The sequence below is a fragment of the Lepisma saccharinum genome, chromosome 2 (assembly GCF_977018435.1).
Source record: "Lepisma saccharinum chromosome 2, izLepSacc3.1, whole genome shotgun sequence".
Lineage (NCBI taxonomy): Eukaryota > Metazoa > Arthropoda > Insecta > Zygentoma > Lepismatidae > Lepisma > Lepisma saccharinum.
In genome coordinates this window covers 119,765,167-119,909,345 of record NC_139230.1, presented here as the reverse complement: position 1 = coordinate 119,909,345, position 144,179 = coordinate 119,765,167, and the positions used below count along the sequence as shown (strand labels likewise).

The window sequence follows — 144,179 nt, the reverse complement described above, 5'->3', positions numbered from 1 at the left end:
TTTCATGTGAATAGTACTGTGTACTGTATTGTTATAATTATGAACTAGCTCCGGTAGAATTTGTACCCAATTATAATTGCCGTGTATAGTAAATTGTCTCCACATTCGATTTTTTAATGTTCTGTTGAATCGTTCCACTATACTAGCTTTCAGATCACTGTATGTAGAATAATGTTTAATATTATGTTGTTGCATTAATTTAGCAAATGTAGAATTGTAAAATTCTTTCCCTCTGTCTGTCTGTAAATATTTTGGTATCCTTCCCTCACTAAATATCGACTTAAAAGCCTACGTAACACAAGTACTAGTCTTGGATTTTAGGAGAACAGCCCATGCATATTTGCTAAAGGTATCAATAACTGTAAGCATACATTTGTAACCATGATTTATCTTATCCAAATTTTTTAAAGTCCCTGTGGCCATCTCAATCAGATCAGCCTGAAACAAATCATTCATACCTTTCGTTACCACACTCAGTCGTTTGTAGTTACGACGAGCTGGTCTGTGTAATTCATTAAGTATATCTTGTCTTGACATCGGTTTCTATAAGAAAATATGACATAACATGGATTATCCTCGGGGTATAATTGTTTCACTTCAAATAATAATTTGCCATTAGCTTGCACAGGGAAAACAGATAATTCTTGATCCTCATGTATTTTATATTTTTTCCAGATTCGTCCCAATATGCAACAGGTATCTGTAGTGCTCTGTACACACCATCTTTTCTCTGAATGGTGAAAATTGGTACTTCCACATGTTTTCCTTTCTTGACATAGCCAAATTTAAAAAAAATAATTTCACCATCAAGGACAAAATCATGAGACTGACTGTAAAGGTACATTTTGTAAACATTTCTTGCATTAACATAAGTCCAGTGCCCTCGTATATTTGGTACACTCTCAAGTCTAACTATCTCAACAGTGAAAAATTGACGTAATTCGAGATCGTATATCTGCTTAATACCCTTTCTTGATATTCGTTTATAGTGCGTACCACTTCATCGTAGCTGGGTTTGATTTTCACATCGACATACAATTGTTTAAATTGTTATTTGATATCGTGAAGTTCTGATGTGAAACCTGATAAAGCAGATTCCTGGCTTGTTTCGAGGGTAGCAATTTGTTCTCTAATATTTCAAGTAATCTCCAGTAAACTTTCTACAAGTTTCAATTTAGTGCTCTGGTTTGTAAGATCGAATACCTGCTCTTTGATTTCTACAAACAATGCATGTAATTTATTCACAATCTGAGTGGTAGGCAAAGTAGGAAAATTGTCTTGAATTATGGCAATTTCCGCTTGAATATTTCTAATATCCTCCGACTTCAATATTCTATTTACTGCTCTTTTTACAGATCTCATCACCTGGGAAGTGGGTAAATTGGATACTGTGTTTTGAAGTGAGGTTAAAGCTTGCTTAACTACATCTAATTCTGTAGCAGCTGCTACACTGGTTAAGGCATTTTTAAGTTGCTCTATGTCATCTAGCGTAGGGCTAGACTGTTGCAATGTTTGCAATTTGTTCTGTATGTCGTCTATGAGATGGTGAAAATGAGATAGTTCAGATTCAGTGTTTAGATTCTCTGATTTTGTGATCTGTCGTTGAATTACATTTAAAGATTCGGTTATGCTTTGCAACTTAAATTCCAGAGTTTCCTGTATATTCGTCAATTCGTTTCTATTGGTTGTCAAAGTATCTTCAATATGAGCTATGCTACCCTGTATCTATCCAAAAGCTTCGTAAGTTTCTAATTGCAATTTCATACTGGCAACACTGCGAGCGATGGCATTTAATTCGGAAGATGAACGTAAATTATTGATAAAGTCTTCTAATGTTTGTAGTTTGGATTGAACTTCTGTTATGGCTGCATGTAATTTTACTGTTTGCAGTTCGGATTTAATATATTCCAGTGAGGGAATTTCAAAAGATAAAAATTGGTACCGTAATTCAAGAATGCTTGCATTAAGCAGTTCATATTGCTCTTGAGTCTTGATAGTATCAATTATGGAAAGTAGTTCGGTATGAATAGTATTCGCTTGGTTATTTAGTTCTTGCTTTAGATGTTCCGAAGAGCCCGACCCTGTGGCCGAGTGGTTTGCACATCGCGCTGCGACGCCAAGGGTCCCGGGTTCGAATCCCGGTCGGGCTTGGTTGTTTGTGAATGTCCATTCATCATTTTCACTCATCCCCATCTTCGCAAATTAGCCAAGAGGCACAAAACGCGAAGTAAAATGAACATCTATCAAATAAAAAATAAAGATGTTCCGAAGTAGTTGTTTGAATTTGACGGAATTTCTCAAGATCATTTTTTAATTTATCTAAATTCTCTTTTAAATTTTCAACATTATCGAGAGACTGTAAATTAGTATATTTTTGAAGTAAAGACTTGAGTTCCCCATCAATTTTTACTAAGGGATTAATTAATTCAGACTGTAGATTGGTAATTTCAGCGTGTAGGCTTACATTCAATGAATTTTGTAATATTGATAAATTAGACTTAAGTTTCTTAAGACGTTCGTCTAATCTGGCAATGTCGCTGGAATTATCTGGTATTTCCTGCCTTCTTCTGTTTCCAAATATGTCCATTTTGTTTTGTTTATTTGTTTATGTTTTATTTTTATTTATTTATTTTTATTTCTGTTTCGTTATTAGTAGAGGTAGTTGATATGTTCAAAGTCATACTTGGTACAAGGCCTATTATTTTTATTAATTTAAGCACAATGGAAAACCTATTTTGATGATGTTTTTGTCGATTTTATACTATTGCAAATCTGTGAATTTTACCTCATACTTGATACGAGGTCTATGGTTTTTATTAATTTAACCACAACGGTAAACCTATTTTGATGATGTTTTTGTCGATTTTATACTATTGCAACTCTGTGATTTTTCATCTCGTACTTCGTACGAATGTCATAATTTCTTACGAGTTAAAGTACACTTACACCCACCTACATTCACCCACACCCATACCCACACCCACCTACACCTATTTACTTCCGGTCCACTTCCGGTCCACTTGACAGATACTTGTGAGTTTTTTTGTTTTTTTTTTAGTATACACCCACGCACACCCACGCCCACACACACAAATTTACTTCTAGTCTACTTCTGGTCAACTTGGTTGGTTATGACGTAATGCGATGACGTGGTGTCTTTTGATTGGTTGGATTATGACGTAATGCGATGACGTGTTGTTTTCCGATTGGCGCACTGTTTTCTTATGTTTTCAACGCGGTCCGCGCTTAGGTTATTTAAATGCGAAAGCATTACAGGTCAGTCAGTATCGTGAGAGTGTTTGAAGAGTGCGGACGTGTTGTTGCAGTGCTGCTCATAATTTGTTTTGGTTAAAAGTTAAGTATTCGATTTATTTTAAAAGCTACATAGCTCATAGTAATTTCGATCAGCTTGAGTTTTGATGTGATCGGACGTTACTTGTTGTCTCCGGAAATTCTGTATAAATAACATAGCTGAAAATTTTATCGTAATAGCTACAATTTATTTACGTAATAACAGTTGGGCTGAAAAGTTCGTAGGCTGACTCATAGATGGCGTTACTAGAATTAAATCCATGTGATTTTTACTTAGTACTAACCTTCAAAAGATACGTGTATAAATTTCACAGCTGCCGGATAATTAGTTCGTGAGATATAGCATTGTGAGTGAAGCAGCTTTTGTTATTGTGAAAAAATGGATAGAAAAGAATTTCGTGTGTTAATAAAGCATTGCTTTTTGGCGAAACAAATACTGTTGAAGCCAAGGCTTTGCTTGGTAAACATTATTCGGACTCTACACCAGGAAAATCAACCGTTGAGAAGTGGTTTGCTAAATTTAAACGAGGCGAAATGAGCATCGAAGACGATGCACGCAGTGGACGCCCCAAAGAGGCTGTTACCGACGAAAACATAAAAAAAGTCAGAAAATAATTTTAACTGATCGTAAAGTGAAGTTGATCGAGATAGCTGAGACTTTAAAAATATCAAAGGAACGTGTTGGACATATTGTGCATGAATATTTGAACATGCGAAAGCTGTGTGCAAAATGGGTGCCGCGCGTGCTCACAATCGATCAAAGGCAACAACGTTTTGATGATTCGGAGCAATGTTTAGCGATATTCAACCGTAATAAAATTGCTTCCCCATCCACCATATTCTCCAGATGTGGCCCCCAGTGACATTTTCCTGTTTGCAGATCTTAAATGAATGCTGGCTGGAAAGAAATTTAGCACTGATGAAGAGGTAATCGCCGAAACTAAGGCCTATTTTGAGGCTAAAGAGAAATCGTACTATAAAAATGGCATCGAAAAATTGTATGACCGCTATAATCGTTGTATCGCCCTCGAAGGCAACTATATTGAATAATAAAATCGAATTTTGTCAAAAAAATATTTTTTACTATGTTAGCCTACGAACATTTCAGCCCAACTGTTATGTGGGGTTTGATGGAGTTAGAACCAGGGACCTGTAACGTAACCCAACTTGTAACGCTGTCAAGTTACGAACGGAACTATCGATATGCGTTACAATGGCATTGGCGTTCCACACAGTACCGGACAGATTGGACCTACCTACAACTTGGGTAAATTAGGCGTACCGTTACTCAACGACCCATTCGCTTCAGGTACTGAGTGGAACGGGTCTCGGATGGAACGGGTACGATCGTACCCGTACATACTGTACCTGAACGGTGGCTACCGGGTACGAAATGGAACCACAAGTTGGTAACCGGTACTGAAGCACTATGACCAGCGCTTGTTATTAAAATACCGGTACGTGGATAGAAATGGATGAAGCGGGTAACATTTGTAACAGGAACTTACAGTACGTATCATAACAGTTTACTGTCAATCAAAATTCCACAGCAGCAAATGGAATACCGATAAATATACACTTCTTTGTTTAAAACTAATTATAATAACTTTAGAAAAAAGTAATTCGTGATCTTTATGGATTTTATTTATCCGAAAAATATGTGTAAATGCTATCTAGTTTAACTTTCATTAATTTGTTAACAACGGTATCAGCTATGCAAAAATTTTGAAGACCGTCAATCTGGCAAACTATTAACAATAGAAACAATTAGTTTCAACAAGCTCATGTATATTATACTAATTACAACGACCTGCGCAGAAGGTCGATATTCGTCATTCAGGCAACCTGTTACTAGGAGGCATGTGCAGTAGGCCCCATTACTTTCAAAATAGGTAGAGAAGTGAAATTGAGTTTGAAGGTAGATTATGCTAATTAGAGCACGGCAAATCAACATGATTGTGGAAAACCGGAAGTTGATGGACGCCATATTGAAAAATGTCACTTCTTAAAATAGAGAAGTGAAATTCGGCTTGAAGGTAGCTTATGGGAATTAGAGCATGGCAAATCAACATGATTGTGGAAAACCGGAAGTTGATGGTCGCCATATTGAAAAATGTCACTTCTTAAGATAGAGAAGTGAAATTCGGCTTGAAGGTAGCTTATGGGAATTAGAGATTGGCAAATCAACGTGATTCCGGAAAATCGGAAGTTGGTGGACGCCATATTGAAAAATGTTATTTTCTAAGACAGAGAAGTGAAATTCAGCTTGAAGGTAGCTTATGTGAATTAGAGCATGGCAAATCAACATGATTGTGGAAAACCGGAAGTTGATGGACGCCATATTGAAAAATGTTACTTCTTATGATAGAGAAGTGAAATTCGGTTTGGTGGTAGATCTTGCTAATTAGTGCATGTTAAATCAACATGATTCCGGAAAACCGGAAGTTGGTGGACGCCATATTGAAAAATGTTACTTCTGAAGATAGAGAAGTGAAATTCGGCTTGAAGGTAACTTATGGGAATTAGAGCATGGCAAATCAAGGTGATTATGGAAAACCGGAAGTTGATGGTCGCCATATTGAAAAATGTCACTTCTTAAAATAGAGAAGTGAAGTTCGGCTTGAAGGTAACTTATGGGAATTAGAGCATGGCAAATCAACGTGATTCTGGAGAACCGGAAGTTGATGGACGCCATATTGAAAGACGTCAATTCTTAAGATACGGCAGTGAAATTCGGCTTGATGGTAGATTATGGGAATTAGAGCATGGCAAATCAACATGATTGTGGAAAACCGGAAGTTGGTGGACGCCATATTGAAAAATGTTACTTCTTATGATAGAGACGTGAAATTCGGTTTGGTGGTAGATCTTGCTAATTAGTGCATGTTAAATCAACATGATTGTGGAAAACCAGAAGTTGATGGACGCCATATTGAAAATGTTACTTCTTAAGATAGAGAAGTGAAATTCGGCTTGAAGGTAGCTTATGTGAATTAGAGCATGGCAAATCAACATGATTCCGGAAAACCGGAAGTTGGTGGACGCCATATTGAAAAATGTTACTTCTGAAGATAGAGAAGTGAAATTCGGCTTGAAGGTAGCTTATGTGAATTAGAGCATGGCAAATCAACGTGATTCCGGAAAATCGGAAGTTGGTGGACGCCATATTGAAATACGTTAATTCTTAAGATAGAGGAGTGAAACACGGCTTGGTGGTATCTTATGGGAATTAGAGCATGGCAAAATAAACATGATTCTGGAGAACCGGAAGTTGATGGACGCCATATTGAAAGACGTCAATTCTTAAGATACGGCAGTGAAATTCGGCTTGATGGTAGCTTATGGGAATTAGAGCATGGCTAATCAACGTGATTCTGAAGAACCGGAAGTTGATGGACGCCATATTGAAAGACGTCAATTCTTAAGATACGGCAGTGAAATTCGGCTTGATGGTAGCTTACGGGAATTAGAGCATGACAAATCAACATGATTGTGGAAAACCGGAAGTTGGTGGACGCCATATTGAAAAATGTTACTTCTTATGATAGAGAAGTGAAATTCGGTTTGGTGGTATATCTTGCTAATTAGTGCATGTTAAATCAACATGATTGTGGAAAACCGGAAGTTGATGGACGCCATATTGAAAAATGTTACTTCTTAAGATAGAGAAGTGAAATTCGGCTTGAAGGTAGCTTATGTGAATTAGAGCATGGCAAATCAACGTGATTCCGGAAAACCGGAAGTTGGTGGACGCCATATTGAAAAATGTTACTTCTGAAGATAGAGAAGTGAAATTCGGCTTGAAGGTAGCTTATGGGAATTAGAGCATGGAAAATCAACGTGATTCCGGAAAATCGGAAGTTGGTGGACGCCATATTTAAAAACGTTATTTCTTCAGATAGAGGACTGAAATTCGGTTTTATGATATTAGGGATATTACTGCATTGGAAATCAACATTAGTGAAAACCGGACGTTAACGGAAAAAAATTACTTTAATATTCCTCTTTCCTTTGGTGGTTGCTTATGTTAATTAGAACATGGTCAATTTATATGATATTATAAAACCGAAAGTCGATGGACGGCATAATGAAAAATGCATTTTATTAAGATGAAGAAGTAAAATTCGGTTAGATTATTGCGCTTGCTAATTCGAACATGGACAATGCATATGCTGTCTGTAAAACTGGAAGTTGATAGACGCCATGTTGAAAAGGAAATACATTTGAGTGTCGATTTAGTTTTTATTTATTAAAAATTAAATATGAATTCCATCAAACTCAGGTTTTCCAGAATCATGTTCATTTGTCATGCTCTAATTCCCATAAGCTACAATCAAACCAAATTTCACTCCTCTGTCTTAAGAAGTAACGTTTTTCAATATGGCGTCCACCAAATTCCGTTTTTCCACAATCATGTTTATTTGCCATGCACTAATTAGTGCTTATTACCATAATTTACCATTAAACCGAATTTCACTCGTATATCTTAAGAAGTAACATATTTCAATATGGCGTCCATCAACTTCCGGTTTTCCACAATCATGTTGATTTAACATGCACTAATTAGCAAGATCTACAACCAAACCGAATTTCACTTCTCTATCATAAGAAGTAACATTTTTCAATATGGCGTCCACCAACTTCCGGTTTTCCACAATCATGTTGATTTGCCATACACGAATTAGCATATGCTACCGTCAAACCGAATTTCACGTCTCTTTCTTATGAAGTAACATATTTCAATATGGCGTCCATCAACTTCCGGTTTTCCACAATCATGTTGATTTGCCATACACGAATTAGCATATGCTACCGTCAAACCGAATTTCACGTCTCTTTCTTAAGAAGTAACATATTTCAATATGGCGTCCATCAACTTCCGGTTTTCCACAATCATGTTGATTTAACATGCACTAATTAGCAAGATCTACCACCAAACCGAATTTCACTTCTCTATCATAAGAAGTAACATTTTTCAATATGGCGTCCACCAACTTCCGGTTTTCCACAATCATGTTGATTTAACATGCACTAATTAGCAAGATCTACCACCAAACCGAATTTCACTTCTCTATCATAAGAAGTATCATTTTTCAATATGGCGTCCACCAACTTCCGGTTTTCCACAATCATGTTGATTTGCCATACACGAATTAGCATATGCTACCGTCAAACCGAATTTCACGTCTCTTTCTTATGAAGTAACATATTTCAATATGGCTTCCATCAACTTCCGGTTTTCCACAATCATGTTGATTTAACATGCACTAATTAGCAAGATCTACCACCAAATCGAATTTCTCTTCTCTATCTTAAGAAGTAACGTTTTTCAATATGGCGTCCATGAACTTCCGGTTTTCCACAATCATGTCAATTTGCCATGCTCTAATTCACATAAGCTACCGTCAAACCGAATTTCACTTCTATATCTTAAAAAGTAACATTTTTCAATATGGCGTCCATCAACTTCCGGTTTTCCACAATCATGTTGATTTAACATGCACTAATTAGCAAGATCTACCACCAAACCGAATTTCACTTCTCTATCTTAAGAAGTGACATTTTTCAATATGGCGTCTAATTTCCAGTTTTACCAAAATCATTTTGATCGGCAATGGCAGGTCAACCCGAATTTCAGATCTGTAACTTTGATGGTAACATTTCTCAATATGGCGTACATTAACTTTCCCTTTTTTCCACATGTATTATTAGTTGGTAATATTCTAATTACATAAACTATCATCATGTCGAACTTTCAATATCTTGCTTGTAAATAATTTTTTTTAAATATGTTCACCTTGCACCCAATATTACGTGTATTGGTTATATAAAAGTAACATTATTAATAACAAATCTCACGATTCCATATTTATTTATATATCTACAATTTATATTTTATTGCCTACAACCTCAATTAATATTAGTTCTTATCGTTTTTTCAAGAATTCAACAATGAAAGTTTTGAAGTGAAGAGTTACGTGACATATATTTTCTGATCCATTCAATACCCATTTGATTTGTTGAAAATAGGTTTTGTTACAATTGTACCCGATCCTAAAGTTCAGATATACCCATCATGAATTTGTACCGGTATGATTCTAAGGAGAGGTACGTACCGTAACGGAACCGGCATTCAGATAAGGAACAAGTTCCGTGCTTTCTGGTACGGGTATTTTAACGTTCCACTCTGTGTACCCAAAGCTGTCGTCCCCGAAGCACTCTCGGGTACGAACGGAACGGTATAGCACAAGCGTTACTGTTCGCCTTACCAAGAGGTTCTGGTATTTTCCTTGGAACGGTCCACAGCACTTGGGCCGGTACGCGGTACCCGGTACGGAAATAACGCGGAACGGTGACAAATACCAATGAATTGCGTTACGTTACAGGTCCCTGGTTAGAACCTGCATGGATTCCCATTCTCGTTGCAATGCAAATTATTTATTAAAGGGGTGCGCATGATTTTTCCAAGTTTTTAATAAATATTGGGTAGTTAACTTTTGTCTACGATGCGTTAGTGAGGTTTCGTTACTTTCTAAATAGACGCGTTGTTTGGACTGGAGTTCATGAGTCCAAGACAGATATATAAAGTCTGTCCTTATAAGACATCAAGTTTTTGGAGGTATCGAGAATTGGCACTACCATATGGTGCTGCAGCATAATCAAAAGGAGACCGGAAACAATTTTTGTAAAATGAGAGCATTACGTAGAGGTTGCTCCCCCAGCGTGTGGTCGCGAGGCAGTTTAGAATATTATTTAATTGTCGTCCTTTATTTTCAAGATATTTGATATGTGCGATCCAAATTTAATTTTCTATCAAACCTGACTCCCAAATAAATATGTGTCAACTACTGGAATATTAGCTATCTGGGTAATTGTGTTCGGATATCTATGTTGAGTGCGTAAATGGAATATTATGATTTTGGATTTGGGACGAGAGAATGTCAAACACATGTTACGTAATAATTTGTCGAGGATCAGATGTGGCCAGTAATTCCTGTGTTGCAACTGGTGTGGTCAAATAGTAGCAAACGTCGTCTGCAAATTGAAGGATTTTAAATTGACCATGAGGTACAGTATGAAATTGTTGAGTACAAATATTGAAAAGCAGGGGACTGAGGGGGGAACCCTGAGGTATCCCGTGTCGTCGTTTGCGCGGTCCGTCCATTATATCCGAGAACCAATACACGAGATTGCGTTCGTGATATAAATGCCATAAGATAGATGCAAGGTTTGGGTAAATTTGGAGTTGGTCTAGATATTTACAGAGCAGTGTGTTGGGGACTGAGTCATATGCTTTATCTATATCCATAAATAGACCAAAACAGTAAAATCTCGTTACTTTACTATTTTGTACAGCTACTGAGAGGGTATTAATAGCATCCTGACTGCCCAGGCCTAGCCGAAATCCCATTTGGGTGGGGGTGAAATAATTCCATCTTTCCATGTTCCAAGTTATCCGTTGATGGAGCGTTTTCTCGAATAATTTCTAAATGACAGGTATCAACACAATAGGACGATTCGATTTGGCTTCGTTCTTCGGTTTGTTGGGGTTTAGTATTGGTATTACAATGTGATTTGTCCACTCAACAGCGACCTGTTCACCTCGATATACAAGATATCATTAAAAATGCGAACAATAATTTCGAGACTTAAGTGCCGACGCACCCATAAATTTTATATCAATCAATAATTTCGAGACCAGAATCGGGTAGGTGCCGAATGATGTCATAAGTGATACCATCATATCCGGGGGCCGTATTTTTCATCTTTTGTAATATAGAGCGGAGTTCGGAGACCGTTATTTCCGGAAAATCCGTTGTAAAGGTAGTGTCCTTGTGGGCCCGAAAATTGTTTCTAGGGGCCATGGAAGACAAATATTCATCACCTCGGCATCCCATTCATGCTTTAAGGAGCTGTGATGAACGTTTTTTGGTTTACGAGAATTACTGAATTTCTTCCAGATCGTGCCGATGGATTCGAGATTGACAAAATTGTTTCCAAGCCTTTCTTTTCGCTTGAATGTATGTTTTTTTTCGCTTTGGCTTGGAGGCGTTTCAGTTCAATCCAAGTTTCACGCGATGGGGCCCTGCCATATTTTCTGCAGGTACTTTTTCTGACATTTAATATTAGCGCAATCACTATTCCACGACCGAATGGCTGGAAAGATATCATGTTTTCGGAACGTTTGTCTTTTCCCGCAAGCATCTAGAGTGGACGTAAGCAATGAGATAAATTGAGAGTAGGATATTGCAGTAACGTGAATGTTCCTGTCCTTGGGATATAGTTGCTCAAAATTTTGTGTAAATGTATCCAATTGAATAGTCGCGTTCCTCCATCTTCCCACTGGAACAGTAATATGCGGAGTAAGTCTACTTGTCGATGGACTCTGGGAATTGAGAGAAAAATGTGGTTGTGGTCACTAACCCGTAAATCATGTTCTTTATTCGAAGTGAAATATGGAAATAAATCCTGGGATGAAAAAAGTTATATCAATACATGAAGGAGTATTTCCATTACTCAGGTAATGAGTACGTGTATAATGGTTATAAATAATAAAGTCATTCTGAATGATCCAATTATGAATCACTAAACCTAGTCGGTCATGTTTTTTTCCCACCCCATAGAGGTGAATGTCCATTGAAATCTCCCAATATGATATAGGGTGCCGGTAATTCTCTCACTAGTTCCTGTAAAACGTCGGGTGTGATGCGTTGAGATAACTGGTGAGAAGGTATATATAAATATATTGATATTATAGTAATCGGTCGGTTCTGTAATTTCACTTTTACTGCTGTGATTTCAACTTGGAAGTCGTTTGTTAATTTTAGTTTGGAAGGTAAACTTAAATTATTGTGTGGTACATTTTCATGGACATAAATGACAGTACCATTATGCTTAGTGGGGGAACCATAAAGAGTGTAGTGTGACAGCCTATGTGATTCATGTTGGGTACCTTTGACTTCTTGTATACAAATTACCTGGGGGTGGTAATCCGCAAAAATATCGAGTAATTCTAATTTTCGGGCAGAAAAACTATTGACATTCCACTGTAAAATATCCATAATATCGACGTATTCCTGTCTTTCCTTAAAGAAAATTAAGAAATCTCTTACCCAGTAATGATGAGCCTGGATAAACCATCTTTGTAAATGGAGCTGAGAAAGGTGATCGGAATATCTGACTAATGTACTTAGTATACTCCCGATGATGATTAGTTGTGATATTGTAAAAGTTGGATTAAGTTAGCAGTGAGTTCTTAGATATTTTGTAAAAGTGGTATTTGATCTTGCGGTAAGGCCAATTTGACTAACGTCTCCCAAAGTTGGGGGATGAGGTTAAGCAACGATTAACACGTGGAAGTGTGGTTACTTTTATGGGACTTGAGATTCTTTCGTCCGCATATCCTGGGACTGATGATTGTTCAGGATGGAAAGGTTGAGGAAAGAAGACCCGATTTTCTATCGGTGGAGATGGATGTACTGCCGAATTTATTTCGTTATTAGTATCCGAACTGGAACTGGAGTCATTCCGACGATCCAAGCGTTCTACACCCGGACGCCCATTCTTTGTTGTCAAACTTCTGTGTGTCCGATGGCGGGGTCTGGGAAATTTGGTGTGGTTGTCGAGACCCACTGAGTCGTGGGTGACACTGGGGCCTGCTTCCGGGTTGAAAGGACTTGGTTCTTCTGTTGTGAAAGGGTGTTCCTAAGCGCTGAAGAGTGGGCCGATTTGACTAGAAGGCGGAAGGATTTTACTGGGTTTGAGAGGTGGAAAGTCCCGTTTATTATAAATCGGGTTGAGTATCGCTTCCCTGGAAGGATGGGCCAAATATGCTCCCATTGTTTTGTGTCTTGCGTCATGGTAGGATACATTTTCCATAGCCATCCTACTTTGGATTTGTAATTCCTGGCGCCAACTTTCACAGGTGCGATCAAGGGCGCCATGGCCTTGCTTACAGTTAATACAAAATGGTGGCTTGGTACAAGGGGTATCGTGTCTTTCGGATCCGCAGTTACTGCATAGTGGTTTGGACCTACATTGGGCCCTGCCGTGCGAGTATCTCATACAAACGGTACATTGCAACACTGCCCTGACTCAGGGATTGACTACCATGACTTCACTGTTGATGAGCACCTTTTCGGGAAGAAATTTTCCATGAAAGGTGATAAAAACAAATTTTGTATCAACTAATCTGGCTGTTCCATCATCATTCCAAGGTTTTTTCTTTAGACGTTTCACACTTATAATTGGAAAGGGTGAAGCTATTCCATTAAGGACATCCTGTTCTGTGACATCCAACTATATGCCATAAACTAAACCTTCTCGTTGAACTAAACTTTGAGGATTTTTTGCCCTACTTCAAGGTGGTCTAGGAAAGGGGTATTTTTGACAAAACCGTTTGCATGTCCTGCAGAATGGAATGTAACACGCACTCGGTACTACGTCTCGAGACTACCGGCAGAAAGTTTGCCGGTTAATCAACACCTCTAATAAAACGACATAGGGTCCGGGTATATCAGAAGAGTACCAATAAACTAAGGCAGTGCGTGAATCCTGTGTGGACCGCGAAATTTTTTCGTGCTCTGTAGGCTCGTCACTTACCTCATCTGTCCGTTTACCTGGCCCTTTAGTTAATTCAAGCATGGAGATATCTTCTGTGTCGAGGTGGGGGTTGGTGTGGCCGACTTGTGCCAATTCTACAAGTCCTGCTGCCGCCGACCGTTCCTGTTCTTCCATCAAGGTTGATAGTTGAATGAGGCCAGCAATTGCTACGTGGAAAAGTATTATATCACATGAAAAAAAGTCACTTATTAAAAACAACTATAAAAATAAAAGTACAGTCGTGCGGAATTATTATGCATTATTCTTGACCGGATTCTCAACAATAGATCACTTAAATTGTGAAAATTGCAAATGACGTAAAAAAGTGCTGTGCAAATTTTAAGGCTTCTTTGAGTTCCGATATATTTTCTGTTGTTGACGATCGTCTTTTCAAAAGTCTTACTCTAACAGCACTGATTATTCAACTATCATGTCCAGACTTCATTTCTGAGGTTAAGATGATATTAAACTTGCAATTTAATGTAATAGCAACACGTTCGGCATCAAATTTCCCATGTATTTAAATGGGAGGACAATTGGCGATCAAAAGCGTGAGGATGCAACAGGGGTGCTGCCACCTACAATAGTTTGCTTTGACCAGGCACATTGCAAGAACAGAACTCTACTAGTCCCTTTTCCGGCGCGGGGATGAATTCGCGATTAAAATTACCACCTGAGCGCTAGTGTCGCTTCCAATATGGCCACTCTAAGTAGGATAAATCTTTGTTTACATTCAGCAGCAGTACAAAATAGCAGCGTGTTGTCATGAGTGGTATGGTAGAAAACGTTTAAATTACGCATTATTTTTAAATATTGCAAATGCGATGTGAATTCCAGGTACTCTAACAAACGTGAAGCTGTACTGAGAACGAAATATTTAATTATGATAGGCAAAAATAACACGGAAAATGCAGACGAAACCTATGTATACGCACTGGTTGTCCAAAGCAGTGCTGTATCATCTGCACGTCATGTTGTAACTGGGGTTCTCGGAAATTATTTGAAATAAAGGAATTTAAATTGACTTGTACTTGAAAAGCTGGGACAGGAGAAAATTGCGAACATATCGTTGCAGTTCTTTCTCGAAAGAGAAAGGCTGGTTTAATAATAATATTCACGATTTCATGACCAGGCTATACTCACTGAAAAAGGACATCGTACTGAATGAAACAGTAACATTAGCATGTCCACTTTTTTTTTCTGGTTACATTTGACATTAATTCATTCTCAAACTATTTTCATCTTCTCGCATTGGGTAAGACGCTATATGATTTTTCGAAAAAAAGAAAAAAAACACTTTATTTATAAAGTACAATTTAAAACTTTACTTTCATGGTAATATATATTTATCTCTCGAAAAATAAAGTAAGCAGACTCGTGCATTCTTCGTAATTTCCTTGCCGAATTACAGTGTTATATCCCCCATAGCAATCTTCTGTCAATTACGTTTTCCCTGATTTATTAACAAATTTCATTTTGTTGATTCCACGGGGTGGAAACACATGAAAACTTTTAATTTGTTCTTACCCATAAAACGATTTAGAGGAAAAAAGAACCTGAACACTAGCCCTTAGTCTCTCGCATATTCCCCATGCTTTAAACGACTTCAACACAACGTATCCTACTTAGAGTACTTCCTGAAAACCCCACCAGATGGCATATCGGTTAATTTTAATCGCGAATAGCGTGGCGGTTATTCTCACATTCACTAAACCCTCCTTCTGATGACCTGCAAAGAAGGAGAAAGGTCACTTTCTGAAAATTCGGAGAAACATCGAAGCGGTCGGTTGACCCTAATCTGTTGATTTGGTGGACAATTGATGTCTCTCGGCTAGTTTCAATTAGGGTTTGTGGTCCGAGAGGTTGTTAGCTTCTGTAAACGCGAGAAGGTAGAATCACGGAGTGATTGAAATTCGATTTCGTACATCACAAGTGAAATGTCGAGTGTGAAGCTGACAGATTGTCTTCCTCTGGAAACAATAGATCATGATCCACTGATCGACCAAATGTGCAACATATTGACGTTCTAAAAGTTCTAAAATGGAGTCTGACTGCCACACAAGATCCTGGGTTCGACTCCCAGGGTTATTGATCTCATTTATAATGAAGAATAAACCATGTTTCAATTAAGGAATAAAACTAGGTATGTAGCATTTTTTACAGCCGTCTGCATGCTCTAGCAGTATTATGTTTCAAAATTTGGATAGCTTTATAACTTTCTGTGATTTCTCTTCATTTAGCCTCTACCTGCAAATGCGGAAGTTGCTGTTGCAAGGTTGACTAGATATACAAATATAATTAATCCCAAGTTATGCAGCGAATAATAGTTATATAATATAATCATGAGTTATGGGGAAGAGAAATACTTATCAAGCATTTTCTGTTTCTATTTGGGACGAGCTCCGTGGTGCAGTGGTTATATTGGAACCACCAGCAAAAAAAAAAAACCTGCGCAGACCCACGATTGCTGTGAACCATTCCCCGCGAGACGGGGAGGGGGAAAGTGAAGCATGCTTTTTATGGCCCGAGCTGAACGGATCGAGGGGAAGGTGCGCCAGGGATTTTAGGCGAAGGTTATTTTGTTTGTGGTCGCTCTATAGCAAAGTGCACTACGATGCCAGGGGCCCTGGGTTCGAAGCCCGGGCTGGACATGTGTGTTCTTTATGATGGTCCTCTCATCAATTCCACATCACTCATCCTCAACTTCATATTCACAATTAGCCAAAAAGTGTAAGAAAAGCAAAGTAAAATAAGCCAAATCAGTCATTTAAAATGTTTATATTACTCCGCTTTTCTACCTCTTGGATTAAATGCGGCGATGAGGATGATTGGTGAGTCGAAGGAATGACGATGGTTCGTTGGTTGGTTTATTTGGTGTTTTCAGTCCACTTTAACCCTAGAACACTACCGTCTTCCAATATTACAGTGTAACTACCGCTACGTAAATTTTACGTACATGAAGGAATCTATTTTTAAAACAACCTCTACATCATGAAAACAAATTTCTATTCATTGTGAACATTATTTTGTTTATTTTTCCTTATATTGGAATTTTATTCTTCATTTTAAACTGTATAAACATGGTTTTCTTAAACATAGAATATTTCAAGAGAAGATCTTGCTTGACAAGCCCGTTCGTACATTAAGAACGAAGGCGAAAAGTTCGAACAATGAAAAGCAAACTATAATAATATTTATAACGCTGTAAATAAGGAACAAATGTAATTTTAAAGTCTTACAAGAAAATAGTGTATGCTTCTAAACTTTCGTTTTCAAAATCTAAGTATCCAAATCGAATTTACAAATTTCAAAATTACGTGAAAGATATTTCTCGTTTTACACAGCTACGTCAAATTGGCGTACAGTGCACAACATAACAAACCAAATCAAGACGATCAGCGCTTGCACCCTCCCTACCACAGTGCTGCTTATGTCTGACAGACAAATTGAGGCACTGCTAGGCAGAGGGTTGAGTGGGTGCGAGGTGGGAGGTAGGGGAGGGATTTGAGCGCAAAGCATACGTAAATTTTACGTACGGTAGTGTTCCACAAACTGGCTTCCCACAGGAGCAGTACGTAGTTGTCATCCTCCTTTTCTTGTAGTTGCAGAAACTGGAATACTTTCTGTTCCCTTGTGACGTGGCTGCTACTGTACTTGTTGTCTCTTCCTTCCCCAGTACCTTCAAAAATTGACTTTCTCAACTCCTGTGACAGTCCTGGATTTATTAGCCTTTGCTCCTGCCAGATCTTGGTCAAGTTCTCATGGAGGTGAAGCATGAAGTGAATTCGTGAGAATGGTCTCTTTTCTGAGTTGCCCTGATTGTTGTAGAAGTTGTGAGTGTAAATAATGTATCCATTGATCGCTGCGATATTGATCATATTATAGAAAAATGCGATATTATAGAAAAATTCATGCAAATCTTACTTGAATACAAATGGCGTTATTACTACATGCACGTCAAAATTACGTGCAAGCAGGGACGTTGTTAGAGGGGGGCACGGGGGGGCACTGGCCCCCGCAAACGCCCACGTGCCCCGGCAAATGTTTCTGTATTTTACTGGAAATTTTAATTTGATGGCAAATATTTCAAAATTGTTCTTCAGTAAATTTTTGTTTATAGTTTGAAACACTGCTCCCAAATTTCCCGCGGCATGAATGCCAAAGCAAGACTTGTACTAATTTTTCTACTTCTTACCTGTCGAAAACAGATGCAACGCAGTAGCTGGCGTTAATGATTTTTATAGCCCGTCCCGTTAAGGGAATTCGGAGGTCTTTTGAAAATGTACTTTTCATCCTTGTCAGGTCAAAATTCGGCCGATTGACTGGTAAGCGGTAACAAATGTCCCTTGGGATCGACATTACTCCTTCCAGAGCTATTTGGAAACAATTTTCATTCCTGTCTCAGATTACGGAGACAGTCATAGTGCTGTGCGTGATAGATGTTGCAAGATAAAACTTCAGGGGGAGGGGGACTGCCGCTAACACATGGCTATAATGAAGATTAAGCCAACACTCATTTATGAAAGATAACGAGGTATTAACTAAATTATTAACAATGATCTACACGCTTTAGATACATTAACTTTTAAAATTCTAAAGCGGTTTCTGTTATCATTTGTATAATTAATTACACAAGGAAGATGGCAGAGTGGTTAGCACATTGCGATACGACGCCAGGGGTCCTGCGTTCGAATCCTGGCCTGAGCATGGAGGTTTGTGAGTGTTCATTCATCAATTTAATCATATTATCACTCATCCTCATCTTCGCAAATTAGCCAAAAGTGGAACAAAAAGCGAAGTAAAACAAAGCAAGTCAATGAATCATTACTCACAGAAGCGGTTATCTTCTTCCCATGGGGTAGTGTACTCAACTTGTGCAATTTCGAGAGAACGTTTTCTAATTCCATTTCTAGGTTGGTTATTTTTCGTTGCTTTTCGTTATCGCGGTGGTGAGAATGAATGATGAACTGAAGAAATGATGATGGGACAAGCATAGTACACCCATGCCTGACCAGAGTTAGAGCCTGGGGCATCTGGTTTCATAACGTATTACGCTTCATGTCAGAAGCGGAATTTTGTAAAAACTGTAGAAGTGGGCTGAAGGAAAGTAGCATCCCTGGGTGCATAAAAAAACCACTTTCGGCTCACGCATAAAAATAAAATTAGCCAATAACTGTGCGAAATCTGTTATATCCAGTGCCATCAAATATTTAGTTCTGCAGTCACAAACAACATTATTTTTTTAAGAAATTATACCATAAAGATATGTAAAATTTATTATCCAGCGTCATCATTCTTGAAGTTCACAACAGTTGGAAAACAGATAGGGACCTCCCCGAAAGTAGTGGGTAACACGATCACCTCGAAATTAAAGGTGCTAGGTTTGGATCTGGTATAAACTATAGCTATACATGAGATGTCAAGCTGAGGATTTATTGGAGTTATATTCCCATATTACAGATCCATCACCGCATTTGAAATCCTAGCATACAAGTGCCAGGGTGAAAGAAAGAGGAAGGGAAGTCTGTAGTTCCGATGTTTCAGTTATCTTGGCGCAAGTATACACCGCTCAAGGCTTATGTCGGCGTCTGTTACATTATGAAAACTGAAATAACAGACAAGAAAACATCCACTTCTATAAAATTCTACTCTCAAAACCAACGTGGTTATTAATATTGCGTAATTATTTGTTTGTTACACGCACACACACACACACACACACACGCGTGCGCTTGCGGTATCCCAGTAAACACCAATATTATTTATAATAGGGAGTGATGTTTACGGAGGGCGCTCAAGTATCAACCTTTCTTCCACGTGGTATACCGTGGACTACATTGTTGCAGATTAATGAGGCTCCGGTATGTGGACCCACAGCCAGTGTAATCCTATGACGGGTTCTGTTTTGTCTTGTCAATGTTCCTTCGTGATTGTCCTTTCATCTTATCATCATTCGTCCTCAACACCGCGATTAAAGCCAGTTTTTGAGAACTAGATATTATCGTAGGAATAAAAGGGGAGGATAACAATGAAGCAAAGCAGTAAATGTATCCACAATTTCCAAGTTATTCCCTCCAATGTGCTCAAATTCACATTTCTTCTTCTTAATATTATTGTTTTCTTTAAATGAAGCATTCTCCCTATCATCAAAATCATCTAGCTACTATTCATCATATTCGTTGCGATTAACTGACTGTAAATATAAGAAAAATATCAAAAATACCAAAACAATCAAGTCAACACTTGTGCCATCAAGTGCGTATGTGTATTTTCATCATGTTGGGTTCCTATTTGCCTGCCGTTGTAAAAGTTTCTAGCGTCTATAAATCTACACCCCTGCTCATTTCTCTAAGAAAGATCAGCACTAAGTGCTTTGTAGTATTGAAGTATGAGATACTCGGAAGGCAGTTTTATCTTGACGTCAGAGAAACCCTCCCGCGGTTATAAACACAAGAGAGTGGAAAAGAGCCCAGTGAACCTTCTGGCCCTGAACGCCGACAGTATGTCCGTATGTCCGTTCCTTTTCATCCTTCCTCAATTTGGTAACCCTAAATGCAAGTGTGCGGGGCAGTAAACTCAAATTTGTCTCTGTCAGCTTGAACACAATAGAATCACGAATGTACTTTTTCCAGAATTAGTTTATGACGGGAAATCAGTAGAAACTTCGTTTCACAAATAAAATAAATATGCCGCCGTTCGGTGTCGGTCTGTCGGAGAATTTGGACTGGTGACCTAAGAAACAAAAAAAAAGTGGCAAATGCAAACCCCCATTAGCCGCCCCCGTGACGGAGTGGTTAGCACATCGCGCTACGACGCCAGGGGTCCTGCGTTCGAATTCCAGTCTTAGTATGGGTGTTTGTGAGTGTTCATTCATCAATTTCATCATATCACCACTCATCCTGATCTTAGCAATTAGCCAAAAGTGGCAGAAAAGCGAAGTAAAATCAATCAAATCAATCAAGCAAGCGAACCGCCATTACCGTGGTAGCTTCGCCGCTTGTAATCCAGGGTTCCCGGTTTCGGATCCTAGCAGAGGCACACAGTGGTTCGGATCCCACTTTAAACTGTAGGTCCAGTCCCGATTAACCTTCCTGTGCATAAAGTGGACTTAAAATGCTAACTCAATCAAGCACACCCCCATTAAAATTAGCCACGATTATTATTTTTTCTTAGTATAATTTTAACCCCCGAGAGTGTATTATTCACTTTTACAATTCTACCGCAACTCCCCCCCCCCGCCAGAAATACATCCTGCGTACGATGGTGAGTGGCATGTGTGTGTATATGAGAGTTGATTTTAATTTAACAATGTCTGTCTGTCTCTCATTCTCTGTATCTCACTCTCTCTCATATATATATAATGATTTATTTTATTTTACTTCGCGTTTTGTGCCTCTTGGGTAATTTGCGAAGATGGGGATGAGTGATGAAATGATGAAATTGATGAATGGACATTCACAAACAACCATGTCCGAGCGGGATTCGAAAGAGGAACCTCTGGCGTCGCAGCGCGATGTGCTAACCACTCTGCCACAGGGTCCGGCATATATATATATATATATATATACACACACACACATACATACATACATACATACATACATACATACATACATACATACATACATATATACCCTCATACATACATAATGTTGGTTGTTGTTAAATTTCTTAATGGTTTGATCGATAAATTTCTGACATTTGGGCCCCCCCGAACTGATGAACCTAGCTACGTCCCTGCGTGCAAGATTTTTCTTCTGTTACTATCGCTACGTATTATTGACGTACAGAGTCCCACATAACGCACAAACTAAAGACGTTCGCTGCTTTCACACTCCTTACCACAGTGCTGCCACGTGCCTGACAGAATGCCCGTGGAATACCATAGGCGGAGGGGTAGGTGGGTGCGACGAGGGAGATAAGGGAGGGAATTGAGCGCGAAGCATACGTAAATTTTACGTACGGTAGTGTTCTAGGGTTATGCACAGTAAGGCTAATCGGGACTGGACCTACAGTATAAAATGGGATCCGAACCACTATGTGCCTCCATGGGGTATCGAACCCAGGGGAATGACGATGGGACAGCATGATACAACAATACCTATCCAAGGTTCGAATCTTGGACCTCTGGTTTCGTAGCGTGTTATACTCGGTGGAATTCTTAGAAAAAAAGAAACTGTAAAAGTAGGGTGAAAGGTAGCAACATTGTATATTATACGATGCATAAAAAGCCATGTTTAGATATTCCTACGAACATATCATATTGAAACTTCCGACACTCAACCAGGACCTACCCAGGTATTAGGTCTTCTAAAAACTTACAATTATCGAGTTTGATCTAGTTGGTGTTTGTAGTCCACTTTATGCACAGTATGGCTAATCGGGACTGGACCTACTATTTACAATGGGATCCGAACCACTATGTTCCAGCGGATTTTGAACCCGTGACCCCTTGATTACAAAGCGGCGACGCTACTACTGCTTCATCGGCGAGGCCCAAAAAAACTTAGAATTAGTCAATAAAATTAATATTGAGAGACAAGGCCTGCAAAGAGTTCTTTCATTCGGTGACACGTGGTCATCACATCGAGACCCATTTAGTTATCCAAGGAACGTGCTGGGTTTTCTAATGCCTCCGTGCTGAGGTTATACGGGAGGTTACAAAAGTATACCTTGTTGATAGAGGACTTGAGGAGAATAACCTGTAGTCCAGCAGAACTATAAGAGAGAAATCCAGAAGGACATTGCTCGCAGTTTGTTCACATAATTCTTTCGATACACTTGACGCGGGATAATGAAGGAACGTTGGTCAGAGAAGAAGCACGGACTCTGACAAGTATGGACACAACTTATACATTAGTCTAGGACAGGACTCTTAAGGAACAGCGGGCAGGTATGATAAGTGTGAAAGGACCGTACTCACTCGGTTATACTTCATATTTTCCTTCCTTGACCAGGGCGGGACCTTTTACAGTAGTTATGAACCGTAAACCTCTCACTTTATAATTTGATACATCAAAGTGACTTTTGATCCCCGATCTTTATTTGAGTCACACTTCAATATACACATAAATGCTGACACAAAAGGCAGAAAAAAAAGTACATTACAATATAATACCAAGAGATAATGGTTAGTTTTTGGAAACGTCATGAGAAATAATTTATCTTGTCCAGTTACTGTTGCATCTGGACACCATATATGTATAAATGTTGATGTAATCAAAGTGCATTTCTGTAGAAAGATTCTCCAAGACAAATCACAGCTATACACAGAGTGCATCGAGTCTTGATAGGGGAGATAAAGTGTTGGTGGACAGCCTACTTAAAACTTAGACTTATTGAAATAAAGTTGCTTGTTTATTTGATTGATTGATTGATTAATTTGGTGTTTAAGTCCACTATATGCTCAGTAAGGTTATTTTGGACTGGACCTACTGTTTAAAGTGGGATCTGAACCACTATGTGCCTCCACCAGGTATTGAACCCCTGTTTATTTGTGTAATAGAATTTCTTCCTCCTTATTTTTTTGTAAGAGCGCCCTACTGCTTAAAGTGTGGCATAATTTCCTTCAGAGCTAGCTCAAAGATGCTTCTCTAACCCTATAGAGCTAAGGTGGAAAATCAGTAACGTTAAAGTTAAGGCATAGTCATTTTGACGACCTTACTCATTTGCGTTAAGAGAAGAGATTTATTGGTAATTAAAATTGGCTACTAACATAATTTGTTACTGATTGTATTAATAACAAACAAAAAAGTTTTGACATGATTCAACGTTCATTGTTAGATTGAAAATAGCAATTTGTTTTGTATTCTCCACATATTGCTTTCGAACAATTGCTGCATTACATTTTTCATCCTCTTTTCCTTTCATGGCTATCGCAGGTTATTCGGAAGTATGATACATGGATGTTGTAGTATGGGTTGTCTAAAGAAACAAAACCACATTTTTTTAGTTTTGTTTTACAAAATCGTTTTTTCCTCTTTTAAACAAAAAAAATTGATGTGGCAAATTTGGTTACGTTAAAGCTAATGCTTTGTCAGAATGACTACACAATAAAATAATCTCAAATAATTTGTTAACTGGACAGCAATTCTACCCAGACAGTATAACTCCATCCACAGTTCATGGCCAATTGAAGGTACTGAGGGTGCTAAGCAACACATGTGGTAAGAAAGGGTAGGGGATAACTTTTTGTATTTACGCGTCTTCAATTTGACATGTTTCTAGGGTTAAAACTGCAACCATTGTTATGTAGTAACATGTCTGCTAATCACCTTGTACTTGTTCTTCATAAAGTCTATCTTGCTACTCATATCACCTTCTCATACACTCACTGACAAAAAAAAAGTTAAGCACCAAGAAGGAAAGGTCCAATTTGAACGTTATTTTGTACACGTGTGTACCGTCGATATGTATGTAAATTATTAGAATTGCAATGATTTGTAATGTCTAGAACGTTCACCAGAGTGCATCTGTTGTGCCACCGCTTGAGTGTTATCAGGCCTGAAAGCATTCATAAGGCTTTTGTGGAGCGTCAGTCACTCAGTCAGTCAACAAGGTGAGAGAAGGTGATCAACACATAGAATGCCTAGTAGACACATCAGACAGCGTTACCAGCACTTGACGAAGTTAGAAAAGGGCCGAATTGGGAGTCTGCATAAGGCCGATTGGTCGAATCGTGCAACTGACAGGCATCTCGGGCATTCAGATGTCACAGTGGCCAGATGTTGGCACCAATGGATACGTGAGGCCACCTTCAGGTGTAGTGAAGGTTCCAGTCGACCAAGACTGGCCACACCAAGGGAGGATCACAGTATTGTTCGCCAAGCATTTTGCAACCCCATCACATCTGCAACTTCTATCTGACACACATACACAGGACTCTCTACAACACCATGTGTTGTCCCGTGCCATTGGACATAGACTGGCAGCAGCCGGACTACGAGTTCACCATCCCATGTGGAGCCTGCCGATAACACCCGAACACAAACAGCTGTATTTGGAGTGATGCTGTAACCGGAGGCATGGACTGCTGACGACAGTCATGAGTGGCATTGCCTCATGTTTAGCTATGAATCTCGGTTCTGCATTACCACGGATGACCACCGTGTGCGAGTATGGGGTTCCAAGGGGGAGAGGACACATCCTGCCAATGTTGCCTAGACACGCCAGCGTTATCCCTATGATCATGGTGTGGGGGGGAGCCATTGAGTATGACTTCAGATCACTTCTGGTAGTGGTTCTGGGGATTCTGAAGGCACAACGCTATGTCGCGCACATCCTGCATCCTCATGTGTTACCCCTCTTGAGACAACATCCTGGTACAGTCCTTCAACACGACAACGCTCGTTCTTCCACGGTACATGTGTCTATGGACTGCCTGCATCATGTTGAGGTACTCCTGTGGCCAGCAAGATCCCCTGATATGTCCCTGATAGAACATGTAAGGGATCAGCTTGAACATGAACTCCGACCCAGTGCAATTTTTCAGGATATCAAGGGCCAGTTACAATGACTGTGGGTCGACTTGCCTTGAGAGGGGAAACAAAGTCTCTATGACTTCATTCCAAATCGAATTGGTACATGTACCTGTCGTATGTGTGACGCTTATTGCGTAAATAGTCTGTATGGTTTATAAGACCTTTGAAGTTGTCAAAATGTAGAAAAAAAAACAGATTGTGTTTTGTCTTGTATAAATGGAGTTCATTATAGTTTGTTGAATGGAATTTTGTGATCAATTAAATATTGTTGAATTATGCGTGCATATCATTTATAATATATTCGACACCTTGTGTGAGATCTGCGTGTTAACCAAATACACAACAGTACCAAGACGTGAGTGGTTTTGATTTGATTTTTGATTTAAGTCCACTTTATGCACAGTAAAGCTAATCGGAACTGGACCTACAGTTTAAAGTGGGATCCAAACCACTATGTGCCTCCACCGGGAATCAAACCCGGTAAAGACTTGAGTGGGTGCCACATTATACTGACATGGGGTCAGCAGTACGTCCACAGTGCAGACTCTGTTGTCCGTTGATACAAAGGGGAGCACACAAAATTTGAATGAATAGGGAGGGGGAAGAGAAGAAGGGGAGTACAAAGAGAAGAGAAAAGGAAATATAGGTATACAGGGATCCCATATTTTAAAGGGGTTTCTAAAAAGATTGAAAAAACAGTAAAGGAATATGGCACAAAATGTAAAATGAGGGCTCCACGCAATATTAAAAAAACATTTTACAGAATACAAGAAGGAAGAAATGGTAAAGAAAAATGAGGAGGGAGAGAAGGGTGTGTATATAGGATTAGGTGTGATTGTGATAAAGAATATATTGGGCAAACGGGAAGAAGCATGGAGGTAAGGTGGAAGGAACACGATAAAGAATTAAGAAAAGGGAGGTCATTAGAAGAGACAAAAAAGAAATAAATAGAAACGTACATGAGGCCGCTTAATATATGTAAAAAAAGAAATAAATAAACTAAATAGAGATGATGGGAACCTGGATGAAATATGGATAAAGATGTTTAAAAGGTGGGAGGTAGGTAAGAAATACAAAATTGGATTTTGTGTCACGCCGGAGGTAATCTGCACAGCCCAGAAGAGACTGGATTTCGAGTTGGACATGACGTAAGGATAAGGCGGAGGGGAGGGGAGCTACATAGGAGAAAAATAGCCTCGAAGAACTTCCTGCATTCTACAAGAAAGAAAATCGGGTACCAACACAGGTGACCGAGGAGAGAGTGCATTTTTACAGTTTTAAGTTTCAACCTTTATACCTTATCGGAGACTTTTATGAAGAATGAAATGGGTATGGAAAGTTTCATTGATGCATGGGCAAGTTTTTAACAATTCCTTTACCAATTGAAACCATTTACCTTATTCCTTGTTCAACGAAAATTGACGCGGCATGTAGCAATAATACGTGCCAAGGAAGAAGCCTGAAGAAGGGAGCAGTAGACCCCCGAAACGTTGCTTTTACAAATGGAACATACTCACATAATGTAAGTAAACGTTTTTATATATATTTTATGAAATACATATTGTTTACTAAAAACTAACTAACTCTCTAGCCTTCTTAAATCCGATGGTTCATGGTTGCAGCAACACAGGCCTTCCATCCGTTCTATCCTGAGCAAGATCTATATACTCTTTTCCATCCCATCTCTTACCATTAGGTTTCCAAACAAGAATCCTGTAAACTCTTCTTTCCTCTCCCATTCGTGCCACATGGCCTGCCAACCTAAGTGTTCTTAATTTATTCATTCTAATAATATCTGGACATGAATACAAATTATGTACTTCTAAATTATGTTGGACCTCCCCCATGGTGCAGTGGTAGCGTCCTGGCCTTGTAATCAAGGGGTCCCGGGTTCAATACCTGGTGGAGGCACAAGTGGTTCGGATCCCACTTTAAACTGTAGGTCCAGTCCCGATTAGCCATACTGTGCATAAAGTGGACTTAAAACACCAACTCAACAACAACAACTCTAAATTATGTAACCTTCTCCACTCACATGTCTCCTCATCCCTTTTAGGTCCAAATATTTTCCTAAGGATCTTATTTTCAAATACTCTCAATTCATGTTCTTCTTTCAATGTAAGGGACCAAGTTTCGCATCCATATAATAATACAGGCAAAATTACTGTTTTGTATATTTTAACTTTTAGTTTCTTAGATATTACACAAGAAGACAAAAGTTTATGAGGAGAAAAGTAACATGTATTTCTTGAATTAAGCCTGCTTTTTATTTCCTCTTTAATATCATTTTCATTTGTTAGTATTATTCGTAAGTACTTGAATTTGGAGACTGGTTCAAACGAGTTGTTATCAATAATTAGATTTTGATTATTACCTAACAATTGGTTTCGGCCTGTAAGCATAAATTTAGTTTTCTCATTCGTAACATCTAAACCTATCTCTTTAGCAGCTTTGAAAAATATTTTAGCATTATTCTTAATTGTATTTATATCATCCCCTAATAAGTCCATCATCTGCATATGCTAACAACTGAGTCACATCGTTTAATTTTAGTCCTTCGTTAGTTTCTTTTACCTTCCTAACAGCATATTCTAAGGCAAAAATAAAGAGCAATGGAGATAGTGCATCTCCTTGTTTTAACCCATCATGCGTTGTAAATTTGTCAGACACATTAATACCCTCACGAATTTTACTTTCTGTTTCACTGGTGCATACTTTTATCATATTAACAAGTTTCTTAGGTATTCCAAACTCGACTAATATATTATATAATCTATATCTTTTCACCGAATCATATGCATTTTTAAAATCAATGAATAGCTGATGGACACTTTGATTATATTCCCACTTTTTCTCAAGAGTCTGTCTGATGTGAAAAATTTGATCTGTTGTTGATCTGTTACATTTAAATCCACATTGATAATCACCTATAATTTCATTAGCATATGGGGTTAGTCTTGTTAAAACAATGTTAGATAATATTTTATATGTTGTTGAAAGTAGAGATATTCCACGGTAATTATTGCTGTTCATTTTATCACCTTTTTTAAACATGGGAACAATTATGGATTCTTTCCACTGATGAGGACTTCTTTTTTATTCCATATTTAACAAATTAATTTATGAATTTGACATATTAACAAATTTCCACCATATTTAGTTAACTAAGCTGGTATTAAATCAATGCCAGGTGCTTTGTTATTCTTCAGCATTTTAATAGTATCATTAACTTCAGTCAAGTTAGGTTGGAACTAAAGGTTCTGCTGTGTGAACTTCATTTACTTCTGATTTATCTCCTACATGAACATCCAAGAGGTCATTAAAGAAGTTCTTCCATCTATTTAAAATATCACTTGGATGAGCCAAAAAATCACTGTCTTTATCTTTTATCAAGATTACTTTAGGTTGCCACCCCATTCCTAATTCATTTACACCTTTATATAAATCTCTGATAGTTTTATTTTTGCTGTTTGTTTCAATTTCAGTAATTTTGCTTTTCAAGTAACCTCTTTTTTTACTTCGAAATGTGCAGTTAACTTCTCGATTTATTCTATTATAATTGCTTAGATTTGTATCATCAGAGTTATTTAACCACCTAACTCTAGCCTGATTTCTTATTTCTTTTAGATTATGACATTCGTTATCAAACCATGGCTTACTTTTTCTTGGATTATGGTATCCTATACTTTCATTAGCTGCTGGTTCTAACGCATTATGTATGTGCTCCCAATTCTTATTTTCGTCTGTTTCATTTATGTTTTCATCATCATTTAAATCCTGCAAAACATCATATCTATTTGACAGTTTAATTTGGTAATCTTTCTTAATTCTTTCATCAGCACATTTTCCTGTATTAAATTTTATAACTTTTAGATTTTGTTGCTTATGATATATCACTATGAGTCTTTCTCTTAATTTAGCAATTACTAAATAATGGTCACTGGCACAGTCAGCACCTCTATGTGAACAAACATAAATTATACTAGTATGCCTTTTCTTATCAATGAGAATATGATTTATCTGGGTATGAGTTTTACCATCTGGAGAAGACCAGGTATATTTATGAATATCTTTATGTTTAAAAGTGGTACTTTTCACAATTAAATTCTTTGAGGTTGCAAAATTAATTAATCTTATACCATTATCAACGTATTGTTTACTAAAGTGAGTAATTCGCACCTGCACGAATATTAACTTTAAAATTTGGTTGTTATTTAATACTACATTTTATACATGAAATTAAATTCAACTAGCAGTTCAAAGATAGTTAAGAATCGAAACCTTGCTTAACCCATTAAGTACCAGACATTTCCTTTTCACTTTTTTTATGCAAAATTCTTAATGAAGATGGTAAGGGGGTTGTTTTAAAGCAATCTATAGCACAAGAAAAAAATTACCTGTCACCAGTGTTGTTTAATTAACTGTACTATAAATAGGACACTCGCACAAAAGGATATCACACTCAACACATGGACATTTTCTAACAAGATCTATGAAAGTTTCAAAGCTTGGACAAAAGTTTCATAAGAACACCTCAGTTTATTGCTTACGAGATTCACACATAAGATACACATTCATTGTTCAAAGATTTTCTGGAAAAAACAAAACATTACATAAATTACCTCTGCTTACTTATATTGTTTGATAAGATGTGAAACATGATTGATTGATTTGATATTTTAAGTCCACTTTATGCACAGTAAGGCTAATTGGGACTGGACCTACAGTTTAAAGTGGGAGCCGAACCACTTGTTCCTCCACCAGGTATCGAACCCGGGACCCCTTGATTACAAGGCAAAGGAATATGTGAAACAGTCTCTTTGCACAGTGTTACTTGATGTTTCTCACAAAATGTTAAAGGTTTAGATGTGCAGTTCTGTCGTGTTTTGTTGGGTTGTCCCAGTCTAGATGGAGGTCTGCCTTCAAATATTCTACAACAATGATTCTTTTGTAAGCCAACTATCCACGCATTTACAACTGCCATGTTAAGCATTCTTGTATATCAACACCAATACAATTTTTTGCCTATAACTGAAACATTGTATTTGCCCATGAGCCAGTTGTGGTGGTCAATGCCACCCATGAATTTAATATGTCTTTCTAACATGTGGCTGAGGAATGAACATTTTCTGTCCAGCTGTTCTGTTCCACCGTGTTGTTTGACACAATGGTTGAACAGTATCAAAGTTTGTATCACATTTTTATCACACATTTATTATCATGACACATGACACCTTCCACATCAAAATAGTAGTCCTATGTGCATCTTGCATCTTTACTCAATTCTTTTGAATACTTCAAAGGACACTTACTAAGTTACTAAGTATGCGTACATTCTCTACCTCAACGTAACCATAGCTCTAAAGCATTTATCTTGCAAGTGAACAAGTAAGTCTCTGGTTGTAATTAAATTATCAAAAAATACCCAGTGATGGTTCAGTTCTTGACTTGGATCCAACATATTGAGCACAAAACGAAAAACCAAAACTAAGTCTTCTCTCTCATTGTGTGCTATATATTTGCCACAATACAGGTCGAAATTAAAGCAGTATCCATTTACACCAAACAAAGCCCATATCTTATATCCAAATCAAATTGGTTTCCACTGAAAGAATTGCTTCAGTCAGTGGTGGCCATAATATTGTGATGATAATTTCATCAACTGCCAAACATTTCTCAAATACCTCATTCAACCTCCACATTACTTATTTGATCATCTTCAAAAATGTATTCATCACTGATAATGTCATTATCATGTGTTAGAACCACCACACTCAGTTCTGCAGAGTTGTTAGCTTCAGCTGGATCAATACTGTTATTTAATTGCTGTAAGTATCTTTGAAACATGTCGCCAATGGTAAGAGGGATAGTGAACACTGCAGCATGCAAGCTGCTATCTCCTCACTTACTGAAACCACAATGGATATGCAGCTACTCATTTGTCTTCTGCTGCAATGAAGCTTGAGACATCTGCGAGGAAAAAGATGCAATGATACCTTTAAGTTACAGCATCCTATAAATAGGACAACAAAGACCATTATGATTCCAAATGGACATAAATAACTTGACTTTGAGATATTCTTCAAATAACTCATCTGAAAACCCTTTCAAAGTAACTTACAGCATTATTACATGTCCACTGTACATTATTTGCAAACTACATGGATCAAACTGAATATACGACATGGTGCTAAATATTGTTTTGAAATAACTAAGTTTACTATGCTGTACCCATAGTTACCTATAAATATGGATATAGTTAGTAATATATCTAATTCAATACTCAAACAATTACTAGTTCATAAGTTTGTTTTACATTAAAAGAAGATTCAGAAATTAACTGCTCTATTTAACGGACTGGTATATAATGGTAAGCTTCATTTTTCAGCTTCAGTTATTTCTCTACTGAAGTGTCAAATTGGCATTGGGTAAGCATTTCATGGGTTGATTTTTACAGAATTCCATGTCTTTTTGGTTTCTGGTGTAGTTTAACTGATGTGGTGACTTTAAACAGTGGGGAATGGACAAGCCAATTTGGTGTTCTTGTTAACGGTTTTTGGCCAATAAATGACCATTAATTACATGCTTTCTCTATCAATGTGGTAGAGTGGTAAGCATTGATCCTGAGTTCGGATCCTGACCTGTGCATGTGAGTGTCCCTGTGTCCCTTCATCAATTTCACCACATCATCACTCATCTTCAACTTTGTGATTAGCCAAAAGTGGCAGAAAAGAGAAATAATATAAACCAAATCAATCTATCAATGCAGTTCTAGTCAATTGAATTTTACATGTAAAGAACGAGAAGTGTAATATGGAGTAGAGTATTGATGTTAGGAAATATTTTTATGAGATTTGCCTTTTCCATTCAAAATGTAAATATAACACGGAAGTGCCTGCTCAGTGGCCAAGCTCATTATGATTGATTGATTGATTTGCTGTTTTAAGTTTACTTTATGCACAGGAAGGCTAATCGGGACTGGACCTACAGTTTAAAGAGGGATCCGAACCACTGTGTCATGTGCCTCCAACGGTTATCGAACCCGGTCGGTACCCCTTGATTACAAGGCAATGACGTTACCACTATGCCAACGAGGAGGCTAAGACCAAGCTCATTAAGTGGTCAACTTTTGATATCACCACAAAAGTTCCCAAGGTTTGAGTCCTAACATGGCATGAGTGTTTACTATAATTGTCCCTTACTAATTTCACCTGATCATCACTCATCCTCAATGTTGCAATTACCAAAATGTGATAGAAAAGCAAACTTAAATGACACAAATATGAAAATATATAATACAAAAAATAATCATTTGATGCTTGAAGAAATTCAGGATCTTCTTATATCGGAAAGATTGGTAAAAGTTTAAAATACAAATCATTTCTCTCTGTGTATGTTGTTTGCAGCAGCAAATTATTAAAATCAAAAGTGAAAGACAAATTAAATCAGAAGAAAAAATGAGCTGCAAGTAAATCATCAAAGTAATGCCTACAGTGTTGACATCCAAAATTAATGCATGATTTTTCTGTCACATAATTAACGAGTACGATTTAAAATTTCTAAATTTGGAGTAGAAGACCAAAGAAATTCAATAAATTGTAATATATTTCTTATTTGCATTATAGAGAGAAATGAAATGAAGCACTTGTGGATTTCATAATAGGCATGATCCCATATTTCAACCTGAGTAATTTATTAAATTCTGATGGGTTTTCCAGAATACCTCAGCAGTGCATAACTGATTATATTTGTGTAGTTTCTTGTAGGAAATTTTCGTATTTTAACTACAAGGCACAACCAACCTTTCCAAATGAAATATGCTATCTTTCCTTGTAACATTTCTATTTATTGGACAGAGGTGAGAACTTTATTGTTCATATTTTTCAGTAATCACTGCGTCTATTGTAAATTTTTTTAAATAAATAAATATCAATCTATGACAACTTGTTTTTATTGTTCATTTTTGTTCATATAAATTTTTACATTAATATCCAATTCTACAATAAGAAAAGCAATTCACATTAAATGCAATCCACACTCCTGAATTGCATATTATTTATTCTATGTGAATAATACTAATATCAACATCAACAACAATGTAACATCATGATGCTAGCACACAAATCTTTTTCACTGAGTGTGCACTAGAAACAACGAACACTATTACAAATATAGTCAATAAGTTTTAAGAATAACAGAATAAGCATGAAGCTCCACATCAACATTGAACTAACTTTCAAGTGAAATCCACTGAGACAGACACCAGCATTAAAAAAACAAAAAAAAAAAAACAATTATATCTTAAAACATTGTTTTTCTCAGTCCAGCATTTATGATGGGAATATTTGCAGTCTTCTCAATTTAACAACAGGCTGAAGATTCTTCCCTTTACATGAGTCTGTAAGAAAAATCACATTTCTTTATGGAAATTTTTTTGAGAATAGTTTCGTAGCAACATATTTATTACTGAATTTGTACTGATAAATTCCATTAAACCTCCGCAGTGTTATAAAAAGTATAGAGTCAGGTAGCGGGGGGGGGGGGGGATACTCTGGACAGTTCAGAGATTATGTACTCTGGTTGTGTTCAGTTTAAATGCATTCGCATGGTCTCTTCTACGTGTGTAAAGAGACATAATTTCACTACCGAATGATACCAGTTTTACCTTATTATTTAAAATCAAAAATAAGTAGCACCAGGAAAACTGCAACCTGAAAAATGTCCAGAGTCACCCCACTAAATAATAATGTAGTTCAGGAATGAAACACAAATGTTCTTAACACCATAAATACTATGTCCAACAAGTTGTAAAGAAAAATTAAAAATCACTTGCCATCTGAGACATATAGTCTAATACACTTGTTCGAGCATCTTATGATAAATGCATGTGAACTGATTCTCTCCCTGTGTTTGTTCTACCAGCATTGGCCCTCATCAGTAAAAAAATTGGGGGGGGGGCAAGGAAAGTGTACTTTTCCTTGATAGACAAAGCTTAACTTTAAGAGACCAGAGTATGGTAGCAAAATGTGGGGAGATGAGGCAAGTGCCCACCCTAATCGCCTTTACTGGCCCTCACACATACATTTTAAGGATTTAAACCGACTTTGATCCAGAGGTTGTATGTAATCTGTGAGTCATGTGTGCTGGTAGTCTTCTAGTGTGGATGTAATAGCCACCAAGAATCAGCAGAAAACGTCTAAGAGACATGTGTCCTGAAAGTGCTAAAGCTGCCTCATTGACATAGCCACTTCAGTGAAATTATTCTTTGATCCAGGAGGTTGACTGTCTCCAATTCAGGATGTTGTCTCATTAGTCCCTTTATAATTTTACTTACATATAAATGTTCAGTCACCCCAAGTTTTGTGTCCAGCTTTACATCAGAACACAATAAAATATATTTAACCTGCTAGATGGTTCCAAAATGCACTGTACATGCATGCACATCTTGACCACAAGGACACATGCCAGGTGTCCCACTGTCACGGATTTTCTCCTAAAACACTGTCTGCTTTACCTTACATACTGCATACATAATACTAGAGTATAATTATTTATCGATGTGCACATGTCTTTGAATCTTTGTGTCTTTCACATCAACCACCGATAAAGGTGAAAAATGCTGTCAGACATCCGGGAGACACTAACAAGTACTCTGAATTACAGTATAATGCATGCATACTACATGGTCCTGACCGTGAACCAGTGGCTAAGCTAAGGCGTAAATACTGGGTAGGCTGAAAAATCTGCTTATATTTTTTATATATACAGCAGGTTCATGCGTCGATTCTTGTTGGTCGCAAAAGTATCAATTACTCTTTCCTTGAAGCCTTGATCAATAGAAAGTTCTTTAACCAGTCTTTCTCCAATGGCTATTGTACTGAGAGAACTTTATCTTTTATTTTTCATTGAATTACGGAAATATTTTTTTTTACTCTCTTGAGGGTGCTCATACTTCTTTCGGAGGAAGCTGGGAATGTCAAGACCAACTTGATAAGTTGTGTTACTTCTTTGTAGATTGTTTGAAGATCATTGCTAATTGAATTTTAGAAGGTCTGTAGGAGGTAAATGCTTTTCTTCATCATCATAGATATTCTTTAAATCATATTCTAATCGTTCTTTGTTGAAAAATGGATATGTGGACAGAAGGTTACTTAATTTCATCACAGGAAAATGTAGTTTATATTCCCCAAAGCTATTTTGGTCTACCAATTCAACAAATTTTATCTTTTCAAGATCTCCAAAACGTATTTCCAGTTGTACAGTCAGTGTGTCCAAGATTTCGTAGGTTAAGCATCTGAGAGCCACGAAGTCTTGTTCACTTACATTTATTTTACTGCAAATCATCTTAGAGTTTCCAACACAATTTCACAGTATTATATTTTTATAACATAAATACACTGTGTGACACACGCACAAACACACGCGCGGACGCACTTGAAGTAAATTAACATTCAACAATGCAGCGCGTGAACGACGCACTTTGCACAAGAAGACTAGAAGCACAACAGGTTTGGTTCTGAGGCTAGCCGCTTTCACCCAGTGAATCGGCAGTCCCCTCCCCTCCCTACTACACACAGCTCACGCTGTAGCTGCCTTTTAAACGCGAGGCTTTTCAAAAGCCTCACAGTTCGGCCCGAACGCGCTCTCTCTTTCTGGCCTGCCTGACGAGATATATGGAAGGATCGGCGGAACCAAACGTTCAGATTACATAGTTTAATTCGTTTTAATGAACATTGATTGTTACAGGGTACAAGAACATTTTAATTTCAACATTTTTTTGGGTAGGCTAAGCCTCAAAAGCCTCATAGGAGCTTCGCCACTGCCGTGAACTATATATAACTGGAATGCTCACTGCAATGCTGATAGACCATGAAAATTGAAGCCACTTATGTGATTAGTTACTCCAGGAAAGTTTGGAGGAATACGTGGTGATCCCATAAGCTAACATGTATTTACTCTCCTGTTTGCTTTCATATAGGGCAAAAAGAAATATAATTTAACCATATTTATGCATTCAGTGCTATAAATGAATGTCTTATTAAGTGTTTCTTCACTATATTAATAGTTGGCACATGTAGCTTTGACCAGTTTATCCAGTCTTAAGTGGGTTGGACATGGTACAGTCATGCTTGGCATTTCGATGTACAAATCATGTAGATAATTGCCTGGATGTCCACTTTTTCCGATAAATATCATTCTTAAAATATGTGTATGCTATGACTAAATGCATTTATTAAAAGTTGATGAGGGTAATTAAATGTCATAGCGAAAGCTTTTGAATGTGTTTACAGCCATGGGTTTCATACACTGTAGCAAGTGATTAAACTTTGTAATAACCAACTGGAATTTTTCATTACTTAAAAATATATGTTAAACATAATAACATTACTTTAATCAATGATGGTATTATTATTGCATGCTATCAAAAATTATAATTCGGATTTATGAAGCAATTTTACTTGTGGGTAAGATTTGTCCAGCGCACATACTTACGTCCTAGCAGAAAAATGTGCATCCTATTGAGGTAATGTCTAGATTCGTTTTGCATTTTATTGTATGTAGCTTCCTTGCGCACACTTGCTGTATCCTTCACCTTTTCTAATTTTATGAAATTTAATGAAGATATCATGTGTTAAATTTATATAGAATTGTCTATCATGGTCGCACAGTGAAAGGAAGAATTAACGTTTCCAAAATATATGCATTTGTAATGAAACTAAAATTTAGTCTCACTCAATACAGAGTAAAATCGAAGTTTCTGTGCATATACATGTACTTTTCAATCTATTCCATACTTTTTAATTATTATTTTCTTTTAATGCATTTGCACAGTTCTCCGTAGTTTGATGCTGTCAGCTGGAAGGCACAATGAGCAGACATTTGCATGTAGTTTTGCGTTTTTAAATAAATAAATATGGATACATGCATTAAAACTACATTTCATCCTTCCCAAAATTTCTTCGATGGTATGAACCAAATCGTGTTCAAAGTGTCGCTCTGATATCAAAAATAAAATTGTGCCAAGTTATAACATGATGTCGAAAACATCTGTGGAATTCTCAATATTAATAAACTTTTACCAAGAAGTTCTTAAAAATACATTCATATTGTTATTTTAGTCTTAAATCCTGTGATATTTGAGTATGGTGACATACTTATTGCAATGTTTTCTCATAAATTATGGCTTTTCATTTCGTAAGTAATCAGTCATAAAAATCTATTTGCCTCCATAGAAAAAATTGTCTGCTTCATCTTTTCTTCCATACTTGCCTGGCATAACTAAGCAAGAGAATGGTTTCACATTTGCACTGTAAAGAAGTCCTTCCAGTTAAATATAGTGCAATGATCCAGACAGGATTACAAAATGTTACTCCTGTCCAGAGTAACCTGACTCTATGTTGGACATTAATTCTGAAGATGCTTTTTATTTGACTTACGTTTATAAAGTTTTACATTTTCTTTAGGCTGGGTGATTAAAAACAGATTTGAGATTCTGTCAAGTATTTGATGCAGGAATTGAGGACTAAAAGTGGTAAACGTTGTAAGTGCCAAAAGCAAAAGTGTTGAAAAATTGCATCATTCAGCTTACGAACGTTCACACTAGTGCCCCTTTACATGCCCTTTGAACTACTTAGAGGGCTACCAGCCACATTTCATGTTTACCACATTATCAAGCATGACACATTTCACAGTTTAACGTGGAAAATGGTGTTTGAATTATTGTGGCACTTTACCAATTTTAGTCTCCAATTATAGATTTAGAATACTTTATGTGTGATACTAGTGTATATTCTTTATTCATTTCACCAATCTTTAACTGGTATTATGATTAACATATTAAACATAGAGTAAGGTGGGGCAAGACTGTGCAGTTTGAGTTCATAATTTTATATTCAAGCTATGAAACTACAGACACACATGAAAAATGCAATACACATTGCACTATCCTTTGCTGACTCACAATAAATTTCCAAAAGCTGAATGAACAATATTTCTGCATGAAACAATTACAAAACCGTGACCATGCAAATGCGTTGTCTTACCCACACCGCGGGGTAAGACTGCGATCAAGTTCGGGTAAGAATGCGCACTTTCTACACAGAGTCACATTTGTATAAAAAGAAACACAAATCACCTAAAAAAGTTCTTCTATCATATGGGATACATTTCTCGTGGCATTCTCACAGTAGGCATAGTGAATCCCGTCCTTCACTTGGGTTAGGAATCACTAAGACAAATCACAAATAAAGGTTCCTGTTTCATCCGAGATGCAATTTTCATGCCACCACTCGTCACATGTGGAACACTGGATCCAATCCTCTACTGGAGGATCGCTGTACTTCTCATTACAACCTGGGCAATTGTACTCTTTCTTCTGGCGTTTTCTGCTTGCTACATCTTCTTCAACAACGATGTTCCGTTTCTGTTTCCCTTGAACTTTCTTCTTACTCTTCTCAGCCAACGAGGCTTCCAAGTTGACTTTGAATAGATATCCAGTTAACACCTGAGACTGCCTTCCCTTTTGTCAGTGGTGCTGAATATGCTCTGCACGTGGAAGTGGTGATATCTGGTTAATGGAAATGTGCCCGTATGATAAAGTATTGTTAACCCCACTTGTTGAAGGCTGCTAACCTGGAGTTTCAGCTGATGCATGAGCCACATTTGCCTGCTGTGGCACGTCATTGGTGGATGGTCCAGTATTGTTAACCCCACTTGTTGAAGGCTGCTCACCTGGAGTTGGAGCTGATACATTTGTCACAGTAGAGGGAAGAAACTCATCCTCAGTTAAGATGTCTTGATTGAAAGGGCATAATCCAGTCACTTCAAAGCCCTTCATGGCATTCCCAACTGTAGCTGCCTTCCCACATGCCTTTGTAAAAATGGATGGCACTTGAAAAACTGCGATTGGGCAACCTGGATGGTTACACATCCACTTATCAGACTCAGATGAATAAAACGACTTCAGTGGACCAAAAAATAATCTATCTAATGGCTGGGCCTTGCAAGCCACACACTTGTGGGGTAAAACTGAGCACCTGCGCAGTCGTACCCCATGCTGCATTCCTGAACAAATCACGTAATGCTGCCCAGCCATTGCACAAAGCAATGGAAACTAATACACAGGTGGACTCGGCATTAACACAGCTTCTTCTATCCATCAACATCGTAATATTGTATACATTCGCAGTGACATAGTACTCAAAAAACGTAGTACTAAAATAAATAGTAAACACCCTCAAAATCTTTTCACTTACCCCTCTCAGCACAACGAATTTCAAACGTATCTTCACCACTGTCCACAGCTAGCTACCATCTTGGACGAAGTAACGGTGGTGCAGTGGTGCCAACTGTGTGTGATTTTCACCTTGAAAAACCGGTGCGCAGTCTTACCTGCCACGCAGTCTTACCCCACCTTACTCTATCAACTCTATATTAAATTAAACATTAACATTTACTTTAATATTTTTCACCAAAACACAGGGAATAACAGAATTCATTTTCAAATTACAAATTTGGCTTTATATTCGAAAATAATAGAAGTTCACATTTAAAACAGTTTTACTTTATCTATAATAATTATGGAAATTATTGAGGGATATTTAAATTAAATACAATGGAACAGCATGGTCTGACTGAGAGTGCATACATAATCTTGAAAGGCAGTAGGTAAAGTAGTGAGCCAACAAACTAATGCACTCTGGTAATAATGTAAGGCAGCTATTTTGCAATACAAAATTGAAAATATGTCACACCATTTCAGTATGTGATATAATTGTATACACATTATTTCCTTGTAATCATTATACATGAACTAAGTATTAAAATTTTCTGTGCAACTGATATAATCTTCTACATTGTATTTTTTTCTTTCCTGCAGGATAATATTTGCACAATTTATAAAGAAAGGAAACACAAACTGGAATTACCTTATGGAAAAGATAGTAAAGCAGGCTCTATAAATAAAGTTAATAATACGAAAAATTTAATACCATGCTTATTTTGCACTGCACATTATGGTAAATTTAGATAAATGTAAGTTTAAATTTGATTTTTTAAAAATGGGTCGCTAACCAAATTTTATGAAAAATATTTTCCACATGACTGAAGAGAACATGAATGCGGCAGACCTCGTTCATTTACCTTGCATGTGGGTACCAGGAATATTTAATAGAAGAATGATTATTACAAAGCATAGATTTATTTCTCTTCCAGTATTTCAATCTGTACAAATCGTAAAACTGTAACATAATTATTAGAGCTGAGCTGATACCACTTTGAACCGATACCAATACTCTCAGTGATACCCAGTGATATCGATGCAAATACCAATACTTGAAAAATTTGATTTTAAAATAATAAAGGCTAGTTACCAAGTCATATAAATCATCACATTCCTTTAATGACAATAAATAACTCCCAAATTATTCCCATGTAGCATTGTAATATTTAAAAATGTCTTGTGTCATTTAATCAAAAAAAGAGGTTTTTGAAATGTTGCAAGACTTTTTAACATGTTGCAGTTACAAAAAAAAAATCTGTGAATTTTGTCTCTTCTTCAGTTTCATGTCAAAAGTATTCATTCTTGTCATTTTGGTTAACCTGGAGAGGGAAAAAGCAACTTAAAATTATGTGCAAATAACCTTACTAAAACAATGCCTCTTTATAGTGTGCTGTCCATCTTTGTCATTTGCAGGTTGCATCGTCGCATTGTTATCAAGGGGTCCCAGGTCCGATACCCGGTGGAGGCACAAGTGGTTCGGATCTCACTTTAAACTGTAGGTCCAGTCCCGATTAGCCTTACTGTGCATAAAGTGGACTTAAAACACCAACTTAACTCAACTCAACTCAACTCTGTCATTTGCAATAAAACCAAGTTCCTGTGGTATAGACCGATAACAACAGTTACGTAAGAGACTTACACTGAAAGGAAGGATAGATAACGGAGCTAAAACAAACCGAATTTCACTGCAAACTTTGCCCATCTTTCGCAACAACTCTGCCATCATCTGGCACTGAAAGAACCCAGCATGGTAGTAATGTTGGTTTGTAAAAGTCCACGCTTCTTATCCCACGAGTGTGCGAGCAGGAATTGGAAATGAATTATTTCCTTTATTTCCACACAGCCTTTACCAGATAGTTAAATGCCTTCCGGAAGTTTGGGCACAGCTTTCTGTTTAACCATGCCTTTGATCTTTTGTCAATCATCTGCTTTGCAGGAGAAGGGTGGGGTTTTGTCCAGTAATTATGGAAAAAACTACCTGCTGAGCTTCTTCCAGTGTGCCACAAGGAAGGTGAAAGGACTCTTGAAAAGGGCAAATGCTGCTCTTGGCCTTGGTTCTAATGAATCAAAAACAATGGTATCAGAAGGCATCGATGGGAAAATTTTAACAGATACTTACCAATACTGATACATTGGTATTGGCCAATACCGATACATTGGTATCGGTTCAGCCCTAGTAATTATACCTGTCACTTTAATTTGACACCAGATTAAAACCCTACATTAATCACAGTAAAATGGAATGGATATTCCCTTACTATCTGTTTCAACATTCAACATCTCATTCACACTTTGGTTATGATAATCTGTTGTTGTGGATATTTTCACTGTCCATAATTGCAGGAACATTGGTGCCCTCCAACTTCTGGATGAGGTAATTCTACAAACGTAGTATGTAACATTAGAGGTTAAGGTTCACAAGTGTCCAGAGTATCGCCAAAATGGGAACAAAGGTAAATAGTAAACAAAGAATTAGGCAGATACAACAGAGTACAAGAGAACATCACACTGAGGCACAATGAGTTAACCATAAAATACCCCCAGGCAGTGGCAAACATGTTCAACAAGTACCTCACTGAATCAGAGATAAACAAACTGAAACCACATCAAACCTACTCACAAATAAAGGTAAAATCCTGTAGCACATCAATGTACCTACAACCAGTGATTGAAAAGGAAATGGGAAACATCATTTCAAACATGAAAAGTAAATGGTCCACCAGTCTGGATGATATACCTTCAACAGTCATAAAGAAAAGTCTTACCCATATCCTCCATCCATTGTGCTATATAGTCAAACTATCCTGCTCCACAGAAGTTTTCCCCGACAAATTAAAGGTGACAAAAATTAAACCAATATACAAAAAGGGGGATAAACACAACATAAGTAACTACAGATCCATAGCATTACTCTCCCCATCTAAAATCATAGAAACTGCAATGAACAAACATTTGACAATCTTTTTTTTAAAAAAAAAACATAATCTCAAATTCACAACATGGCTTTTGGAAACACAAATCCATAAATACAGCAACATTTGAATACATACGAGGCTTGTCTGGAAAGTAAGGTACAAACACATTTGCACATTAGGGGAAAAATGTGTACCAAAGTTGGCAACACTGGCAGTAACCATGATCCATACGACGAGGATTGGGAGTGAGTCGTCAGTGCTGCGCTGAGTCTTGTGCAAGGAACAAGCGTTGGAAATGGCAGAGGTGATACCGAATCCCGCCTAGTGTGAAGTGCGTGCCGTGATCAGGTTTTTGCAGGCACAAGGAAAGCGTCCATCAGAGATCCACCGAGAAATTGTGACTGTGTATGGGAACGTAATGAATCGTCAAAATGTGGCGAAATGGTGCCTTGCATTTGCAGAAGGTCGACGTGATGCTCATGATGAAGAGAGAAGTGGGAGGCCATTCGTGATCACTTACGACCTTCGCAATTGTAATGAAGAAGAGGTGCGTGCAAATAGGCGGGTGAAAATTCGAGAATTGTGTGTGATGTTTCCTGGCAGTTCGAAAACCACTATTTATGAAGTTGTGAGTGGGTTAGAGTACAGAAAGTTGTGTGCACGCTGGGTCCCAAAACATTTGACTGACGAACACAAAACCAAACGACTGAGATATGCACTGGACTTTCTTACTTGCTACGCAGAAAAGGGAGATGCATTCCTGGACTCCATTGTGACAGGTGATGAAACATGGGTGTTCCACCATATGCCTGAATCCAAGCAGCAGTCACTGCAGTAGCACCATACCCATTCTCCATAAGCCAAAAAAATTCAAAATGTCAATTTCAACCCGCAAGCTGAAGGCAACAGTTTTCTGGGATCGCCACGGCATCCCACTGGTGGAATTCATGCCGCCTGGAAGAACGATTAATGCGGAAACCTACTGCCAGACTTTGAAACATCTTCGACGTGCAATTCAAAACAAGTGGAATCTGTTATATTCATGACAACACACAGGCTCCCAGTCAGAGAATGTCACCAAGCATCTGTTTGCACAGTTTCAATGGGAGGTCCTTCACCATCTGCCATACAGCCCCGACCTTGCACCCAGCGACTACCACCTGTTCCTGTACCTCAAGAAACATCTTGGTGGAAAACACTTTGCCGATGACGATGAAGTCAGGGAAGAAGTCACAACTTGGTTCCAGATGCAGGCGGCAGATTTCTACGATTCAGGGATACAAAAACTTGTTCCGCATCTGAACAAATGTTTGGACAATGGTGGCACTTATGTGGAGAAATAGCTTCTGTATCAGTGTATCAAGTGTAACTTTAGTTGTGAGCAATACATTAATTTTATATCTTATTTTTGGTGTGTATCTTTACTGCCCGGACAAGCCTCGTAGAACATGTCAGAACATTCTAAGACAATAGAGAACAATGCGTTGGACTATTTCTAGACTTAAACAAGAGCTTTTGACACAGTATGACATGACTAACTCACAAATAAACTAAACCACTATGGTATAAGGGGGCTGGTAAACTCATGGTTCAAGTTCTATTTACAAAACTGCAGTCAAATTGTGGAAATCTTACATACAAAATACATTTCTGTATCTGGCTGCCTTTCTAAACCTTGTAAAGTATCATGTGGAGTCCCCCAAGGCTTGATCCTGGGACCAATTCTATTTATCATATACATAAATGACTTGTCATCAAACTTAGAGCCAACCAAAACAACTTTATATGCAGATGACACAAGTATAATGTTGACTGGCAAAAATGAGCAAACACTTAATTCTAACATCCAGCATACAACAGACAGACTTTCAGAGTGGTTCAGCAGCAACAAACTAACAATAAATAAAAACAAAACAGTAGCAAAAAAATTCCAACCTCCAAAAAATAAAAGCAACAACATGTCAACTGTAAACATAGAAAATGAAGACATTAAATTTGAAAATTCCACAAAATTTCTGGGAATATGGATACAAGAAAATTTAAATTGGGATATTAACTATCTAGAAGGAAAATTAAGTAAAATCATATATGTCATAAGAATCATGAAAGATATTACAGAAAGGAGCACAATAAGAACCCTATATTTCAGTCTGTTCCAATCACAACTAACATATGGCATTATATTCTGGGAAAATGAAGCAAACAGCACAAAAGTATTTAATCTTCAGTAAAAAGTATTAAGAATTATGATGGGAAAAAATGGAATGAACCATGTAGGGAAATCTTCAGGGAACTTGGCATTCTACCACTACCCTGCCTCTATATGCTTAATTTATTATGGCATGTAAAAATGGATCTGTCAAAGTTCTCCAAATACAACAAGGAATTACATCATTACAACATGAGGAATACCTCCAATCTTGCAGTTCCAATGCATAACACAAGACTATTTGAAAAAGGTCCAAAATCCACAGGCATCCTATACAACAAGTTACCAGATCATATAAAAACTATTGAACCAGTAGCCAAATTCAAAAAGAAATTAAGAAATTACACTCAGTGACAATGAAAAAATTGCCGCAGAACAAAAACATGTTGTTCCTATGGAGTTCAGTGCCCTGATGACGATAGTGAAAACCGTTTTTCGCTATCACCTAAACTTTTCTCTACAAACACAATTTTATCAGCGCATGACTGCATGTTATTGTTGTCGTGGTGCTTATCAGCACAGCCTGTTACTAGGGCTCGACAGTGCATAGGGTAGGGATAGATAGCCACTTGGTTGGGGAATAGTGGAGTTGTAGTTATTTGCATCAGTCAGTTGATAGTGTTGCTAGTGTCCTGCAGTGTGTGTAGTGCAAAACCCATAAAGTGAAGAATACTGTTTGTGCGTGTTCGCATGTTTCTTGTGTTCAGCGATGTCTAGGAAGTGTGTTAATCCACCAAAACTTTTCTGTTGTATGTGGTGACTTTACGATGAAGTCCCAAAGACATCCCATTTCCCCGTTCATCAAAGAGGCGTACGTGTTGTATTTTGAATCAAAGGTAGATGAAGGTAAGTGTTGGGCACCACAGAACTGTTTCTCACATTGCTCCCGCTATTTAAGAGGTCGGTTGCATGGAACCCACCCATTTATGTCACTTGCCGTACCACGGTTGTGGAGGGAACCTAGAGACCACATAACAGATTGTTACTTTAGTTTAATGAAAGTAACAGGAATCTCAAGTAAATAAAAACACATAATTTCATACTCAAATTTGGAATCTGCAATGTGTCCAGTTCCACATTCTGATTCTCTCCAAGTTCCAAAACCACCAGCAGAATGGACACTGGAAAATGAAACAGACGATGGAAGTTACCAACCAATAGATCACGAAGATCTTGATTACACACCATCTACATCACAGCCCCAACCACAGCCATTGTCACAGGCAGAATTTAACGATCTTGTAAGAGATCTAAATATTTCAAAAAGGGAAGCAGAATTGTTTGGGTCTCGTCTTCAAGAAAAAAACCTGCTACAACCAAACACTAGTATATCATTCCGTAAACGACAGCTTGGTCTTTCCACTTCTTTCTCAATGGCAGAGAGTCTGGTATATTGTAATGACATAAATGGGCTGCTTACAGAATTTGGAATGATTCACAATCCGGAAGAATGGCACCTATTAATAGAATCCTCAAAACTAGTCGTCTTCAAGCTGTTCTCTTGCGTAACGGAAATGAGAAACCTTCGATACCAGTGGCCCATTGCATTCAGTTAAAAGGAACCTACAAGAACATGAGACTACTTCTAAAGTATATTAGCTATTCGAACCACAAATGGAAAATCTGTGGTGATCTCAAAGTTCTGGGACTTGTGCTGGGAATGCAGACTGGTTACACAAAATTTTTGCTGTCTCTTGTGTCACTTGGACAGTCGAGCAAGGAAAGACCATTAGGTAGTGAAACAGTGCTTTCGAGAGAAAGCTTCAATCCAGGTGAAAAAAAGTGTCGCATGAACCCCTTGTTGACAAAGACAATGTGCTGTTACCACTGGTCCAGCTGAAATTGGAATTCATTAAGAATTTTGTGAAAGCAATGGACAAAGATGGCAGCGGTTTTCAATTTTTACTGTCCAAATTTCCTGCGATTAGTACTGCAAAATTTAAAGAAGGTATTTTCATTGGACCTCGGATTCGTGACTTGATGAAAGACAACTTTTAACGAGTTGCTGACAGATACTGAGAAGGCAGCTTGGCTTGCCTTCAAAGATGTATGCAACAATGTCTTGGGTAACGTCAGGTCTGACAATTACAGGGAACTGATTGAACACATGCTGGACTGTTACAAGGCTATGGTGCGCAACATGTCTTTGAAAATAGATTTCCTGCATTCTCATTTGGATTTTTCCCCACCTAATCTCGGAGATGTGAGTGATGAACATGGTGAGCGATTTCACCAAGATATCGCTGCCATGAAAATATGATATAAGGGACGATGGTCACCAAACTTTTTGGCAGATTACTGCTGGACACTCTTACAAGAAGTTTCACTATCCACCCACAAACGGAAAGTTTCCAGGACACATTTCTAACTTATAAGTACATTTCAAGCTTTTTGCAGCTTTCTCGTAAATTTTTTTATGTTTTGTAATACAAACAATTAATTTTGTTCCATGATCTGTATTTTATCTAGCTACAGGTTCCACCTGTACTTTAGTGGAGTCGTTTCCAAGTGTCGCGATAGTTGCTACTTTGTTTTTCATGAATGTTAACTATATGAAATATAGACTAAGTGGTGCATTTGGCATATCTTTTCCAGAAAAATTGCATGTTATGGAAAATTTCTGATTTAATTTTCGTAATCAGCATATTTGATTTAGTAAAGAACACTTTCTTTCATTTCGTGGCAAGACACAAAGTTCAAATTTGTTGCACTGTGTTATCCGTTGTACCATTGCTTTCACTCAGTGAGTGAATTTTTGGACATCTAATCCATCAACTCAGTTGTGGGTTGATGGAGTGGAGGTTCACGGATTCATCCAAAAGAGTGCTGGATCCAATCTTACATGCTGTATCTGTTATACGTATCACACGAGTGCAAGTGCAAATTTAGTATCATATTATAATGTTATTAGTCTTACCTTTATATTATCTCTCAATATTTAATGCTTTAATCCATTACAGAATATTATTTTTATATTTTAACTGTAACATGTCTTACTGGTGTTCTTTTATGTATAGACAGTAATACTAATACAAGTACACACCTCCAAGCATAAATCTGTAATAGGATAAGGTATCATTTCATTGTACGTATATTACATTATTATATTTCATTGTATTAGTATACTGTAATGTTTGACTGACATGTCCAAAATCACAGCATGAAAATGCAAATGTGATTCATGGACGAAATAAATCTAAATCTAAAAATCTATCAATGCCCTCCATGAATGCCACTGGCCCTTTGGCTATGTGTGGGAGGCATCTGGAGGAGAAGAAGTAGAATGATAGAAGATAGGCAGCCCAAAACATTATATTTTTATATTTTTATTTTATTTTATTTTTTGTTCACGCTGCTTCATTTCTTTTGATTAATGGTATCAGATGACTTTCCTTATGCATTGGGGCACCTAAAATACTCCATATGGTGAATCTAGCCATGTCTGCAAGACACAACCTCCTGAGAAAAAAACCTGCTGTTTTCAGTTTGTGTCATGCGCAAATATTATTGAACAACATATTAACTTGAGTGCTGAGAGGCTGTGGTTAAAATTTTTCAGCTGAACAAATCTTCCATACATTAGCGCAACATAGTTTAGACACTGCACCAATATTAATGCAGAACAAAATAAAAGAGATGGGAATTAGTACTCACTATTTGACTGAATTAGCAACTGTCCTTCAACTGTGCTGGAAGGATCTTCTGAAAGCTCTTTAAAGAATTTGTATCCTTTTCTCAGATATACAGGCTTATTCACCTCTATTCTACGCTGCAATTAAATAATTCATCATTTTGAAATAATGAAATTGTTAATAATAACACAGTACAAACAGCTTAGTGATAAACATTTTCCACTTGATTTTTCTATCCAATAACAATTATGTGCTTGCTCTTGGGGGCATTACATTTATTAATTCCACACCTTATAACTTAAAACAAGCATGTATCCATGGGCATATGGAGGGAACAAAGGGGAATTGCTTCCCCCTGGAAAATTCATGTCAGCTTCAAATTATATATTTCATACATATAATTTCAATGTCAAGCAGTGCTTTTGGCAGTGAGGAATGCCATGCCTTCCTTGCCTCCATGTAAAAATCATCAGATTCCCATGCATACAGGAGATTCAGAGAATAATACATAAATAATACAATAAAAAATAGATTATCTTTTTATGAAAAGTTTTGTTGTCCATGTAGACAAAAACTACACATTTAATTCCAGTGATATTTCATACACAGATATCTTGCTTGCTCACTCAGCTTCATAATAAGTATTAAACTGAATTTGATCTGTTTGTTCTGAATGAGGATAAATGATGGTGACATGAAACTGAAGCAAAAAGTATAATGTAAGAACAATGTTTCAGTAGCAACATGATTCATAAATCTTCAGTAATGAGACTTTGCATTAAACAAAGTGGTAAAGATATATAGTATATTACAATATTGTCTAACCCTTTGGTGGGTATGCACAGAAATGGAATTTTCACAGCTAACTTAACATTTTGGACCCTTTCTGAAAATTAATTACTATGTTACTATATACTGTTTAGGAGGCACAGACTAGGGATGGCCAAACGGATCCGGATCCGATAAATCTGGATCCATTCGGATCCGGATCTGGATCCAAAAGTTACGGATCTGGATCCAGATCCAAAAGTTACGGATCTGGATCCGGATCCAAAAGTTTCGGATCTGGATCCGGATCCGAAAATTCTGGATCTGGATCCGAGAGTTCCGGATCTGAAAGTTTCGGATCTGGATCCGGATCCGAGAGTTTCGTATCTCAATCCCATTATAATATTACCACACCTTAAAAGGTATTATGATCTTCGATTACAAAGAAATTTTTCGTTAGTCCTAGAAGAATTTTTTTCAAGTGTTGTTCCTAAAATACTTTGCTACGCATCGGCTAACACACTCGTGCACAAATGTCAGAGGTGTAAATGCCTTTGAAACGAATATGTATTCATTCGAATGTATTGGAAATGAAAACACACATAAATGTCAGACATTCCATTCCAGGATGAAACCTTTAACATATATAACAAGATAGAAATGTTATACAAAAATTATACAATTGTTCTACAGTTACAGTTTTACAAACTAAAATAAAACATTATAATATATGCAGTGTTAAATAATTACAAAGTGTAAGACTAACAAGGGAGGTTATCTAAGTGTCCCCCTCCGATTTCCATGAAATTTGGCAGTATAGTGGGGCCCAAAGGAAGAATTACGTGTTTTATTTTTGTTTCAGCTAAAATACGGTTTTAGGGGGCAAAATCCCCTCAAATGTCAAGATGAGGACAAATTGAAGTGAGGATCTGACCCCTGTTTCCCCCTCTGATTTCCATGATACTTGGCAGGTGTGTGTATAAACGGGCCCAAATGAAGAAATAGTGTTTTTTTTTTGTTTCAGCTAAAAAATGGTTTTATGGGGCAAAACCCCCTCAAATGTCAATATGAGGACAAATTGAAGTGAGGATCTGACCCCTGTGTCCCTCCGATTTCCATAAAACTTGGCAGGTGTATAGTGGGGCCCAATGGAAGAAATACGTGTTTTATTTTTTCAGCTAAAAAAAACTGTTTTAGGGGGCAAAATCCCCTCAAATGTCAAGATGAGGACAAATTGAAGTAAGAATCGGACCCCTGTGTCCCCCTCCGATTTCCATGATACTTGGCAGGTGTGTGTATAAACGGGCCCAAATGAAGATACACGTGTTTTTTTTGTTTCAGCTAAAAAACGGTTTTAGGGGGCAACCCGCCCCCCCCCAAATGTCAATATGAGGACAAATTTAAGTGTGCATTTGACTTATGTGTCCCCCTCCGATTTCCATGAAACTTGGCAGATGTATAGTGGGGCCCAAATGAAGAAATACGTGTTTCTTTGTTTCGGCAAAAAATTTGTTCTAGGGGGCAACCTCCTCTCAAATGTCAAGATGAGGACAAATTGAAGTGGGGATCTGACCCCTGTGTTCCCCTCCGATTTCCATGAAACGTGGCAGGTGTATAGAGGGGCCCAAAGGAAGAATTACATGTTTTTTTTGTTTCAGCTAAAAACTGTTTTAGGGGGCAAAATCCCCTCAAATGTCAAGATGAGGACAAATTGAAGTAAGAATCTGACCCCTGTGTCCTCATCCAATTTTCATGAAACTTGGCAGGTGTATAGAGAGGCCCTATGCCCCCTGTTTCTTCCTATGCCATATTTATGTAGTTTCGGGGTCAGATCCCCACTTCAATTTCTCCTCATCTTGACATTTGAGGGTTGGGGCCTCTATACACCTGCCAAGTTTCATGGAAATCGGAGGGGGAGACTTAAGACCTCCCTTGTAAGTGTATTAATTAATTACAAATCGTGCACGCGCGCACACACACTATATATATATATATGTAAGTGTATATATATATATATATATATATATTAGCAGGTAACAATAGGCCTATGTTATAAGCACATTCTTACTTTCCAAAGAAGCGCATGTGGGATGGCAAAACGGATCCGGATCCGGATCCAAAAGTACTGGATCCGGATCCGAAAGTTTTGGATCCGGATCCGAAAGTTCTGGATCCGGATCCGAAAGTTCTGGATCCGGATCCGAAAGTTCTGGATCCGGATCCGAAAGTACCGGATCCAGATCCGGATCTGAAAATTCCGGATCTGCGGATCCGGATCCGGAAAATTTTAGGATCCGGATATCGTATCCGCCAGGATCCGGATCTGGCCATCTTTAGCACAGACCAAACGTTTGTGCACGAGTACAAAATACTACAATTTACAATATAATTTATAGAAACTATGCACCTATCTTCAAGAGTAAGTGTTGCCATCCCTAAAAATATTAAAAAATTTGTAAATTTTCCTTTTGTTTGTTTATTTTCTTTACTAGTGTGTTATAATGCACTTTACATATCTAAGATATTGTGTATGACAAATACTACAATATATCTTGCAAAAACTACATGTTATCTTCTTCAAACACCAGTGTTGCCATACCAAAAAAATCTTGTACATTCATCATCTTCATTACTATTTTACTATGTACTGCACAGACCTAAAAGTTTGTGTACAAATCCAAAGTACAGGGTAATTATAAATGATTCATCAGTTTTAAAATGAAATATTTACAAAACTATTAATATAATATGTGTGTGTTAATCATGAAATGAAAGAACACATCTGAAAGTTTAATTTCTCATATTTGTAACCTTGGTGCCTGCCAACATATGGCAGAACAAACCTAGTTTCCAAAATGTAGTCTATGCAGCAGAAAGCATTCTGTGTTTTGGAATATGAGATGTGTCTTTCTGTTGTTACCGTACAGCGTGCATACTGGGGACAGTTTGCAACTGCACCACCAGGTCACCAAAGAATTCTGTGATGGCATCGACAGTTTAAGGAAACTGGTTGCCTGTGTAAAGGTAAAAGTACAGGATGCCCAAGCATTTCTGATGAAACAGTGGAGCGAGTTAGGACGAGTTTTGTGCATAGCTCAGAGAAGTCAACATACTAAGCCAGTCGGGAACTTGTTATTCCTCAGCTATAAGTCTGGAAGATTTTGTGAACCCAATTATTACTGTAAACGTACCACATACAGTTATTGCAAATGTTACAACCAAGCGACCTCGTCAAATATGAATTTTGTAATTCCATGCAGCACGTTATGGAGGATGATGTTTATCTTGAGTTTCTGCTGTTTAGTGATGAGGCGACATTCCATTTGAGTGGCACGGTTAATCGCCATAATGTTCATATCTGGGAACAACCACATGCTACAGTGCAACATGAACGAACTTCCCCAAAAGTGAATGTGTTCACTGAAGTGTCTAAATCAAAGGTGTACAGTCCCTTTCTTCGCAGAGAATACTGTGACTCTTATGTCATTCCTCGATATGCTGCAGTTGTGGTTGTTTCCAAAAGTGAAAGAGGATTCCAATAACTTCGTATTCCAATTTGATGGGGCACCGCCCCATTGACACACTGAGGTGTGTCGCTACCTGAATGAAGATCTCCCACGCCATTGAATTGGGTGATGTGCTGAAGATGACTTAGTACTTTTCCCATGGCCTCCTAGATCTCCCGACCTAACAGATTGTGATTTTTTTCCTTTGGGAGCATGTGAGTATGTGCCACCACTACCAACAACTTTGGTTGAGCTGCAGGATCGCATTACACCTGCATTTACGACCATTAGTATGGGTATGTTGGAGCACGTGTGGGGCGAAATAGATTATCACATAGATGTGTGTCATGTGATGAAATGATGCCACATTGAACATTTGTGAAAGTATGTCTGAAACTTGGACAGTTTCTGTTTATTTTCAAGTATCATTCTTTATTGTATGTGCTATATATTTTTTTAATGCAGCCCTTTCAAATCTGATGAATCATTTATAATTACCTGTACTTCATTTTACATTATAACTTACAAAATCTGTTATATTTATTGAAGCATCAATATTGCCATACCAAAAATACTGAAAATCTCTACTTTTTTGGTCTTTTATTCTCTCTTTATTATTCTGTTACTGTGTACTATATAAATCTTCAATTTGTGTATGAATACAAAAAACTACTTCAGAAAATGAGGAATATTATCTTGGAAGGATACCTGCCAGGGGCATTCTGGAGTAGCTCTGACAGCCATTGTGACAATTGGGAAAATGTACAGCACACACACCAGGACAAGTACAGAAATAATAAAGAACAACATTTGTGCTGCAATCAATCAGGTAAGTTATGATCTGAAATGTGAAAAGTTTGCTGCAAATCAATGACAAACAATGTGGAAACCAGACCACATTTCCACAAGCACTAAAAAACTGGTATTTATGTCATCCACAGTTCATGCACATTACGGAAAAAATGTAAATACATATATGTTCTCCATGGCGAAAAGGTTAAAATAATGTAAATTAACTCTAACATACAGACTATTGACTAAAACCTACCTTCTTGCCACTGTTTGAGGACTTGAAGAAACGGAATACTCCTGCTTCTGGTGTTCTCTGCAATTATTATTTTCATGAAAATGAGTAATGCTTCTCAATTGCGCAGTAACACAAAGCTAACAATTAAAATTCGTCCACAATCTTTCCATCTCAAACCCTCTACAAGGTACAATAGTGGCATAAAATAGCCTAATTCAATCAAATCAATTCAATATACCACTACTTCCAAATATTGACTTTCATATAATATTGAAAACAACTCTGGGCTTGTTGGGAAATATGTTTCTGGTTTCGGGATCACTGTGGAGACTGGGGAGGAGGGAGTGTGGTGTACGTCTCATTTTGTGGAGGTGAGGGTGATACTGGGTGACAAGTATGGTAGGGTTGGTGGCAGGTTTTATAGTACGAGGCAGCTCAGGATATTTGTTTCGTTACCACGATGACCAGAGCTTTGTGTAGGCGGAGGTTGTAATTCTGATGGGAGGTGGGTCAAGTGTTAAGGCATTGTCCCCTGAGGGCCAGGGAGAATGGAATGACTTTCTTGGTGTGGAATACGTGGGAGCTGGAGAAGTGTATGTATTGCCTGTGGTTAATGTGTTTTAAGGTTTTCAGATGTCCTTCATCGATGTGCATGTCCACATCCAGGAAGGTGATCTGGTTGGTTGAGTGGGTCTAGGTGAACTTTACGGAACGGAAGTGGTTGAGTGGGTCCAGGAAAGCTGATAGGGATGATTCTCCATGTGTCCAGAGCATGAAGATGTCGTTGATGAACTGCAGCCAGAGAGTTTGAGGAACCCACAACCTGGACTTCACTGTCGCCATCCATAAAACCATCACAATTTTCAATGACTGCATCCAGGTAGCGATCATTCATCTCTTACCTCAATCTGCCAATGCCTCAGTTCGCAAAAGATGGGAGAGGGCCTATATATCAGCCATGAGTGCATTTACACTGCCTGGTGTGAACAAGGTCACCCAGTAACCTCCCCACCACATTATAACTCCCCTCACCAGCCCCACCCAACCTTTCCTCTGCCCCACATCATTCTACCACTCACAGTTTTTGATGAGCCTGGTGATAGAACAGTGTTTTTTCCCTACTTCTACATTTCGATCGAGACCTGGCAACTCTTCAAGTCTCTAACTTCTGGTTCCAAATTTTCATCTTCTACTGACTTCTCTGATAGCTACATAAATGCACTATTACAAGGAATATGCTTATATAGTGTAATAGTGTAGTTTTTAAAATCAAATGTATGGTTATATTCACTATTTTAACACCAAAATACCATTTTATATACCACATTCCATTTCTGAAATCTTTGCCTTGTATTTCGAGCCACTAGGTTTTGCAAAATCGAGAAAGCAGAATATGACATTTCTGTCTCCTAGTGAAATTTTACTTAGCTATGAGCCAGAAGGAAATTTCACTCCTACAAAAATGACCTTTGATAAAACTGTTATCATGTAGCCGGGAAGGGTGGAGAAAGAGGCCAGGGTGGTCAAAGTGACCATTGGTACTTTTGTCATCTGCACATTGCTGCCATCTGACATAAATGGGCCCAACTACTTTCACAAGTCAACATAGTAATTGTAGACGACAAACAACAAGCTGGATGGTACAGTTCTTTTTTAGCAGCTAATTTGTGTTTTTTTATAGTTCATGTAAGGTAAGTGTTATTTCAGTGATGAATTTCTCATAATTATTCATAACGCACGGACTGTGTAATATCTTTATGTGCAAGTATAATGAGTGTTGGTAATTTTTGTGTGTATGACGAATTCTAAAGTTTTGTGGTTTCAGTCAAGAGACATGGAGACATTGCTGGACATGGAGGGCACACTTTTTGGAGTCTCTCGTAAGGATCTACAATTCTTAGCTTTCCAGTTAGCAGAGAGAAACGGTATTAACCATGGCTTCAATAGAGAGAAGAAGATGGCAGGGAAAGACAGGCTAGCTGGTTTTCGAAAATGACACCCCAACATTACATTAAGGAAACCAAAGTCTACTTCTGCTGCTCATGTAAGAGCTATCATTAAACCAAATGTTATGAAGTCTTTCACTCTGATTGAAGATATCCAAAGAAACATTTGCACCCTCCACATACAGTATACAATGTCGAGGAAACTGGATTGACTACAGTACAGTCAAGAAATACCAAAGTTCTGGCTCTCAAAGGAACGTGCCAAGTATGAAGTTTGATATCAGCTGAAAAAGGAATCCTTGCTAAGTTTGTCATATGCATGTCAGCTGGAGGAAATTATGTCCCACCTATGGTGATTTTTCCATGACAACGTATGAAGATAGAGCTTCACGATGATGCACCACCTGGAACTGTTTTAGCGTGCCATTCCTCTGGGTGGATGCGAACAGATATCTTTACTGTATGGTTTAAACACTTTTTAAACCATACTAAACCCACTTCCGAGAACACAGTGTTGATAATATTAAATGGCCACCCCACCCATACAAAAAACTTGGAATTCATTGGCATGGCAAGGGATCATTACACAACTGTGGTCTCCACTATACCTCCACATTGCAGCCACAAACTTCAATCACTTCTGCTGAGATCACATATGTAGTCAAAGACCTGACAGAAGAGTTTGCAGATACAGAAGAGTTGACATCTGTTTAATGAGCAGAATTATTTTTGATTCAAAAGTTTGTAACTAATTCCCTTGTCATATCTCACCTTGATGTCGCGCAAGCGGAATCTAAGTCTTCTGAAACATATGGTTCACCCGAGTGTTGTGAAGAACAAGCACCTTCTACGTCTTTTACCGTAACTCTATCTGTGATTTTGAAAGTACCAAAATGAACATGTAAGAAAAGAGCACAAAAGAGAAAGTTTGGACCAGCTTCCATTTTAAAGTAAAGTCCTTATGAAGCTGAACTACTTGCTTCCAAGTCAAATGTGAAAAAAAAAAAAAAAACACTTTCCTGTTGCAGATGGCAAGAAGAAATGTGGCAAAAGATCGATAATGAAGAAACTGTTCACACATGACATGGAAGAGGATACTACCATTTGCTTCTATTGTAACAAGTCATATTCATGTTCAAAGTTTAGTGATGGTTGGAATAGGTGCTCTGGTTATTTCCTCTGGGCTCGTGAAGTGTGTGCAGGATATGAAGAAGATGATGATGATTTTGCCTCTGAGTTTTGCTATGACAATTAAAGTTATGATAGTTCAAAGGCAAGTATTTTCACATTTGAAGTGTAAGTTCCTATTAAGGCCTGTGTGCTTGTAATCAAGGTTTTTCGGGTTAGATACCAGGTGGAGGCTCATAGTGGTTTGGATCCCACTTTAAACTGTAGGTCCAGTCCCAATTAGCCTTACTGTGCATAAAGTGGACTTAAAACACAAACTCAATCTAAGGCCTGTGTGCTGTCAAGGTACTAGATCAAAATAAATGTAGGCCTGAGGTTTCTTTTAGCACTTCGTTCTACAATTTTTCACTGCTTACTTTGTAAGTGTTAATGGATATAATTGGCATCGATTCATTTCTTGCATCCCAATGTTATGCGACGTGCATTGGCATGACCACTTTGCCCTACTAGGTTGGGCAAAGTGGTCATTTTAAATGTTCTCAAATGATCAATAATTACACCTTACTTATTGTTCGAAACTAGTTCAATAAAATATATATGTTTAACTATGAATGGTACTATATCTATTACATTTTGTCTTGTTGATAGAGTGTTATTTGTAGTGGAAACAAAATTATATTCCTTCACATGGCCACTTTAACCACCCTTCCCCTATACTGAAATTTAATTAAGTACATCAGACTCATCTAAACTTAAAGGAATGTAACAACTAACTAGTGACTGTATCTGAGCACAAATCTCCAATCTTACCTTATTAGATGAATCAATGTTACTTTCACTTTCAGCATCGAGCATAATCTCGTCAATACGTTTCTGTGCACGCCTGAAATATAATTATTTTTGAGTGAGACCTAGTGCCTTAATTTGAAATCTGATAAATATTTAACTGTGTTTGAAGAGCACAAATGATATAGCATCAATGAGAATTTGTCCATAAAATCTTGTTTTTAGAATACATATTTAGGATGCATCTAATTATACTTATAATGTATATTAACACAAATGTTTCTTGGGCTGTACCTACACCAATTTAAACTGATACTGATAACGACACTGATGCTTGAAAATTGTAACGATTAAAAAGTTAAATTCAGTGAAAAGCTGTGGGACTAAATGCCAACAGACGGGCTCCTGCTGCTCACCCAGCTGGCTGCCGCTCAGTGGCCAATTTGGCTCTGAGACAAACTGTACATACAACTTCCCCCAATAGGTAATTTCAACTTATCCCCCAAATGGCAACCTGTTGGGGGCTCATGGGGGGAAAAAAGGGTCCTGTATAGCATAAATAAATTAAACATGCACAGTAGGGTGCTAAATTTATTTCACATTTCAAAAATATTTAGGACTAAAATTTGCATGAGATTGGAAACCTTGCCATAAAATATTTGAGCATCCATTATTTATTTTTCACCACGCAAAGTGAACCCATCCATCCATCGCCATTTTGAAACTGGTCAGTGGATTACAAAATCATGTTCACATCCTTTTCACATTTTCTGTGACCTTTAAAATGAGGTATTACTCGACCCCCCTTGCCATTTGAAATTTTCGAGTTCTTCCCTAACTTTACACCCCCTTTTTGGGTCACGCAGTTTCATCTTTTTTTAGTCCCGCAGTCATCATGTGGCATATTGTTCGAAAGCTTGTGTCCTGCACTTTCCAAAACTATTACGGTACTGCACTTATCTTAATTGTTAAGCTCGGTATACTCGATTTGGCTCACCTTCCTTTTTTGGCAAAACCAGTTTCTACACGACAAACGGTAGGTGGTACAGACAAATGTTTCATATGACAATCGTATTTTTTCCCCGCCTTTCCTAATCTGCATTCCAAACATACCCTTCCCATTCAAAAATCGAACGAATGGGGCATGTGCCCCCCACTAAAACCACAAAGGGTGGCTTTTGGGCTGTTGCAAATACTTTCTATGGATTCTTTGGGCCCAACCTAGTGGTGCATTTGTTTTGTTTCAACTTGATATGATCTCCCGTTCTCGAGGAAAAGGTAGTGTCTGGGTCTCTCTGAAACACCCTGTATATAGGATGTATCATAAGTAACAGCACAAACTGACACAATTGAAAGTACACAATTATAGAAGCAAAATAGTCTCAGTAAAGATTGGTCTTCAAACAAGCCGTTTTCGAGATAATTGCGAATGTGTGGTTACAAGTGGCCACTGACTTAATTGTTTGTAAATGTCATTCTAGTTGGTAAAATGCTAATAATATGTGTGAATGTGTGGTTAGAAACTGTCACTGATTGCATTTTGTAAACACCGAGTGTCATTCCGAGGTTTGCTCTTTGTTTACACAGCAGAACATTTCCGAGAGGTGGCATTGTAATCAAACAGGATGGAGTCTAATCGTACTGTGGGAGTCATGTCAGTTGTGCTGTACTGCATAGTGAAAATAGAACCGTGCAGCAACGAAAAGTATGAACACTTCGAACACCTTTAACAGGTACGAGTGTACAGTTATTGTTACATGTAACATACTAACATAGTACTGTGTTCCTTGTTAAAGTAAGTAAAATGTTCAATAAAAGCAATGAGATCTCCAATGACATTACTTACTGTATTTTTACCATTTTACCAACTAGAACGACGCTTACAAACAATGAAGTCAGTGGCAGCTTGTAATCACACATTCGCAATTATCTTGAAACGGGGTCATTTACAGACCCATGTTTACTGATAATTTTTTGCTTCTATTATCGTGTACTTTCAACTGTGTCAGTTTGCGCTATTACTTATGATACACCCTCTGTTTCTGTATGTGTGTGTGTGTGTGTATGTGTGTGTGTGTGTGTGTGTGTGTAGAATAAGAGAGAGTGCCAGAAGGGCCGATAAACAAAAATGGCATAGGAGACAGTAAACACTTACCAAAATTTAAGAAAAAAGTCTGACATTTCAGGCTATAGCCTCGTAGTCACATGTAGGTAGAAAGAATGGAAGTAAACAAGAGCATAGAGGCACAGAGGCACTACATATCAGGCAATCACACCAACATACCTACCCCCCGACTAAACCTAGCCCCCCAATAAGTATTTCTCCATTCCCTCCCAAACCGCAACCCACCCATCATCCACCCTGCAGTAAACACTGGTGAAAGGATCTGCTTGTAAAACTCGTGTTTTATCACATGTTCCTGGCACCAATGTGTGGATGCTGCCTTCAGTATTCTGTGCCTCTACACTTTTGTTTACTTCCATTCTTTCTACCTACTTGCAGGGATAATAAAAGGGAACAAACACAACAAAATTAGATAGAGAACTCTGGTCTGGAAATGTCCTAATCAAACGTTACAAGCAAAAACCTTTGGAAGACAGGCAACCATGCACAATGTGGAGGGGAATCATAAAAGAATGGGGAAAGAATTGACTGTGCATGCCCTGTTGAAGATGTAACGTCAAACTTGACGTGTGTACTCTAGAAGCATGAGTGTTGCAGCTGCAATCAGTGCAAGGGAGTATACAGTAGAGGAACTGGCTAATATAGTGTTTGTGTATGGACGAGCAAATGGGAAGTGTACAGAAGCAGAAAGGTTGTATCAGACCACGTATCCAGTGCACGCCATGTTTCCCAGACTTTTCCAAGTATTACAGGAAACGGGGCTAGTGTGACCTCAATTCCACTAGCAAGGAAGACAAAGAACTGCAAGGACACCCAACCTTGAAGAAGAAGTGCTGGATCAGGAGGAAGGACAAACATCTCCATTAGTACACAGGCTGTGGCACATGAAATTGATGTGGCCCATTGTACTGTTTGGAAAGTTCTGAGGGAGCAGCAGCTGCACCCTTACCATCCACAGCATGTCCATGCCTTGGGTACAGCTGATTTCGCACCCCACATCGTGTTTAGTGAATGGTTACTGCAGCGCTGTGTGGTGGGCCCCCAGTTCCATGCCTGTGTGCTTTTCACTGATGAGGCCTGTTTCACGAGAGAGAGAGGATGCTGAATAGTCTGAATAGCCATGTATGGGCAGATGAAAATCCCCATGCCACAATTGTGAAGGGCCATGAAAACAGATTTTCTGTAAACATGTGGGTGGGCATTTTGGGCAAACATTTAATAGATCTGTATATTTTACCACCATGATTAACTAGACCAGTGTAAATTGTGTTTCTGAGAGACATCCTCCTCGAGTTATTGGAACATGTCCCACTTCTCGTTTGTCAACACATGTGGTTTCAGCATGATGGGGTACCAGCTCACTTCGTAGCTGGTGCTTGTGACATTCTGACTCAGACCTTCCCTCGGTGGTGGATAGGGAGAGGCGGACCTGTTGCTTGGCCTGCTCATTCACCTGATCTGACCCCACATAATTTTATTGTGTGGAGTCATGGCAAAAGTGTTGTCTACGAGACACCTGTGAGTAATGTAGAGGAACTCTTGGCAAGAATCCTTCCAGCATTTGATCTGGTCTGAACGACTCCTGGAAAATTAGAGCAGATGCGACAGAGCTTATTGTGACACTATCATGCCTGTATCGAGGCAGAAGGGTGTCACATTGAACAACTGCTGTAATAAAGGCTGCAGTTACTGCTCATTGAAGACATGACAGTTCTTCTGTGTTCATTTTCCACTTCCCCAGACATCTTTTATGGTTCCATTCCATGTTATGTGTGGTTGCATGACCTTCAAAGGTTTTGGCTTGTAATTTTGACTGGGGCATTTCCGAACCAGGGTTCCCTATCTCATTTTTGTTGCATTTGCTTCCCTTTCGTCATCCCTACAAGTGACAGAAACATACATATATATATATATATATATATATATATATATATATATATATATATAGAGAGAGAGAGAGAGAGAGAGAGAGAGAGAGAGAGATAAAGATAGATAGATAAAGTATGTATAGAAAAAATGTTCTATATGAAAACCTGTGTAATTACATCTAGTCACAAGCAACTGAATAGGTGAGAGTGTAAGACAGTCTGCTCAAATCTCTCTGCCTAGGTTTTGGGAATGAATAATGTCTGGGGAGGGGTAACACTTCATCAATTTCATCTAATTATCATTCATCCTCAGTGTCAAAATTTGTTAATAGTGGCAGAAAAGTGATGTAAAGGAACAAAATATACAAATAATTATAAGTAATATAACCACAATGTCAAAACATCTTTTTAAAAAGTAGAAAAACCACTTAAATTTTAAAACTTGCATCAGGAAATTCTGTTCTATTTCCTTGAAATGTTGCCCATCAACCTGTGGCATGACCTTCAATGCTGAATTTGCACATTTCATGAAATTCCAGCATTTTATCACGAGTGCTTTGGTATGTACAGTATTGCCAATTTATTTTCCATTAGACAATATACCTTCCCACAGTTTCATTTGTGGTTTCCTGTACATAGAAATACTATGATAAAAAAATGCATGGATCAGCATCCAATGATTTACAGCCATTATTGCTCTGGTAAAAAATTGTATTAGTTACAGAAAAAAATGATCCAGTTTGGAAGCAATAACCTGATCAAATAAATACAGTTTCAACAATATATTGCAACTTACCAGACTGACTCTTTGGTGCCAGACAACACACACATTTTTCCAGGGCATTCATGCTCAGAAGATAACTCTATCATACATTCACACAGGTTGGCAATGCTTTGCAGATCATTGGAAACTATTATCAGGAAAGAACCATTGCGTACATTGTTAAAATTACACTTAGATCAGCACATAGGAACAGACACACAGATAATTACATAGTAAATATCCATTGTGATATATTGCTACATAAATGTATAGTTCTTCCTGCATAACAGTTTTAACTAGGAGATTTTGGATAACAAAAGGAATTTCTTGTGATATCCTGAAAGATATAGTGTATCACATTTAATACTAAATGTATACTTTAAATGTGAATAAATTAACACTAAAGTTGTACATCACAATATGAATTTTCAATAATCACATGTATAAATCCATCTTTACATGTATTCTAATGGTGATGAGAATAATTATTACCTGGAGATAATTTATATATTATCATCTATCTAACATAAAAATCATATATTAGCACATTCTGTTTCTCTTATAGTTTGTAATGACTTACTTTGCCTTAAATGAAAAAAAATATTAGATCAATAAAATACTCACAAATCTAGATGAACAACATAAACAACTTAACTATTTTAAAAACTAATACTGTTCAAATAACAACAAAAAATAGCACTGAAATAAGTATTTAAATAACCTCACAAATCAAGGAACAAAATTGTACTGCCCTGAAATTGAAGAGTATAAAAAATGCATCTGTATACTTACTCATTCCAACTTTATCTTCAGGTATCCATACTCCTTTAGATATGAATGGGTTAGGTTCCAGTCCATATTCCAGCTTATTTAGTTTGTGCTGCTGCCATGCAGGAGCTGGCTCAGAGGAGCGTGTTTCAGCCACTACCGCCTGTTCTCCTCCTGCACATTGTTTAAAGGAAGAACAACAAATATGCAATTAAGCTGCTGCCTTAACTTCCTACTAAATTCAAATTAATAGTTTACAAAATGAAGTAACAAGTATTGAGTAATTAATAATTGAGTAATTAATAATTTAAAGAATGAAGTACCTATTATTTAGCAGGTTCCATAATTTCATACAAGAAATTACATGCATGTGCTCCTTTAAATCTGACTGCACACGTGGTTGATAAAGTTTTACTTTATTTTTTACTTTCTGATTAGTATATTTAGTAATTTGCTGTAATTTTTACAGTTAATTATTTAATTCATCATTGTTGAAGTTAAGGTGAAGAGGGTTTATTATATGGACAGGAAGCAAGACATTTTCTATCTTCAAACTGCAATAGGTTTCATGCAAATCAGACTATTTGGTCATGAAATGGAACAATTTACATTTTGAATATAATTTTAATATAAACATTTTATACATACATTTTACTAACCAGTGTAACACAATTCATCTGAATTTTGTCAAAATAGATTGAAAAGACAATATTCAACAATAACGCCAGCTTGAACAATAATCTGAATCAGAACCAATAATTCTTCTTGCAGAAAAGCCTTCTTGATTCATTTACTTTATTTTATGTTGCATTTTTGCTACTTTTGGTCTGCAATTTTGTCCTGCAGACCAGAAACCCAGTGTGTCTGCACTGGAAGCTGAACTTATTTCTGAATTCCAGAACTAAATCGATTATACTAGAAATATCCAGATCTTGGCAACAAAACAGGTAGTTCCGTTATCATGGCAATATCCAATGAAGCAGGAGATAGGCATTTACCAAACGAGAGAGATACACTGAGTTGCAGAGTTCAGAGAACACATGACTTGGGAAGAACATTACACTGAGATTATTATAAAGCTGTGTGTGAAAAATAGCACAAAGTTTTCAAAAAACTTTGTATTCAAGATAAGTCCTCCATGTGCCATTGTACATCATGTCCTGAGAAGGTTTAATGCAGTCATTTGTAAAGGAGTCTCATAAACCTACCACATAAGGAGATTGGGCAAGTTACCATGATCCTCACCCAGGTAAATTTGGTACTGTAACATGGAAAGAAAAAAGGTGTATCTAAAAAATTCCAATAGACACAATGGAAGTTGTAAATGCAACACGAAAGTCTAAAGAAGAAAATTTCTAACTTAAATTAAATAGGATACAAAGAAATTCATCATGTTGTGTGATGTCATTTGAAAATTCCAAAACATTATGATGATGCAGTTCTAACTACATGCCTCTTTCATTAATAGGAAGGGAGGAGTCAAATCAAGGAAAGAATGAATAAATAGGTTGCTGTGAAGATAAAGGCCCTTTGACAAGATAACCCAATGCAGGAAATGTGAGATGTATTTCCACTAAAAAAGTATCAATTTCTCCATATCCAGAGGTCTCTGGTCTCTGATAGTGACTTCATGTGCACGAACTACAAAGTTACAAAATTACAAACCTACAAATTTCTACTTTTAATATGAAAAAGCTCTAGATATGCTCAAAGGAGGTTCTTGCAATGAAACTGAAACAGGAAAAAAAATAGAAATATGAAGCATCACAAGGAGTTGAGACTGAGTTGATAAAGAGGACTGAAAAAAAATAAAGAATTGATGAGAAGAATTGAAGAAGGAAAAAAAGAGATATGCCACAGAAAATTGAAGATGAAAATTAAGAAAGAAGATATGTGCTAAAGAAGCTTCAAGAGGGGAAAATAAATAGTTCGGGAATAAAAATCAGCCATGATAAAGAAAATTGACCCCATGGGGAGTTGTTAGTCTCCCATCCAGCACCTCCCAGATGTCAGATAGGGGAATGCACTTCAGATATCAAGGGTACAAGGCATGGTCTTAGTTAGGTAGGGTCTAGGGAGTTAAGCCCCTTTCCTATCCTCACATTGAACCCCCCCCCCCTGCCCAAAATGCATGCAGCATCTGCACAAAATAATTAAGGAAAGAGAAAGTGCACAAAAAATTAGAAAATTCACCATGATATTTTCTTGAGGTGTGACAATCACACTTAAGGAAATAAGTTCAAATTATGTTTTGATGCAGGTAGAATACATAAAATGGTAGATGCAGAGATCGATTTATTTTTTCTATAAAAGTTGATGGGGACCATGTGCATCCATTTCTTTTGCATAAGGTCATGTGGGGATCATCTGTGTCCCAAGAAGAAAGCCATGTTGATTTTCATAATGAATAAAAGCATGAATTATGTTAATGTTAGCCCCATTTAGCACCCCTCCCCTCACCAAGTGGATGGACGAAACTACGCCTATGGTACAAGGGAAATAAAATACCTGGACCGGACCAAAATTGGCACTGCTGCCTTGCAGGAAGTAGTTGGGGTAAGGGCTACAGTAAGAAAACCTCAATGTCAAATAACCTGGCCCTCCAGGTTGGGGGTTGAGCATTGGGCCAATGACCCAACCTTGTTAAAAACTAATTGTTATGAGAACCAAAAGAAAAAAGCCTATCAGATTAAAGGGCGATGACATGGTGAGAAAAGGTAAAAGAGTGAACTATACATAGGAACCTGAAATGTATGATCACTATACTGGGTTAGAGCTTTCAGTCTCCTATTAGACCAACTTCATAAATACAAAACTGAAATTAGAGTTATACAAGAAATCCAATGGAAAGGAGAAAGAGTTCTTGGAAAGAAAAGTCACACAGTATTTTATAGCTGTCATGACAACACCCACCAATTAGGAACAGGCTTTATTGTAAAATATTCTTGTAAGCAGATAGTTTTAGATTTTAAACCTATCAACCCAAGAATATGTAGCCTTAGAATAAAAGGAAAATTCTTCAGTTACACTTTAATAAACACACATGCACCAACAGAGGCAGCAGGTGAAGATCAGAAGGATGAATTCTATGAGGTTTTGGAAGAAGTGTATAACAGAAATCTGAAACACGATGTGAAAATAATTTTTGGAGACATGAATGCACAAATAGGACAGGAACAGATATTTCAACCCACGATCGGCAAATAAAGCCTACACCCAAGCACAAATGACAACTGCCTGCAATTAACAGTAGTTTCCAGCATCACATAACATGTCAATCGGCAGTACTATGTTTCCTCAAAAAGACATACAAAAATGTACTTGGCGATCCCCAGACTAACTCAGATCATTATTTAGTAGGGGTTAAAATCAGAGCCCACATATCAAATATTCACAAACAGAGAGGGGTAAAAGAAAGTAAATATGCACCATCTAAACTCCACAAAGGATGAGAATACAATTCTACTCCTCGAACATTGAAGAACAGTTATCCAAATATCCTAACAGACAAGGAACTACAATAAATAGATGAAGAATGGGAAGTCTCTACAGAAATAACACACATTGTATCAGATGAAGTAATTGGAGAAGAAACTCCAACAAGTAGGAACCCATGGTATGATCTTAAGTGTGCAAAAGTTACAGGGGGAACAAATGAAGCATATCGGCAGATGCTTCAGAAGCATAACACACATGGTGCATTTCTGAATACCAAGAGAAAGGGAGGTGTGAAAAGATAATACATAGAGAAGAAACGATAATGGAAGAAGAAACAGCTGGAACAGCTAGGGGGCATGTACTCATCTAGAGAAGTGAGAAAGTTTTATCAAAGAGAAAACCAGTCATGAAAGAAATTTAAACCAAGACTTACACTATGTAAGAGTAAGGAAGGAACTTTAATAACTAACCAACAGGGCATACTACGACAATGGAATGAGCATTTTGACGAGCTTCTAAATAAGGATACAGAGTAGATATGTGCGAAGAACCAACATACACAGCACACTGAAGATGACTCAGAACCTCACAGTTATGAAGAAATAAATAAGGCTATCAAGAAACTGAAGAACAATAAAGCATCAGCTGAACTGTTTAAGTGTTGGGGTGAAAGCAAGAATACATCAGATCATACAAAGAATGTGGATAGCTGAGAAGATGCCAGAAGACTGGAATCATGGAATATTTTCCCCATTCCTGAAGGAAGGGGGTCCATTAGTCTGTAATAATCACAGAGGCATATCCCTTCTTAATGTACCATATAAAATCCTGTCCAACATAATGTATGAGAGACTTGGCATATACACATACTAGGCAGTTATCAGCGTGGCTTTCGTCCAGGGAAATATCCACGAATCAAATATTTACTATGAATCAGATAATAGAGAAGACAACTAAGTTTCAAGTAGGGTTACATCACTTATTCATAGATTTTAAAGCAGCATGCAACAGCATAAACCATAAAAAAATTGACTATGTTATGGAAGAATTTGGCATACCGAGGAATCTAACAAAGTTGGTCAAAATGACAATGGCAAAGGTTGAGCGCTTTGTTAGAATACAGACTAGTTTATCGAAACCCTTCCAGACCAGGAACGGATAGAGACAGGCTTATGCCCTGGTTTGTCTCTTATTCAACATAGCTCTTCAGAAAGCAATGCAGGATTCAGGTATGCACAATAGTCACTCTATTTTCAAGAACCACTCTGATACTGGCATATGCAGATATTGACATTGACATCATGTGTGCCTATGGCTCGGTTCAAGGAAACCTTCTCCACATCTGAAAAGTCAGCACAAGAAATGGTATTAGAAATTATCCAGGAGAGAACAGTATATACATATAGTGGAAGGAAGGAGAACCTCTTTGACCATGAGAAAATACGTTTTCCAAAGAGTTGACAATTTTAAGTGTCTGGGTTCCAATATTAAAAATGAATAGAACAGTGGAAGTAAAGAAACTCCTAACCTCAGCCAACAGAAGCTACTATGGACTCATGAAGCATATGAAATCTCAACTGCTTCCCAGGCACGAAGGTGACACTAAAAAAAAAAAAAAAGCACTTATAAGACCCATGCTCACATATGGAGCTGCAACATGGACCCTCACAAAGCAGGATGAATCACAGTTAGGTTGTTTTGAGAGAAACATTGTATGTCAAATCTAGAAACTCTTACATCTTGGAGGTGATTAGCAAAGAAGAACAAATCAAGAGATGTATCAATTATAAAAAGATGATGACATTCTTAAATTTATCAAAGGGCCTCCCTGAATGGCACAGTGGTAGCGTAGTCACCTTGTAATCAAGGAGTCTAGGATTCCATACACAGTAGAGGCACATAGTGGTTCAGATGCACTATAAATTGTAGGTCCAGTCCTAATTAGCCTTTCTGTGAATAAAGTGGACTTAAAACAACAATTCAATTCAATTAAATTTATAAAATTAAGTGGGCTGAGGTGAGCAGGTCATGCTATGTGTCTCAATGAAAACAATCCAGCAAAGAAAGTACTTGTGTCAGAACCTGGAGGTAGATGACCTAAAGGAAGACTGACGTTGAGATGAGAGGAGCAAGTTGAAGAGGATGCTGCAAGAGCTAGGTGGGGAAAGTGGAAAGCTGTTGCTGCCAGACGGGATAAATGGCAGACTCTCTTGAGGAAGGCCATGACCCATCCAGGGCTGTAGTGCTATGGAAGAAGAAAGAAATTTGACAAGGGTAGACAAGAATATAAGAATGAATTGTAAAGATGATTTGAAGAGGGAAGAAAGGAAAATAAAGATGAATTGATAAAGAGAATTGAGTGAGGAAGGAGAGGAAGGAATTAAAGTAAAGTAGTTCTTAAAAACCACAGAAGTTGTATGTAGAAATAACAAGGAAGAACTAATGTTGAAAATGGAAGAATACAGACAAGGTTTGAAAAAGAAGATGGAGGATCAGAGGAAATACATTAATAAGGAATTGATGACACTGAAGGAGGAAGAAAGCAGGATAAGAATAAATTAATGAAGAAAGTTGCAGATGGGAAAGAAGACTAGGTTATAAATATATAATGCAAGAAAGTAAAAATGACCCAATGAAGAGAATAGAGGACAAGAAGATAAACAAGTTGGAAGCAATACAGAATGAAATTTTTGAAGAATGTTGAGCAAGGAAGAGATACATTACAGAATGTAGGGAAATAGATAGTAGAAAAATAATAAATTAATTTGTTAATTGATGAAATGATAGAATCTGTGGTGCATGAGCACAATAAAGGATGTTCTGTACAGGATGTTGAATTTGAATCGAGTGCTAATGTTTTGTTTCGAGGTTGGCAGACCTGTTCTTACCAATGTTGGTATCTGTTGTCATGCTGATTAATGTACTCAATTGTTTGTTGTGGTTACGATATGGAACAGTTTATAATTGAGCAACGTGTTTTCATTGTAAAGACATTTTACCAAAGTGGCCGGCAAGGTCATATGATCTTGCACCCTATGATTTCTTCTTATGGGGGTTTGTGAAATCACAGGTGTATGCCAACAATCCACGAACCCTTTTGGAACTGAAGGCAGAAATCATACGGGTGATTGGAGGCATCAGGACAGACTTCTGAGAGAGGGTTATCAATAATTTTGTGGAGCGTATAAATGCATGCAGACTGAGTAGGGATGGACATATGCTTGACATTGTCTTTCATACTTAAATGGGAGATGTTACTGCTTACATATATGTGAAATATAACTATTTTCAATATTTTCATGATATATTCCCTATTTTTATTTAATTTTCTAATTTGGCATCCTATACGGAACACCCTATACTTTGAGGAATCTGTGCAAATGGTACAAGGAGTAATTTAGTAAGAAAATGAACTGAAAGTTCCATGGTATGGAGGAATATCTTCTAGTAAACTTTCAACTTTGGAAGCTGTAAAATGTGCAAAGAAACCCCAAAGTGACTGCAAGAAGAAATACTTGCCTGTCAATGGAAAATAGCTGAAGGATGAGGCGATAATCACTCTGATTTCAGGAATTTCTTCTACTGAATTTATATCTTCTATTGAGTGGATGCCTAATATGAACCATAAGAATAGGAAAAGGCATAACCAAATTGAAAATATGAGGTCAGAAGGAGATATTAATCAATATCTTGATACTTCTTCTATTTACATAGAATGCCAGATGTTAATTATCTAACCAAGTTTACAGGAAGATAAATTCAGTATCATCTGACCACTACTTGGAGGAGCTAAGGATGTTATGATAATGCCTATGCACTATAGATTAAGAGTACTTCCTTCTGTCATAAAGGTAAAATGAAAGCCTGGTTTATTACCATAGAAAGATGGTGGAAATCTTTCAAACAGTTCTGTGCAGCAGTAAAAAATGCAATATGTATCTGCTGATGCAAAGCAGAGGGAGATTGAGACTTTAAACCTCCGTACACCAAGGTGGGTTAAAAATTGTCCACACTATGATTCAGATAAGAATTTTTATGGATATTTCTTTAGTATCATGTCATAGTTCAGGTTTTGTGTCAAAAATAATATAAATTTTATTTTCTGTCATTCAATACTTTTAATTTCTAGAAAATAACCCAAAATGTAAAAAAAGTTTTCGTGGTGGACATAAAGTACCCACCCTTGGTGTAACGTGTTACCATAATGTGCATGTAAAATAACCGAAAACAGGAAGAGGAAGATGTGTTCTTTGTTGCAAAGAAGCCAGATCGAAAAATGTACAGTTGAACAAGTTTGCAAAAACAACAATTGTATGTGGAAAATGTGAAGCCTTTGTCTGTGGAAAGCATAGTGAAAAAAGTAAAGTGTGCCGCTCTTGCAAACGCAAGACTATTGATTCAGAGTAACCAACAATGACTTTTGGAAAGTAATATAAGACAACAATGCTTACTCTGTAGCTTCCAAAAACTAAAATAATTTATGTCTGTAGTACTACATCATTGCTCTTATAATTCGGGAAATATGTGAATAGAATTTCCATAATGTTAAAATATATTGTAAGAATAACACATAAAAATGGTGATATACTTAATAGAATTTCCATAATGTTCAAATATATTGTAAGAATAACAAATAATAAAGGTGATAAACTTAATACCTGCTCTGTTCATAGCCTTCAGTTGTCTTAGTTTATAGTTACTACAAAATAGAGAAGAATATTAAATTTTCTGGGACAGAAAATAATGATTTATGTGGTGGACATTTTTTAACCCTCCCTTGGTGTGCGGTGTTACGTGCAACCCCTTGGTGTACGTAGGGTTAAGAAACAGGAGATGTTGCAAATTCTCAGGTATTTTTATGAAGGAATTTTGCTTGAATGTCTTGAATTATGAGTGAATGATACTGCAACTTAGTCGAACGTGTAAACAAAATGGTAATTTAAATATTAATCAAACCCCGCATATAATTCAAAAAACTACTGTTAACAGGGTACTCTTGCAGCACTGGCCAGCCGACCAAATATTAAGGAGATTCAAAGTCTCAGAACAGATAGAAGGGTGGAGAGGTGATACAAAAGCACAAGATAGAAGACATAATCAACCCTCAGTCAGCAGAGGTGAAGAACTCTTCTAGAAAACCAAAGAGATTCCAAGCAGAGAAAGAGAGAGAGAGAGAGAGAGAGTGGAAATGAGAAGGAGCAAAGGACCATCATTCTAGAGAAGAACAATGATTTGCTCATGGAATATGGAAGAACAGAGACTGCCAAACCAAAGAGATTTAGAAAAGGACTATACCATACAAAAATAGTTGGATAAAGAATCAAATAACACTAGACTTAAAGGAATGCATGATACAGATGGAAGCACTGCCTTCTGGTAACCTATGACCTACCACATCTATACGGCAACTCAACTGCAACCAGAATCTGGATTTAGTCCAGTGCTTGTCGTAAGGTCACCAAGTAACAAGATAAACATGAGAGTTAAGATCCATTTCTAACAGAAGACCTGTTAGAAGTATTGTATTTAAAAATAGATGCTATTCCTCTAAATTATTTAAAAATCAGACAGATAATAATGTAAAATTATAAGGAGAATGTAAAGAAATCTGAAATCTTAGTTGAAGTATTGGACTTCCAAATAAGTGCACTCTCAACATGGGTAGTATAAATGCAGCCTTACGATTTATAATATCTGGCTTCAAATATGAGTGAGGTAGCCTGGTGTTAAATTGTGGAAGCATTCAGGAGTATTCTTATGAGATTTTGCTGGAAAGAAAAGTTCTTGAATTGCCAGTTGATTAATGGTGTACAGCAAAATGTACACTTCCTAACACTGAGGATGACACTGAGTTACCAGAGAATGCTGTCTTAATACAATATGAATCGTTAATTTAAAATTTTAAACCACTTTTGGCAAAAACATTTTTACAGTTTCATATTGCTCTTACAGAGACGCATCATTTGATGTAGCAACTACGCATATAACTGCTCACCTAATGCAGATAAGTGGCCTTGAAATATCTGTTTACTGTAGAAACCCCTCAAGCACCATGACATAAAGGCTTTCTACAGTACAGATGTAACTTCAGTTGGTACCAACTAATTCAATTGCACAATCCGTACAGTTGGCAATACTGCATTTTATCCAAGAACAAGTGTTCTCCCGTGGAGTGGTGTGCTCGGAATTCTCGTGAATTCAGTAGTGTCTCCAAGGGGGAGGAGGGGTTGGTAGAGGTCATAATCCCCCCTTTGGTCCAGCATGCCTGAAGAAAAGAACATCAGAAGAAGAAATGGTGGCAAAATAAAGGCTGACGACTAAAAAAAAGTATATGCAACACTCTTCCACTTTTTTGAAAATCCTTGGCATACCACTCCATGAATTGCTGCCTGAATTAAGTTCCATCTCATCTACCCTCAGCAAAAGCCAGCAGGAAAGGTCCCCACAAACAGGAAGAAACTGGATGATATTCGTAAGTTGCTGGATTACACACGAGAATATGAGAACTTCTACTACAACATTCTGCTGTGGCAAACAACAGATACTGAATGCTTCAACTTGGACTATGAGGAAGATTAACCTTTTGAGTCCCAAGGTCATTTTCACAAGTAAGCCTCACGGTCCCGAGCCGATTTTGAGCAAAATGCAGAGTTTCAATTAAATGAGTGTAGATCGGAGACTAATTGCCCTAGAGAGATGAGTGATATACCGTTGTACGCGGAATGAACCAGAGATTCAGACTATATAAAATTTATGCAAATTCGGCGTATATATGGAGGGGGAAAGGGGGAAATCCCCTGAAAATACTTTTTTTTTTTAAAAATGGGGTTTCGCCCCCTCCCGCCCCCTCGAAAAAAGTACATGACAGTGTCGACATGCACATGGAAATGATCGCTGACATGTAAGGAACACAAAAATATTTGCATTATTATCATATGACCAATGTAACTTGAGTTGTACATCCCAAAAGGAATGGTCGGCACGCCACTGATTCAAGATTCAAAATGCAGCGGTACCTTAAAATGACTTTAGCTCAGAGACTATTTGCCCTGGAGATATGAACTATATACCGTTGTACGCAGAATGAATCACAGATTCAGACAATATATAATTTATGCACATTTGGCGTATATATGGAGGGGGAAAGGGGGAAATCCCCTGAAAATACTTTTTTTTTAAAAAAATGGGGTTTCGCCCCCCCCCCCCCTTCCACCCCCAGAAAAAAAGGATATGAAAAGTTCAAAATGCACATAGAAATTATTGCTGGCATGGAAGAAACAGAAAAATATTTGCATCATTGTCGTATGACCAATGTAACTTGAGTTGTATCCCCAAAAGGAATAGTGGGCACGCCACAGATTCAAGCTTCAAAATGCAGTGGTACCTTGAAATGACTATAGCTCAGAAACTAAATTCCCTAGAGATATGAAAGATACACCGTTGTACGCAGAATGAATCACAGATTCAGACGATATATAATTTATGCACATTCGGCGTACATATGAAGGGGGAAAGGGGGAAATCCCCCCAAAAATACTTTTCTTTAAAAAATGGCGTTTCCCCCCCGAAAAAAATGTCAAAATGCACAAAATGCAAAATTTATGCAAATTTGGCATATATATGGAGGGGGAAGGGAGAAAAACCCCAAAAATTATTTTAAAAACTTGTTGAAATGTTTGAAATTTATATTTTCCCTTGAAAAGAGACGCAAAAGAAAAGTCCCTTTTCCCGCCTTTTCACCTCCATTTTCATGAAGAAAAAAAAGGTGCAAGAAACATTTCTGTTAAATACATGTGTTAGAAACAATATAAAAAAAATCGAAATTCTAGCCAAAAATAGAAAAGTTATAACGTAAAAACTACGACCTTGACACAGCGTCTCGATCGAGAGGCTTGGGACCCTGAGGGTTACTTTTAGGTATCTCGTTCGAGACGCTTGGGATCCAAAAGGTTAAGACCTATTTTGTTCTCTAAAAATATGATTCTTTTTCATTAACGTGGAAGATTTTAATTATTTTGTTCCCCTTAAGTGATAATGATTATTCTGAAGGAAAGAATACATTTGTGTTTTCAACCTTTTTCATTTTCTTCACGCCCAATGTCATCTATTTCATGAAAAAAAGAGAACAAAATTCTTATTTGTGATTTTCTCCCTCCATAAAGAAAATAACAATAAATGAGCATTATGAAATTGCGCAGATAATGGCATAAAACAAAGGTACAAAAGTGGTTTACTGCAAAATCATCCTATGTGAAATTTGGAAAAATAATTATTTCCCCACTACTAAATATCGGAAAACCTCAGAAACCATGTAAAACTGATTGGACAAAGGGACTTAGGTTTGGCCAATTTGTTTTACTGCACTCAAATATTATGTGGGACTATAGCACTTTTTTCTTTGTTGTTGTTTTCTCACAACAATATTCTGTGGAGATAGAGGGTGTCTGAAATAAATTATTCATATGTAGAACCTAAGGAAGAATGAAATGCTGATGAGTGAACCAAAACAGATTCACAGATAAAAGATAAAGCCCTTGCTTCTGGGATTTTGACAGTGGAAATTTACAACTGATTCCATGTCACCCAGGCCATGACACCACTGATTCAGCTTTTAATTAAAGTTGGGGTATTTGTTAATGCTACCAAGCTATGAACACGCACATTTTTTTTTCTTCCCTAGACCTCACAGTTACTGAGATACAGGATGCTAAAGTTTCATAATTTTGCATCGATTGGTCATTGCCAAAGCCATTGTAGGAACCTGTAGATGTTAACATTAAAAATTATATCTCAGAGTCAAATTGACATATCACTTTCAAACTTTTTCTTTAGTTTATAGAAACATGTATGTTCCTTGAAAAAAGTTGTCACTTAGATTCCTCTGCACTGCAAGTCAGAAGTAAATCTTGTAATGCATATAATGTAGTATTTTTTGTGTCCACATCTCATGTTACTAAATTTGTACTATCAGTATAAGGCACTGCAGTTACCATACCATTCACCCCTTTGACATCATCTTCACTGCATAGTAGGTGGCAACGTAGAAAATCATCCTATCGTACATCAAGAAGAAGACCGCCCATCAGTGTTTCTTCTTCCCTTACAAGCACTCCTGTGACTAACCATGCTGAACAGCTGATCTACAACCTTGATACCAAAGATTCCAGGTACAAATCGTGACCTGGGCATGACAATTTCTTTGTGAATGCCCCATCATCATGAATGCAGTGCCAGTGTTTTTAAACACAACAAGACATTCCAATTACTTCAGATTAGAGCAGATACTTTTATTAATCTCTCTGATTTGAAAATCAATACATAATGCATCAATAAAAAAACTGTTTACATTAAATAAAAATGCAATCCTCTACATGCATTATGCAATTGCAGCAGTTAGAGTTATGAAAGTATTAAAGTTTGGTTGAGAAAATTTCAATTTGAGGCCCTTCATTATTCAAAATGAAAATATGCATGCTCATTGCATGTTTTTCTAAAATTATTAGTGCTTATTATCATACCTATTTTCAACATTTATGCCTGCTTATTTGGACAGTTTTTATGCCTGGAAATCTGGGCTCCAGTTATTAATTCTACTTGAAATTAAAGAGTTGCAGGGTCTATTAGATTTTTTGCACATGGAAATTTCTTCATTAAAAAGGTAGCTCTTATGGTGAAAACTAGGTGCTATTGAGGTGAAGCCAACATAACATGTATGATATTAATTGCTTAACAAGGTGCGTTCAATGGAAAACTGGACTTTTTATTCACAGAGTATTTATTTTAAACACTGAAATAATTATTTTATGTGGCTGTTCATCATAGTCCCCTTCTAGTTCAATACACTTACACCAGCACTTGACAAGCACTTAGCTACCTCAGAAAAATAATTGGGTGGGTGTGCAGCTACTTATGCACCACTGACCGAACCACATCTAATGCTTTCTATTCAGTGCATCCTTCACTGGACCGAATATAAGGAAATCCAATGACGTGAGGTAGGACAAGTGTAGAAGGTCTAGAATGCACTTAAACTACAGCTCTTGAATAGCTGACACTGTTGCTCCAGCAGTATGTAACTTCATATTGTCATGGAGGAGAGACATATATCTTTCAGAATTTAAGTTCATCTTGAATGATAACATGGACTGATCCAATGTTAATGTTCAATACCAATGCCACCTTGTTGACTGTGACACACCAGTTTTCTCATATCACGTTCTCTATGGCTGAAATGTCTTTCGTAACTATCGTGAATGCTGGACCCAGGCGAGGAGAATCTTCCCATTAGTGACACTGTTTTTGAACTTCTCAGTCCATTCATGCACTTGTGTATGACTCTTACACCTGTCACCATAATGAATTCTGATCAGACGATGTTTCTCTATAGGCTTCATGCATTCTGTAAACAAAGATCTAAAAACAGTTTGATGCTCTTGCTTGATACACTGGTGCAAGGACACCACCATATTTGTTGAACTGTTTTCCAGATTCCTATCTGTGCTACAGGCATGAAAAAGCCATTTCGCATACCTGACGCAGATTGATATCTGTAATACATACAATTTTTAATACAACTTTTTCAGTTTTCCACTGAACCTCAATTATTCCTTCCCTCATTGGTCATGACATTACCTGCTCTGGTTACCGACCTCACTTTGGTGTGCATTCAAGATTTCAATGCCTCTTTTCTTACCATTCATGTTCATACATCTAAATACTAACAATAATTGCAGACATTTAATACAATATTCTGATTGTATTAAGAGTAAAATTAGATTCTCCTCTCCCTTTTTACATGATAGTTCCCCACTTTAACCTTACATTTGGGGTCCACTGCCAAAGTATTATCACATAATAAAAATTAATTTTTCAACTCACAGAACAGGATAATAAATACAAAGTGCATGATCTAAATAATACATTTTTCATGGGACTGTGATTGAAAAATTGATGTAATAATGTAAAATTGATGCACGCTGTCATTAATTCTCCTTGTAACCATGATTAGAAAATCACACATAAAAAAAGATTCATTATGTAAAAAATATATTTAAAACCTGTAGAAAATATAGCTAAAAAGTTAATACCTTAAGAAGTTCACTAAAAACAATCCAGACCTTACACATATGGAGTATATATAATTCCTTTAAACTGTATGTATTGTGTAACTGCAATTATAAAACAAAATAAAGCTCGGTGCAGTTGACAGATACTTAACCCTAGAACACTACCATATTTAAAATTTACGTTTGCTTTGAGCTCAAATCCCTCCCCTACCTCCCACCTCCCACCTACATACCCTCCACCTAGCAGTGATTCAAGCAGTCTGTCGGACATAAGGCAGCTCTGTGGTAAAAAGGGTGCAAGTGCTGATCTTCTTCATTTGTTTTATTATGTTGTGCACTGTATGTCAATTTTACGTAGCTGCAGTAAAACGAGAAAAATCTTGCACGTAATTTTGACATTTGTAAATTTGATTTGGATAGTTAGATTTTCAAAACAAAAGTTTAGAAGCATACACTATTTTCTTGTAAGACCTTAACATTACATTTGTTACTTATTTACAGCATTATGAATATTATTATTGCCTGTTTTTCATTGTTTGAACTTTTCGCCTTCATTCGTAATGTACGTACGGGCTTTCAAATCAAGACATTCTCTTAAAATATTCTATGTTTAATAAAACCATGTTTATACATTTTAAGTCCTCCTCCGTAGCCAAGCGGGTTAATGCATTCACTCGTCTTGAGATCATTCGCTGCGGAATGGCGTAGGTTCAAATCCGGCTCTGGTCGGAATTTATTCGGCCTACATATACGGCCGGTGGCAACCCACCATCGTGAGGAAATTGGGGAGCTTCGAATGAGTAAGCGTAATCCGGTCCCGGAAACCTACTATAACAGCTGGGGATACGTCGGGTTGACTGGCTGACTATTCCAATACTGGTTGCAGATCTCCACGCTTAGGGGTGACAAAGGAAAGCATGGGAGGTAGACCGGCAGTCGGTAGGTAAGCCAAGGCTCTTCAGGGCTGTTGCGCAAAGGATTATACATTTTAAAATGAAGAACATATCTTCAATATAAGGAAAATAAACAAAACAATGTTCACAAACAATCGTCATTTTGTTTTCATGATGTAGAGGTTGTGGTAAAAATCGATTCCTTCATGTACGTAAAATTTATGTGGTGCTACTTACACTGTAATATTGGAACATGGTAGTGTTCTAGGGTTAAAATTCTCCATCATTGTTTGCAAAACCTATATCCCTTACTTCCTTGTAATCACACATGGGATGTTTCTGTTGGTACTGTTACAGTGCCTTGAATAACGTAGTGTGGAAAATGACCCAAGAAACTGGTTCACCAGGTGGATGAGAAACATAGATGGCAGTGCGATCAATGTCGGTGCTAATTATCTTATGAAAGTAATGCGGCTTTGTTAGTTTTTGGAATATATTATGTAGATTTGTTTGTCTTGAAAGGCGGTACGTGAATTGATGGAAACAGTTATATTTGTGGAGTGATTTGCAGTCACGAAATGGCATTAATTTGGAAAGAAAAGTAAAATAAAATTAATAAATAAATAGCATGCATAACACAAGAAGAAACATCGCAATGTGATTCCGGACGTCAGGTCTTGGACTGTGTATTAGAGTTTATTTTCTATGTTATTAGAATATAAATAGTATCCTGAGAGATATTTCATACTGAGGCAACAAACCACAAATGTCGCTTGAAAGCGAGCAGTCAGAAATCAATGCAGCCTTTCGAACCGTAGGGACACAAGCTCTGACTGCACCATTTCCTCAAGGAGATTTTAGACCAAAGTGACACGCGACAAACTATACGAGGATTTAACACCAAAGTGACAAGGGTCATTTGGTCCAAGGCAATTTTCATACCGAAGCGACACATGTTGCTTGGAAAGGAGCCAATCAAGAGCAACGTTTCACATTGTAGCGGCATGACGGGAAGCACAGGCCAGTGTTCGGTTGGTGAAATCCTCAAGCGATAAGTGTCGCGTACCGCTTGTACGGCAACATGTTGCAAGCTATTGAGGAAATGGCCCAGTTTGAGCGACGCAGAAGCGACAAAGTGACACGTGTTGCTTATTGTGTTGCCTAGATATGTTGTTGTAATGTGCGGTTTATCGTGTCGCCTATCTGTTGTTCGCAAGCAACACTTGCTAATAGACTGAAGGCACCATGTCGCTTGTCACTTAGTTGGGAACTCCCCCTGTAGCGCATTGCTTCGGTCCGACCGAAGTAACAAGTAGCACGCGAATACGCCATATGAACGTGTCGTTTGCTGTTTGGACCCTCATGTGCAATGAATGCAATTTTACAGTCTGGAAGTGTGTGTCACTAGTGTGACAGTGTGAACATCCCGTGTCGCTTGTCACATTGGTTTGAATGTTGCCTTACACTCATGTCTATGGCACTAAGAAAGTTTTGTGGGGTTCCCCTTGTCATTTCATGCAATCATCATTATCATCATCGCCACGATTAGTTTAAAACGGAAGAAAAGAGACAGTAAATATAAAAAATACAAATGCTTCAGTGTGTATATCTTTAAAAGAAATGATGGTGATGATAATAATAATGAATCTAATTCATACACAAAAATTTAGTTGCCAAGATCATTCCACGGGTATTTTTTCTCCCGTATTATTAACTAAAGTATGACGATATCAGGACGTGGTCGACTGTCTAGAATGTTCGTTAATATCTTCGTGACCACTGTACCAAATATCATAGCAATTATCACATTTATAGAAATGCTTCATGTAAAAGAATCAGACGTTGCAGCGAAAATTCTATTTACTTCCATTATAGGCAGTCGAATACCAAGCACCGGACTCAACACCAGCGCCTCTAGCGGAACATTTTCGAGTGGAACCAGCCAGAGAGTGCAGAACCATCCGCGTTTTCCACACTATGTTATTCAAGGCACTGTAGTACTGTACTCTGTAAATGTGAATATCTCAGAGACCATGCATACATGAGTATATATCTTGCTTCACAAACAAGTCAGATTAAATGCAACACTGCATATTTGCAACAATTACTGCAAAACATCTTCATTTGTAACAGAAATTTCATGTCCATTGTTTAATTCCAGTTCCTGTATAGTATGCATGTCTGTTGACAAACACTTTTCCTTCTAAGGAACTCCACATGCAAAATTCAGGCAGACATAAATCATGAGATCTCTGCAGTCCAAAAATTTTGCACTATCTCACAACACACTGAAGCATAGAACATTCAGCTACTTTGTAGCTCCAAGATTAGATGCATTATAGACAGTGCAATATGCTATACATTGCAAAACACCGCTTGTCATTTCAACAGTATCTGCATCTTTATCATTTACTTCCTCAATATATAAGGTATTACTTGCAGTACATGTCATAGTTGTACATTTATGTACTGAAATATATGCACAAGGAAGACCCTATACATAGGTTATATATATATATATATATATATATATATATATATATATATATATATATATATATAAAATTTAAAAATTCTCCAAATATAACGTACCATCTTTATTTGCCACTGACTTGATTCCAGAATCTGTCAACAATCCTGACAAAACAGGATTAAAGTATGCACCAATGTTCAGAATTAACAGTTGCTAGAACTCTTCCTCTCTCTCTCTCTCTCTCACTTTCTGTGTGTGTGGGGGGGGGGTGTGTGTGTGTGCCATTACCAAATTGTAGAATAGCTGACATCCTAGGTCTCTACAAGTTTCTTTCCATAAGTGTTAAAAAGAAGAACATTCAATTCCATCAATTCTATTGACCTTATTCCTCGGCAAGGTTCAGAAAATGCTAATGTACTACCTAACCTCTTGTTTTACACAAGGTTCAGATTCCATTGCTAGGAATTCACCAAAACAATGTATATAATATATTAGAGATTTGGTGATCATGTAGGAAATAGAACTGACTTACTTTACAAGTGTATTCATTAATCACAATAAGAAAGTGAGTATGTTTATGCACCTCTACAATTTGGAACCTTTGCAAACATACCTTTCCCACTTTGGATGTTCAAAAATTTTCCTGGTGTCAAACATTTTTCTTTACTTTTGCGTGGTTCCTGGTTATTCACCATCTGGAATTAACAAAATTAACAGTTAAATGTGAGAACACAATTCAAATACAGATTTCTAGGAAAAGAGAAAGAAAAAAAACTGGTAGATCAGCAGTCAGGCAATGCTGCACACATTCTTGATTTCAACTTGGGCCAAGGAAAAGTCATCATGACGAGACCACATTTGACATCTAAATCAAAGTGATCAACTAACAATAAATCGTGCTTGATTGATCGATTGATTTGATGTACTTTACTTCGTTTTTCTGCCAGTTTTGATTAATTGCGAAGATCTTATTCTATTCTGTCTCCATTTGATTGACTAAATTTATTTCATGTTTGAGGAATAAAATATGTGGTTGATAATAATTAGATTGAGTGAGTTACTAATTTTTACTATGAAACTTACTTTTAGAGGATCTAATAATTTTGGTGGCCTCTACCAGCAAGGAATTCCCAAGTGGATGTTGGCAGACGCCACTGAAATTAATAGAACCTTTAGAAGTAAGTTTCACAGAAAATGTACTAACTGACTTATGTATAATTACTAAATTTATGTTGGTAAAGTACAAGATTGAAAGGATGGACACTTGTAATTTCAAGTGCTCTTTAGAGAAAATATTTTCATGGAGCTGCTGGGCAGGACATCAGATACCATGTTCTCTCAGGCAGCCTTGACAAGCTTGGTGAATCATGCAAAGCAGCAGGAGCTTTGGCAGTGAATAATAATTGTATTTTGCCATTTATGCTTTCTGCACTTGCACAACTCAACCGAGGTTCTCAAGGAAATGGGAATGAAAATGATTGTCTAAGTATGTGTATCAAAAAACAAGAAGCATAAACAACAGGTTCTTTAAGAACTTTAATTTCACCTTTTCTGGTGATGTGATGTATGACAATGGTTTCTCATCTCCTGATTTGTGTAACCAACCAAGAAGTGGTTAGAAGCATTTGTGTGTGACAGTGAAATTCTTAGTGAACTGTAAGATGTGTTTGTTCTATATAAACAAGAGTTTGTTTATATTAAGGGATCATAAATAGGCTATGTGAAGCCTGATATTTGAAGATAAATTGCTGCGAGAGGTGTATCGTAAGAGGGGGTATAGCTCTGAAGAGTAATGTCAACACTTAACTAAGCAAGGGGGGTAGCCCCGTGAAATAAAAACAACACTCAGGATTAAATTTAAACACTTGAATTGACTGGTCTGGCAGGGGTGTGAGAGAATGATATACTAGTATTTTATAAACGTTTGTTACCTGTAGATCTCGAAGTGACGATCGACTCCCTGGTTCGTTGACAAAACTCTGATGAACTGTCCTGAAATAAAGCTCCTTTCCGATAGTGTACTACTCCTCGCTGTAACTCCTTTAGTAATGTCCGGTAATTCGACTTTAAGTCAGAGGCAACAACTATTCATGCCATAACTTTCTTAGTTCAACAACTTGTATAGTTCCGAGGCACTGACTGTGCATGCGGTAGATCTCAGATACCGACTGTGTGAAGAAATATTCTCCTGAGCTATTTAAACGAAATTCGAACTTTGGCCATCGAGAGACAACGTCTCTCAATAACGGTGCTTTCAGAGTAAAGCTGTGTTTGCAGTATCTTTCCTGCGATTCCGGAAGAATTCGTATCAGCGAATTTTTACATCCGCTGAAGATGGCAGGTGGAATTTGCTTGAAACAAGCTCTTTCCAGCTTCTTTATTTGGGCCCTTTTTATGAAATGATTAGACTATCAGACTATGGTGCCCGGAGTCCCAGATTCGAGTCATGCCTTTGGCATGTAATTCGGTTCAGTGTAATTGATGAGACAGTTCCTAAAATGTGACATAGAGATAGAAAATTTCCGGCATGATTTGATAAAGAACTTAAACAAGCATTGAAGGTTAAGGAGCAAGAACACAGAAAATCAAAACTGCCAAAACTGTGTTATTATATTGAGTTTTCTGTGCACAGGTCAGCATTTAAAAAAATGCATAAAATGGAGTACAGGGGATATTTATATCAACTTGGCTGAGCAAATTGAAACAAATCCTAAAATGATTTGGGTTTATATCAGTGACAAGACACACTCGACGGTAATACCATCTTATGTATTCTGTGCAGATAGATACTCTGTGCTTTCTGAATTGTCTTGTGAGCAGTTTTCTGACTTATTTGCTACCTTTCATGTTCCTGCTGACAATGATGCACTAATCACAGAGCAGGAAGACATTTATTCTAACAATATACCACAGCTTAGTGTAATGAATGAGGAATTTAACATGAAACTTTGTAACAAGGACAAAGGAAAATCGATACGATCTGACATAATACCCTCACATTTTATTTCCACTTGGGCCAGTAAACTCTCATATCCCTCAACAATGGGAAATAGAAACATTTCAGAAGTGGGAATCTATCTACCAGATGGAAGAAAATCTTCGTAACAGCAATTCATATGGGGTCCACTCATCCACATGCTGTGCAGGAACAACCATTGCACTCAGTTTATGTGACTGTTTGGTGTGGGTTTACTAGCTCCTTGGTCAATTTTCCTTTGAGGAGATTACACCTTGAGGGCCTGTTAGGTGTACAGTGACATCTGCACATTATAGGTATCTCCTTGTGCAACACGTGATTCCAGCTTTGCAAAAAGGAACTGTGACCACACCGCCATTTTCATGCAAGATGGGGCAACACCACATGTTGCTCGCCAAGTGAAAGATTTGTTGCAAGAAACCTTCACTAATGACAGCATCATCTGTAGGCAATTTGCAGATGCGTGGCCTTCCAGATCCCATGGAAGATCCATGTGACTTATGGTTGTGGGGATATTTAAAAGGTTGTGCATATCAGGGACATATCTGGTTCTGCCTGATCTGAAGGCTAGCATACAATGACATGTCACTCAGATTTCACTAGACATGATTTTGATTTTGATTTCATTTAGTTTATTTTACTTCGCGTTTTGTGCCTCTTGGCTAATTTGCGAAGATGGGGATGAGTGATGAAATGATGAAATTGATGAATGGACATTTACAAACAACCAAGCTCGACCGGGATTCGAACCCGGGACCCTTGGCGTCGCAGCGCGATGTGCTAACCACACGGCCACAGGGTCAGGCTTCACTAGACATGCTGCGAGCAACTGTCGACCAGGCCGTGTTACGGATGCAGCATGTTGCTGAGTTGGGAGGCCATATTGAACAGTTCTTGTAACCACAGTTCCTAATAAACGTGCCACAACCACTGTTATCATGTGTTTCATAATTCCTGCCTTTTTCCTGTACCCATACAAGGTTCTGACTGGTTACAGTGTCTGGTAGAGAGAATTGGAACTTACTCTCCCCCCCTCTCCCCTGCACTCATAACTTCATTAGCATATCTATGAAGTTTCAGACTCCTAGGCTCATTACAGTCCATACTGTACCACTCTGAACACAGTCAGTTTAATTATATCCACCCGGTATATGATTATAAAACTTCCTGTTTTATTGTGTTTGATTGTAAATGAGTTTTATCTGTATTCATAATATGTTGTTACACCATAATTTTAAATTTTAACATTATGTTGCGTTACCTTTGCACGTATTATGTTCAACATAAATGGGACTATGTTCCTGTGATGAACAAGTTAATAAAATGAAATGAAGATGAGCAATGATTTGATGATAATCACAAAGGGACAGTAAAAAAGAACAACCACGCTCCAGTTGGGATTCGAACCCAGAACCTCTGGTACCATACCAATCTGTGATAACCAATCCACCATGGAAAGTTGGCAATGAATCCTTCAAATGAACTTAAGAATAAATGGCACATGTCTCTCTGATTTTTGAAACTAAGTTATCAGAAAGCACAACATATGACTTCTTAAACTGTCAGTAATGATTTAATGAACTTAGTGGGCATTAAGGAGGAAGGAGTGAATTATATATATATATATATATATATATATATATATATATAAATCAAAGAAGGTAAAAGGAAACACTCACCGGACAGTGGAAAAATTCAAAATTTTCGCTAACTTCATAGCATCATCCGTGTGAGGGGAAAGAGACGGAACAGGAAGTTGGGGCCCAGCAGAGTTGCCAGGTCGAAGAAGAAGCGGTGCGTAGGACGAAAAAAAACACTGTTTCGTCACCAGGCTCATCGTAAACTGTGAGTGTGTGGGATGAGCTGGGAAGGAGGGTGGAAAAGATGGGATGGCTTGGGAGGGACGGTGGGTGAGAGATGGGCATTACTGGGTGGCCTTGTTAAGGCCAGGTGGAGTGGTTGCACTCATGGTCGATATATAGGCCCTCTCCCATCTTTTGCGAACAGAGGTGTTGGCTGGTTGGGGTAGGAGATGGATAATCGCTACCCGGAAGCAGTTGTTGAAACTGATGTTGTGGTGGTTGGTGTGGACGGCGACAATGAAGTCCAGGTTGTGGGTGGAGGAGCGGTGGTTATTGATGCAGAGGTTGAGGGCCGTTGATGTTTCCCCCAGGTAAAAATCACCACAGATGTTGCAGGTGAGGATGTAGATAAGGTTTGAGGCATGGCAAGTCCCTTTGGGATGGAGCGTAAATTTGCCAGTGGCCATGTGCACCTGGAGGGTGTGAGAGGTGATGAGGATGGGGCACGTCTTGCACCTGGGGCGGTTGCATTTATAGGCAGGGGGGTGTTGGATGTGTGGTGAAGGAATGTTGTGGACCAGGATGTTTTGGAGGTTAGGGGGGCATTTGAAAACCACTCTGGGTTTGTCGGGGAAAAATATGTTTTTGGTTTCAGGATCACTGTGGAGAATTGGGAGAAGAGAGTGCAGTGTGAGACTGATTTTGTTGAGGTGGGGCTGATATTGGGTGATGAGTGCAGGTGGGTTGGTAGCAGATTTATACTTGTAGAATATTGAATGAAATGATCAAAGGAATAAATCTAATACATAAAGAAGGCCAGGCTGGAGTGTTGTTGCACTCATGGCTGAAATGGAGGTCTTTTTCCATATTTTGAGTATTGAGGAGTTGGTGGATTATGGTAAGAGGTGGAATAAATTTAATACATAAAGAGGGCAAAAAGTACCAAAAGATGTGAATAAAACTAAAAATTACCGTAACACATATAATACGTAACACTTGTTAGACAGGCAACATTTTATTTTTTTGTACCTCAACTTTTGAAGCATTTAATGGCTGCCTCTTCATGATGTTTGAATATGCATCATAATCTCTATGATATACTAGGCTCATATTTTTAGGTGAACAAGCATAGTAAGCAAGATCAAAGTGATAGTGTAACCTGCAGACTTGCCAGGTCCAGACACAAAGTTGTAGATGGTTACAAAAACATGGATTTCTAGCCAGGCTTGTCGAAGACTGTGATTGGTATGGGTGGGATGTTTGAGGTGGTTCAAAGTTTGGGGGTGACAGGTGGGAATGAAAAATGCTATTGGGTGAGCTTGTTCAGGCCAGGAGGTGTAGTTGCACTCATGGCAGATATGTAGGCCTTTTCCCATATGTTAAATATTGAGGTGTTGGTGGATTGTGGTAAGAGGTGGATGGATGATCACTACCCAGAAGGAGTGATTTAAAGAAAAGAGTGTTGTGATGGCTGGTTTGGGAGGTAACGTTGGAGTCCAGATTGTGAGTGGAGGAGCAGTGGTAGTTGATCCTGAGGTTGAGGACTGCGGATGTTTTCCCCAGGTTGCAAGTTGGAATGTAGATCAGGTTTGTGGTGTGGAGCGTGAATTTGTAAGTCAGGGCTTAACTCTGGAGCGTTAGAGAGGTGATGAGAATGGGGCAGCTTTTGAACCTTGGTTTTTAGCATTAGCGAGCATGGGGGGGGGGGATATTGGTGGTGTGGTGAAGCTAGGTTGTGGACAAATCAACAGTTAGAAAGGAGTGTACTACTTACTAATAACGTTTTTACCTTAAGTTCTTCCCGAGGTTCCACAATCCTCTGAGAAGAGTGCTCATCAATCTGACTCTTGTCAGTTGCTGGGGGATCTGTTATCAGCTTCACCTTCATCTTTGTACTTTTGCCTATTCCTTCACACCCCTGAAATTTAAATAACAGAATGAAATAAATACATAGATTGAGCAAACATTACTCAACATAATAATTGTACATCCAACAGCTACTAAACATCAATAAACCTTTAAGAAATATAATTAATGACTTTTGCAATATGTTCCAAATATGCAAACGAGAAACTTCAATCCTGAAAGATTTATACTTTGTAGATTATTGAATGAAATGATCAAAGGAATAAATCTAATACATAAAGGAGGCCAGGCTAGAGTGTTGTTGCACTCATGGCTGAAATGGAGGTCTTTTTCCATATTTTGAGTATTGAGGAGTTGGTGGATTATGGTAAGAGGTGGAATAAATTTAATACATAAAGAGGGCAAAAAGTACCAAAAGATGTGAATAAAACTAAAAATTACCGTAACACATATGATACGTAACACTTGTTAGACAGGCAACATTTTATTTTTTTGTACTTCAACTTTTGAAGCATTTATTGGCTGCCTCTTCATGATGTTTGAATATGTATCATAATCTCTATGATATACTAGGCTCATAAAAATTTTGGGTTGTTGCATAATTTCGTAGCGTTCTTATAATTGTGGTGAAAGTTTTTTATTTCATACTCATTTCAAATGAACAAAAGACGGAAATTAAACAGTAATATAATTTCCATCATTGCCTATGCCTGAATACTAATGCTGGCACGGTCTTTCGATTTCAAGCCAGAAGAAAGCAACTGATTTGTGGTTAAGGGCATCGTCAAGCCAAATTTCAGGACCATTTTCATAATCAAAGGAGTTTCCTTGATCGTTTGTGTATTGAGAGCAGAAAATATGGAAATCTGAAGGTGCAAGATCGGGTATGTACAGAGGATGGGGAATAACATCCTAAACAAGCTCTTGAATAGCAGCTTCTGCCACGTTAGTGTAGCAGCACTTGATGCAGCCTTTTTGGGGTAATCGCTAATTTGTTTTGTTTTCACTTAAAGAGTGCGGTATCTTGAACCTTACCCATGGAATGCAAATGTCGTATGGTGATTGAATAGTCACATTTGATTATTCTCAGGTCAACTGACATGGATCTTCATGGATTTGGATGCATTCAAACGGTCTTCCTGAACGTTGAGAATCACTAAAGTTAAATTTGCTTCTTCTCTTTGAAATGTCAAAACCATTTCCTCCTTCCCCTGCATTAAGCTTAACATGTTGGCATTTACACGTAAAAGCCACCACACATGTTGCAAGTGAGAATGTAGATCAGGTTTGTGGTGTGGATCGTGAATTTGTAAGTCAGGGCTTGACTCTGGAGGGTGAGAGAGGTGATGAGAATGGGGCAGGTTTTGAACCTTGGTTTTTTGCATTAGTGAGCGGGGGGGGGGGGAATATTGGTGGTGTGGTGAAGCTATGTTGTGGACAAATCAACAGTTAGAAAGGAGTGTACTACTTACTAATAACTTTTTTACCTTAAGTTCTTCCCGAGGGTCCACAATCCTGTGAGAAGAGTGCTCATCAATCTGACTCTTGTCAGTTGCTGGGGGATCTGTTATCAGCTTCACCTTCATCTTTGTACTTTTGGCTATTCCTTCACACCCCTGAAATTTAAATAACAGAATGAAATAAATACATAGATTGAGCAAACATTACTCAACATAATAATTGTACATCCAACAGCTACTAAACATCAATAAACCTTTAAGAAATATAATTAATGACTTTTGCAATATGTTCCAAATATGCAAACAAGAAACTTCAATCCTGAAAGATTTATACTTTGTAGATTATTGAATGAAATGATCAAAGGAATAAATCTAATACATAAAGAAGGCCAGGCTAGAGTGTTGTTGCACTCATGGCTGAAATGTAGGTCTTTTTCCATATTTTGAGTATTGAGGAGTTGGTGGATTATGGTAAGAGGTGGAATAAATTTAATACATAAAGAGGGCAAAAAGTACCAAAAGATGTGAATAAAACTAAAAATTACCGTAACACATATGATACGTAACACTTGTTAGACAGGCAACATTTTATTTTTTTGTACCTCAACTTTTGAAGCATTTATTGGCTGCCTCTTCATGATGTTTGAATATGTATCATAATCTCTATGATATACTAGGCTCATAAAAATTTTGGGTTGTTGCATAATTTCGTAGCGTTCTTATCATTGTGGTGAAAGTTTTTTATTTCATACTCATTTCAAATGAACAAAAGACGGAAATTAAACAGTAATATAATTTCCATCATTGCCTATGCCTGAATACTAATGCTGGCACGGTCTTTCGATTTCAAGCCAGAAGAAAGCAACTGATTTGTGGTTAAGGGCATCGTCAAGCCAAATTTCAGGACCATTTTCATAATCAAAGGAGTTTCCTTGATCGTTTGTGTATTGAGAGCTGAAAATATGGAAATCTGAGGGTGCAAGATCGGGTATGTACAGAGGATGGGGAATAACATCCTAAACAAGCTCTTGAATAGCAGCTTCTGCCACGTTAGTGTAGCAGCACTTGATGCAGCCTTTTTGGGGTAATCGCTAATTTGTTTTGTTTTCACTTAAAGAGTGCGGTATCTTGAACCTTACCCATGGAATGCAAATGTCGTATGGTGATTGAATAGTCACATTTGATTATTCTCAGGTCAACTGACATGGATCTTCATGGATTTGGATGCATTCAAACGGTCTTCCTGAACGTTGAGAATCACTTAAGTTAAATTTGCTTTGAAATGTCAAAACCATTTCCTCCTTCCCCTGCATTAAGCTTAACATGTTGGCATTTACACGTTTGTACCCGTACATGGTACAAACGTTTTCAGCCACATCTGCAGACTTTGCTCTGTTAAACCTAGACAGTAGAATATGTCGGAAATGTCCATTTTATTTTTGTTGTTGTTGTATTTCTTGTTGTTTTTTTGTGTTTTTTTTTTGCACTTGACACTTATTGCTTTCTTAGCCCAAAAATATCAGTCTTCCTTCAAACCTATCAAATTCAAAGCATATTCACAAGCATAACAACAGCACTCCAATTGATGAATGTTAAATGATAAACATACTCCTAGCACCGCAGTTTGCCATATGGTCCATGTGCCAAATACCTAAAAGTGGCATAACCTCTTTTTGAGGTATGAATAAAATGTTTTGACTGATTTTGAAAGCTTATGTTATGTACATTTCAGATCCAATTGATGCCACTCTGTCAACCTTGAGCAATTTGAGTAATTCAAGATGGCGTCCAATATGGCGGACTTTCCAGTTCATGACCAATATCGCAGAAAGAAATGGTCATAACAGAAAATCTCTTTTTAGTCTTGTACCTCATTAGATGGACTACGAAAAACATTATTTTTAGATTTTCTCTAATGTCATTAGTTCTACTGTAATTTAAAAAAATTATCCTTAAAATATGTAAATTTTCCACCACTTTCTGAAGTTTTGGCCTTGTAACTTTTGAATAAATTAAACGGCAGGGAATTGTTTCAAATAAAGCTTGTAGCCCAATTCATAATATTTACAACAATATAAAACTTAATGCATTTAAATGAAAAATAAGCTACAAAATATGTCCCAAAATGAAGAATAGTGCCAAAAACGTGCATATTTGTCACAGGCCTCCATGAGGAGTTCCAAATCATTGACTTCTTGATGAAAGCAAGAGACTTGGTAGGATTAATTGTTCTATCATTATAGATATTTTCAGTCAAGTAGTCAAACGTATAATACCCTATTGTATGGGGATGAAACTTAATACTATTCAAAAGAAGGAGGGAAACAAAGGCTAAATAACAAATAAGAAACAAAGAGAAAACACTCACCAGACACTACAAAAACTCAAATTTTGATGGCCGCGAGCTGTATTTTCAGGTGAACAAGCATAGTAAGCAAGATCAAAGTGATAGTGTAACCTGCAGACTTGCCAGGTCCAGACACAAAGTTGTAGATGGTTACAAAAACATGGATTTCTAGCCAGGCTTGTCGAAGACTGTGATTGGTATGGGTGGGATGTTTGAGGTGGTTCAAAGTTTGGGGGTGACAGGTGGGAATGAAAAATGCTATTGGGTGGGCTTGTTCAGGCCGGGAGGTGTAGTTGCACTCATGGCGGATATGTAGGCCTTTTCCCATATGTTAAATATTGAGGTGTTGGTGGATTGTGGTAAGAGGTGGATGGATGATCACTACCCAGAAGCAGTGATTTAAAGAAAAGAGTGTTGTGATGGCTGGTTTGGGAGGTAACGTTGGAGTCCAGATTGTGAGTGGAGGAGCAGTGGTAGTTGATCCTGAGGTTGAGGACTGCGGATGTTTTCCCCAGGTAAAAGCCACCACACATGTTGCAAGTGAGAATGTAGATCAGGTTTGTGGTGTGGAGCGTGAATTTGTAAGTCAGGGCTTGACTCTGGAGGGTGAGAGAGGTGATGAGAATGGGGCAGGTTTTGAACCTTGGTTTTTTGCATTAGTGAGCAGGGGGGGGGGGGATATTCGTTGTGTGGTGAAGCTATGTTGTGGACAAAACAAAAGCTAGAAAGGAGTGTACTACTTACTAATAACGTTTTTACCTTAAGTTCTTCCCGAGGTTTCACAATCCTGTGGGAAGAGTACTCATCAATCTGACTCTTGTCAGTTGCTGGGGGATCTGTTATCAGCTTCACCTTCATCTTTGTACTTTTGGCTATTCCTTCACACCCCTGAAATTTAAATAACAGAATGAAATAAATACATAGATTGAGCAAACATTACTCAACATAATAATTGTACATCCAACAGCTACTAAACATCAATAAATCTTTAAGAAATATAATTAATGACATTTGCAATTTGTTCCAAATATGCAAACAAGAAACTTCAATCCTGAAAGATTTATACTTTGTAGATTATTGAATGAAATGATCAAAGGAATAAATCTAATACATAAAGAAGGCCAGGCTAGAGTGTTGTTGCACTCATGGCTGAAATGTAGGTCTTTTTCCATATTTTGAGTATTGAGGAGTTGGTGGATTATGGTAAGAGGTGGAATAAATTTAATACATAAAGAGGGCAAAAAGTACCAAAAGATGTGAATAAAACTAAAAATTACCGTAACACATATGATACGTAACACTTGTTAGACAGGCAACATTTTATTTTTTTGTACTTCAACTTTTGAAGCATTTATTGGCTGCCTCTTCATGATGTTTGAATATGTATCATAATCTCTATGATATACTAGGCTCATAAAAATTTTGGGTTGTTGCATAATTTCGTAGCGTTCTTATAATTGTGGTGAAAGTTTTTTATTTCATACTCATTTCAAATGAACAAAAGACGGAAATTAAACAGTAATATAATTTCCATCATTGCCTATGCCTGAATACTAATGCTGGCACGGTCTTTCGATTTCAAGCCAGAAGAAAGCAACTGATTTGTGGTTAAGGGCATCGTCAAGCCAAATTTCAGGACCATTTTCATAATCAAAGGAGTTTCCTTGATCGTTTGTGTATTGAGAGCTGAAAATATGGAAATCTGAGGGTGCAAGATCGGGTATGTACAGAGGATGGGGAATAACATCCTAAACAAGCTCTTGAATAGCAGCTTCTGCCACGTTAGTGTAGCAGCACTTGATGCAGCCTTTTTGGGGTAATCGCTAATTTGTTTTGTTTTCACTTAAAGAGTGCGGTATCTTGAACCTTACCCATGGAATGCAAATGTCGTATGGTGATTGAATAGTCACATTTGATTATTCTCAGGTCAACTGACATGGATCTTCATGGATTTGGATGCATTCAAACGGTCTTCCTGAACGTTGAGAATCACTAAAGTTAAATTTGCTTCTTCTCTTTGAAATGTCAAAACCATTTCCTCCTTCCCCTGCATTAAGCTTAACATGTTGGCATTTACACGTAAAAGCCACCACACATGTTGCAAGTGAGAATGTAGATCAGGTTTGTGGTGTGGATCGTGAATTTGTAAGTCAGGGCTTGACTCTGGAGGGTGAGAGAGGTGATGAGAATGGGGCAGGTTTTGAACCTTGGTTTTTTGCATTAGTGAGCGGGGGGGGGGGGGAATATTGGTGGTGTGGTGAAGCTATGTTGTGGACAAATCAACAGTTAGAAAGGAGTGTACTACTTACTAATAACTTTTTTACCTTAAGTTCTTCCCGAGGGTCCACAATCCTGTGAGAAGAGTGCTCATCAATCTGACTCTTGTCAGTTGCTGGGGGATCTGTTATCAGCTTCACCTTCATCTTTGTACTTTTGGCTATTCCTTCACACCCCTGAAATTTAAATAACAGAATGAAATAAATACATAGATTGAGCAAACATTACTCAACATAATAATTGTACATCCAACAGCTACTAAACATCAATAAACCTTTAAGAAATATAATTAATGACTTTTGCAATATGTTCCAAATATGCAAACAAGAAACTTCAATCCTGAAAGATTTATACTTTGTAGATTATTGAATGAAATGATCAAAGGAATAAATCTAATACATAAAGAAGGCCAGGCTAGAGTGTTGTTGCACTCATGGCTGAAATGTAGGTCTTTTTCCATATTTTGAGTATTGAGGAGTTGGTGGATTATGGTAAGAGGAGGAATAAATTTAATACATAAAGAGGGCAAAAAGTACCAAAAGATGTGAATAAAACTAAAAATTACCGTAACACATATGATACGTAACACTTGTTAGACAGGCAACATTTTATTTTTTTGTACCTCAACTTTTGAAGCATTTATTGGCTGCCTCTTCATGATGTTTGAATATGTATCATAATCTCTATGATATACTAGGCTCATAAAAATTTTGGGTTGTTGCATAATTTCGTAGCATTCTTTTCATTGTGGTGAAAGTTTTTTATTTCATACTCATTTCAAATGAACAAAAGACGGAAATTAAACAGTAATATAATTTCCATCATTGCCTATGCCTGAATACTAATGCTGGCACGGTCTTTCGATTTCAAGCCAGAAGAAAGCAACTGATTTGTGGTTAAGGGCATCGTCAAGCCAAATTTCAGGACCATTTTCATCATCAAAGGAGTTTCCTTGAACGTTTGTGTATTGAGAGCTGAAAATATGAAAATCTGAGGGTGCAAAATCGGGTATGTAAAGAGGATGGGGAATAACATCCTAAACAAGCTCTTGAATAGCAGCTTCTGCCACGTTAGTGTAGCAGCACTTGATGCAGCCTTTTTGTGGTAATCGCTAATTTGTTTTGTTTTCACTTAAAGAGTGCGGTATCTTGAACCTTACCCATGGAATGCAAATGTCGTATGGTGATTGAATAGTCACATTTGATTATTCTCAGGTCAACTGACATGGATCATCATGGATTTGGATGCATTCAAACGGTCTTCCTGAACGTTGAGAATCACTTAAGTTAAATTTGCTTCTTCTCTTTGAAATGTCAAAACCATTTCCTCCTTCCCCTGCATTAAGCTTAACATGTTGGCATTTACACGTTTGTACCCGTACATGGTACAAACGTTTTCAGCCACATCTGCAGACTTTGCTCTGTTAAACCTAGACAGTAGAATATGTCGGAAATGTCCATTTTATTTTTGTTGTTGTTGTATTTCTTGTTGTTTTTTTGTGGTTTTTTTTGCACTTGACACTTATTGCTTTCTTAGCCCAAAAATATCAGTCTTCCTTGAACATTATCAAATTCAAAGCATATTCACAATCATAACAACGGCACTCCAATTGATGAACGTTAAATGATAAACATACTCCTAGCACCGCAGTTTGCCATATGGTCCATGTGCCAAATACTTAAAAGTGGCATAACCTCCTTTTGAGGTATGAATAAAATGTTTTGACTGATTTTGAAAGCTTATGTTATGTACATTTCAGATTAAATTGATGCCACTCTGTCAACCTTGAGCAATTTGAGTAATTCAAGATGGCGTCCAATATGGCGGACTTTCCAGTTCATTACCAATATCACAGTAACAAATGGTCATAAACAGAGAATATCTTTTTAGTCTTGTACCTCATTAGATGGACTACGAAAAACATTATTTTTAGATTTTTTCTAATGTCATTAGTTCTACTGTGTTTAAAAAAAATAATCCTTAAAATATGTAAATTTTCCACCACTTTCTGAAGTTTTGGCCTTGTAACTTTTGAATAAATTAAACGGCAGGGAATTGTTTCAAATAAAGCTTGTAGCCCAATTCATAATATTTACAACAATATAAAACTTAATGCATTTAAATGAAAAATAAGCTACAAAATATGTCCCAAAATGAAGAATAGTGCCAAAAACGTGCATATTTGTCACAGGCCTCCATGAGGAGTTCCAAATCATTGACTTCTTGATGAAAGCAAGAGACTTGGTAGGATTAATTGTTCTATCATTATAGATATTTTCAGTCAAGTAGTCAAACGTATAATACCCTATTGTATGGGGATGAAACTTAATACTATTCAAAAGAAGGAGGGAAACAAAGGCTAAATAACAAATAAGAAACAAAGAGAAAACACTCACCAGACACTACAAAAACTCAAATTTTGCTGGCCGCGAGCTGTATTTTCAGGTGAACAAGCATAGTAAGCAAGATCAAAGTGATAGTGTAACCTGCAGACTTGCCAGGTCCAGACACAAAGTTGTAGATGGTTACAAAAACATGGATTTCTAGCCAGGCTTGTCGAAGACTGTGATTGGTATGGGTGGGATGTTTGAGGTGGTTCAAAGTTTGGGGGTGACAGGTGGGAATGAAAAATGCTATTGGGTGGGCTTGTTCAGGCCGGGAGGTGTAGTTGCACTCATGGCGGATATGTAGGCCTTTTCCCATATGTTAAATATTGAGGTGTTGGTGGATTGTGGTAAGAGGTGGATGGATGATCACTACCCAGAAGCAGTGATTTAAAGAAAAGAGTGTTGTGATGGCTGGTTTGGGAGGTAACGTTGGAGTCCAGATTGTGAGTGGAGGAGCAGTGGTAGTTGATCCTGAGGTTGAGGACTGCGGATGTTTTCCCCAGGTAAAAGCCACCACACATGTTGCAAGTGAGAATGTAGATCAGGTTTGTGGTGTGGAGCGTGAATTTGTAAGTCAGGGCTTGACTCTGGAGGGTGAGAGAGGTGATGAGAATGGGGCAGGTTTTGAACCTTGGTTTTTTGCATTAGTGAGCAGGGGGGGGGGGATATTCGTTGTGTGGTGAAGCTATGTTGTGGACAAAACAAAAGCTAGAAAGGAGTGTACTACTTACTAATAACGTTTTTACCTTAAGTTCTTCCCGAGGTTTCACAATCCTGTGGGAAGAGTACTCATCAATCTGACTCTTGTCAGTTGCTGGGGGATCTGTTATCAGCTTCACCTTCATCTTTGTACTTTTGGCTATTCCTTCACACCCCTGAAATTTAAATAACAGAATGAAATAAATACATAGATTGAGCAAACATTACTCAACATAATAATTGTACATCCAACAGCTACTAAACATCAATAAATCTTTAAGAAATATAATTAATGACATTTGCAATTTGTTCCAAATATGCAAACAAGAAACTTCAATCCTGAAAGATTTATACTTTGTAGATTATTGAATGAAATGATCAAAGGAATAAATCTAATACATAAAGAAGGCCAGGCTAGAGTGTTGTTGCACTCATGGCTGAAATGTAGGTCTTTTTCCATATTTTGAGTATTGAGGAGTTGGTGGATTATGGTAAGAGGTGGAATAAATTTAATACATAAAGAGGGCAAAAAGTACCAAAAGATGTGAATAAAACTAAAAATTACCGTAACACATATGATACGTAACACTTGTTAGACAGGCAACATTTTATTTTTTTGTACCTCAACTTTTGAAGCATTTATTGGCTGCCTCTTCATGATGTTTGAATATGTATCATAATCTCTATGATATACTAGGCTCATAAAAATTTTGGGTTGTTGCATAATTTCGTAGCATTCTTTTCATTGTGGTGAAAGTTTTTTATTTCATACTCATTTCAAATGAACAAAAGACGGAAATTAAACAGTAATATAATTTCCATCATTGCCTATGCCTGAATACTAATGCTGGCACGGTCTTTCGATTTCAAGCCAGAAGAAAGCAACTGATTTGTGGTTAAGGGCATCGTCAAGCCAAATTTCAGGACCATTTTCATAATCAAAGGAGTTTCCTTGATCGTTTGTGTATTGAGAGCTGAAAATATGGAAATCTGAGGGTGCAAGATCGGGTATGTACAGAGGATGGGGAATAACATCCTAAACAAGCTCTTGAATAGCAGCTTCTGCCACGTTAGTGTAGCAGCACTTGATGCAGCCTTTTTGGGGTAATCGCTAATTTGTTTTGTTTTCACTTAAAGAGTGCGGTATCTTGAACCTTACCCATGGAATGCAAATGTCGTATGGTGATTGAATAGTCACATTTGATTATTCTCAGGTCAACTGACATGGATCTTCATGGATTTGGATGCATTCAAATGGTCTTCCTGAACGTTGAGAATCACTAAAGTTAAATTTGCTTCTTCTCTTTGAAATGTCAAAACCATTTCCTCCTTCCCCTGCATTAAGCTTAACATGTTGGCATTTACACGTAAAAGCCTCCACACATGTTGCAAGTGAGAATGTAGATCAGGTTTGTGGTGTGGATCGTGAATTTGTAAGTCAGGGCTTGACTCTGGAGGGTGAGAGAGGTGATGAGAATGGGGCAGGTTTTGAACCTTGGTTTTTTGCATTAGTGAGCGGGGGGGGGGGGAATATTGGTGGTGTGGTGAAGCTATGTTGTGGACAAATCAACAGTTAGAAAGGAGTGTACTACTTACTAATAACTTTTTTACCTTAAGTTCTTCCCGAGGGTCCACAATCCTGTGAGAAGAGTGCTCATCAATCTGACTCTTGTCAGTTGCTGGGGGATCTGTTATCAGCTTCACCTTCATCTTTGTACTTTTGGCTATTCCTTCACACCCCTGAAATTTAAATAACAGAATGAAATAAATACATAGATTGAGCAAACATTACTCAACATAATAATTGTACATCCAACAGCTACTAAACATCAATAAACCTTTAAGAAATATAATTAATGACTTTTGCAATATGTTCCAAATATGCAAACAAGAAACTTCAATCCTGAAAGATTTATACTTTGTAGATTATTGAATGAAATGATCAAAGGAATAAATCTAATACATAAAGAAGGCCAGGCTAGAGTGTTGTTGCACTCATGGCTGAAATGTAGGTCTTTTTCCATATTTTGAGTATTGAGGAGTTGGTGGATTATGGTAAGAGGTGGAATAAATTTAATACATAAAGAGGGCAAAAAGTACCAAAAGATGTGAATAAAACTAAAAATTACCGTAACACATATGATACGTAACACTTGTTAGACAGGCAACATTTTATTTTTTTGTACCTCAACTTTTGAAGCATTTATTGGCTGCCTCTTCATGATGTTTGAATATGTATCATAATCTCTATGATATACTAGGCTCATAAAAATTTTGGGTTGTTGCATAATTTCGTAGCGTTCTTATCATTGTGGTGAAAGTTTTTTATTTCATACTCATTTCAAATGAACAAAAGACGGAAATTAAACAGTAATATAATTTCCATCATTGCCTATGCCTGAATACTAATGCTGGCACGGTCTTTCGATTTCAAGCCAGAAGAAAGCAACTGATTTGTGGTTAAGGGCATCGTCAAGCCAAATTTCAGGACCATTTTCATAATCAAAGGAGTTTCCTTGATCGTTTGTGTATTGAGAGCTGAAAATATGGAAATCTGAGGGTGCAAGATCGGGTATGTACAGAGGATGGGGAATAACATCCTAAACAAGCTCTTGAATAGCAGCTTCTGCCACGTTAGTGTAGCAGCACTTGATGCAGCCTTTTTGGGGTAATCGCTAATTTGTTTTGTTTTCACTTAAAGAGTGCGGTATCTTGAACCTTACCCATGGAATGCAAATGTCGTATGGTGATTGAATAGTCACATTTGATTATTCTCAGGTCAACTGACATGGATCTTCATGGATTTGGATGCATTCAAACGGTCTTCCTGAACGTTGAGAATCACTTAAGTTAAATTTGCTTTGAAATGTCAAAACCATTTCCTCCTTCCCCTGCATTAAGCTTAACATGTTGGCATTTACACGTTTGTACCCGTACATGGTACAAACGTTTTCAGCCACATCTGCAGACTTTGCTCTGTTAAACCTAGACAGTAGAATATGTCGGAAATGTCCATTTTATTTTTGTTGTTGTTGTATTTCTTGTTGTTTTTTTGTGTTTTTTTTTTGCACTTGACACTTATTGCTTTCTTAGCCCAAAAATATCAGTCTTCCTTCAAACCTATCAAATTCAAAGCATATTCACAAGCATAACAACAGCACTCCAATTGATGAATGTTAAATGATAAACATACTCCTAGCACCGCAGTTTGCCATATGGTCCATGTGCCAAATACCTAAAAGTGGCATAACCTCTTTTTGAGGTATGAATAAAATGTTTTGACTGATTTTGAAAGCTTATGTTATGTACATTTCAGATCCAATTGATGCCACTCTGTCAACCTTGAGCAATTTGAGTAATTCAAGATGGCGTCCAATATGGCGGACTTTCCAGTTCATGACCAATATCGCAGAAAGAAATGGTCATAACAGAAAATCTCTTTTTAGTCTTGTACCTCATTAGATGGACTACGAAAAACATTATTTTTAGATTTTCTCTAATGTCATTAGTTCTACTGTAATTTAAAAAAATTATCCTTAAAATATGTAAATTTTCCACCACTTTCTGAAGTTTTGGCCTTGTAACTTTTGAATAAATTAAACGGCAGGGAATTGTTTCAAATAAAGCTTGTAGCCCAATTCATAATATTTACAACAATATAAAACTTAATGCATTTAAATGAAAAATAAGCTACAAAATATGTCCCAAAATGAAGAATAGTGCCAAAAACGTGCATATTTGTCACAGGCCTCCATGAGGAGTTCCAAATCATTGACTTCTTGATGAAAGCAAGAGACTTGGTAGGATTAATTGTTCTATCATTATAGATATTTTCAGTCAAGTAGTCAAACGTATAATACCCTATTGTATGGGGATGAAACTTAATACTATTCAAAAGAAGGAGGGAAACAAAGGCTAAATAACAAATAAGAAACAAAGAGAAAACACTCACCAGACACTACAAAAACTCAAATTTTGCTGGCCGCGAGCTGTATTTTCAGGTGAACAAGCATAGTAAGCAAGATCAAAGTGATAGTGTAACCTGCAGACTTGCCAGGTCCAGACACAAAGTTGTAGATGGTTACAAAAACATGGATTTCTAGCCAGGCTTGTCGAAGACTGTGATTGGTATGGGTGGGATGTTTGAGGTGGTTCAAAGTTTGGGGGTGACAGGTGGGAATGAAAAATGCTATTGGGTGGGCTTGTTCAGGCCGGGAGGTGTAGTTGCACTCATGGCGGATATGTAGGCCTTTTCCCATATGTTAAATATTGAGGTGTTGGTGGATTGTGGTAAGAGGTGGATGGATGATCACTACCCAGAAGCAGTGATTTAAAGAAAAGAGTGTTGTGATGGCTGGTTTGGGAGGTAACGTTGGAGTCCAGATTGTGAGTGGAGGAGCAGTGGTAGTTGATCCTGAGGTTGAGGACTGCGGATGTTTTCCCCAGGTAAAAGCCACCACACATGTTGCAAGTGAGAATGTAGATCAGGTTTGTGGTGTGGATCGTGAATTTGTAAGTCAGGGCTTGACTCTGGAGGGTGAGAGAGGTGATGAGAATGGGGCAGGTTTTGAACCTTGGTTTTTTGCATTAGTGAGCAGGGGGGGGGGGGATATTCGTTGTGTGGTGAAGCTATGTTGTGGACAAAACAAAAGCTAGAAAGGAGTGTACTACTTACTAATAACGTTTTTACCTTAAGTTCTTCCCGAGGTTTCACAATCCTGTGGGAAGAGTACTCATCAATCTGACTCTTGTCAGTTGCTGGGGGATCTGTTATCAGCTTCACCTTCATCTTTGTACTTTTGGCTATTCCTTCACACCCCTGAAATTTAAATAACAGAATGAAATAAATACATAGATTGAGCAAACATTACTCAACATAATAATTGTACATCCAACAGCTACTAAACATCAATAAATCTTTAAGAAATATAATTAATGACATTTGCAATTTGTTCCAAATATGCAAACAAGAAACTTCAATCCTGAAAGATTTATACTTTGTAGATTATTGAATGAAATGATCAAAGGAATAAATCTAATACATAAAGAAGGCCAGGCTAGAGTGTTGTTGCACTCATGGCTGAAATGTAGGTCTTTTTCCATATTTTGAGTATTGAGGAGTTGGTGGATTATGGTAAGAGGTGGAATAAATTTAATACATAAAGAGGGCAAAAAGTACCAAAAGATGTGAATAAAACTAAAAATTACCGTAACACATATGATACGTAACACTTGTTAGACAGGCAACATTTTATTTTTTTGTACCTCAACTTTTGAAGCATTTATTGGCTGCCTCTTCATGATGTTTGAATATGTATCATAATCTCTATGATATACTAGGCTCATAAAAATTTTGGGTTGTTGCATAATTTCGTAGCATTCTTTTCATTGTGGTGAAAGTTTTTTATTTCATACTCATTTCAAATGAACAAAAGACGGAAATTAAACAGTAATATAATTTCCATCATTGCCTATGCCTGAATACTAATGCTGGCACGGTCTTTCGATTTCAAGCCAGAAGAAAGCAACTGATTTGTGGTTAAGGGCATCGTCAAGCCAAATTTCAGGACCATTTTCATAATCAAAGGAGTTTCCTTGATCGTTTGTGTATTGAGAGCTGAAAATATGGAAATCTGAGGGTGCAAGATCGGGTATGTACAGAGGATGGGGAATAACATCCTAAACAAGCTCTTGAATAGCAGCTTCTGCCACGTTAGTGTAGCAGCACTTGATGCAGCCTTTTTGGGGTAATCGCTAATTTGTTTTGTTTTCACTTAAAGAGTGCGGTATCTTGAACCTTACCCATGGAATGCAAATGTCGTATGGTGATTGAATAGTCACATTTGATTATTCTCAGGTCAACTGACATGGATCTTCATGGATTTGGATGCATTCAAACGGTCTTCCTGAACGTTGAGAATCACTAAAGTTAAATTTGCTTCTTCTCTTTGAAATGTCAAAACCATTTCCTCCTTCCCCTGCATTAAGCTTAACATGTTGGCATTTACACGTAAAAGCCACCACACATGTTGCAAGTGAGAATGTAGATCAGGTTTGTGGTGTGGATCGTGAATTTGTAAGTCAGGGCTTGACTCTGGAGGGTGAGAGAGGTGATGAGAATGGGGCAGCTTTTGAACCTTGGTTTTTTGCATTAGTGAGCGGGGGGGGGGGGGGGAATATTGGTGGTGTGGTGAAGCTATGTTGTGGACAAATCAACAGTTAGAAAGGAGTGTACTACTTACTAATAACTTTTTTACCTTAAGTTCTTCCCGAGGGTCCACAATCCTGTGAGAAGAGTGCTCATCAATCTGACTCTTGTCAGTTGCTGGGGGATCTGTTATCAGCTTCACCTTCATCTTTGTACTTTTGGCTATTCCTTCACACCCCTGAAATTTAAATAACAGAATGAAATAAATACATAGATTGAGCAAACATTACTCAACATAATAATTGTACATCCAACAGCTACTAAACATCAATAAACCTTTAAGAAATATAATTAATGACTTTTGCAATATGTTCCAAATATGCAAACAAGAAACTTCAATCCTGAAAGATTTATACTTTGTAGATTATTGAATGAAATGATCAAAGGAATAAATCTAATACATAAAGAAGGCCAGGCTAGAGTGTTGTTGCACTCATGGCTGAAATGTAGGTCTTTTTCCATATTTTGAGTATTGAGGAGTTGGTGGATTATGGTAAGAGGAGGAATAAATTTAATACATAAAGAGGGCAAAAAGTACCAAAAGATGTGAATAAAACTAAAAATTACCGTAACACATATGATACGTAACACTTGTTAGACAGGCAACATTTTATTTTTTTGTACCTCAACTTTTGAAGCATTTATTGGCTGCCTCTTCATGATGTTTGAATATGTATCATAATCTCTATGATATACTAGGCTCATAAAAATTTTGGGTTGTTGCATAATTTCGTAGCATTCTTTTCATTGTGGTGAAAGTTTTTTATTTCATACTCATTTCAAATGAACAAAAGACGGAAATTAAACAGTAATATAATTTCCATCATTGCCTATGCCTGAATACTAATGCTGGCACGGTCTTTCGATTTCAAGCCAGAAGAAAGCAACTGATTTGTGGTTAAGGGCATCGTCAAGCCAAATTTCAGGACCATTTTCATCATCAAAGGAGTTTCCTTGAACGTTTGTGTATTGAGAGCTGAAAATATGAAAATCTGAGGGTGCAAAATCGGGTATGTAAAGAGGATGGGGAATAACATCCTAAACAAGCTCTTGAATAGCAGCTTCTGCCACGTTAGTGTAGCAGCACTTGATGCAGCCTTTTTGTGGTAATCGCTAATTTGTTTTGTTTTCACTTAAAGAGTGCGGTATCTTGAACCTTACCCATGGAATGCAAATGTCGTATGGTGATTGAATAGTCACATTTGATTATTCTCAGGTCAACTGACATGGATCATCATGGATTTGGATGCATTCAAACGGTCTTCCTGAACGTTGAGAATCACTTAAGTTAAATTTGCTTCTTCTCTTTGAAATGTCAAAACCATTTCCTCCTTCCCCTGCATTAAGCTTAACATGTTGGCATTTACACGTTTGTACCCGTACATGGTACAAACGTTTTCAGCCACATCTGCAGACTTTGCTCTGTTAAACCTAGACAGTAGAATATGTCGGAAATGTCCATTTTATTTTTGTTGTTGTTGTATTTCTTGTTGTTTTTTTGTGGTTTTTTTTGCACTTGACACTTATTGCTTTCTTAGCCCAAAAATATCAGTCTTCCTTGAACATTATCAAATTCAAAGCATATTCACAATCATAACAACGGCACTCCAATTGATGAACGTTAAATGATAAACATACTCCTAGCACCGCAGTTTGCCATATGGTCCATGTGCCAAATACTTAAAAGTGGCATAACCTCCTTTTGAGGTATGAATAAAATGTTTTGACTGATTTTGAAAGCTTATGTTATGTACATTTCAGATTAAATTGATGCCACTCTGTCAACCTTGAGCAATTTGAGTAATTCAAGATGGCGTCCAATATGGCGGACTTTCCAGTTCATTACCAATATCACAGTAACAAATGGTCATAAACAGAGAATATCTTTTTAGTCTTGTACCTCATTAGATGGACTACGAAAAACATTATTTTTAGATTTTTTCTAATGTCATTAGTTCTACTGTGTTTAAAAAAAATAATCCTTAAAATATGTAAATTTTCCACCACTTTCTGAAGTTTTGGCCTTGTAACGTTTGAATAAATTAAATGGCAGGGAATAGTTTCAAATAAAACTTGTAGCCCAATTCATAATATTTACAACAATATAAGACTTAATGCATTTAAATGAAAAATAAGCTATAAAATATGTCTCAAAATGAAGAATAGTGCCAAAAACGTGCATATTTATCACAGGCCTCCATGAGGAGTTCCGAATCATTGACTTCTTGATGAAAGCAAGAGACTTGGTCCATCATTGTCTATGGCTGTCTACTAATGCTGGCACGGTCTTTCGATTTCACGCCAGAAGAAAGCTCCCTCCCCTCCCATAGGGTTCCCAATGTATAACTCTCAACATATTACATAACTTTTACACACAGAAGATACGCAGGATCTTGCTCTGAAACGAGCAGGATCAATAATGCGGGGCTATCACTAAGTTTTGAGTGTCTTTCTTGTGCTTATGTGATTACTATTTCAGTATTTCCTTTTTCAAATCAACAATTAATTATGGAAAACGCATGGTATGTACTCTTTATGCTCTTGAATCAACCAGTCCATTTCAAAATAGGCACGTTTGTTTCCCTTTGGAAAAGTCAAGCAGAAGTTGAAAATATTCTGTTTTCAATATGCCACTGTTTTATATAATCAGGATTAGTATTCTTTCACACGTACCTGTAACCATATATGTGCTACTTTACACTGCATTGATGTGGCTGAATGTTGCAGTGTTAAATATTTATACCCATGCTTATCCAACATTCAAAACAATACGTGTGTGTGTGTGCGTGTGTGAGTGGCTTAAGGGCCAGGCAACCCAAGTGATTGCATGGGGCACTGCCCTCGATGGCGCCAGACCAGGGGGTCCCAATTTAGTAGATTATTTCTGATTACCTCAATGTGGATATTTGTTTTATACATAGTTTGATTTGTGTAGAGAAAAATTAATTGAAGTTACTTCTCAATGACAAATGTATATTGCAAAATCATGTATCAATTTAAACTAAGATACTACTGTTATTTTGATATCAACCTACTATATACCCGTTCTTTGACAATAAGGTATAGAAAAAAGAAGGCTATTATTTATTGTCATTAAAAATGTAAATATACAACACTGTCATGTTTCTTTATTGGCCGAAGGTGGAAAGTTGTCATGTTTCTTTATTGGCCGAAGGTGGAAAGTAGTGGGAACAGGGTAGAAAGTTGAGGCGGATGTGACAAAAATCGACCTCGCCTGGATGAAAATTTTATATGGGACCTTATTATTTTATGTAAATATGTGTGTAGATATTAAACTCCTATAAAGGATTGTAGGGCCTTTAAAGTATTGTAGGAATAAGTATTATAAACTTAATGTGATAATCAAATTCTCAGCCAACAGTTACAAGCAGAGTATTATGTTGTACAATTACCAGTGGCGTAGCGTTATAGTATGCCCGTACGTCCGGCGTTCCCAGATTTAAAATTTCAAAAATGCTTAAATGCTGTGAATATAAAGTAAAACTTGACTAATTCCGTATATGTTTGACCTTCATGGCATTATAATAGCTATTTTTCGCGATCCGCTTGCAACGCTCCACTCTCAACACTCGTTCTAGCATCTTTTTTCAATGCCTTTTCTTGCCGGACGCCGAGCAGGTTCAGCGTAAAAGACACTATATTCCTTGCTGTTTTTTCTGGAGGGAAAGCTTCGATGTCTACAGCACACGCGTAAATGCTCTCTCATACGCCAGCGTACGGAGCAGCAGAGGTCTACCATGATTGGTTCATGTGACCCTTCCTGCCTTCTGAAGCAGACGACAGAGACAGCGGTAGAATTCCTACCTGGTTCTTCGCGCTCATGCAACTCGTGCTATGTGATGGATTCTACAATACGCAATATTGACTGACGTAACTTTACCAATCTCAAATATACCGTTTCTTATGCACGAACAGCGATGTGCATTAGAAACTAAAAGATCTACACAGCTTTTGTCAAGTAAGTTGGTGAAGTCCTCATGGTAGAAATTCAGCCTGTGGCTGCTCTACCACTTAACCCGCAAAACTATTCTTTTTTCTATTGTTATTTTTTTTCATTATTAACTAACTGCTTAATATTGTGTCAATGGAAATGTTTATCATTCATTTGAAAACCCTTAACGTCGAATTGTCTCTGGAGCATATTTTAAAATGTTTATCAGCATTCTCAAGATGTAATAAACAGTGGTCTGAATTACTAATCGGCACTGTTACATCAGTAGAGTGTACGATATTTGGATCATCCACCCACCTCCATGTCAGAGTGTTTTGCACAGTGTGCCAAGACGACAGAGGTCCCTGGTTCGAATCCCGGCATGAGCACGGGTGTTCTTTGTCAGTGTCCCTTCATCAACTTCATCAATATCATCACTCATATTCATATTCGCAATTTACCAAAAGTGGTAGAAAAGCGAAGTAAAATAAACCAAATCAATCAGTAGTTGGATCATCCACAACAATGACGTCTACTGTTGTGCAGAGGCGCTTGTGATTCAGGTAGGTTTTATGATGATTTGCGTCATGCCGAAAAGTATAAAACACCAGAGTTCAAAACATTTGTGGCATAGTGAGGCATCTCATTTTCTAGCTAAAACATGCATGGATGATGTTTTATTGAAAACCCAGCTGACTTCAGGCAAACAATACCTGTGGCGACTAATACCATAAGTAAATTATTAAGCAAGAAAGGGCCGACCCTTCCTTCGGACTTGGCGTTCCCACCCGAAATGTCCATGCTACGCCACTGACAATTGCATAATCACAGTAGTACAGTGAATTAATTTTTTGTCCAGCTAATAAAGTTCGATGTACCCTGATATGATTTGTTGTCAAAACTTGTTATTGTAATTACAATTTTTCAAAGTTTAACTCAAGTGTATTAGCTCCCAACTAACCCCTCCCCGCACCAACAGAAATATATCAGTATTTATGCTTTACTTAGCTTTGCTCCCTCCCAAATCTCTGAAGATATTGGCGCCTATGCACATCACCTCCATCCCATTTAAAAACTTTGAGTTGAATTCAATATGGTAGCCACCAATATGGCGGACATCTGCTTTGGAACACACTAATGTGGTTCCTCCTAAGCCTAACGTGTTTCAATCATGACCAATTGTACCCAGCCTAACTCATTAACTTTTGATAGGCCCTGGTAAACATCATCCTAGTTGGTAAAATGCTAATGATGTGTGCGAATGTGTGGTTACAAGCTGTCATTGATTGATTGCATTTTGTAAACACCGAGTGCTTTACTCCTTGTGCTATCCGAGGTTTGCTCTTTGATTACAAAACAGAACATTTCCGAGGGATGGCGTTGTAATCAAACAGGATAGGTAAAATCAGTACACAGTCTCATCATACTGTGGGAGTCACATCAGTTGTGCTGTACTGCATAGTGAAAATGGAACCTTACAGCAATGAAGAGTACATTTTCCAACAAGGAGGACATTTACAAACCTTACAGCAATGAAGAGTACATTTTCCAACAAGGACGACATTTACAAACAATGAAGTCAGTGGCAGCTTGTAACCACACATTCGCAATTATCTCGAAAATGGCTCGTTTGCAGACCCATGTTTATTGAGACTTTTATTGCTTCTATTATCGTGTACTTTCACCTGTGTCTCAGTTTGCACTATTACTTTTGAGACACCCTGTATTTGTGTATATATATATATATATAAATCAAATAAGGTAAAAGGAGGCGTCTCTTTCTCTTCACACCGATGATCCTATGAAGTTAGTGAAAATTTAGAATTTTTCTAATGTCCGGTGAACGTTTCCTTTCCTTTACCTTCATTGATTTTTACTTAGCCCTTTTGGCCCTCCTTACTTTCATCCTCTCTCTCTCTCTCTCTCTCTCTCTCTCTCTCTCTCTCTCTCTATATATATATATATATATATATATATATATATATATATAGTGGCCAAAAAGTCACTTAACACCCCTGGTACAAGGCCACTGCAGCGCGCAGCATGGAAATGGTGATGACCAATCGTTATCATGCTTTTTATCTGATAACTCATTTTCGACAGATCAAAGCTGAATGGTCAATGCTGGCAAGTTAATGGTGTGGCGTGCTGTGTGGAACACGATTGGTTAGTCAATATTCCATCAACGGAACCTTAAATGCTTAGTGCTACTTGGATTTGTTAAATAAACAGAATGGAAGAATGTACTTTTTACAGTTTTTTCAATATGGAGTAACACCAGAACACTATGGGAACGTTGTGAAGCAGTTTCTGTCCAAAGCTAGTTATCAGATGACAAGGGTCGCATATTCTGTTTATGAACTTCCTTATGAACATAAACATTAGCCTTGTCAATGTGAAGGACTTTTAATTCAATGGAAGCGTCACACTGTAAATTGTTCGCGACAACCATCCATAATGCGCAGCTCTTCGTGGATGTATCCGATTAAAATCGTGTGCAATGGCATGTGAACTTCTCTCGTTAGACATCACTTTGATGTCGATCCATTACCGATGCGCTAAACAAATTTTAAGGCATTTTTCTAACACCTCGAAAAGGAGCAAATTGGTACAAGAATTCATTCATAACTTTTTAGTGGTTGAAGATACGTCGAAAAAACCTTCACCATTGCATTTCTCGGGAAATTCTAGCCTAATTTGACATATCATATCACCCCCTTCCCATTTAAAATTCTGAACTTGAATTCAAGATGGCGGACATATATATATATATATATATATATATATATATATATATATATATATATATATATATATACAGGGTGTCGCAAAACTCTTTCAACAATGCTTGGGTGCTGGTAGATATCATAAAAACAAGTAACTTTTCCCTATAAAGTTTACTTCGAAAGTGCTTAGTTTCTGCGCTATAAGCGCTTAAAATCTATCCTGTACTTATGCAACCCAACACAGCAAACGCTTGCTCTGACATAACTACCAGGGGCACGTGGTAGGGTTGCCACTAGCGTTCCTCACTATGAGAGATCACTTGGAAACAACAACTTGGGAGTCTTGCCTGAGCAAAATCCAAAATATTAATGATACTTGAGATGTAAGAAGCATAGACAGTATTTATAAACTGACCAAGAAAAATAATGGGCAGACTGAAATTCAAGATTACTCATTCCGAAATATCTCCATGATTGATTGATTGATTTGGTTTATTTTAATTTGCTTTTCTGCAACCTTTGACTAATCGCAAAGATGAAGATGATATGATGAAATAACAAATGATACCAATGTCTAAACCAGGATTTAAACCTGACGACACCTGGCGCCGTAGCGAGCTGTGCTATCCACGTCACCACGGAGTGTTTCGTGTATCATGCAATATCAACAATTGCAAGGGACAAGTGAGGTAGAGGAAATCCACGAACAAACAAATGTAAATAATATGCAAATGTGCAATGCAAGTGCCTTTTACAGTTCAGCGCTTGGTATAGGTATGCATTTCTTGGCTTTGGTCTTTAATAAGCACTAGTTTTTAATGTGTGAATTTAAAACAACGTTTTTCATTAAATTGAAAGACGGCCCCCTGTGGCAGAGTGGTTAGAACAACGCTTGGGTATGGATGTTTGTGAGTATCCATTCATCAATTTCATCAAATCATCACTCATCCCCATCTTCGCAAATTAGCCAAAAGTGGCACAAAAGCAAAGTGAAATAAAGCAAATCAATCAATGAATCAATCAATCAATCATTAAATTAAAAGAGCCTTCAAATTACTTCCTTATGAGACGAACACGATTAGCAATAACGCTAGCACAGATAGGAATAATTTTCAAATAAATTGTAATAACATTACAGTCTGCATGTTCGAAATGAGGCAGAAAAAAACACATCATGTATACATTTGTTCGTTCGTGGATTTCCCCTACCTCATGTGTCCCTTGCAATTGTTGATATTGCATGAAACACCAAACATTCCGTGGTAACGTGGTTAGCTGAGCTCGCTACAGTGCCAGGTGTCCCAGGTTTCAATCCTGGTCTAGACATTGGTGTCATTTGTTATTTCATCATATCATCTTCATCCTCGTGATTAGCCAAAGGTGGCAGAAAAGCGAATTAAAATAAACCAAATCAATCAATTAGTCATGCAAATATTTTAGAATGAGTAATCTTGAATTTCAGTCTGCCCATTATTTTTCTTGGTCAGTTTATAAATACTGTCAATGCTTCTTACAACATCTCAAGTATCATTAAAGTTTTGGATTTTGCTCAGGCAAGACTCCCAAATTGTTGTTTTCAAGTCGTTTCCCTTAGCGAGGAATGCTAGTGGCAACCCTGCCACACGTCCCTGGTAGTTATGTCAGAGCAAGCGTTTGCTGTGTTGGGTTGGATACGTACAGGATAGATTTTAAGCACTTATAGCGAAGAAACTAAGCGCTTTCGAGGTAAACTTTATAGGGAAAAGTTACTTGTTTTTATGATATCTACCAGCACCCAAGCATTGTTGAAAGAGTTTTGCGACACCCTGTATATATGTATGTATGTATGTGTGTGTGTGTGTGTGTGTACAGGGGATAGACAAAAATATGGAAACACCAAACATCGCAACGGGTGATATCGACGCAATGTTTCCACTTGAAATCTGATGAGGTGCGACATTCTATTGTTTTGCGCCGTGAGATAGGACCCTTTCGGACTGGTAGGAGTCAACAGTTGCACCAGAGAGTTTGCACTGTAGATGGCGTGCATTGCAGTTGATACTGAATCATGTCTGAGCTGACAGTTTTTCAAAGAGGGCAAATTGTTGGTGCTCGCCTTGCAGGCGCATCTGTTACCAAAGTAGCCATGTTATTTGGTGTATCGAGAGGCATGATCAAGATCATGATGACATAATAGTGTGTCCGGAAAGACATAATCAGATAAAAACCTGCGTGGACAAAAATGTACACTGAGTGACAGGGGCAGAAGGACACTGAGAAGGATTGTGACCATGTTCTGCATGAAGAATGGTGCAAGATCCCATTGTCCACCATCCAGGACTTGTATTTGTCCATTCTTCGGAGACTGCAGGCCATTTTGGAAGCTAAAGGCGGTCCTGCACCTTTTTAGCTACAGCATTCCGGCTTCTCTTCGCAGGTGTTTCCATACTTCTGTCCATCCCCTGTATATATATATATATATAGTGTGTGTGTGTGTGTGTGTGAAGGTAGGTAGAGGGGGTCTTTGGTAATATTTTGTGGTGGGGGTGTCCAAGATTTGTAGATCCGGCACTGCGTATTACTGCCTCTCACCACCCATACACATACACAAACTAATATATTAACAACACAAAGGGTCTACGTGATTCCAATGTATCCAAAAATTAGAATGGTATCTTGTACGGTGGCTGCGGTGGCTGTCGGTAACGTGTCTGACTACCATGCTAAAGGTCCCGGGTTCGATCCCTGGCCGGTTCAAATCTGGGAACTTTTCTAATATTGGAAGAGGCCCCGGTGCCCACCCAGCGTCGAATAACATGGGTACCTGGGGGAAACCCTGGGGGTAAAGGTGGTCAGGGGTGTGATGCTGATCACATCACCCCAACTCATGACCGGATCAAGAAAGTGTGGGGCGTTACCCCCACACCCCCTATACACCTTCATGGCGTGGTGCTAAGCACAGGGGAGCACTTTACTTTTTTTTTACCTTTTATCTTGTACATTTAAAATATTTCAGGTACAGAATTTATATTTACCATTTCACATACTAAGACTTGAAAACCATGTACAAACACAAGTCTCAAATGTTACGGAATACACTAATCTAGGAAAATTGTTAATTGTATAATAATTTCAAACTCAAATTTAACTAATCAACCAACATCTTATCTTGCAATAATCTTGTCTGTCAGATAGATTGTTCTGCAAAGTACACTAACAAAGTAAACTAACGGACTGAAATAATTCTGTTTTATTTTTCAAGCAGCTTGCTTTCCTTCTCGATAAAAATAAAGGTTAAACTGTGAAGAACATGCATCAGGGCATTTATAAATATGTTTAAATTCAATGGGACTTTGATTAATGAAAGTTGCAAGTTTTCACGTCAATAGAGAAAAATTCATGCAGAATTCCCAGAAGCAATAATTCATACAGAAATCCGAGAATTCCCGGTGAGTAGCCACCCTGAAACATTTTGGTGTTGTATACAAGTTCACACTAGAGTCTACAAGTTAGATAGAAACTGAATTTGCATTGCTTCATTTCCATAAACATCTGTCACTTTGTTTATGAACAGTTCTTTACTATTTCACACTAAATATGCTGACCAAGGCAGCCTTTATTATATAATAAAAAACCTTACCCCTAACATTTCCACAATCTAACAGGGTTCCCTTCAGACACGAGGAATGCATTGGTGTTTACGGTGACAATAAGATGTCAGTGAACACACATCAGAGGCAACTGATGTCAACAATGAACATGTGTGCGGGTGATTTAATATTTTTGTTTAAGAGCAATGAAAATGTAAAGTTCCGTGTACTAAAATGGTTACAACAGATATACAGCTTTTGTGCATAAGAAATGCATAAATTTGCAAGATTATTGTATGGAGTAGTAATCCCTTGAATATTCTTTTCCATATCATAATTTCCAAACTATGAACATTATGCAAATGAGAAGTCTTGCATTGGTATTTTTTTATCTACTATTATATAGAAAGAATTTACCTTCTCCAAATCTTGACTATCATCCCTAGCTTCATATATAACGGCATCCCAGTGAAGTGTGTAAGAATTGCAACTGCACACTGATCTTATTCCAACCTACAACAAAAACATACATATATAATTTACATGTTTCTGCAATGAAGAATATTACAAAACCATATTTTGCTCTTAAATGGAATGTTCTTGTCAATGTTTCCTGAGTGGACTGTCACTCAGCTCTCAAATAATGCCACATGTCAGTGGTGGCTCCAGTCTAACATGCAAAGCGAAATAAATCTGTAATTCAATAACATATATTATAGGGGAAGGAAGGGTAAAGTGGCCATGTGAGTTTTCTTCACCGCATAGCGCTTCCGCCATGCGGGAGCCAGGCAAAACAGTCACCACGGATGCTGTCAGTGTTGTCTGTGACTTTGAAGAGGTAGCTGCAATTTGTAGATGTGACCTCATTTTATTGTTTTTTTGCAAGTCTGATTTTAGCTAAGTGGTACAAATTGTTGATTATAGCTAAATAATAGTAAGTGTTATAATTATATTATCTTGTGTTGTTTGATCAGCGTGAAATAACCTTTTAAATGATGTGCGTCTGAAAATGCTAAGTCATGTAGGTTAGACGTTAGACAACAGTTTTTGTAATGGCGTCATTCTGGGCAAAGTGGCCACAAAACAGACCGACTCGAAAGGCAATAAAGGATTGATTAGATGTTTAAAATGTAAGAAATGGGCACATGAAGAGTGTGCGGGTTGTGGTAAAGATGATGAGTTTGAGTGCGAATTTTGCAAATAGGCCTACGCCTAATCCTTTATTGATAGACTATTGATTACGAATTACTATTTACTTTATCTTGTAAAGATTTCATACTTAAGATAATACTTAAAAAATATAATACTTATTCTTAATATGTATTGCTTCAGCTTGTGTTGATTAAATACACACTGAATCAATGTGATTTGTTCATTTAACTATGCAGGTAAAATGGGAAGAGGCTGGCCACTTTACCCAACCTAGGCAGGCAAAGTGGACACTTCGTTTTTTAAAAAAAGTAACGTGTACATTTCTAAACAACAAGAATTTAAAAAAAAATAGAAATTGGAAGTAAAATTATTATACTTACTATTGGTCTATGTTTCTATAACTTTGCTGATTGTTGAGTGTCAGTTTCCAGAAAGCCCCGCACTACATTGGCTAACTGGCTGAACTCCACCCTGGCCCGAATTATCCTAAATGCGTCTGTTCCCGCACGGTGTCTGGTTAAGTAACAGATGCACAAAGACGATATATACATACATTTAATGTCTATAATACACATATACGAAGGACTATACAATAACTAAACAATATACACGAAGGACTGTCTATTCGGCTGTAGAATGTCTCTACAGCGCACTTGTAACCGCGTGCGTGTGTCACGGTTCTTCTCTCGACGACTCTCTGATGACGACTGTTCTTTTCTCGTGGCAACGCCCAAGCTAAGCACCTGGCTCAACTCTCGGGACGTTCCCGAATTTACTTGTGGGTGTAAGTTCCCGTAATCAAGTATGCGAGAGATTCCGCAGTTTCTTACTCCCACACACTTCACACATGAATAACTCACACATACACATTATATAAAAATGGAAAACAAGATAAAAACACTAATTATATACATTGTTCACCGAACACACTCCCCCCCCCCCCCGTTGAAATATTAATTTCAACCAAAATCAGTAATTTCAATGTAGTACACTTACGTCTCCTTAGAATAGGGGAGAGGAGCAAGTTTCACAATTGGACGTCTGTATTGTCCATCAGATGTTCGCACTGTCACGGATCGTACTAACTTGTCTGGTCCTGGATGAACTTTCACTACTCTTCCTAGCTTCCATTGCTGTGGAGGGGTAGGTTCTTTCAACAACACCAGATCTCCTATCTGTAGATTTTCCTTCTTCTCCATCAATTTGGGCCGCTGCTGGAGTCTGGGCAAGTACTCTGTTGCCCACCGTTTCCAAAAATGTTGCATCATTTTTTGGATCAAATGCCACTTAGACAAACAATTCGACGTGGATGACGTAAAGTCTGCTTGTGGTACAGCCAGTAATGAATCACCGGTTAAGAAGTGTCCTGGCGTGAGTGCCATTAAGTCATTTGGATCACTACTTAACTCCGTTAATGGCCTCGAGTTAAGACACGCCTCTATTTGTGTCAATAACGTGATGAATTGCTCATAAGTGAGTAATGTTGAGCCCATAACTCTTTTCAAGTGATATTTCACTGCCTTCACTGAAATGTCCCATACTCCACCCCAGTGTGCTGCTCCCGGTGGATTGAAATTCCATTGTATGCCTTGAGAGGCCATAACATCTGACACCGATTGGACGTGCTCTTTTTGTCGCATGAATTGAAGTAGCTTTTTTAATTCTCTGTTTGCCCCTACGAAGTTCGTTCCGCAATCGCTGAAGATCTGGTTAGGTTTACCATGTCTGGCCACAAACCTATGTAATGCGGCAATGAATGTAGGCGTTGATGCATCATTTACCGCTTCCAAGTGAATTGCTTTTGGTTGCAAGACACACGAAAAGAGCGACGTATCCTTTGGTGATTTTTGAAGACCTGAGTTGGCAACTCTCTATTGAAAATAGGCCGCAGTAATCTACACCTGTATTTGCAAATACTCGGCCTGGATTGACGCGAGGGGCTGGCAAACTACCCATGAGTTGAGTTGCTGTCAACTGTTTTTCCTTAAAACATTCTTTGCACTTAAACACAATTTTTCGAATTAAGTCCCTCCCTCGTATAATCCAAAAACGTTGCTGTAGGACAGCAAGAAGCAATTGTGGTCCACCATGTAAATGTTTCAAATGTTCATGTTTCACGATGAGCTCTGTAAGTTTATGTTCACGAGGTAACAGAATGGGATGTTTCTTGTCAATTGTCATTTATGCATTGTGTAAACGTCCACCTACTCTCAGAATTCCCTCCTGGTCCAGGAAAGGAGTCAAATTGAGTAATGGGTTGTTCGAAGGCAAAGGATTCCCTTCTTTCAAATACTTCATTTCTGTAGGGAATGCTGTAATTTGTGCTTGTTTCACTAACACAAGCAACGTTTGATTAAGTTCGCGTGCTGAGAGGGGTCTAAAATGACGTTCATTAACACTTCGCTTGGTGTTATGCATAAATCTGAAGCACCAAGCCACTACTCGTTGGAGCTTTGATAAGGTTGAATACTTGTTTACTAATAACTAATCCACCTCGACGGAAGACTGTAATACGAGAAGACCCTTTTTTCTCTCTCTCTCAAACTCAGCTGTTCCTGCTGCATTGACCGTGCGTGTAGGATTGAAGGACTGATTTCGTAACCACTGTGGGCCGAAGAACCAAATATCACGTTCGTGCAGGGTTGAGGGAGAAATTCCTCTTGTCGCCAAATCAGCTGGATTCTCTTCACTGCACATGTGGAACAAATTCTCTGCAGGGAGAAAGTCGTGTATTTTAGCAACTCTGTTGGCAATAAATGTACGCCAATTAGAAGGAGAAGAGTTTATCCAACACAACACTATTGTAGAGTCAGTAAATGCAAGCATATCTGTAATCTTCAAATGAAGAGCTTCCTTTATTGTCTGCAGCAAACGTATGAGTAACACATCAGAACAGAGTTCGAGTCTCGGGAGAGTCACTTTCTTCAGAGGCGCGACTCTCGTTTTGCTTGCTACGAGATGCACTTCAACACTGCCGTCGCTGTATGTAGAACGTAAATAGGCAGTGGCCGCATAGGCCCACTCAGAACTGTCACAAAAGCCTATCAGTTCGCACGTTAGGGGTTTCGAAGACACGATGTGCCTAGGCACCTTAATATCCTGCAACGTATGCAACTCCACCCGAAAACTTCGCCATGCAATTTCTAGTTCTGGTGGAAGTACATCGTCCCAGTCAAGTTTAACTTGCCAAAGTGTTTGCATGAAGATCTTTGCTTTGACAGTTACTGGAGATATCCACCCTAGGGGGTCAAATATTTTCGCGATGTCTGATAACAGAATGCGCTTGGTCAATTGCTCATAAGTTGCGGGTTGCGTCACTGATACCGCGAATTCGTCACTCGCTGGATGCCATTCGATCCCGAGTGCCTTTATATGTTCATTTATGCTCACATCCAATGCAAAGTTCGTTTCTCGCAAATGTACAGGGATTTCATTCAATGCTTCTGAATTGTTCGAGCACCATTTCCGCAATTCGAAACCACCTCTTTGTAGAAGTTCACTTATTTGTTTTTGTAACGCGATAGCTTGTGTTACTGTATCACTGCCAGTCACTAGATTGTCTACAAAAAAGTATCTCAATGTAATCGCCGCTGCTTTAGGGAAGTCTGCCTCTTCGTCACGGGCCAGCTGTTGTAAACACCTGGTGGCTAAGAAAGGAGCACTAGCCATACCAAACGTCAGTCTCTCTAATCTGAAGCCTCGTATCTCTTCTTTCGGTGAATTCCTCCACACAATGCGATGATATTCTGCATCATCTGGGTGTATTTTCACCTGTCGAAACATTTTGACAACGTCTGAAGTAAGGGCAATTTGATACGTACGAAAACGTAGCAACAAAGGCATTATGTCGTCTTGTATCTTGGGTCCTACAAGCAACTTATCGTTGAGGGAAACTCCTGTTGTCGTCTTCGCACTGGCGTCGTACACGATCCGTAAAGCCGTTGTGGAACTGTCCTTTTTGATGACACTATGGTGTGGGAGGTAGCAACTGCTTTCTTGGGACACAGGTAATTCTGAATTCGGAATGACGAACATATGACCCAAGTCTAGGTATTCCTGCATACACTCAGCGTACTTTTGTTGTCGTTGTAGATTCTTGACGAGTTGTTTCTCCACTTGTTTGAGACGCTGTACCGCTAGGGGACGTGAAGCACCCAGATCACCGCTTTGTTCTCGGAAGGGCAATCTCACAACATAATGACCGTTGATGTCACGTTCGTGTGTGTTTCGAAAATGCTGTTCAGAAAAGTTTTCTTCTTCATTGTACAGTTTTACCGATGGCACAGTCTCTATTTCCCAGAAGCGCTGAAGGGTAGCGTCCAGATCACTACATGACGCATGATGTGACGACACTGCGTGTTTATTGCGCGGAACGTTAATTCTGCCCATAAGAATCCACCCAAGTGAAGTACTTATGGCAGTTGGTGTACCTACTGGACCTGCGACTTTCTCCGGTCTTAAAAGTAAGGGAACAATATCTGCACCAAATAAAATGTCTATTTTCCCTGGTTTGTTGAAGGACGGGTCGGCAAGATCAAAAGTGAATTGCTGCTTGGGCAAATTATTTGTAATCTTCTTCACATCGATGGCTTTGGTGGTGTACGTTTCGTTGCCCGCTTTTGACCTAAACTGTAGGTCCACCATGGAACGAGAAGTACCGATACCAGTTGCTGAAATACCGGATATGGCAACACTGATGTGTTTCTTTCGAAAGCCTAATTGCTGACTACAGTCTTCAGTGACAAAGGTACACTCAGAGCCTGTATCTAAGAGTGCACGAAAATGCTGTACGTTGTTGTGCCTATCCTTAACGCCCACGGTGGCTGTAGACAAGAGAACTTCCTGCAACGGAATGGCTCTCTTCTTGTTGGCGATGGGGGACGTTACTTGCTGCGTAGAACTGGGATTTTCACTAGGAGAGAAGTGAAGGGATGTATGGTGCTTTCTAAAGCACACCATACACGTGCACGAAGTACACTTTCCGATGTTACAATTCGATTTCAAGCAGTTGTAGCACAGATCATTGGTATTCACGAAATAGTACCGATCTTTCACACCCATTTGTTGATACTTCTGACAAGTATGCAACCTGTGGTGTCCAAGGCATTTAACACACACAGTTTCAGCACCTGTGTGATACGAATTTACATTCTTCTTCACTTGACGATCAGTGGCCCTGGGAGGGGGTTTGCTGGACATTGGGAGGCTAGGTCACCGTAGACGCTGCAAGAGCTCTGGCACGCACATCCAGGAACGTAGTCAGGTCCTCGAACTTAGGCACTTCTGCATTCTTCAGTGAAAGTTCCCACTGTTGCCTAGATTCTGCATCCAACTTATCGGTGGTGTGAAAGACTAATATTGCATCCCAAGCCTCTACAGGAATGTCCAAATCCTTCAGCACACGCACACACTCAGAAGTGACGTCAATGAGCTTGCGTAATCCTGTGGCCGAGCTTGATGGCACACAAGGTTGATTCACCAAGAGATTAATCGTGCTGTTCACAATCTCTCTCTTGTTTTGGTACCGCGAAACTAACAGATTCCACGCCTCCTCGTAGTTTGCATCAGTTATTGCGATGGACTGGATTAATAATGACGGTTCACCCTTTAATGCTGAATTCAAGTTTTGCAGCTTCTGAGCACCACCGAGGTGTTTGTTGTCATGAACCAATGCCACGAATAAGTCCCGAAATGACAACCATTGATGTATGTCACCACTGAATTCTGGTAATGTTAGTTTTGGTAACCGAACGTCACTTTTCGCATCACTGTTCACCGCGACCGCGACAACGGGAGAAACGGCTTCCTTCTGTTTTTGGTACAGGCAGCCCAACCACAACTCTAATCGGTCTTGCACCGCACTCAGTTCATCGTAGTACTCAGAGAACAATGTTTCTTCGCACTGTTTAGCTAGATTCACAAGTAATGCACTACAGTCTGCACTTAGTTGAAGGACCTTGTCTATGTATACTTGAAGTGTCGTACTTTCCAGCGTTGGTGAAGCTGACTTGTTTTCAATCCCAGTAACTTCCCGCTTGAGGATTGTCTTTGACGCCTGTAACTGCTCCATGTTGACTCGTCGTACAAAAGACGCTAAACGCATATGGCGGACCGAGGGTGTGGCACGTTGACTCTTCTTCTGGCTCGTTGATTTCCCGACGACGAACTACCGGAATACGGCACGAATACTACAATTGCGACGCATCCGGCCCGGAGGACCATTTGTTGAGTGTCAGTTTCCAGAAAGCCCCGCACTACATTGGCTAACTGGCTGAACTCCACCCTTGCCTGAATTATCCTAAATGCGTTGGTTCCCGCACGGTGTCTGGTTAAGTAACAGACGCACAAAGACGATATATACATACATTTAATGTCTATAATACACATATACGAAGGACTATACAATAACTAAACAATATACACGAAGGACTGTCTATTCGGCTGTAGAATGTCTCTACAGTGCACTTGTAACCGCGCGCGTGTGTCACGGTTCTTCTCTCGATGACTCTCTGATGACGACTGATATTTTCTCGTGGCAACGCCCAAGCTAAGCACCTGGCTCAACTCTCGGGACGTTCCCGAATTTACTTGTGCGTGTAAGTTCCCGTAATCAAGTATGCGAGAGGTTCCGCAGTTTCTTACTCCCACACACTTCACACATGAATAACTCACACATACACATTATATAAAAATGGAAAACAAGATAAAAACACTAATTATATACATTGTTCACCGAACACTGATCAAAAAGGTATGATAAGAATTCATCAAACCTTAGAGTGGCCATTTTACCCTTCCTTCCCCTACTTCATTGAAATGACATCGTCAAAATATCAAATATCCTCAAGCCACTTGGATATCAATTTGCACCCATGGTTCAAATGCATTTCTGCTTGTATGATCTGAGGCTCATTCTTTTAAGTCTGATCATGACCTCATGGCCAAGCAGAGAAAGTAAATGCACTCTTCTTGCTGGGACAGTTAGTGGTTCGACAGTTCCCACACAGAATTCTTGGAATGTTCAGCCCAAAATATGTGCTTATTTCGGTTAACAGTGGCATGTGAAGTTACAAAGCTACGGTCTTTGTTAACTGTTCAAGGTTATTGCATTACTGCAAACAAATTTTTAGTTTCATTTTCCTCATTGAAACTAGACAAGGAAATTTTCACAGTATTTCTTATGAATCTCACACCCACAGATAGAAAAAGCAAGGAATTTGGAAGTAGTGGAAGAGTGTAAAAAATTACTCTAAAATGAGAAATAGAGGAAAATCATGATAGGGCAGGCTCTTTATATCATGCCTGTTAGAAAAACTATTACCTATACACTGAATTATATCCTACAATACATGATAAGGAAAGGTCTTCATGAATATGAAATTCTGCAAAGATTGGTAGATTTCATGTGTGAGATACATTTTCACAAAAAAGTCACCTGGATTTCCTGGATGGTGTATACTAATGCCTTGTAATCTAGGTTCCCAGGTTTGATTGCCAGTGGAGACATATTGCCAGTGCCGGATCTATACACCGCAAAACCCCGCACTGCGGGGGGGAGGCAAGTAAGCCCTTAGGGGGCCCTCAGCCATTGACAGTAGTGGGTGCGTGTATGTCACAGTATTTTCCTTTCCTTTTTAACTTTCTTTACACATATGTAAAATCTAACTGACGAAGCAGAAGAAGTGGATATTGTTTACATTGGCAGCAAGTCGCCCAAGTATTGAGCAGCGTGTCAAATGTGTATGTGTATTTTCCATTACCAATAATGTGTAGCTGAAGTTCAGCAATGCATGCTGCAGGAATGTGGACCTCTAGCACTTAAAAGTGACCCTATCTCAAGAATGAACAAGTTATTTGATGCAACCAGAAGTGTTTCAGACCTTAAAAATGTAGTAAGCCATGAACAGATAGAAGAAAAGCCAAGCTTGCATTGATTTAAATGGAGCTCAAATTGATAATAATATGGAAAACAGATAACATTGTCATTGTGATGTGTAAGTTACTATCTTCAGAAAATAAAAAGTTGACAATATTATAAATATGTTCAAGTTGTTAAATGTAATGGTGATCCAAAGGTTCTCCCTTAATTCATGGCCACCCTGTATATATGGCAAATTCAAGTAATATTGCACATATGTATATCTTGTACATGTTTACAGCAATGTGGTACAGCTTGCTCTCATCCACATAAGTAAGTTATAGGAGAAAATGTTTCCTCATTGCAATTTTCTTTTGTCATCAGGCTCTGCCATTAATTAAATGTCTCACATTGTATATACATTTAATTTAAGAGGGCTAGAGTTTTAGATGGATTGCATTCCAGAAAGCTTGTAGCTATGCTACATTGTAGGAAACCTTCATGCAAAAGTCACAAAATTTAATTTGAAGATGTCCATACATATCTATTCTCTAGTGGTCATTATGTGAAAGTGAAACATCTTTCACATTGCTAATCAATTACTACCTGTGTTTTAGTTTATATTACATTCTTACTTGCTATCCTCTTCACACGTCTTCGGAGCATAGAGCTTTGATGAATGTATGCTATCGGATTCTATTCTTTACCATCTCCCGTCTCTACATCTTTTCTCCTGTCCCTATGTCTGTTTTTGCACTGAACGTCTCAAGGTATTTCTAGGTGTTTCTTTTCTCCTTGTACCATGTGGGTTCCAATCTAAAACATTCTTGTCACATTTTGGCTATCCTGTCCTGGTGTATATTCCATCCATTTCCATACCCTGTGCTTGATTTCATTTTGCACTTCTGTTTGTTTTACTTTTATCAATAGCTCTTTGATAGTTATTACTTATGGCCATCTAATTACTAGATGAATCTTGAACATCAATTATGTGTTTGCAGTTCATTCCTTGTACCATGACTTTCTTTTTCAATTCTTCACATTCATAGAGTAAAACATACTTTACATTTGTGTTGAATAATCTAATTCTTGTTTTCATAGTTGTGTGCTTAGATCTCCATATTAATGAGAGCATCAAGGAAGTTGCTCTTGCTTTCAATAAACTAACAACTTGCATATCCACTTCTTATCCTTCTGATTATGTAGAACACATTTTCAGTTTCTTGGTTTCAGCCCTATTATGTATCCTAATTTTATTTGTCTGGTTTACATTCATATGCAAACCTACTTTTCTTGCTGCATTATCTATGTTCTTTAATTTACTCTGGAGATATCTGTAAATCTATGAAATAGTAGGCATTCATCATCTGAAATCTCTAAGTCTACTAATTTTCTTGTCACATCCCACTGAATTCGACAGAAGACAGCCATGTCTTACAGCATTCAGACAAATTAAAGGTTTTTAATTCATTCCCTTGTTTCTTCATCAATTTAATCATGTCATCCCTCATCATCAACTTCACAATTAGCTAATAGTGGCAGAAAAGTGAGGTAAAATACACCGAATCAATCCAACACACTTTTTGTGTGTGGAGGGGAAGGAGGCTACACCATTGGAACTAAAAAACAGATAAAGATAATATTTCATTCTTGGATCTATGCAATTTTAGCATAAAGTACCTGAACCCAATATGGAGTTTTTGCCTTTCCAAAGTAGTTACATGGTTAATTCAACAGATGACTTTAGTGTGTTATTTAGTCTGTCCTAATGGCATCACTGAACCTGTTTACTGCACCTATAATACAGTAACTTGAGGACAAAGAAGCAAAATAGCTGTATCTCATGATTGTGTTTTACGTGATCTAATATTGCATATGTATTTTTTTTTATTACTTACAACATCTTCTAAGTGATAGGTGTTTACATCTCTAGTACATATTACGGTAGCTCACAAATTGAACTTTACAAGAATGTAGTTAGTTTAGACTTTAATCTAAAGTTATGTTTATAATGAAGGAATCAAAGAACACTATGTAAGGCCTACATAGGAATATATCACAAAGAACATGCGCAAATGTGACATTTGTTACTATTATGTTCACATAGAGTGTGTGGGACTCACTAAGAGTAATAATGGACCTTTCATTTGCCCAGACTGTGATGTGTAATGAATGGTTTTCTGGTAACAATTTGTGACATGTCACTACCTTGTTTAGTGGTTTGTAAACAATGTTATTTCTTTGAACAAATCTCATATGTCTCTAAGTAAATAAAATGTAAGTGCATTAAATTTACTTATCTACCTATAAAAACAACATTGTCATGCTTTCTTTACAATTTCTGTTGCATTTTTGGTTGTGAAAGAACAAAATATATTACTAAACCATATTGGGTACAAATTTATCCAATATGGCATAAATATTAATTTTTAATAAAATCTTCCCTGCGCCCTTGTTATTATTTGAAACTGATTCCAATTTTCGGTAAACATCCAAAAATGTTCCCTCTTTTGAATTTTGTGATTAGTTGAACCTTTCTGAGTTTGTACATCATTAGACATAATCACAAACCTTAGGTAGGCCATATTGGGTTCAGGTACCTTATATTTCCCTTTCAGCAAAATTCATGATGGTGATCAGAAGTAAAGTGACCAAAATGTTAAATCATTGGATTAAAGGTTTTTTCTTATGTGTATTTCAGTGATTCCAGATTAGTTTCCTGCTAACACAATTAAGCCTTGTTTCCATGGTAACCAAAAACTCAATATGCTGACCAAGGCAGAATTTATTTTATTTTAAGACATAAACTAAATATTATGTTTCAACCTTCTAGCAAGGTCTACCTCAGACTCTGTACAAAATACAAATGAAATAAGGTAGAAAAACAGGAAGATATATATATACACAAAAATCACTCCCCTCCAGACACAAGATTATTAGAAAGTTTTATATCTGGAAGATTCCTTTCCACGTGTTCCAGCAGGTGGCCTTCTTGTCAACTGCTGCTTCACCTGACAGGTGATTTAAATAAACATTTCCTTTCATCTGGAATATGGTTGGACTCTCCCTCTCTTAAGTCGTATATCATCCTTATGTTCTTTGAACCTGTCTTACATCCTCTTTTTTGTTTCTCCTATGTACACACTCTGATATTCTTTACACTTCACTTCATAGATAATCCCTTCCTCTTCTCTGATTTTCTTTCTCTTGTTTGTATTCTTCGCTATTCTTAAGATGCTTCGCCCTCCCTTCCTGTAAATTTTAATGCTTGCTTTCCAAAGTACTTTGCATATCTTTTCTGTGGTCTTCCCCATACTCCTTATGCCAAACCACCTCTCTTTCCTTTCTCTTCGTCCTTTTCCTTCTCTTCCATCTTCTGTTTATGTCCAGTCTATCCTCCTTCTCATAGCCATTCTTTTTCAGCTGTTTTCATAGGCTATTTATTTTGCCTTCTTTTTCACATTCTTTTGTGCATAGTTTCTTGGTTTTGTCCTCCATATTCTTTATAAAATTTATTTTTGTCATCTCACTTACATCACTTCCTTTGTGACAGAATACCCCTGCTGCACACTTCTTCTGATGTCAAGTAGTTTCAATTTCTTGTACTCTCTTCCCTTTCATCAATATATCTAGGTAGCTTATATTGTCTTCCATTTCTATTTTGAGTTCCAGCAATGTCCCTGTTTCTTCATCTTGTATTTCGTTTGTAAATATGTCAAGCTGCCTCTTTGTACCCTTCCTCATACGGCCAAACAATTATCCACATATCTGCAAAACCTCCTTTCTCAACCACTTTCCTTTCCCATTCATTCATTACCAATTTAGCCAAGCCTAGTCCGAGTCTGAAGAAGACCTTGCTAGAAGGTTGAAATGTAACGTTAAGTTTATATTTTAAAATAAAATAAATTCTGCCTTTGTCAGCATATTGAGTTTTAATTTCCTGCACATATTTAACAATTCATTAACACCTTACTGCATTCAAGGGTGGCACAAAGCTGCTCAGAGAGAAATAATACAGTGGCTTCCAAGAACCAGGAAAGGTATGATTGCAAGTTCAGACATTGTGTTAGTGGTTCTAGACTCTCAATGTGAACAACTTAACATAATTTTCAAGCGAAAGATCAATGAAAACAAATTTTCCAAAATTGAATTCAACATAATAACTTCCAAGTGATGGATGGATAACATACAGAGTTAGCTTAAAAGAATTAGACACTTTCCAAGTTTTACAGAAAGAGGAGTTTTAATAATAGGGCTGAAATACTTACATGGTTTGAAGAGTACATCCTGAAGTTTACATTGGTAAGTTACAATGTTTTCTTTTATCATATGTTCTCTTCTTGCCATATGGCTAGCTTCGCAAGTGCTCGGGAATTTTCGGGTAGCGTGGATAAAGCCATGAAGCACTCCTAAATAAACGGAACAGCAGTGATTTTCTTGGCAGTTGATTTTCATACTTAGTAGCGTGCACATTATTCTCCGCAATGTGTCTCCTCAGTGAGGTCTTGTTTAGCCTTGATATGAGGTTGGACCCAAGCTGTTGGTCATTGTTATTGCAGTAGAGAACTGTGTTATGTGCTTTAGTATTTTGTCTTATAAATTATTTTGTTAATTTATTTTTAATTGATATTTGTTTAAAATGTTTTGTTTAGTTCCGTGCAACGTGGCTGTGATCTGTAGTACTTTGTGTGATCTTGTAACTTTTGGATCGAGTCCGAGCATTGTTAGCCATTGGTGTTGCAGTAGCAGAGTAGCCTTATACTTTTGGGGGTACTTATGTTTACTTTCTTGTCTCAAGTGGATTATTATGTCACTGTCAATTAAGTGGAGTATTATGTTATTTTGCTCCGCGCAACGTGTCTCTGCTCAGTAGGACTTTGTGTGATTTTGTAGTCTTTGGGTTGAGTCCGAGCATTGTTTAGCCATTGATGTTGTATTGGTGGAAGTTTGTCACTCTGTTCACTTTCTAATTTATGACTGTTCTGTTTCTCTTGTAATTGTGATCTTTCCACACAACAGTGCATACATTTCACTCTTGGGTTTTGCAGAGCTCAGAACCCGAGTTCGAACCTGAACATATGCATTAGTGTTGCAGTGTCGGAGTTATTGGCCTGGTTGGACAAGAGGTTTTAATATGTAAGTAGTTTTCATGGGTCCGGGCAGTCTGATCAATTTGCAAATAGATGTCTGTTAAATTTTACGAATATGAGGGATTGTGTTTCATCTCCGCTTTACGCATAACTTATGCCAAACAAGCATCGAACAGATGACCACTGGATTTCTATCCATGTACACTTACTAAATCATTTGCCGTTCGAGCATCCTTGAGAATACAAATGTCATATCTGTAAAATAACTTTGAGAAAGCTTGTTTTATCATTTCAAGATAAAGTGATTATTGAGATTCTGAAGTTTGTCTTTATCAGTTTGAAAACTCTCATTGTTGTAAACTTGTACTTTTCCTTGAGAATGAAAAAGCATAAGAAATCTAAATAAATGCTATTTGGATTATCTGTATAATTTTCTCTCACATATCCAGTGTTGCCAAATTTGTGTGTAATCTCATTCTGGTTTATACTCAGCACGATGTTGCCAGGTTTCTTTCCATGTTTTACGGCAAAATTGTGTATGTTCAGTCACCCGTTCCTGGGTTGGCATCATGGAAGATTCCATTAGAAAGAGTCTCTATCTGCTCCACCACCGGCTAGCTTTTGGGGCCTAAGAGGAAACCATATTATATGGGAAAATGAGAGTAAATTGAGGTGCATCCTGAAGTAAAGGGGAAATCAATAATTAATGGTGGCACTTTGAAGAGAAGGTTCCCTTTTAGAAATAACGACATTTCACATTTGTTTTTCTTCTTTTATTGAGAGATTTGAATCACGTGAGGGATGATTCCATGCCTAAGTCGCCTTAGTGAAATAATTGATAAGGGAAGATTCGGCAAAGTTAGAGTTTGGTGCCTGCCAGTTGAAACTTGGAACCATATGAGTAATTGTGTGTAAGTTATCATCGTGATTACTGCCACCCAATTTGGAATCCACCCCTTCCTTCTTTCAGTCTATTCCTCTCATGTCCTACTCAGATGTTCCTATTACCACCATCATCATCATCATAATCGTTATCATTGCCTTGATATCAATGTGATAGTCCAGTTCTCATCTCCCAGGTTTCCCCCTTGTACAGACAACCAGTTTCCTTAAATTTCTTGCTCCAATCATAGATTGACTGCCTTGTGGGTTGTTGTTTACCATACCGTGTTCTAAAACGACGCTGCACGACAGTAACAGAAATTGTTTTTGCAAATTGAATCTTCAAGAAAGCCTTCTCCACCTAGCTAGTGGCCATGCTGCTCAACTTACGTCAAGGGTGCTCATGTGATGCTGACATCACAAAGACAAACAAAAAGTGGAGGTTGTAAATTTGAAGAGTTTCTCTATACAACAGTAATAAATGATTTCTGATGTAACAAACACATTTCAATTGATAAAGCATTTAAAATGTCTATTTCTTTTAGGCTAACCCTGAATTTCAAAGAGACATTGTTCCAATATGTTATCATAAAAAATATAATTTTTCTTTCAGCATTTAAAAAGAATTTTGGTGATAGGAACACTTGACTTACATATGTCTATACCATGTAACAAATATAAATTAGTACTTCATTTGTACAAAAGAAGATGATAAAAATTAGTTATTAGTTCCATAAGACATACAAGGGCTTCTGGAAAAGTTTCTGCAATCAATATGAAAAAAGACATGTGAAATTCTGCGAATGGTTTTATTGTTTTTCAAAGTATTCACCCTTAAGATCGATACACTTTTGCATATGCTCAAACCAATTTTGAAAGCATTTTTTCCACTCTAAAGGTGATACCTCAGAAATCGCTGTTTGGAATGCTGTTTTACGCAATTCATTGATGACCTCTGGCAAACAAATTGTTGTAAACCATTCAGCATTTACAGTCCTTCGATCTTCTAAAGCTATTGTTGCCACATGTCCGGTATAACCAAAGAAACAAGCTATCATTTTGCTCGGCAGCTCTCCTCGAACTAACAACTTTTGTCGGTTTCAGCTCACTTTGAAACACCCAAACAGTGGATTGCTGTTTAGTTTCGGGTTCGTATGACTAGATCCAAGTTTCGTCCCCTATAGCAATGTAGTACACCAAATTTGACTTGCCTCAGTTGAATTTTTTGAGAATTTCTTTACACCAATTTACACGAGCCTATATTTGAGCTTTGGTCAAGTTGTGTGGGATCCAATGGCTTGAAAGTTTCCATACATTCAGATGACCATGCAAAATCGCTTGTATTGCTTTCATGTCAATGTTCAAGGATGCCTGAATCTCACGGTATGTCACATGCTGATCTCTCTCAATCACTTCACGCACCGCATCAATATTACTGGCACAACAGACATGGATGGATGACCTTCACGAAATTCATCACTGAGAAATGTGCGACCACACTGGAATTCAGAAAAGAAATTGTACACAGTCCTATTGGATGGTGCTCCATCCCCAAAAGCCAAATAAAGTCGTTCGATGGATGTTTCGGTTTTTAACTACATTTGAAATCATAAAAAATTATTGCCCGAAAGTGTTCACAAGAAATTTCCATTTCTCACATGAAACTAATTCTTCAAACTGCTGTGAAAAATAAACGAATAGGCTTAAACAAACAATCAAAGATAATTTAAACATAAGAAAGGTCTATTCTTACGATTTTTATAATAGCAGAACACTAGCGCTACTGTTGGTGGTATTTTGCAGAAACGTTTCCAGCAACCCTCGTATTAGAAGAAGTATTCTTAATAATTATAAAGTAGTAGAATGTGAGATATGATGCTGTTATCTGCAACTGATGAACAGCACATACCATTCCATTGCATTTATAAAATATATGAAAGAAAGCTTTTACCATATTTTTCTGTGATTGGTATGACTACACACTGTTTTAGCCAATGTAATGGCCATATAAATGAACATTGCTGAAGTTGTATATTACCATTTGAATGTTCTAATTTTAGATGTTGTTTGTAGTGCATTATGGAAATTTAAATATCTTGAAAAGCCATTTATCCAATTCAACACACTTTCCTAGTATAACAGTGAAGGGGTTAGAGTTAAGTAAGGAAATGCTGTTCCCAATAGAGTCCAGAAGGGATTATTCACCTCTACCTTTTGCATTAGATTTTTGTAACAAAAATAATTTTGGATAACAAAAAGGATGGAAAATTTAGCTTCACAGGAGAGTCTTTATCTCCTACAAAGATGCAAACCATCAGTTAGATGAAAAATAAGCCAAAATTGAAATCTTAAATTTTCTGATGTCATTAATGAAAACAACTCTTCAATGAAAAAATAATAATAAAAGAATAACCATATCCAATGCTTGAATATTAATTTCTTAGATCTTTATAAAAATTGTTTTTATATTACTGTGTGTGAAAAATACCTAAAAATCATTATGCAAATTTACAAAAACAAAAGTCAAAACTCTCTGTAGGCTATCCATAGAATAGGAAAGGAGTTTCTAATGGAATCTGAACCAATAAATTATATCCCAAGTGGGAATCAAACTAGGAATTCTTTGTTTTTACTCTAACAACAAGTAAGCACTATACCAGTGCAACGATATATGTTCAAATAAATCTACTCATCAATGCCTAATGCAATTCTTGTCATGAATTAAGAACATAATCCAGGAAAAGTTTTCAATACTTACACCTATCAAACCTAATGAAGAAAGCAAAATTTTGCTCAAGCCACCTAATGAAGAAAGCAAAACTTTGCTCAGGCCAGCAATTCATTGCCCAGGTTTAATGGATAGTTTATTAACATGAAAAAAATGCTCTATCTTCATAAAGAGATTTGTACGTCTACCTGAGAAAATTTAATTATTAATTTATGCTGTAAATGTGGATATTGTTTTATTAATGTTGCAACAAAATCATTATTGGGAGATACTTATTTATGACTCTGTCTCCTTGAAATCAAAGGATCGATTTCCAGTGGGTGCATATCCCAGTGGTTATGATCACCAATTAACTTATATGTCCATAAAAGGAGGCTTCAAGCAAATATCATATGCAAGAATTGCATTTGAAAACTTAAGAAAATTTATACAAACCACGTGTGATCCTCCAGTACACAAAGGAGTCTGACTTGAACTAGTAGATTCTCTGGTCCTTCGAGCTTCACGGACAGTATCCATCACTATAGATCAGATTCAAATGCCTGAAATTTTAAAATGTAATAAACAATCAAAATGCTTTTATAAACATAGAGTCATTTTAACAAAATGAAAAGCAACTTTATGAGAATATACCTATGCTAAGATTTGGAAAGAAGAGCAGACCATCAGAACAATAAAAAGGCAATGCCGATATAGACAAAATGCAGGATGAAAGTATGTTATTGCGAAACACTGGCACTTATGTTATAAGATAGGTGCAAACAATAACATCTATTCTGGGTATCGAACACATAGTGGTTCGGATCCCACTTTAAACTGTAGGTCCAGTCCCGATTAGCCTTTCTGTGCATAAAGTGGCCTTAAAACAACAATTCTATTCCACATTCCATGTGATCAAAACTTAAAACTAAACATCATTTCAATACTATACTAACACAAAATGTGGGGTCATAACTTGTCTGGTGCAGGAAAAGTTCCAGGCTGAAACCTGCTCCCAGAGACACTGAAAACTAGATCTATACTTCTGTTTTTTTATTTATTTATTTTTTTGCTTTTTTTTTATTTCATTTAGTTTATTTTACTTCGCGTTTTGTGCTTCTTGGCTAATTTGCGAAGATGGGAATGAGTGATGAAATGATGAAATTGATGAATGGACATTCACAAACAACCAAGCATGAGCGGGATTCGAACCCGGGACCCTTGGCGTCACAGCACGATGTGCTAACCACTCGGCCACAGGGTCGGGCCTAGACTTCAGTGATTTGGTACATATTTATACATAGAAATATATACAAGTTCTTATTTATGTTACACAAGGATGAAAGTGAACACAAACATTTTAACTCATAGCCTGCCATCATATGCAAAGGCACCTTCAGATAAACCTCATCTAGAAACTTCATCAAGAAGTGTCTACTCTTTGTGCATCTTTCCCTGAGATCCAACTTAACTCTAAAACTTCCATAGAGATAAGGACATCAAGTCACAGTACTTTCCACATGTATCATCAAAATCTGCAATGCCTAAAGAATACGCTTCTACATTTTGAATTGTTCGTAACTGAATTTTTGGAAACAATTGTGCACATTTTACTGAATAACGGATGAATTCTGATGTTTCATATTTTGAAATTCCTTTTTATGAGCAACATAATATTCACTGCAGAGCTAGTGAAATGCATGGTGGCGGCGTTGGTGTAATTGCTTTTGTGAACAGGAAACAGCTAAGAAGAATCAGACAAGATTTGCAATTAGATTGTAAAATACTTTGGGCATAAGTAAGAACTAGTCATGGCAGAAAAATACTTTGTGCTATTTAATGTTTTTATCAGGATCATAACAAGTAATAGAAGTATGTTTCCTATCAGATTTAGCAATGCAAAAAGTCAAGCATTTATGGCAGAATAGAAACAAGATGATAAAATCTTACAAAATAGAGGGCCTCCCCGATGGTGCAGTGGTTGTGTCATTGTCTTGTAATCAAGGGTTCCTGGGTTTCGATACCCGGTGGAGGCACATAGTGGTTTAGATCCCACTGTAAGCTGTAGGTCCAGTTCAGGGGTGGTGCCAGACAATTTTGACGAGGTGGGCAGGATACATAAGGTAACTGGGGGGAATAACGCCTATTGAGGTAATAACGCCAGGTGGCTATATCTCGAAAAGTTGAAAGTGAATTCGATACATGGCATATGCAGTGTGTGTGTTACTAGCAAGTAAGTCATGTGATTCCTTTGTTCTGACATCGTGCCATTCTTCCCAGTGTGAGTTAGCTGTTTGTGGTGAAGCCGGCTATTCGGAGACGCTGATGTAAAATTGAGAAGGTAAGTTCTTAGTGTGCAGAAGTTTTTTGCTCACTTTAGAGGTTCGCGCTATGTAGTATTTTTGTACATGGGTCGTTATGTTTTCCAAACATACTACTAATTAATTCTCTTTGTTTTGAGGAAGAAGCAAAATGCATTCCGAAAGAGGAACTTGCCTATGATGGGTAATAGTGGCAACTTCAATTTGGGGTAACAACGCCAACTTTGCTATTGTGTTTATTGTTAATATGAGATATCTTCAACACGGGCACTTATTGTTTGCTTTCGGTTTGTGTTTTAGATGCCATGAAAGTACATTTACAGTTATAGATTTCAAGAGATAAAAAAATGTATCAGTTCTGTAGAAAATAAATAAATGTGGAAAATAGAATCTGTTTTTGTGTATTATATACATTTCCATTTACTATATGTTTATGTTAATATAATATATTTTGGCATCTTCTAAATAGTTGTAGAATGAATAATGCTTCAAGTGTGTATAAAGTGAGTAATTACCATTTATCTATTTTATTAGGGCATTCTTATAGTATGGTGTTATTACCCCTACACATGTGGCGTTATTACCCGGCTATGTAGGAAATAATGCCAAAATGCACCTTCTTAGAAAAACCTCTCAGATAATTTACTATTTGAAATAAAGATACCATAATTTTTTTGTTGCTAGCGAAAAAATGCATCTATTGCCTTATCCAGTTTTAACATTGCCAGATGTTTTTATAATGCCAGGAAAAATCGAAGAAACTTAGCATGGCGTTATTCCCCCCAGTTACCTTATATTGCTAAATTAGGGTGGGCAGATATAAAGTATAACTATATACACATAAGCTTCACAAACATGCATTCTCTCTCCCCCTCTCTCTCAATTTTCTTTGTATATCATTCTACATTTTTTTAATGCTGTACATTTTCTTATTTATCCTTTAAGTACCTTTTACCTAGGCTTGTGTCCCCCCTCTCCTCTCTCACACACTCTCTATTCACTTCACTCTAGAAAAAGGTGCCAAAGGGACGACTCGATACCGTCCCCTATTGAAAAAACACTTGCCAGTTTTGCTCCTGGCCCATAGCCAGGATTTTATTTCAGTGTGGGGGGGGGGATCATCCTTTATCAGCAGCCCTGATCAAAAGTCGGTAAAGTTGAAGATTATTTTTTTAGTTTAATCCTGCTAAGGAAGTAAAATTAATTACCACTATACACTATATAAATTAGTGCTATGTGCCTGTCTTGACCCCTCAAAGATCTGTTACTGCTCATAGTTTTCTCTTCTATATCACTTTTTCTGTCCTTCCAGTGTCATTCTTGATTTAATCTCCCTACTTCTCTATCATTTAGGTCATCCTTCCTTTCAATGCATCTCCCTGTCCATGGTTTCAACTGCTCACTGTATACTTCACTTTGTACAGTGGATATATTGTCTCATGCCAAGCAGCCTACTATTTTCTTAGGTGAATGGAGTAAATAAATACTATTTAATTCATGTAAAAATTATGAAACGTATGGAAGAAATTCTTTACCAATGCAAAAGGCAAAGGCAAGAAGTATTTATATTTCTGAAACCAGCGCTGCCACTGGGAGAGGTGCAAGGTAATGCCCTACATGTAGGCAAGCTGCCTAGCAGCAAAAATATTTGATATGCAATTTTTAACATACGCGGTGGAGGCACATAGTGGTTTGGATTCCATTTTAAACTGAATATCAAGTTCCCATTACTTGGAACAAGAACTCAAAAAAACTCAAATGTAATTTTATCGGAAAGTATGTTACGCCAAAATTAGGCATTTACAGTTGCACAAGTTTCAACTGCTCTACTTTACTTGCCACTATTAATGTCCTTTACAGGATGAAATACCTTGCTGCTTCTTTCGAAACAAGACATTTGCTGATTGTACATTATATATTCAAAGATGGCCACAGAAAGTATGTAAACAAAGGCAACAGTGAACTTTTCTTTTTCTCCATAATTAAAGTGAATGATCTTGAATATGTAGTTTTAATATTGTGAGTTTTTAACTGGAAAGAGTGCTGCTTCCTGCACAAGGGTTAATGAATGATCCTTTCATTTGGCTCATGGGGCTTTTTCAAAGTGATAAGTGCTATGAATCTTAGCATTTAATTAATGTCTTGTAGGGAAAGTTCTACAGGGTGGCTACAAACAAGCAGAAATGAAATTCCCTGACTTTTCCAGGTTTTCCAGGACAAAATTTACATTTCTCCCTAACAATTAGAAACTAAACTAAATCGATGTTTTTGCAAATGGAAATAATAAACTCATACAGATCCACGTATGGTTTTGCAAAATACCAATATTATCTTCTATTAAATTGTCTTAATTTCTCTATTCTCTATGATTTGAATTCAACATGCAAAATAGTGAATTTGGAAAATTATTACAATTCACAAGCTAAGGAAGGATTATGGAATTTTTTCATACGCAGTAAGTTTAAAATAAAATACTTGATTATTTTTAAAGTTACGACTAAATGAGATAAGAGTGATTGATTAAGAAATACATTTTGTAATTTATCAGTCTCCTTATACATTCTCGGTATTATATGTTGATATTTCCACTGAGGCTTGGAACCCTCTGCTTGCAAAAACTATGAGTGCGGACTCATTTTTGAATGCATAAAGCTACTTCTCTCTTGTCTCTAAAGCAAAAAACTTAACTCTTGCATATAAGTGAAACAATTGAATTGTACAAAAGAGTCATATTTCCTTACATTATCAATGGGATTTCTGCTTCAGTACAGTATATCCAAGTGAAGTACTGTGAAACTGACAACATGCAGTTATACCATTAATCCTGATGAAAAGGGTATGTAAGTATTAGAAATTTAACGCAAGGAATTTATAGAATTGCATTGTATAGGAACCTGATTTAGCAAACCAACACATTAAAACAGGAACACTCTAATAATAAAAGCTTCTGAAAGTTCATATACGAGGGGCATCCTGAAAAAGCTCCAATGGTGCCTATACGCAGCACTAGTGGTCGGAGAGCGACACACACACATGCTGGCAGGAAGAACTGGCATGCAGCATGTAGCAGTTCTAGGTGAAAGATTGCAGCTCTCATAAAGTCTATCCCCGACTTCGAGGTAGCCTACATTGCATGCTCAGAATTTGCACAGAGCCACCAGCAATCGTGTGAGTTGTGCAGATCGGACGTCGTGAGTGATAGTATGGTCAGACGATGGTACAGACAATTCACAGAAGGCCAATCGAATGTGCACAACCCCATACAGCTGAGTACACACAGGCCCTTTGCATCACTTCAGGTGAGAGATCTTAGACCACTCCCTGTACAGATCTGGCCTTGAATGTGCCGACTTTCATCTCTTCGTTTAACTGATGAGGTTTCTGGCAGGGCAAGGATTTGACAGCTACACTGCGGTAGAGATAGTTCCAGTCTTTGCTGTCAGACACATATACCATGGGCATACAAAATTTAGTGCCATGCTACGACAAATGCCAGAACAACGGTGTTGATTATGCCGACAATTAGGTTAGGACTCACTGTTACTAACGCAATAAATTACAACTGATATTCTTGTTTTATTTATGCCTAATCGGTAGGGACCTTGATATTTTGATTTTTTTTTCAAATTGGTGTACTTTTTTATTTTAAACTATACGGTGTTATTTTTCCCAAAATTCACATTTTCATTTTAGCGCATTTTCTGGAAAATATCTGAAATTATACCTTCATGGTGTTTTTAAACTATTGTTTCAAATTGTAAGTCACATGGCTTATGCCTTATCTTGAAAGTTATTTTGGGAAAGTTATTTGCCATACCCCTTTATTAATTTTAAGGTAAGGAATTTAGATAATGGAATTTTGGTGTGGAGTTAGGGCCCCAAACTTTCTTGATCACGGCTAAAGGTGGGGGTGATGTGATCAGCACCACACTCCTGGCTACCCTTATCCCTCAAAGTTTCCTCAAGGTACCAGCTTCATATGATGCTGGGTGGGCGCCGGAGCAGTTTGAATAGGTGGAAAACATCCTGGTTCTCCCCCGCAGGGGATCGACCCCGGGTCTCTCGCTTAGTAGTCAGATGCCCTAACGACTGAGCTCCATTATTACTCGCTCGACAAATGCCAATAGTGCGCACTTAGCTTGGTAATTCAAAACATATCTCGTGCGACAAATACGAAGATTTGGCTCCCGTGTGACGGTAGATACTCACTCGATCTCCTGTTAGAACCCTGCCACTTTGCTCTGTGATGCAAATGGTTTTGATAGAAGTTGAAAAAATCGTGGGAAATAAATTATTTAATGTGGCTGTCGGAATTATTCCATGTACGTATAACTCTATAGTTTACTCTTGAGTAAAATGTTGGAAAACTTGCAGGTTCTACGTACACAAACATGGCCTAGAAAAGACAAGGATGTTGGATTTCATGGAATTTTTCGTTGTTTTAGGACATTTCTTTAAAAGAATCGCTAACAATGCCAACAATTCCCATTTTTTGCCAAATTCGCATTATTTCGATATTTCGAACAGGCGAAAAATGTGTCCAGACATCACTGCACATTCCTAAACATAATTTCGCAGCAATTACCATTTTTCACGTTTTGGCGTTTGCGAAAAATCAATGTACCTACAAATTGGAAATTACTTTCTGGCCACCCCTCGTATAAATCAGTAGGTGGAAAGTGAAAATTTAGCAGGGCTGGCAGAGAAAAGCCAATTCTTGAAGGAAGTGATTTGCTGTTATGATTGAATGATTCGAGTACATATGATATTAAAATATTTACGTACTTATTATTAGTATTTTATTTCATAATATTGGACATTAACTTCACTCAGTGAGAGATTTAAGACCATCTCTCACGAGATTAAACAGACAGGACAGAGAGTGGCGTTAATTTCGTTGCAATACTAATGTTGCAGTAAATATGAGGTTGGGAGCATGCACTTGCCAAATTTTATAATGTTCACCAATGCAGATTTATGTTTCACTTTTTCGTGATTGTATTCAATATATCCCGTTTGGTTGGATTCTTCTTGATATCTAAGAATATTGCAATGTCATTCTAAACGTATGTTAACTTGTGCGAAACCAGCAATACGTCAGGATGATAAAAGAAAACCTTCGTAAGCACTGCTACATTCATTAAGATGAAGTGAGCCAGAAGAGTAATAAAATTCCAGCAGCATATTTGAAGTCTAAAGCTCTTCTTGTTTATGCATGCGATTTTTGTTGGATATTGCAGTCCATGCAATTTCTTTCGCATGTTGTAGTGAGATACTTTGTCGGGTGGCGATATTCGATAAAAATCGTATGTATCAATGGAACATATTTGTTTCCATGTTCCTTCAGTTCGCCCAACAAAATACCTTACTACGACGTCCGACAACTATCGGACGGCGAAACCCGCTCTTATCCCCTCCATCTGTTGACAAGTCCCCTTACTACTCCCATGCGGACAAGAAAAAATGATAATTCAATGCATTTTCCACGTAATATTTAGAGGCTTAACCTTTACTCCTCCGATGATACCATATGGTTGGTATCATCAGAGTCAGGTCGTACTGGCCCGATGATACCATATGGTATCATGGTGCTGATTACGAAATGAATGTGCTTTTTGGACCTTCATACTCTTATGTTTGGGTGGAAACTCTGACACAGGTCTGGAGTAAGCCTGGGAAATTCATATTGATGACCAACCTCCCCCCTCTCCGCAACATATCCATGCCACATTTCCGAACAGAGTTTCACATTTTGGCTCATTATTCATGAAACATGTTTCAATCTCTTTGGAAACGTCCATTCTTTGAAGAGAATACAAAGGTTTGCGCCGTCTCCCCAAAATAGCGGGAGAAGAGGAGGTAAACTCCAGATTTTTGTTTTTTTTTCATTGAAATTCGGTGGTCACCCCCCCAAACCCCCCTTCCTCGGTTCGGTGTTCTGAGTTGTACACGGTTGTATGCTACGATGTTATAGCTGCAAACCAAAACTTCTCCGAAGTAGATTGCTCCCATAGTACCCGAGTTATAACAATTTTCCTCCAAACATGCAAATTACCTATTTTTTGTAAAAAAAAAAAAAAAAAAAAAAAATCACATTTTGGCATATTATTCAACTTGTATGGCACCAAAGAACATGAAACATGTTTCATTCTCTTGAGAAATGTCCATTCTTAGAAAAGAATGTAGCAAACTCAAAATTTTTGTTTTTTCCATTGAAATTCGGAGGTCGCACCCCCCCCCCCAACCCCCCTTCCTCGGTTCGTTGATCTGAATTGTACACGGTTGCATGCTATGATGTTTTATCTGCAAAAAAAAACATATCCGAAGTAGATTGCTCCCATAGTGCCCAAGTTATAACAATTTTCCTCCGAAAATGCAAATTACCTATTTTTCGTAAAAAAAAAACCAGTTTCACATTTTGGCTTATTATTCAACTTGTATGGCACCCACGAACATAAAACATGTTTCATTCTCTTGAGAAATGTCCATTCTTTGAAAAGAATACTAAAGTTCGCGCATTCTCCCCAAAATAGTGGGAGAAGAGGGAGCAAACTCCAGATTTTTGTTTTTTCCATTGAAATTCGGATGACGTGTCCCCAAGCCCCCCTTCCTCGGTCCGGTGTTCTAAATTGTACACCGTTGCATGCGCAGATGTTTTATCTGCAAAACAAAAGTTATCCGAAGTAGATTGCTCCCATAGTGCCCGAGTTATAACAATTTTCGTCAAAAGAGTGTTCGAAGTCAATGAAGACGAAATTCCCTGACATTTCCCTGACTTTTTTTGACACCTCAAATTCCCTGACTTTTCCCGGTTTTCCAGGTTTTCCAGGTCTGTCGCCACCCTGTTCTAAAACACACAAGGAAAGCACAATTTTTGTTCATTCTGCATTAAACTTTCCAAGCATAAAACCGAGAATTTTCACACTGGATATCATTGAGAAATGGTTAAAGAAAGAAATTTGCGCAAAATGAATATCAAAGAATCGATGTAATTACTGAAGAGATTACTTACTGAAGTAAATCTTGCTCTGGCTAATGCAGAAAGAGAGATTTCTCGATAGGGTTCAATAGAAATGTCCACAGCACTTGGGAAAACAAATATATTTCATACTATATTGTGGAAAGTAATTTAGACCAAAATATCATCGCATGTGATCATGTACCGATGATCATGCTACTACGTAGCAATTCTTCTCTTGTTCATAGTGCTTTAAAACTCTTGGGTAAGATCTAACTTATTTACAATTATCATCATAGGCGTCAATTTTAGAGAGGTTATTGTTGTCAATCTTGTCCTCCCCCTCACCAAATGTTTATGTGAAGTTGGCACCCATTGATTATTATTATCATAGTATCGAAATAAAACATCCATTGCCCAAATTGCTTGGATAAGAAATCCTTGTCATATACTGAAGTTATTTTTCTTACCATATGGAAGTAACGTGTTACTATTATTATTTTCATGTTAGGTTGTTTTTTATATTTGTTCAATTATGTATGATATTGTACTCCCACATCGAAAAACATGCACTTTGGCTAAAACCAGATATTGCACTAGTTCTAGCCACAGAAATATTAACTGGATCATGTTTCAAGTTTTAAATAAGAGATAAATGTGAGAGGTATTATTCATCAACATATTTTCTAACGATTTTCCTTTTCTTACTCAGTAAACTAATATAAATCGAAAAACAGCGAATAAGCAAAACTTCTTATTCGATAATTTGTGACACTTTCTAGTATCGACAATATTCATAAGAAAAATGTGCACGGAGTGAAGACAAGAATATACTTTTTCTTATTGAAGCTTTCATATTTTCTTAAACACTAACATCTTTAATTTGGTGGGGTGGGCAGAGGAATTTGTGTGTGGGCGCTTGATCAATCTTGGCAACCCGTCGTGCTGTACCTGGTCCAGTCCCAATTAGACTTAATGTGCAAAAAGTGGACTTAAGAAACAAAATCAATCATTGATTAGAGGATGACCTTTCCCCATCTTTTGGTAAATAAAGCAATGTAAAACACAGAGTTGATAAAAAAAATAATAGCAATAATAGCAAATTAATAATGTCAGCAACACCCTGGTTCTTAAACCAAAATAACAGTAACTGTAAGGCATTACTTTCCTTTACAATCTTACTCAACTCAGCATAAAAGGGAAGTGAAAGGTGTACTTTTGCAGATGCGCGAAGTGCACAAAAAATAGTATACATAAAAAAACAATAATGTGCTGTTCTATTGAAAAAGACAGAAGTGATGAACAAAAATAGTTGGACAATATGTTGGAAGTTTTCATGGAAAAGTGGCTCTTAATGCATAATGTGTGGTGGAGTGAAGTGTCTCATGCATGTGTAGGGTTGCCACATGTCCAGTTTTTCTGGACATGCCCTACATTTTAGTCTTATGTCTGGCATCCGGCAGGATAGTGAAAAATATAAAAAATGTTCTACATTTTGAGCATCACATAATACTGTATTAGGAAAATACACGTTTCACCCCCTAAAATAAATTCTGCACCCCCTCAGCACCTCTAGATAATTAATCCTGGCACTGCCACTGGGCATAGAGAACAACGTTATGGAACTAAAAACTACTCTACATAAAACTTCTGGAACTATTTCAAGTTACAGTAATTGTTGAATATTTGTTTGTCATTACTGGTCATAATGAGAGAGCACTTTCATTACCATCAGCACAATAGAGTCAAGACAGACCTTTTTTTTTTAAAAAAAGGTGTGGTACTGGGGTTCAGTATAATTTCAAAGAGTTTCACTGTTCACTCTCTCACAAATGTATTTTGACCAAACTTGAAATTGTGTATATACAAACACATATATATACATACACAATTATATAAATATGCACACATAATACACATTGCCCATACCATTTTATAGATTATGGTATGTTTTAACAATCCACAAAAATCAACACATAATTTTCCAATACACAAAAAAAATTGAGACAGATGCTGATTATATCCATACACTGGCATATTATGGGTTCCCAAATATCCCTTTGCAGGCATACAAAGCTGCACACTTAAGAGTCACAATTCAGCTATGGTGGATGCATTTGCCCAACCTGTCTCACTTGCCCCACCCTCCCCTAAGTAAATTTACTTCTGCAGACAGAAGTACTAGTCAGTTCCTAGGCACCAGTCAAAAATGATTTTTGATGTGAAAAGAGTATGTTGAAAATATATGGGAGGAAAAATCTTACTGCAATAAAGATGCAGTTGTATTTTTTCTGCCTCTGCAGCATGTGCATTTTACCGTGTAGCCAATTCATGTGATGTAGAACAGTTGTGTCTATAATGAAGAGATTAGTAACAAGTAATTGGAAACAAGGCCTTTGGTTACAGTGTTTTCTCAAGACAAGAGCATTTACACACATGCATTTCCTTACAGAAAAAATCAAACTTAACAAGAGTATCCTATCCAAGGCATGAAATATAAATGATCTAGTCTTCTTATAACAGCACTAAAAGCATTATTAACCTGTAAGGATGTGCTGTGTGTATGGGTAATCACTTCTGATGAGTGTCTGAGGCCACCCTTCATAGTTGAATCGGATGTTAGTTCATTAGTTCAGCTCAGAACAAAGTTTAACTTTTTACTGGGTTTACTGGGTAAGTTTCACTCAACACAAGATCACATGTTCCAGTTTGGTATGTCCATTTCTTCTATTTTTTATCAATTGTGTGATTCAATGCAAACATTCAAAATTAATAAAATTAAATTAATCAATGAAGGTATTACTGTTTACATGGTTCAAAATAATTGAAATTCGGACTAAAGAAGTAATATTTCTTCTGGGTAATTTTTACCCAGCACATATCCTTACGTTATGGCAGGAAGCATTCATCTTACCAAAATAATATCAATTAGATGCTATAAAACAATTAAAATTCAGCCTTAACAAGCAATTTTGATTGTGGGTATTTTATATCCAAAGGAGGTCCTTACAGGATTCTTTCACTTGGGGGGGGGGTGTTGGAAACTTTTTGGGGGTAAGTTTGAGGATGTTAAGTGCATATTTTGGAGAGTTTTTAAATTTTTGCCCTAATTCGATTTGTTCATAGATGTTTCCAGAGATTAACCCCCCCCTCTTCCCTTCACATAACATTTCAGAAGTAAAAAGATGTCAAACACAGGAAAATATGGAAAATAGATTTTTGTGATAATGTTAACATTTCAGTCTAACGTTTCGAGTACTTTCCGATAATGTTTAGTATTAAGTACTCCCTCTGTCCCATAATTATAGTCCGGTATGCCAAAATGGTAGTACAGGAATGACAGACGAAGAGGCAGATGGAAAGCACAATTTGTACTGATCCTTGAGTAGTAAAGTTGTATGACTCATTCCCTTGTTTTATGTTCTTCTTCTGTATACACCAATGTCACAGTTTGAATATTGGGCAATTATTATGAGACAACAACTAAACGTATACCGGACAATAATTATGGGACAGAGGGAGTACTTGATTTAATCAATTGTTATACAAAACTCAAGATATTACATTGAAAAATGCAAAATTTAAACATGTTTTTACCAGGAATCATTTCATGCAATTCTTAAGCTAGTTATAAAGAAATTACGAACACTTGTGAAATATTTTGTTAACTGTATTTGTATGGTTCTTGTTGTAGGTGTAACTTAAGAGTTCATTTTGGGGGGATGCCCAATTCATCGATGAAATATCAGTAAGGAATGCATTGCATAGGTGTGTGTGCACTTGCCTATCTGTAATAGTAGTAATAAGTACAGACATAATATGACTGTTAAATAAATTATCACACTGGGAGAGAAGTGAGCAAGAAAATTTTAGAACTATTTCTTTGTAAACTGATAATGCATATCTTTAATTAAACATACTGACAATACTTTCATTTCACAGTATACAATGATTT

The 144,179-nt window shown here is 37.6% G+C and overlaps 3 protein-coding genes across 3 annotated transcripts; all 3 read right to left on the bottom strand.

Moving 5' to 3' along the window:
* Nucleotides 1–33,609: 33,609 nt before the first annotated feature.
* LOC145983612 (uncharacterized) lies at nt 33,610–113,682 on the bottom strand. The gene is made up of 16 exons (XM_083116675.1): nt 113,674–113,682; nt 103,059–103,187; nt 101,492–101,620; nt 98,413–98,541; nt 96,849–96,977; nt 93,763–93,891; nt 92,198–92,326; nt 89,119–89,247; nt 87,555–87,683; nt 81,600–81,681; nt 63,141–63,290; nt 62,382–62,496; nt 57,617–57,689; nt 53,754–53,810; nt 48,454–48,568; nt 33,610–33,792 (listed from the first exon to the last, which is right to left on the bottom strand). Exons 2-16 carry the CDS (start codon nt 103,155–103,157, stop codon nt 33,725–33,727), a joined length of 1,662 nt encoding a protein of 553 aa, XP_082972801.1. The 5' UTR covers nt 103,158–103,187; nt 113,674–113,682; the 3' UTR covers nt 33,610–33,724.
* Nucleotides 113,683–115,400: 1,718 nt separating this feature from the next.
* Nucleotides 115,401–116,009, bottom strand: LOC145983611 (uncharacterized). Its single transcript, XM_083116674.1, has one exon. It carries the CDS (start codon nt 116,007–116,009, stop codon nt 115,401–115,403), a length of 609 nt encoding a protein of 202 aa, XP_082972800.1.
* Nucleotides 116,010–116,892: 883 nt separating this feature from the next.
* On the bottom strand, nt 116,893–119,607 carry LOC145983610 (uncharacterized). Its single transcript, XM_083116673.1, has one exon. The coding sequence runs from the start codon at nt 119,605–119,607 to the stop codon at nt 116,893–116,895; it is 2,715 nt and encodes a 904-aa protein (XP_082972799.1).
* Between the last annotated feature and the right edge of the window lie 24,572 nt (nt 119,608–144,179).

Bases quoted from the DNA above. Each gene is read 5' to 3' on its own strand.
- LOC145983610 (XM_083116673.1), bottom strand. From the start codon at position 119,607: ATGTCCAGCAAACCCCCTCCCAGGGCCACTGATCGTCAAGTGAAGAAG.
- LOC145983611 (XM_083116674.1), bottom strand. From the start codon at position 116,009: ATGGCCTCTCAAGGCATACAATGGAATTTCAATCCACCGGGAGCAGCA.
- LOC145983612 (XM_083116675.1), bottom strand. From the start codon at position 103,157: ATGAAGGTGAAGCTGATAACAGATCCCCCAGCAACTGACAAGAGTCAG. The intron at 62,497-63,140 runs GTAAGTATACAG...TCCTGATAATAG, and splicing joins TGAAGATAAAGTTGGAATGA to TTTCCAATGATCTGCAAAGC. The intron at 48,569-53,753 runs GTAGGTTTTAGT...ATTTAATTGCAG, and splicing joins CCTCAAACAGTGGCAAGAAG to CGTAGAATAGAGGTGAATAA.